The following is a 122,312-nucleotide window of genomic DNA, read 5'->3' as shown; positions in this document are numbered from 1 at the left end:
GGTCTGGATTAACCATGCACTGTGGGAAAGCACTGGAGCCTCACCCTGCTTCCATCCCTTTGGTAATCTCAGGATTAGAAGAGAGCCTGAGGCTGGGAGAAGAAAGGTTAAACAGTTAAACAGTGCAAATCATGGAATCATGGAAGGGTCTGGATTGGAAGGGACATTAAAAATGCCAAAAATTTCACACCCTGCCACTTTCCACTACCCCGGGGTGCTCCAAGCCCCATCCAACCTGACTTTGGATGCTTCCAGGGATCCAGGGGCAGCCACAGCTTCTCTGGGCACCACTGGAACCCTCACCTCCCTCACAGGGAAGAATTATCCCCTAATATCTAAATATGTGTGGATGCTCCCAGGCCTGACCTCTTCTTGTTCCCTTTTCCCCACATTTCATCTGCAAGAGCTGCTTCCAACAATTCTCCTTCCTTGTCACCAGCCCTTTCCATGGCTTTCCCTCGATCAGGATAAAATCAGTTTTCCTGGTGCATTTTCATGCTGAAAACATCAGATCTGCATAATTTATGCCTTACAGGCAGGACTCGTTTCTCAGCAAAGCAACTGATGCTGCAAAGGTCCTGAAATCCTGGAGCTGCTGAGCCCAGCCGAGGTTGTGACCAAGGATTGCATAAGGGGCTTAGCCTGGGGCTGCTCGTGGAGAAGAGCAGCTTTACCTCTCCTCCAATCCATCCCAGAGCCCAGGACCACGCCCAGGAATGACCCAGGCCCCCAAAGGCCACGTCCTTCAGCCAGAGTTAAATCCTCACACCTCACTTAAAAACAAATAAACAAACAAACAACAACAAAACAACCAGGAGCTGAGCTGCTCTGGCACTTGGATTTCACTGAAATCAGTCTCCCAGTCCTATCTGCTACATGAGCTCTTGCCTTCTTTTCCTTGGTTTTGGGACACTGCTGATTTCTGGTTGTTCTGTGACATAAAACTGGGATGAAATCAATGTGCTTCTAAAAATTCCTCCAAGAACTATGTTAATAACAGGGAGAGATTTCCATCCTATACCCAAAACTGCCTGTGTTTACCACAACATTCCAGCCTATGGGAAGGGTGTAATTTTGTATTAAAACTCGTAAAGTAGTTTTCTCTAAGGAATTAATCATCTGTATTTGTGGCTGACTTTGTTTCTTGCTTAGAAAGAGAAGAGGCTTGCAAAGAGCTGCAGAGAAGTAAATAAATAATTTTTTTTTTCTTCCAAGTTCTGTACTGGGGTGCAGTAGCACATCTGAAGAATTATTTTGTATCTTACATCCTTCTTTGTTTTGCAAATTCTAGGATGCACTGATATTCTCCACCAAAAAACAATAAAGAGGTAAAATACAGAAGATGAGATCTGTCTCGGTATTTGTGATTTAAAAATCAACTAAATTCCACCAAATTCCCTCTTGTAGCCTTCTTTAAAGAAGGGATAGGGATGGATACATGGGTTATCCCTTAGTTGTCCACTCTGCAGTTTGATTTCAAGCTTCACCTTTCCCTCTGGAATGGGATATTTCCACTCTACTTTAAACAGTTTAAATGTTTTAAGAGCTTTTTTTTTCCCCCTTGTTTTTCAAGGTACAGTGTGGGCCATATGGTAAAGTGCTTTAAATCACTGGTGGCATCAGTTTGGGATTGACAGGACTTTTATATAAAAGTGATTTAACACTCTCTAAGTGGTTCCAGCTTGTCATTGATTTGTTCCTGGCAGTAACTCTGGGGCCTGGTTCTCCTCACTCATATCAGCAAAATTCAGGAGGACGCAATGAAGTCAGAGGCTCTGGGAGATGAGTAAAACGAGATGTAAAATTCCTTAACCTGTGGTAGGATTTTAAATCATTCTGAGAAGAGCTCAGTGCCCTCATACACTTCTGCAGAGTGCTGTTGAAATTAGAAACAATTCTGTGAATTATATTTTTGGTTCTCTCTGTGCTGGAGGATGGGGAGAAGGCAGGAGGAGCAGGAGGAGGGGTCACCCAGGCAAACCTTCTCTGGGTACCCCTGCACCCCATCCCCAGGAGCCCGTGAGGCCCCTGGCTGCTCGTGGCAGCATAAATAAAGTTCTTTACATCTGATCTGTTGCTGAATTTATCTTCAGCTTCCTGTGCTCACGGAACATGCGTGAAACCCCCGCTGCTGACACGCTTTTCAGAGGGCTCTGCTTGGAAAAGCAAGTGAGAGAATTTATTTTGAGACACAGGGAAGGTGTGAATTGCTTCCGAGTAATTAACTACTCCTAAAGATGGTGCTCAACCCGGTTTTTTTTTTTAAAGCAAATAATCTAAATTTGGGGAATGAGAGCTACTTCATGTCGGTAGTCCAAGGGTACTTGGCAAAAAAGCAGATTAGATTTTGAGCGGCGCTGGTTCCGAGGGTGCCCCAGGCGGGCTGCAGGGGGATTTCCTGGGCAGGGCTGGAGGAGCTGCCAGAGCCGGGGGTGGGAGGTGGAACAGGAGGCAATTCCCGGCTTTCCTGGCCGGGGGGATGGAGTTCACTCCCTTTGTTCCAAGCCGGGGAGTGTGGAGATGCTGCTCAGCCCTGCAGCGGGCGCGTTCATGTTGCTGCTTGCCTTCATTGTCAGCTTTTCGCCATCGTTCTGGTTCTTCGTTGTTCTTACAACAAACCAAACCAACGGTTTTATTTTCATTTTCCCCTCCATATTTCTCTGCTGAAAAATATCCCTGCTGTGCCTTGCTGGGAAGCAGAAACTGGGTTTGTGTAGAACTCTAGAGCAGCTGCAAAGGAGGAAGATGGTGATGGTGACAGCTCCAAACCCCACTTGTGGTTCCCCCTCCCCTGAACTCCCACTCATTCCACCAGCACGTTTTTTACTGTGCTTCAAGCAGATGAATAAAATACATCAAGACAAATCAATACTGCCCAGAAGCTCAAATGCATTTTCTTGAGCTCATCCACTTCCCAGCACAGCCTTTTCCAGAAGGATGAGCTCGGAGCTGGCACAGCTCACAGGTACCCACTTGCTGCCTGGCTGCCTGCCAGCCACACCACTGGAGTTAGACAAAGCTCCTGCTCATGGCCTGACTCCACATCCACGGATATTTATGGATATATATGGATATTTTTTTTCCTGGGACAGATATATATATATCATATATCTATATCCCAGAAAAAGCTGTATGTGCAACAGCTGGGCTTTATAAGGGCAAGTTTAGCACTTACTGGAACTGGAGTGTGCTGGTGGGGAGGCACAAAGCAGAGCAGTGACCTCAATCAGAGTAATAATTAAATATTTTTTGATAAGAAATGCCACATTTGTCACTAAAATGATACAATATTGATCATGTCCCTCTCTGTCCACACAACCCAGAGCTTTGTGTACATGGCTGGGGCATTTCTCAGGTCATGCCCAGCACTGTCCAGGTTCCCTGTCCCATTCAGGGGGACACATGTGACACAGAGCACGTAGCATTTCTGAAATCTTTAAAGCTTGGACAAATTCAAAAGGTCACTCTGCTGCTGCTCTTTTCCTCATGCACTTCTGGAAATTACAATTCCTCACTCTGGGTTATAAAGCAGCATTTGGAGGTGGGGTTTATTATATTCCCCCTCCCTCTGTCATAATGAGATTGGGAATTAAGGCTGTGTTTCCAGGAAAGGTGTTGTTCATAATGGCATAGAGAGTTCAGAAATCCAGGCAGGATGGCAAACAAGCTCCAAATCTGGAGGAAAGTGGAGTTTTTTCCCATTAAGGATGAGCTGAGTGCCCCAGTCCAGCTGTTCTGGGTAAATGGAGTCAGGACCACTTGGCTGCTGTGGGAAGGGAAAAAAGAAAGTGTCAAGGATCTTACAGACAAAGTGATGTTCTGGCTGGTCTCTATCACCCTGGGTCACCTTTAAATGGCACAGTCCACATGAAGAGGAGAATTGTCACAGTGCACTTGAGTATGGGTTTTAAACCTATTGAGAACACCCAGACTGCAACACAAGATCTGGTGGGGATAGCTGATGTCACCATTCCAGTCCATGAAACCTATGGGGGTGAGCAGCAGTGCAGGAATTTTCTCTCATCTCTTTGTTTTCCTTATTTCCTCTTATATTTCAGGGAGTTGTTTTAAAGGCTGTGACACTTCCTTTAACCTAGCTGAGTTCAAGTGGTGAAGAAGTGAGAAGTGCACAGCCTAAGAAGGAACTAAACAGATCCTGTTCATCTAATAATTGTCAGATAAAGCTGCCATGAGTTTTCCTTTAATGGAGCTGCAAACACAACTGCAGAAGCTTGGCACAGCTACATCCAAAATGAATTAGGCTTCATTAGCACTAAACCCCTGGAAGTTGTCATTTCCAGAGTCCCCTGGATACATTTCAAACCAGCATGCAGCAAGGCTTTGGATGCTGGAGATGTGGATGTTCTGCACGGGGAGGAGATTTTGCTCAAGCAACCATGTGACTTTTTTATCACTCTGGGAATGCGAGCACACGTGTTTGAGGAAACTGCTCACACAAGGAACCACCAAATCAGGAACATCCTCGTGGAGTTTCTCACGTTCTCTCTGTGATTTGTGTCCATCTCATCCAGCACAGCCTGTGCTTCCATGGGAGAGGGATTGACTCCTCCTCATCCACTTCCCTCTGGAAGAATCACTTCTGCTCAAACACTGACACCTTTTTGTGTGTTATCTTAAAGTCATGCTGTTTTTATTTAAAGAAAGCACGAGGTGAGGCTCCCACCATGGAGAACAGCTCTCCCTGAACCAATTAAACCACTGATGCTCACTGACCTCCCTGCTCCTCTCCCAGCCCTTTCCCCAGGGCTCTGTGCCACCAGCAGACCAAACCTGTCTGTGCTGGAGTTGCCATTGTGTGTGCAGCCCTCAGCTCATGGCCTTGAACTTTCCACCACCCTGAGCCCCAGGCTGGTCCCAGCAGCAGGGAGGAGAGCCATGGATGGGGTCATGGCCATGGATGGGGCCACAGCTCCCCTCTCCATCCACCAACACCTCGAGCAGAACCATTTGCTCTGTGCCAGACTCGTTTTGAGGCAGGAGGAATCTGAGGCTTGTGCAAATGTTTAAACACACATCTCTCCTGAATTATTCAGTGTACTCTGCCTGCTCCTGGAGTTCATTCAAAGGGAGGGCAGTCGATAGAGCTCTGACATTCACTGTCAGGCAGAGGGAGCACTGACAACCCCCTGCCCTCTCCACCCCTCCTGCCCCACAGGCTCCAGCTCTGGGCTCCCCTGGCACTGCTGTCCAGCACCAAACCTGAGCAAATTCACCTTAATTTAAGGTGGCACAGACCTGGGGACTGCTGTGTCCTGAGCTATGGGTGAGGCTGCAGTGCCTGACTTAAGAAGATCCAAGGAAAAACCTCAGCAGCCTCATCTTTTTCTCCATTTTCTGCTCTGGTTGAGAGGCTTTTTCCAGTGGCAGATGCACATCCCTGTGCAGCACAAAACCCTAAGTGCAGCTCTCAGCCTCTTCAAGTCAAAGGAGAAGTTGAGATTTGAATTCTGATTTCACTTATGAACTGAAGCACAGCTGGGAACCAAAGCACTTTGGAGTATAGGGGGTCTTTCCTCTGGTTCCACCACTCCCAGAAAAATAATATTTGCCCAACATCAAGGAAAGACCTTGCATAAGAGTTTATTAATCCACACATGGGTCTGTGCACCTCTCCTGCTCCTGTGAAATGTTATGAAGAGCAAATGATGAACTAAATTGTGCAATCTTGGCATTCTCATCTGCCCAAATACAGAAATTACAGCAGAAACTTTGATACTGCACCACACTGGAACACTCAGCTCCTGCTGAGTACTTTTGTCCCTGATCAGCCATCAAACAAAGTCACAGTTTCCCTTGGTGAATCAAGCTAATGACAAAATGCAGGGTTTACATATAATCCAACAACTCAGCAAGCAGCTGCTTCCAAACTGTGAGATACAGGCAGAAATATGGAGAAAGGAGAAGGGATCCTGTCACCCTCTGTACACACACTGCTCCTGGGAACTGCTTTTCCCATTTCCAGGAAAACCAGGACAGTGCAGACAGACTTCAGCAGAGTGCATTCCACATTGTCCAACACGCTCAGGCTGAGGAATTAATCAGAGATAAACCCAAGCTGCTTTCTGGTACATCCAATATTTGCTTGGGGACATTGCAAGTAGGCAGTTTGGTTTGCAAAGATGTTTAATCACGAAGATCTGGGTTAAAGTTCAAGTTCAAGTGTCTGCACTAAGCTGGAGCAGATCTGAATGAGCAGCAATTAAAACAGTCTGACTCATATGGGGCACTGCTGGACTTTGAAATGGCTGAGTGCCTGCAGCTTTGTTGGGAAGGATTCTTGTTTTAATCCAACAGCAACAGAAGGTACATTTGGGGAGGAAAAAAGGGCGTTTTGGGGAAAGGCAACATCTGCCCCTGTTGTAAGGTCTGCAGAAAATGGATACCAAGGCTGCAGACAATGGATGCCTTGAACCCTGCTGCTGTCAGAAGGGCCAGGCTGCTCTGAGCAGCAGCTCCCACCCTCACAAGGCTGAGCTGAGCTGGGAGGCAGCAGCAGAGCAGCTGTTCCAGCCTGCAGCCTCACAGCCCCGAGGAGACAGCACAGGAGCAGAACTGCTCCTCTCCTCATGCAGAACGTGGGTGGGGAGGCGGTGGCAGCACAGTCCAGATGGGAAAAGGGACTTTCCTGATGCAAGAGCCTGAGAACTGCTGGGTAAGAACAGACCCATCTGGAACGGCAGCTGAGAAACTGCCTTGCCTTGGGATCAATCCCAGAAATCCCAGACAGCTTTATCACAGAGGAGGGACTTTGTTTCTCAGGCTGTATCACTGCGTGCAGGTTGTTTATGTCTTGCTTTAACACGTTGGTGGGAGGAAGTGCTCCACTGGCAAGAGACTCTGAGAGCTGCATTGTTCATGTGCAGCAATATTTGGACAGCCAACCCACCAGTCTGTCCCATTCCCATATCAGTAGGAGGCTACAGGAAGAGGAGATGGACTCTCTGTCCACTGTGCTGAGAGGAAGATAAATTCCAGTCCATGTGCCTGCAGAGGTGCTGTTCTGAGGCACAGCCAGTGCTCCAGTTCCTGTCCCGTGCCAGAACTCGAGGCTGTGCTTGTTGTGACAGGAAATGAGAGGCACAAGTCCCTGGGCTGGGCTCTGTGCCCTGTTCAGCAGCCCCAAGTGAGAGTCCCACGCACAGCTCCACTGCACATCCCCAAAAACGGCACGGGTGGGTCATTAACCTCAAACCCGAGCCATGGCTGGGCAGGTGAGCAACTGAATTCCTCAGATCCAATCCATTACAAACCCTGGACCTGCCTCTGAGCACTTAGCTTGTTTCCTATGGGCAGGAAAAGAACTTGATGGTTTTTATAAGGAGTCAGCACGCTGACTTTCCATCAGGGAGCACCTGGAGCTGGCCCTGGGGCAGCACCACGAGGACCTGGCTGGATGCACCTGCCTCTGTCCAGGGAAAAGGGATGCACATTCCCTGAGCACCTGCTGGATCCCCAAATAGGCAAAAAGAGAGCCCTGGCACCTTTTAAACGCTCCCATGCCCAGGATCCCACAGCTCCTCCTCTCTCCCGTCCATCCTGGAGTGGGACTGTGGCCCAGGAAGGAGGAGCACAGCAGTGCTGCTGTGGGACAGCCAGGGCAGAGATGACCACTGCTCCTTTTGGGATGAGCACATTCCTGCCTGATCAAGAGGTGCCTGGAATCTTTGGAAAGAGAAAACTGAGGGTTGACTCTGCTCAGATTTTAACTCAGAATTTAAGCTCTTGGTAGCAGGATGTCTTTTTCTTATTGTTTGCAGTTTCTGGTGAGGCACAGCCCTCCTCCAGAAGCAGCCTCGAGCCTCTGACACAGCACCAGTAAGAATTTCCCCCCTTTAAGTGACGCAGGCTGGCAAAATGTTCCATCACAGCTGCACAGCCCCGACCCTGCCGGGCTGGCCCCAAAAACTTCCAGTGAGCAGCAGGGAAATGAAAAACCATCTCGGGGCTAATCCCTGTCCTCTCCCCCGAGCAGCAGGGAAGCACAGGGCAAAGCCCTGCTGGACATGAATTATCCAGCCCAGAAAGAATTTCTAAACACCGCTGGGTCAATGACCACTCAGATGGGGAGTAAATAGTGACCTCTGGAAAGTGCCACAGCACTGAATGCCAGCAGTTCCTTGGGGAAGGGCAGGAATCTGGGAAACAGGCACTGCACAGACATTTCTGTGGGGTTCTGGTTACTTGATGCAAATCCTTGGGATTCGACACTCCCAGCACAAGCCGGCCCGCGGGGCCCCTCTGCTGTCCTGTCCCAGCACTGCAGAGTTAACTCACACAGCACACAGATCAGCACAGTCTCTGAAAACCGCATCATTTCCAGTGATTTCTGTAAAAATGGCCCAGGAAATTCAGTCTTCCACTCATAGAGCAGAGAAACCCCGAGGAAATCCTGCAAGGGACTGTCCCCGACCCACCAGTAACTCACTGCCTGAAAGAATTAATTTCCCACCACTTATTTCCATGTAGAGACCTCTGAGTTACAGTAGCTGCTGTATACTTAACAAAAAAATATTATACAGTATCTTAAAAGGGCTTCATTTTTTTTTTCCCTCTCTGTTGCTACAGAATAATTTGTTCTGTTACCAAGGATCCCCCACTGAGGGGCCTCTCTCTTATTTAATATCCACCAGGCTGCTTTGGGAACCATTTCTGAACACTTCCAAAGCACAGCAGTTCTGGAAGCCCCGCCCAAGACGAACCAGCCAATAATGAGGCAAAGTGTGAACGATTTTATTGAAACAAATGTGACTTTTGTGCCGAGGGTTGCAGGTGAAGCGAGGACACTCCAGCGGCGCGTGGCGGCTCTGGTGGCCCCAGGATGCCATGAAGCTCAGATGGCTGCCATCCTTCAGTTATCACAGTACTGTACCTTTACAAGAGACAGCATCAGCACTGTGATAACTGAGCCAGGGCAGCCTGGCAGTCATGGGCCCCTCCGTGGCACCGCCGAGTCCTCGGTGTCCTCCTCCCTCAGTGTCCCCAAAACCCCACCTCACCCCACAGGTGAAAGCCTCAGCAGCTTTAACACGAGTGGCTTTGCAGCTGAGGTTCACTCCAGCAAATTATCCACATAATTAGTGTTGTCTTAATGACCATGGGTGACTTCTGCAGCACAGCTCTGAGAGGCTTTAAGCAGCACCTTCTGGGCAAATCCACCCACGCTGGATTTCATGGAGAAAGAGTAACCAACCCTCCTCCACGGGGGCAGCCCTTCCTCCCCCTTAAATCCAGCCAGCAGCCCTTGGCTCCTGATGCTGCTGGAGTGTTGGGTGTCAGGGAGCAGTGGGGACAGTGGCAGGCAGCCAGGAGAGCTGCTGGAGCCACTCTGGGACAGCGGGATCACCACGGGCACCGTGCCCTGAGCCTGCCAGCCTCCTGCTGCCTGATTCTCCAGGAGCTGGGATTTTCCAGCCCATCCCACACCTCCACTGGGCTGCTCTGGAGTTTGGCACAGCTGATCCTTGCTGTGCCCCCCGAGGGGAGCAGCTGCCAGTGCCAGCTGTGCTCACAGGGGCTGCAGCTGCAGGAAGCAAAGAGGGGCCTCGAGGTGCCCAAGTTGGCATTTTTAGGTCATCAAATCCACATAAAAACATTTGAAATGCACAATCCCACTAATTAGTTAAATTACAAGCTTCCATCAACATATATTTACTCTCCCCTACGTTTCTTTTCTTCCTTAAAAAGAGGCACTGCTGAAAAGATCATGGAACTATTTCTCCAGCCCCCACTTTGTTGTGCATTTCTACAACTTTACTCCCTCTTGGTTTTTCTTCCCTAAAACCAGGCATTCCTGAAAACATCACCAAATTATTTCTACAACCCCCATGTTGCCTGAGGGAATGGATACATCAAGTTCTGAAATGAGTTTAAAAAAACACAACGGTTTTACACTGCCAAAGTTAATGTGTTACTAAGTTTCCAATAAAAGTCCATTTATGATCTTGATGCACTCCAGCAGCACAAGAAGCTTCCACCAGGAGGAAGCAGAAACTCCAAAACTTGGGGTTTTTTTTAACACTCTAAGTAACTCACCTGGCAAAGAGAAGGTGCTGAGATGTTCCAGAGGCTGTTTTTAAGAGAGAAATACAAAACACTCGGCTGGATCCAGCCATGAAAACGCTGCCTTACAAGTTTGCAACTCCAGAGGGCAATGGAGAGGCAAACGTGGAATATTGGAGGAGCAACACGCAGGGGAAAAAAAAAAAATCCATTTGTACATTTTAAAACAAACTCCAAACATACATTACATAAAAAGGGGACAGTCAACAGATTATGCAATGCTGACGTCAGGCAGCACAGATGACTTCAGCATACATCCCCAAATTTGCAGATTTGCCACAGTTTGGGGATTAATCATTAAGGAATTGGCTGTTGCTAGGAAAGCACAACAAAAACTTGCTAAAAATATTAAAGGATTCTGTCCCTGCTAGGATGGGTTTTGAAAAGGAAAGGAGCTGCATGAGCCCTTGGCTCTCACTCGAGGTGTTTTCACACCACCATTGGTATTCCAGGTGAGGAATTCTACTGATTTCAGTGGAATGGGTTAAGTGTGGGACTGGGAATTCCACATTTCACAGGCTGAGGTGATAAGAGAAGAATCACTGCTTTGCAATTCAAGCATGCTTTGATCACTCTATCAGGATTTTACTCTTGCTCCAGCAGTTATTTATCACTGCATTAAAGGCAGAGAGTGAACAAATCCTCCCCAGCACCCTCTGGAGGATCCAGCTCTTCCCCCAATACAAATACAGTTTGGTGTCCTGCATCTCTCACACACACACACACACACAGATTTTTGTTTTGCTTCAGCCAGACTAAAGATACACAGACCTGATGCAGAAAGCTCAAGTAGGTTCTCCATTAATCTGGAAAAAAACCACCTTTTTCATAGCAAAACTCACATTAGTTTTGAAGTCCAGCACACATTTTTGCTCTTGTTATTGCTAAGGCCCTGCAAATTTCCACACACTTTTTAAAAAAAACCCTCTACTTTCCAGTGTTTGCTGCCAGTTCTCACCTTTAAAACCTGTTTAAGTTGGCTCGATTGTTTTTAAACTCCAGTTCCACCTCCTGCCCATTCGGGGCTGGTGATGTTTTTGCAGTTGTTCCATAGGAACCAAAATTCCTTCGGCATCCCAGCGATGGGATTGGGGCCGTTCCCTGCCCACAGCCCCGGGGCTCATCCCTCCCCAGCCCTACGCACGGGTCGAGGATCCTCCAGCGCTGCGAGCTGCTCCCACCCTGCAGGTGTGAGGGGAACGAACCTCATTTCCATCCTCCCCAGCGCGCATGGAGCACAAACTGCGGCGAGCCTGGAGAGGGCAGAAAACAAACATCTGGTTACAGGGATGGAGCGGGCCGGGCCGGGCCGGGAGGCTGTGAGGGGCGGCGGAGCCCGGCAGGAACCGGGCAGGAACCCGGCAGGAGCCCCGCAGGAACGGGGCAGGAACGGGGCAGGAACCGGGCAGGAACAGGGCAGGAGCCCGGTAGGAACCGGGCAGGAACAGGGCAGGAGCCCGGCAGGAGCCCGGCAGGAACGGGGTAGGAACCCGGCAGGAGCCCAGTAGGAACTGGGCAGGAGCCCGGCAGGAGCTCGGTGGGAACCCGGTAGGAACGGGGCAGGAACCCGGTAGGAACGGGACAGGAACGGGGCAGGAGCCCGGCAGGAACCCGGCAGGAACGGGGCAGGAACCCGGCAGGAGCCCGGTAGGAACCCGGCAGGAACGGGGCAGGAACCCGGCAGGAGCCCGGTAGGAACCGGGCAGGAGCCGGGCAGGAACGGGGCCGCCACCGCCGTCCGCCAACTTCGCGTCCAGGGCGCTGCCCGCGGTTACCTGGAACGGGGGCGGGGGAAAACCGAGCAGCAGCCGCGGGACGGGACGGGCTGTGACGGGACGGGACGGGAACCCCCATCCCCGCGGAGCGCCCCCCGCCCCGCTCGCCCCTCAGCAGCGCCGGGACCCGCCCGGGACAGGGGGGGCGGCGGCCCCGCCCGCGAACCCCCCGAAAATGCGAGTGCGCCACGGAGCAGCGCCGCGCCCGGCGCCGCCGGCCCCGCGCCCCCCGCCGCCGGCCGCCCACCCCGCGGTGCCCGGGGCCGCGGCGGGCCGGACCCACCTGCGGGCGCGGCGGGGCCGGGGCGCGACATGACGCAGCACGGGCGGGCGGGCGGCGTGAGCGCCGCCATCTTGCCGTGTTTATGGCAGCGCCGCGCGCCCACGTGACCCGCGCCCGCTTCCGGGGGCGGTGCGGGGGCGCGCGCGGGTGTGGGGGGGGGAAGGGGGCGGCGCGCGGCCCCGAGCGCGGGCACGGCGGCACCCGCGGGGGCGCGCACCGGGCACGGGCACGGGGCTGCACCCGCCGGGACAGCGCGGGGAGTGACACGCACAGTGACACACTGTGACACACAGAGAGCGACACACAGTGTGATACACATAGTGACACACACAGAGACACACAGTGACACAGTGGCACACACACAGCGACACGCACACAGTGACACAGAGACAGAGAGTGACATACACACAGTAACACAGAGACACACAGAGTGACACACACAGTGGCACACACACAGTGACAGACACACAGTGACACGCAGTGACATACACGGAGTGACACACAGTGACACACACACACACAGAGTGACACAGAGGGAGTGACATATGCACCCAAGAAGGGACACACACACGGAGAGACACAGGCACACACAAGGAATGTCACCCATGGAGCCACACACGCAGAGGGAGTCACACACAGACACAGAGCAAGTGACACGAACACGCAGTGACAGGAACACGCAGTGACAGGAACGCACAGTGACACGAATACACAGTGAGACAAACACAGTGACACAGACACCCCCGGCAGTGTCACCAGCGCTGAGCAGCCCCTGGGCACGATGAGCTGTGCAGTGCCAGGCTGCTCACAGGCTGTGTGTGTGTGTGTGTGTGTGTGTGTGTGTGTGTGTGTGCTGCCTGTGTATTCACAGGTTGTACCCCCCTGGCTGTGCTTTTCCAGCTGTGTATCCACAGGTTGTACCTCCCCGGGCTGTGTTTTTCCAGCTGTATATCCACAGGTTGTACCTTCCCGGGCTGTGCTTTTCCAGCTGTATATTCACAGGTTGTACCTCCCTGGCTGTGCTTTTCCAGCTGTGTATCCACAGGTTGTACCTTCCCGGGTTGTGTTTTTCCAGCTGTGTATCCACAGGTTGTACCTTCCCGGGCTGTGCTTTTCCAGCCGTGCATCCATGCACAGCCTGCGCGCCCACGGCCGCGTTTCCCGGCTGTTGGCAGGCGGGGCAGCCCCGGGCTGCGGTGTCGCGGTGCCGCCCGGGTGGTCGCGGTCCCCGCGGGTCCCCCCCGGCTCCCGGCGGGCACGGCCGTGCGGGGCGTGCGGGACGTGCCCCGGGAGCCGCTCCCATGGGCGGCGCGGCTCGGGCGAGCCGGGATGCGCCAAACCGGGATGTGCCGGAGCGGGACGTGCCGGCGCGGGATGCAGCGAACCGGGATGCACCGAACCGGGATGTGCGGAACCGCGGAAGCCCCGTCGGGCCGGGGGACGCGCGGGCGGCTCCGGGACTACAAATCCCAGGGTGCCGCGGCCCGAGGGGGCGGGCGGGGGGAGCGGCCGCGGGGTCCCCCCGCCCTGCTGATGTGTCCGGGCGCTGCGGGGGGAGCGCGGCCGGGGCTGACGCGTGTCCTGCCCCGCAGCGCTCCGGCGCCGGCAGCCGGCCATGGCCTCCAAGCTGCTGCGAGCCGTGGTGCTCGGTCCGCCCGGCTCGGGTAAGGGCACGGTGTGCGAGAGGATCGCCCGCAGCTTCGGGCTCCAGCACCTCTCCAGCGGGCAGTTCCTGCGGGAGAGCCTCGGCAGCGGCGGCGGTGAGTGCCCGCGGGGCCCCCCGTCGGGACCGGCACCGGCACCGGGACTGGGGGAACGCATCTCCGCTGGGCATGGGACGGGCTGGGCATGAGCACAGGGAAGGGATGCGGATGGAGATGGGGCTTCGATGGAGGCGAGCGTGGATGGGGATCCGTCTCCACAGGTTGTTTTCTTCCCGTGGATTTGGCACAGCTCATTCATCGCCTGCTCCCTCCAGCCGGAGCTCACGGAGCTCGGGAGAAGCGGGATCTGATCCGTGGGGTGCCGTGGATGTGCGCTGGTTTTGTGATCCCTGTGCTGGGTGATCACACAGGACAGGGCGATGTGAAAAGCCCAGCTGGCCGCGCACCGGGGGCACCGGCCGGCGCTGTCCGGGGGCTCGGGGTGTGTGCTGATATTAGCAACTCCATCCTGCCCCTGTGGTCTCCGAGCATGGATGGCAGATGGCTGGAATGCTGCGGCATTCCCAGGCGGCAGGGATGGATTGGGAACGAGCGTTTATCCAGAGGGAAAACCTGCCGGGAATATCGCCGGGAATATCGCTGCGGGTCACCGGCTGCTCCGGCCGGCCCCAGAAGCGGGGAGTGCGGGAGAAGGGTGTCAGCACCCGCCTCGCACAGTCACCCCTGGAGACCCGGGTGGTTTTGTTTCCAAAGCCCTCATACCCCCGGGAGCTGGGACGTGCTGTGCCCGTGTCCCTTGGCCGGTCCGAGGGCTCCTGGTGCTGGCGAGGCTCGGGAGCGCCGTGCTGAGCCCCGGCTCTGCTGCATTGGGCAATCCCGGCGCGTTTCTTTTCCCAACACTTCCTTCTCTCCTCTGCTAATGTGTGAAAGACCGACCCTGGGGGGAAGCTGACTCACCGGGCAGGGGAACGATGAAACGATGTCCGTGCAAAACAAGCCCAGAGGGTTTAGATGTGATTTCTATTCTAGAAGGATGGCAAAAACAGGGAGGAAAATTAGGGAGGGTAATGTTTTGGAGAGGTGCATGGTCCGACTAGGGCGTTGCACACAGCTCTGCGCTGGTCACTCATGTAAAAATATCCAGATTTCCTTTTGTAAATAAAGAGGACAATAATATTTCCTTTAGAGGGAGGCTCAAAATTTGGAAAATCCCGGTGAGGGCTTTGGCTGAAGGACAGAAAGCTGGGCTGAAAAGCAAGCAGAGGTTCAGAGTGTGGAGAGGGGCAGCACGGTGACACTCACGAACTGCCACAGCCGAGATCTGAACTCAGACTGTCCCAAACTTCACATTCCAGTTCATGCTCTTGCCATCGAGCTCCTCTGGGGACACTGGAGAAACAAGAAGAGTCAGCTGAAGGTGCCTTGGGTGCATTCAGAAGGAAACAACAGGGAGAAAGGCAGGGAAAATTACTCAGAAGGAAACCAGCCGTGGTTTGGCTCATCTGGCGTGACATTCAGGTCCCACCTTTGATTCAGCCTCTGTAAGAGCTCTCAGTGAGCTCCAGTTATTTGGGTGTTTGGTTTTGGGTTTTTTTTTTTTCTATTTGCTTTGGACAAGCTGTTACATGACTGTGCTGCCATGTGCCAGCTCTGGGGGAAGCGAGGTGGAAGCAGCTCCTCTTCATCAGCTGCGTCGCCAGCTTTGTGCTTTAGGGGAGCTGGGGCTCTGCAGAACCAACAGACCCATTACAGACTCATCATCCCAAAGGCAACTCTAAACCTGCTGTGTTTTTACAGGGATCTTGGCCTGATGTGTCAGAGCTCCAGGGATTTTCCTGCTGGCCACTGCCAGGCATGAAGTGGCCGTGGCTGAGAGTTTGGGCTCAGGGGCACAGGGGGCTCCTGCTGGAGGAGGAGAGCTGAGTTCCCAGCATGGAGAGTGTTCCAGGCCACTGCTGGGGCTGGCAGGGGCAGTCTCAGGGGACAAAGACTCTCTTTGGAGGCAGGTGAAGCAGCTGAAGGCATGGCTGCTGCTGAAGGGCCTCGAGCTGTGCTCCAGCAGCCCCCGAGTGCATCCACCCCAGCTGTGAGTCTCCTAATTGGTGTCTCTCAGCAAGTGGCTGCTCTGCTGTAGGAAAAGGCCTTTGGAACATCTTGGAAAACTTACAGGCTGTGTTTTGGTGCCAGGCAGGGGTGCTGGAGGGTGGTGAACCATTTCCTTGGCCAGCACTTGCCCCGGAACCCAGGTGGTTGTTTCTGGTGTTGGCAGCACCCCCAGGTCTTAGCAGGACTCCACAGCTCATTTCCCAAACAGCTGAACTGCTTGTCCTGGCTTTGGCTGAGGGTCTGTGGGTCTTGTGTCTGGCCCACTGCTCTCTTTCAGGGGCTCTGTTGGAGCCAGAAGTGGCTCTGTGCCCTCCTCGTGACAGATTTCCTCTGTGAGCATCCACCAAAGTGTGCACAAAACAAAATTCCCCGGGGGATGTGGGCTGTGCACGGCCCCACAGCCCTTCTCCACACCTTTCCCACAGACTGTGGTCTCTGCTGGCCACACTGGCCTGGTTGGTGGCCAAAGCTGAGCCCAGGGATGCAGCCTGCCAGTTCTCTGCTTTTCCACAGGGTTCCTGCTGTATCCCTGGGAGTGGGAGCAGTGTTCTGACCTCAGGGATCTCTCCCAGTCCTGGCTGTTGCCAGACAGACCCCACCATCTATCCAGCCTGAATTTGGGGCCACATCAGGCTCCTGCTCCCTAAAATGACATCCTGATGCTGAGAGCAGGGTGGATGCAGCACCTGTGTCAGGAAAAGGTCCCAAAACTGGGGTGACATCTGTTGTGGCACTGCTGTGGTTGTGCATTGGTGCCCTACTCACTCCCACAGTTTCTCCTCTCTGTTAGCTCCAGATTGTGTTGCTGTAGCCTAAATAATAGGAAAAAAAAATGTTTTGGATAGGGAAAAAAAAATCTGGGGTTGTGCTGCAGGCTCTGAAGGCTGCCCAGAGCTGTGTTTGGGAACAGCTTCTCCTCCAGCCTGTCCTGCCTGGCCCTGGGTGGCTGCTGGGTGGCCTCGGGGCTGGGACAGTCCCTCGGGGCTGGGACAGTCCCTCGGGGCTGGGACACGTCCCCTGGGGCTGGGACACGTCCCCTGGGGCTGGGACACGTCCCTCGGGGCTGGGACACGTCCCCTGGGGCTGGGACACGTCCCTCGGGGCTGGAACAGTCCCTCGGGGCTGGGACAGTCCCTCGGGGCTGGCTCTGTGCTGCTGTGATAAGGAGGGACAGATCAAGGTCGCCTGGGGGGAGCCACGGAGAGCCAGGAGTCCCGTGAGTTTCAGGGCAGATTAAAGCCACGGTCATCAGATTAATGGGATTAAACCAGGAGTTGAAAGGCTGGGTTTGAGCCCAGCACACTACAAAGCCCTTTGCTACTTGGAGTAACTGCAGAGTAAAGCCTGCACCCCCTCTGTGACCCAGCACAGCAATGGGGTTTTGGTGCTATAGGGTGAGTCCCTTGTAGGGGGAACCAGGATTTCCCTCCCTGCTCAGGAAGGACTCCCCAAACTCTGCTCCCCTTTGCAATGAGGCCAGGGAGGGCTGCACCAGGGAGGTTTTACATGTGGCAGACTGGGCTGGGAAGGGGCTAGCAAATGTTAAATTTGGAGTTTAGGCTGCCTGGAAGAAACCCCAAGGGCTGGGAGGTTGGGGTGATGCTCTCCAGCACATCCTGGGGGTTGGGGGTCTGGAGAGCTCTGCAGGTCCTCCCTGCAAATCCAAGGCCACTGCTCCTTGGAGAGAGATGTGGCAGTGCTTTGGAGGAGGGAGAGGCTCCAGGAGCTTCAGACATGGAGGGGACAGAGGAGCAGCAGGAACTGTCCGTGACAGAGCCATGGAGGGCTGGACAGAGCTGTCCATCTGTCCTGGGGCGTGGGAAAGCTGCAGCCTCGGGCCAGCAGGGCTCTGCTGTGTTCCCAGCCTGTCCCCAGCCCCAGCTGTGGCTCGAGGTATTTCTGGCTTGCAGCTCCAGGCCTGGCTCCAGCAGCCCTGCTGAGCCACAGCTGGTCCCTGCTATGGCCATCAGTCCTCAGGTGACAGCCAGACTTTGTGTGGCCTCTCCCAGCTCCTGGGGTGGCCTTCCCTCCTTGGGCTGACAGCTGGACCTGGTGTGGCAGCTCCTGGTCTCTTGAATGTCCATCCCTCCTTGGGGTGACAGCCAGACCTTGTATGACAGTTCCTGGGACCTCCATTCCTCCTTGGGGTGACACCAGACCTTGTGTGGCAGCTCCTGGGATGTCCATCCCTGCTCAGGTCCCCAGGATCTCCATCCCTGCTCAGGTCCCCGGGATCTCCATCCCTGCTCAGGACCCCGGGATGTCCAGTCCTGCTCAGGTCCCCGGGATCTCCATCCCTGCTCAGGTCCCCGGGATCTCCATCCCTCCTCAGGTGACACAGACCTTGCCAGCAGCCCCAGCTCCAGGCTCCAGCTCTTCCCCGGAGCAGCCCAGCCCTGCCAGGGATGCACTCCCTGTGAGCTCTGGCCCTGTGCACACAAGTCAATAAGCACAAAAAGCTACAAAAGCCCTGTTTTTACAATACCCATGCCCTCGGGGCTCCGTGCTGTTTGCACAATCCGCGGGCTGTTTTTTCCATCCCTGCCCCTCTTTCCCAGGCGGGAGGGCTGCCGGCGCTGACGTCTGGGCAGTGACAAAGAAGCTGTCATTGAGAAAAGGTGTTTTCTGCTCGCTGCCGCTGGAATCCTGCCCGGATGGAGGCAGTGGGATGCGATCCCGGTGACTCAGCCCCGTGAGTCAGCGCTGCCCCGCTCCCAGGCAGGTTGGATGGATGCTGGATTCCAACATTCTGCACTTCTGGCCCTGCTCCAAGGAGAGAGAGGCTGGTCCTTTCTTCTGGTGTCATGAGAAGGACTCGTCACACACAGCAGGGAAAAATCTGTGCGTTTTCCAGGCAGATTCTTTGGATTCCGGACTAAACCTGGGAGCCTGGCTGCTCTGGGAGCCCCACCTGCCTCGCTTCCCAGGTAGACCCATCCCCATGCTCCCAGGGGATGTGCTCAGGCTGATTCTTCCCTTAAATTAGAATTCTCTCCAAGAATTGTTCATCTTGCAAAACCCCCTCCTGCAGCTGAGGAATTCCTGCCCAGCCAGGTGCTGGTGCTGCCCACGTTGACATCTCAGCCTGGAGAGCTGGAGCTGCCCCCAAATGCAGGATCCTGGGGATTATTTTTAGAGAGGCATCACATTTTTGGAGAGGGCTGAAATGTGCTGTCCTCACCAGAAAGGGTGCAGAAAATAGATCAGGGAATTGTTCATTTCTGGTGACAAATGCTATTTCAGCTGCTGTGGGAAGAGAGCAGAAGATGTGTCCTGGTCCAAGAGGAAAGGGGCTGGAGCTCTCCTGGGGCAGGAGCAGGACTTGTCACACACAGGGACAAAGAGTATTTGCATTTTCCAAACGTTTTCTTTGTGTTTCTGTGGGGTTGAAAGAAAACCACAGCAAATATCAATGGAATGGTTTGGGTTGGAAAGGACCTTAAATCCCATCCAGTTCTACCCCAATCTCAGGCTGCTCCAGCCTGGCCTTGGGCACTGCCAGGAATTCAGGGGCAGCCACATCTTCTCTGGAATTTCCATCCCAGCTCCTCATCACCCTCCCAGGGAACAAGTCCTTCCCAAAATCCCACCCATCCCTGCCCTCTGGCAGTGGGAGCCATTCCCTGTGTCCTGTCCCTCCATCCCAGTCCCTCTCCAGCTTCCAGAAGCAGCTGAAGCTGAGGGATGTGGGAGGTGCAGGCAGGACCCCAGCAATGTGCACAATTACCACAATTAAGTTCTCAAGGACATGATCTTGGGAATAATTTTCTTATCTGAGCTTATCATAAGTGGAGACTTCAGTGAAACCTTTCAGCCCTGGGGAGGGGAAGCAGGCTCAGGTGTTTGGGACAGTCCTTACCTTGAGCACACCAGAGCCACCTCCTGACCAAAGGAGCACAGCCAGGGCTTCTCCCTCCATCAGCTGAGGGCTTGGCTGAGCCCCAGCACATTCCTGCTCCCAGGTATCTCAGGAATTCCCACTCCTCCAGCCCCAAAGGACTGTGTGGCCTTTCCATCACGAGCAGAGCTGCCAAAAACCTCCCAGACGGAGCAAGCCAGGCAGAATTTGAGGGGGTGTGATATTTTTTAAGTAGAAATGTCGTGATTTTTGAATTTTTTTTTTTTCCCCATTTATCACTTTTGGGTTTTTCCTTCTTGCCTTGAGCAGAAGCTGGAGTCCTGGCACAGCAGTACCTGGAGAGGGGGCTCCTGGTGCCCGACCACGTCATCACACGTGTGATGGTGACGGAGCTGGAGAAGCGGCGGGAGCAGCACTGGCTGCTCGATGGTGAGTGCAGGGGGGAAATCCCAGCCCCACTTTGCAACTGCTTTGTTCCTAATGGTTTGGCAGTCTTAGAAGAGAGAAAAGCCAGGAGGTGCCTTTGCTGGAGAGGCAGGAGCTGACCTGCTGGCCTCAGCATGTGCATGTCCAGCTGAGCCCTTGGCTGGGAAGGGAAGGGCAGGGAGAGGAGCTGGGTGTTCCACAGAGCACAGCAGGGCTGGGGACATGCCAGGAAAAACTTCTTCCCTCCTTCACATGTGTGTGAAGCAGCTCCTCAATCCCAGCCTGAAAGAACCTGAGGTGGAAGGGTGGATATGCTGAGGGCAAACAGCCCTGGGGGCCCTGGCCATGGCTGGAACGAGAATCAAAGAATCCCAGAGTGGTTTGGGTTGGGTGAGACCCTAAAGCTCATCCAGGTCCACTCCTGCCACGGGCAGGGACGCCTTCCACTAGCCCAGGGTGCTTCCAGCTGGCCTTGGACACTTCCAGCGATGTGACAGCCGCAGCTGCTCTGGGCACCCTGTGCCAGGGCCTGCCCACCCTCCCAGGGAACAATTCCATCCCAAAACCCCATCCAGCCCTGCTCTCTGGCAGTGGGAATCCATGCTCTGTGTCCTGTCCCTCCATCCCAAGCAAAAGATTTTTCTTCCTTGTTGGCTCCCTTCAGGTCTTTAAAGTCCCTTCCTCTCCAAAGCATCTGGGATTCTGGAACTCTCTGTTCCAGCTGCTCACTGGCTCTCCAAGGAGGACAGGACTGTTTTACTGCAGTATCCCTGATGCCCTCCACACAAACCAGCACTTTGTCCCAGTCTGTGCCCAGCACTCTGTTCCCTTCACCTTTTCCCTTGTCATTCCAGCATTTATCCCCGTTCTGCCATTGCCTGTGTCCTCCTGCCTGCCCCCAGCCCCCGTGCAGGGACAGCAGTGACAAACCTGAGTCCTGGGTGTCACATTTCTGGAGCTGCTGCTGCAGGAGCTATTTTTTCTGGGAGCCATATGGTGGTGTCTGCCTTTCACACCGCTTGTGCTGCAGCAGGGCTGGGCTGCAGCTCCAGAGCTGCCTGATGGATGAGTCTGGCTCCATCCCTGCTGCTTCCCAGCTCTCATTCCCATTTCTGTGCTGCTGCTGCCCAGGTTTCCCTCGGACACTGGGCCAGGCCAAGGCTCTGGATGGGATCTGTGAGCTGGACCTGGTGATCAGCCTGAACATCCCCTTCGAGACGCTGAAGGATCGCCTGAGCGCCCGCTGGGTGCACCCTGCCAGCGGCAGGGTCTACAACATGGACTTCAACCCTCCCCACACACAGGTAAGAGCTGTCTGGGAACACCCACAGAATGAAAACTTTCCTTCTGTGAGAAGTTTTTTGAAGCCCTTGCCCTGCAGGAGCTGGGATGAAGCGCTGGGGACGCGATGCTGGGTGGAAGCACTGAGCACCGGCAGGAATTGTGCTGGGTGTTCATGAGGAAAGCAGGATTTATGGGGGCAGGGTGGGGTCAGTGATGTCCCTGTGTGGCCTTGTGTCCCCTCAGGGTGTGGATGACCTGACAGGAGAGCCCCTGGTGCAGAGGGAGGACGACAAGCCCGAGGCGGTGGCTGCAAGGCTCAGGAAGTACAAAGATGCTGCCAAGCCCGTGATAGAGCTCTACAAGTGAGTTGGGCACGAGGAGAAACCACAGCAGGGCTGCCAGAGCAGCCCCCTGGCTGCTTGTGCCATCCCCACATCCCAGAGAGCCCTGGCAGGTTTTTGGGGCCAAGCCCTGAGCCTGGACAGGGCCTCTCATGGAGGAAGTAAAATAATCCAAAGAAATTCCCAGCTCCTGCTCATCCTGGGGGCTCATCAGATGGGAGGAGTATTCTGGCCTAGATCCAGGGTGGGACATGCCATGAAAAATCCATCAGGGGCCTGAGGGGTTTGGGGGAAGCACAGGGAGGGTAAGAGGGCAGGAGAAGGGAGAGACCCAGTGCTGGCTCCAATGCACCTGCTGGGGATCCAGGGCTTGTTCCCCTTGTGGGACTGTTGTTCCCTGGAATTGTGGGACTGTTGTTCCCTGGAATCCTGGGACTGTTGTTCCCTGGCCAGTTTGGGAATGATGGATTGCTGCAGGGTGGTAAATCCACTGCTCAGAGGGAGTAGAAACCCAGGAGTGTTTTTAAGGGGCCAAAATTGTTCTTGCAGGGGAAAGGGGAGAATCACAGAATCCCAAAATGGTTTGGGGTGGAAAGGACCTTAAAGCCCATCCCATTCCTTCCCCTGCCATGGGCAGGGACAACTTCACCATCCCAGGGTGCTCCAAGCCCTGTCCCAGCTGCCTTGGGATGGGCTGGTCCTGACTTCTCCCACCTTTTTTCACTTCTCCCACCTTTTTTCACTTCTCCCACCTTATTTTTCCAGGAGCAGGGGCATCCTTTACTCCTTCTCTGGCACAGAGACCAACAAGATCTGGCCCTATGTGTACACCCTGCTGTCCAGCAGGATCCCACCCATCCTCTCAGATGAGGAGCACTAAAGAGCTCGTGCCAAGGACCAGGATTCCATCCCATCGTGGATTTGGTTCCCAGTGCAGTGCCAGGGCTGTGCTGGGGTTGGGTGATCATGAGCTGGGTGATGTTGGTGGATACCAGTCACAGCCAGGATCAGATCTTGGTTTGGAAGGTCAAGCCTGCTGGAATAAGGGGTTTTTTTCCCTCTTTTGGGGCTATGGAGTTTTCCTGCCCATGGTCCATCCCAGATTGGTGATGCTGACCAGGGCATTGGTCACTCCAGGTTTACACAGCTTTGCCATGGTGTCCTTGCCATCCCTTCCCAGCCCCAGCCCCTGGCTGAGCCCACATGTGCCATCCTGTTGCTCCACAGGACTGTTTACTGCTGAGGACTCTCTAGGCTGAGGTTTGGGGGCTTTTTCTTCCTATAAATTATTTTCTATTAAATGTATTTCTCAGAGAAATAAAGCCCTAGAAAGCAACACTTAGCCCAGTGGGAATTTTGGGATCAAGGTGGAAAACATGTGTACTACAAAGCTGAGAGGTGTGAGGCTCACATTTCCAGCATTAACACACAAAAAAGAGGCAAAACATTGGAGGTGAAAAACTCCCTGTGCCCTTTCCATAGGGAGAGCTGAATTCCCTGTTAGAAAAAGCTGCTGTGCAGGTTTTATGGAATCTGTGAGACTGAGCAGGATCTGGGCTGGGGTGAGTTGCACTCCTTTGTGCTTTCCTGGTTTATAGCTTTGAATACTACAAGATAGAGATGTCCTAAGAGTTTCTCCCCAAGATTTATCTCCACATGTGCTTCAGTTCTGGGGAGAATTCAGCTCATTCCATCTTCTGTGCTGCCTTTGTCCCCAAGGTCCCCTGGCCTGGGGGTCCCTTCAGCTGTTCCTGCTGCATTTCCCAGAGAAGTGACTCCCTCCCCATGAAATCCCAGAGATCTTTCCTTCCTTGGGATGCACCCAGGGCCATGCCCAGGTGCTTCCCCATGATTTACAGCATCCTTGGATTGTGTTGGGGCTGGGCTTTTCTCAACTGGAACTACTGTCACCCTCTTTTTGTAGGATGTATTACCCAAGCAATGGGGACAATTCTTGTCTCCTCGAGTTGCCTTATTTTATAAACTATATATTTAAGGAAAAAAAAAATAAAAGCAAGATCTGTATTTGTAAAGGTTTAAAAAAACCCAACCAAACAAACACAAAAAAGTGCTGAATTTTAGCATCACCTTTTAGGAATTGTGCATGGAGCTGCTGGATCCACAAGGAATGCTGCTTCTGCCAGGGGCTCACAGGAACGTGGCACTGCCTGGCACCTCTTGGATTAATCACAGCAGCCTGGGCACTTTTCTGCTGCTGGATGTGCCTGGGTTTATTTTTCCTTGGAGAGTTGCCCACAGCAGGCAAAGGGAATTTTTAGGGATTTTTTCCATGTGTGAAACTTCAGCACCTTCCTGGGTTTATTTATCCCAGCTGAGCATCCTCGTGCTGAGCAAGGATCCACTAAAATTTGTTTCATCCTGGCAGCTCCATCCTGGTGCTGTCCCCAGTGGAACCAGAGCAGGATCACTGCCCACATCCCCCCTGCTCATCCCTGCCTGGGGGAGAGGCCAAAGGGCTCCCACCCTGCTCCAGGGAGGAATTTCCAGGTGGGAACAAAGGGAATGTCAGGTCTCAGTGCTGTCCTTTCCAAGCCCTCATGCTGGGAGGCAGCAAATCTTCCAGCCAGCAATGAAAGCCTATTTCAGAAAGATTTGGGATTTTCCCATGGCCCTGGGATGAAGGTCTGGGCTGGTTTTAGACACAAATCCAGAAATAGCCAAAACCTGTGTGCTGCTTTCTTTGGAACAGCTTTGGGCAGGAGGAGAGCAGATTTTAGGGGGGTTTAGGCTATAAAAGCAGCTGAGTGCCAGGCAGAGGGCTGATCCCTGCTTTGCCTTGTCCTGTCTTTGTGTCCTGTCCTTTCCCCCTGCAAAATTCCTCCTGAAGAGAGAATTCCATGCAGCCCAGCACAGGACAGGTCTGCAGTTGCCTTTTCCAGCCTTTGAGCCCTACAATAGGTGTAGAAATCCCGTGGCTGTGCATGCACCCAGCCCTCGGGATGGATTTTTCCACCAGACCTGTTGCATTTTCCGAGACCAAATTCCAGCAGGGATGGGGCCCTGTCCCTCGCTGTGCCCCTGCCCTGCTCCCCTTTGATATTTTACTGTGAATCCCAAACCTTTTGTAAAGCCACAGCCAATTTTGTACTGACCCGAGATACTGTGTGGAGGGAGGAGCCCTCTCCCCCCTGCAATGTCACGCCGAGTTTTCTTCCCGGAGTTTTCTTCCCGGAGTTTCTTCCCGGTGAATCGCTGCAACTGTGTTACTGCTCTCGAGATGTAAATAAAGATTTTCTCCTGCTGATCCCTTTGCTGGCAGAGTCTGTGGGTTGTGCCTTGCCAAGGCAGCAGGGCAGTGTTCACCTGGAGTTTCTTTGTAGGAGCTGAGGAGGAGGAGGAGGAGAGGGGAAGAAGAGGAGTCAGAGCATTCCTGCCTGAACGTGGAGAACCTCTCAGGGTTTGGGTTGGGACACAGCACAGCTCTTTGAGACCTTTATCTGATATAATCCAAAATATTGGTTAAAAAGACAGTTGGATGCAGCCATTTGCTCCTGCCCTCCCAGAACCCCAGAATCCCAGAATCCCAAAATCCCAGAATCCCAGAACCCCAGAACCCTAGAACCCCAGAACCCCAGAACCCCAGAACCCCAGAATCCCAGACTGGTTTGGGTTTGGTTTGGGAGGCTCCTTAAAGCCCGTCTCAATCTGCCCCTCCTGCACATAAAGTGATTTTAATTTCCTTTTTAACTTCTCCCCGATACAAATCCCGGGGAGCATTAGGACAGGGTGGCTCTGGCGTGCCTGTGCCCCGGGTAATCCATCAGGTGTGCTTGGAATTGGGAATTCAGCCCCCTCAGTGCCTCCTCCCAGTGCCACCAGCTCCCGAAACACAGCTCGGGGTGAGCAGAGCCTCAGAATTATCGGGACAGTGGAAGACAAGGTGATAAACAGGGAAGCTGCTGCCGGGGAGGTGGGAGAGAGCCCCAGCTGGCGGGGGCGATGTCGCGATTTAGGGTCGTGACAATCCGGAGGCGGATCAGGGATGTGCGGGCAGCTCCGGGGGAAGGTGCAGAGAAATCCAAGGAGGAAAAATATCAGCGTAAGCTGGAATATGAACTCAGTCTGAAAACAAAAGTTGGGAGGTCAAAAAGCGGAGGAATATGAGCACGAATCCAGCTGGGATCAAAGCCTTGGCACCCCTCGAGTGCCATCGGGGGAGCTGCGAGGGCACAGGGGACACGTCCCCACCCTCCTGCCTGGCCCCAGCCGGGGCTGGGACGGAGAGCAAAAGGAAACGGCCTCGAATTGCATCAGGCTTGGATATTTGGGAAAATTTCTCCATGGAAAGGGTTCTCCAGCCCTGGAACAGCTGGATGAGTCCCAGTCCCTGGAGGGATTTAAAATCCCTATGGATGTGGCACTTGGGGACACGGGGCAGTGGTGGCCTTGGCAGTGCTGGGAATGGTTGGACTCGATGATCTTTTCCAGCTCAAATGATTCCATGATTCCAAATATTTGTTTGAAGCATCACTTAAGTGCTTGTCTGCCTGGGAAGTGGCCCAGGTGTGCCTGGATCAGCCCCATTCCCGGGGCTGCAAAGCGTGGACGAGTCACATCCCTGCTGAGTTCATCCAGCAGCATTCAGGTCAAAAAAAAAAAAAAAAAAAAAAAAAAAAAAAAAAAAAAAAGGGAGAAGAAAGGAAAAGAAAAAAAAATAAAAAGGAAGAAAAAGGAAAAAAATAAAGGAAAAGGAGAAAAAAAAAAGAAACATAAAAAACTCACCCAGTCAAGGGAAAGAAAAAAAATCAAGGAAACCAAAAAACCCAAAATCCCTGCTGAGGTTTGCGCTGCAGACTCCAGATCCCACTCCAGGCCACATTTTAGACGGTGTGATATGTCTGCCTCCATCCCCATCCTTCCCTGAGTCTCTGTAATCCCAAAAATAACCCGGGAGCGGCTCGCAGGCAGCAGCGCCGGCAGCGGCCCCGCCGCCGATGCCGGGCGGAGAAGCGGCGAGCGGGACACGGGCGCGCTCGCCACCGCTGCCCGCAGCCCCCGGCAGCCGCAGGATGCTCGGGCCCCAGCCAGGTAAGGAAAAGCTTCCCGGAGCTCATGGAAAAGAGGAGAGAGGGAGCGCGAGAAAATTGGGGGGGGGGGTGTTGTTTACGGCCCGTTTGTGCTGAGTAATTGGGGATGAATTGTGCTCGCATCCCGGGATAATGAGGATTCTCTGCTTTCCGTGGTTATGTAATAGGGTTGAGGGAAGGGATGGCACCCAAAAACTCGGCCGGGCAGGGAAGGTGAGGAGCTGGGATTTGGGAATGTGCACCTGGGCATGGAGTGTTGGATAACCCCGAGAGGAGCACGGACACCTCTTCCTGCACCCCAAAATTGGGGGTTTTGCTTTTAGGGCTGCCTGGGTGTATCGAATGAGAAGGGGATTTTCCGGCTTAAAATAATAAGTGTAGCTTGTCCGTGGCCGGAGCTGGACCTGCTGCAGGAGGGGGATTGGCGGAGATGTCAGCACACGAACGCTGCCATCCAATGCTGATCCCAGCCTTTCCCTGCCAATCCAGCGGGAAGCTGACCTTCAACCCCCCCTCTCCGCTATGCCGAGGCAAACACAGAGCTGCATTCCCTTTAAAAATCCTATTCGGGGCCAAAAAAAGAGCTGAAGCCCGTAGGTAAATGCGGACATCGCTGCCTCGGCTCCGGCGCTGCTGAGGCAGCTCCGGGCGGGCGCTCCGGGAGGGGACGGAGCTGCCGGGGCTCCCCACGGCTCCAGGTAGGTGTTTATCCCCCAAAAACAGCCCATAATTCCCGTCTGGCTGCTGTATTTGTGCCTGTCATTATCATAGCCTTGTTTTGGATACTGCCAGGGAGAGGAGGAGAAGGAAGGAGGAGAGGGAGAATGAGGAGGAGGAGGGTGAGGAATGTTTTGGGCAAACCCGCAGGTCTGCGAACTCGCCACTTTATCCTCCCCGCAGCTGGACCAGGGCCTCCATCTTCTGCTTTCCCTCCAGCCGTGGATTTCTCTTAGTCATAGCCTTCCCTGAGGGGAGACAGAGAGAAAAAAAATAAAAATAAATCCCATGAAAGTAGCGTTCGGAGCGATCCCGGCGGCACAGGCGGCGTGACGGCAACACCGGGACCTCTAAATTTAGCCAGCCGTGCCAGAGCCGCCTTGCTCGCCATCCCGGGAACGCTCCCGGCCCAGGGATGCAGATTTTGGGGTGGCTGCAGCTCTTAAGGAGGCACCGGGTTTGTCCTTGAGCCCGGCTCCTGCCGGCTGCCTGAGCGCCAGTGTGGAATTGCTGACCCGACTAATCCCGGCTGCAGCCTAAGGCCGGCACCCCCCGCCCTGCAGCCGCAGTTTTGGGGCAGGATCTGCTCCAATCCCTCCTGCTTTGCTGGAAAAGATGTCTGGGAAAAGGGGATGGGGAAAAGGAGTTGGTGTAGGATGGAGAGGTTGGGAGGCAGAGGTGTCACACGGGTTTTGGGATGGGAATTGGGATTTGGGATGTTTGGGTTGTGTTTTAGCACAGCCAGCTCTGCTCAGGGGATGGAGTTCTCCTCGGGAAGGGAATTAGGATTGGCAGCACAAGGAGATGTGGCAAAGGATGCAAACATCTGGATTTAAAGGGGTGGCTGCTCCTCTCCCAGAATCCCAAAATCATCCAGGTGGGAAAAGCCCCAAGATCATTGAATCCAACCATTAATCCAGCTCTGCTAGAGCTCCAGGGATGTGGGGATGCTCCAGAGATGCTGGAAATCACTGGAGCTGCTCACGGAATGCCAGCTCCCAGAATTTTGGGAACATGGCCCGGAAATTCCAGAATTCTGTGGATGTAGCAAGCAGAGATGCTGTTAATTCCCATAAAAATTGGATTATAGATGCTCCTTCAGGGGTGCATAAAGCAGCTGTGGGAAACTCTCAGATTAAAATGTTATAAATAGGAGTTTATAATTTATATGAAATTATAAATAATTAATGATTCCCACTAATATTTCTATGATGTTAATTTTTTAGAAGAGATTTAATATTTTATTATATTTATTTATATTATATATATATATAATATATTTTATTATATATATTTATTATTTATTATCTTAAATATTATTATACTAAATTAGAAACAGTATTTTGTGAGCTCTTACAGTCCCAAAAGTGGATGAGGCCCTGTCTGACAAACAACATATGGACTTCTTTCTCTTGAATAACTCTTTATCTTCAGCAGCCAGAAATAACAAGGATGGGAATTGGTATCATTTAGATCCCTGAATTCAGGCTGGGAAAGGGAGAGATGGAGAAATTGGGAGTGCAGGGCAAAATCAGCCAGGGAGACAGATCAGGGGCAGGATTTGCTCCAAATCCTCTGAAATGGGACTTTTGCCATGCAGGAAAATTTGATTTATCCCCTTCCCCAGACCATGATTTGAAGCAAAAAAAGAAATCATCCTAAAAACCATTTGAATTCCTTTTCCAAGTAAGAGTTTTCATAGAAAACTTTGCAGGAAGAGCAATTTGCTCTGGGCCAGCAGAGGTTTCTCTGCTGCCTGTGAAGGGTGGGGTGCACCTCCCATTCCCTCTTGGCATTCCCTTCCACCCTGCCAGCTTTGGGAAGGTTTTTAATCCCCACAGAGCTCCAGGCTGGGAGCACAGGGTGAGTTATTGCAGAGCCACGTGGTTCAGAGCTGAGTCAGCTCTCCAGCTCCGTGTCCAAGGAGTTTTCCATGGATTTGTGCCATCCCAGGAGAGCATTCCCAGCTGGATCCCACCCCAGGCAGGGCTGGAGGGGCTTTGTTACCTGTGCTGGTGGAAATGGACACCAGAGAAGGGTGAGGGACAATCCCAGCCTGATGTCCCCAAGGATGTCCCCAAGCTGCTGGCTCCTGCACTGCTGGATTTTCATCTAAAGCCAAGGAATTCTGGAATGGTTGGGGTTGGGAAGGGCTTAAAGCCCATCCAGTGCCACCTTCCAGGGACACCTCTCACCGTCCCAGGCTGCTCCAGGGATCCAGGGGCAGCCACAGCTGCTCTGGACAATCTGCTCCAGTTGAAATTTATTCCCACACCAGACTGGGTGTCTGTCCCTTGTAGAATATCCCAAACCTCAGAGCACCATGTGGGTTAAAACCAGGATCTGGGAGAGAGCACGAGCAGCTCTGTTGGAGGAACCCTTTGGAAATGGTGATTATTTCTAAATCCAAACCCAAACTGCCTCACTCAGGGGTGATGCAGCCCCTGTAAGTCACCACAACCTGAGATAAACACAATTTTAAAATATTTTATATCAGCCAGAGTAACAAAGCTTCAATAATATCATTTTCCTGTTAGTTTTAGGTGAAAGCCTAAATTCTGGAAGAAGTTAGAACCATATTAATAGGATTTTGTTGTTTCTGGACAACTTTCCTGTGCTCCCAGACCCTTCTGTATCTCCCTGCCCTGGGCCTCTCTTAAACAACCCCCCAGGATAATCCATCCCAGTGAGGCTTGGAGTGAGAACACATCATTCCCCCTCAGGAAACCCTCACCCCATCCACCCTGAAGTGCAGGGATGGCAGCCCCCAGCTGGGATTTCCCCTGTTTTCATGGAAAAGCTGATTTCCCTGAGGGGTGCTTGGTCAGAGCTACCTGAGAGCCACGACCTGACCATTCCCATGGAGTTCTCTGCTGCTGGAGCCTGACCCTGAGCTCAGCAGCTGCAGCTGATGCAACCCCACCATGACACTTGGTTGTATAATTTTCCTCCCTGTTTTCCCCACCAGCCATTTTCCAGTACAGACAACATCCAGTGCCCAGATTCTCCTCAGGATTAAACCACTCACCTCACAGTGAATGGGAAGTGATGAATGAACAGCAGATAGGCCACAAAATATCTGATTTTTACCAAAATACCTGATGGTGAATGGCTGTGCAGCCTCTGATTTTCCAACATTTTGCAGGCTGGGGACTTCCTGAGCCAGCATTTCCTATTTAATGGCCTCTTGTAGATCCACTTCCCATCCCTTTCTCCTCTTTGTGAACCTTGGACATTTTTAGCAGCTACAGCAGCCCTTGGCAGGCAGCTCCACAGCTCAGCATTGCTGAGGAGCCAGGCAAATCCTTGAACACTCCAAAACTGAGTTCTGGGCTGGGATGAGTAAATTGTGGATCATCCCTGACAGCTTTTTTAACAAGACTGAAAGGCAAGAAATAAAAGATGTGCTGACACAGCAGTGTAGTTAATGGGTGTGCTCTCACAAGGAGGAAAGGATGGGGAGAACAGATATTGAGAGTTGAATATTTGTCACATCCTGTGTCATCCTAAGTGTCCATCCTCAGAGGGAACACTCCAGCTGCCAGCCAGGCCCTGAGAACTGGGCTGGGCTCAAGGCTTCTCTGCTGCAGGTTAAATCGAGTTTAACATTTAAACCCAGCCCAAACCACCTCAGAACCACCTTTGCTTTGTGTTAGAGGTGAACAAGACAGGCAGGGCCAGTCTGGAAGTTCCTGAATGTGGAGGGGGTTGAGGAGAGGTTGGATCATGTGATGCCCCTCTCTCCACCTGGATCCCCACAAACCATCCCAGTTTTTCCCTGGAACATCCCATCCCACCCTGGGAATGTGCTTTGCTGCCACCACTCAGGGGCAGGCTGGGACAGCTCCTTGTTCCAGGCAGGGGCAGACACATCACTCCCTCCTCCAGAGGAAGGAACCACATGGCCACCCCTGACTCCAGGCCAAATCCCATTTTTTTACCCCAGCACAAGGCTGGGAACTGCTTTGAGCTGGAGTTCCTGGCTCTGAACCCACATCCTGGGGCTGTTCTGCTGCCACACTCCCAGGCAGCACAGGGGGATGGATGGATGGATGGATGCTCCTGTCCCTGCCCAAGGAGTGAATGAGCTCAGCTGGGAGGGCAGGAAAGGTGATCCCTGCCCTGCAGTCACTGCTGGGAGCTGGCCCTGCCCTGGGACATGAACTTTGAGGTCCCTCCCAGCCCAAACTATCCCAAAATCCTGTCATTTTGTGGCTTGGTCACAGCTCTGTGCAAGGCGAGTTCAGCATTCCCAGGGGAGAAATTCAGAACAAATGTTTGGTATGAGGAGTTTTAAAGGTATTGCTGCAGGTTTTACATTAATTTTCAAGCTCTATTTGCAATTCTAGCAACACTCCCCAGTTTAATTATGCTCCTGAAGAATTCAGGGTGTAATATTTCACCTGGGCTGTTCAGCTGATGGGAGGAGAGGTGCAGGAAATGGAATTGCACCTCAGGACAGTTGGGGCTTGATTACAGCTGCAAAAAGAGACTTTACCCAGGAGAGGCTGCAACCCAGACAGAGAAAAACAGCCAGAGGTTGGCAAATCAATTTTTTCCAAGGTCAGGAATGGGGAGAGTTTGTATCTCCTGAGGCTGGAGCAACACAAAATCCTCCTTAGCTTGTCCTCAACACCTCCCCAGCTCTCGTGGTCCCTGCCAGCCCTGCCCTCAGTCAAATCTGTCACCAGCCACTGCCCAATAAATGAATATTTCTGAGGGGCTCATTCCCTACCTCTTCCTTTGCACTTCTGAAAGTCACCTGCAATTCAAAGTTATTTGATTTTGGTTGGGTTTTTTTGTTGTCATGGCATTTTTTATACTGTAGGTCTCCAAATAACAGAGAAACCACATGGCCCTGCTTTAGCCCAACTTACAGGGATAAGGGAGGGAGAAAGGAATATTATTTTATATTATTTTTCAGCTAAATTTCCCACTGGATGAGTGCAGCTTCACCTGAACCCCACAGGATTCCCTAATCCCATCTCCTTGGGTTTGTTTGGACTTTGAGGTTGTTTCCTCCTCTCTCTGCCCCAAGATCCCCTGGAGTGGCTGCTCCATCCCTGTGTGCTTTGCAGAACCCCCTTTTTGCAGGCTGGAGCTTCAGGCTGGGGTGGTGATTCCTCTATGATCTCCCAAAATCTCAGACAAGGAAAGGAATTAATAACAGATTCAACAAGGAGGATTATTTTTTTCCCAAAAAAAAATAAAAAAAAAGCTGAAGCAGACACCTTGGCTGCTCACAGTGAGGGAGTGGCTGCTGGATTGAGGATATGGAATTTTGAGGGGCTTTAGGCTCTGCAGGGTTTGTGTGGTGCCAGGTTTCTCCAGAGCAGGAGGGTTTGAGCACTCCTGGAAATGTCACAGAGCCTCCATGTGCCTCCTCCACCTGTTTGGATGTTTGGGCTTTACCTGAGCAAGCAAAACTAATGAAAATTCATCTCCACCTCCCAAAATTTCCCATCTTTATCCCAGAGCACAGGAATTGTTTTATTCTAGACTGCCTAGGAGATGTGATCCCTAGTAAAGATCATGGAATCCTGGGATGGCTTGGGCTGGAAAGCACCTTCAAAACCATCCTGTTCCAACTTTCTGTCACTGGCAGGGACACCTCCCACCAGTCCAGGTTGTTCAGAATACACAAAATGGCTCAGGAAATGTGTTTATTTTAAATTTTACTAACCTGCTGCTTGTGGGTGCCAAGAGGGAGGGGCCCATCCCTGCTGGCCAGTGTTGCAATCCATGGATTGCTCCACACAGACCAAAGTGTGGAGGGGGTAGAAAACACAACCCCAACCTTGAGTTCAAGCTGTCCCTGCTGCTGACAGGGAGCTGCTCATGTCAGGTCAGCTCATTTTTGGTTTGCTGCTTGTAAATCTGCTGGGGTTTTTCTGGGGAAATTCTGGGTCACAGATGTACCTTGTCTGCTCCATGCCATGGAGTCTCAGGGGTTACATAAACAGCACATGACAAGGTATGGCTGGACCAGATGTCTGCTGCCCCAGAGTGCTCAGCAGGAAATTTCAGACAGGTGCCAGAGATATTGCAAGGCCTGGGTGTTGCCACACAAGTGAGTCAGAGAATCCCAGAATTATTTGGGTTGGGAGGGAACTTAAAGTTCATCCAGTGCCACCCCTTGGCATGGCAGGGACCTTCCCCCATCCCAGGTGGCTCCAAGCCCTGTCCAGCCTGGTCTTGCTTATTGATGCCATTGCTTTAGAAATCTGCTTCTAAACAAATTCTGGGCTATTTTTTGAGCAAAGAACTTTCCTTTCTGCAAGAGATCAAAGGCATGCTAGGGCTTCCTTTAGCCTTTAGATTTCCTTAAATTACAAAGAAATCCACTTAGAAGAGTTTAATAGTGCTCATTTCCTTTGGAGCATCCCTTGGTTCCTCTCTTCTGTGCAAAATGAAATTATGATGTCCAAGCCCTGGCTGAAAACTGCATCTGAGCAAGGCACAGCTCATCACTTGTTCAGGGCCACACTCTGGCTTGGTCCAGACTCTGTTTTCATGTGAACAGCTAAAAATAGATGGGTGACAGCAACAAAAATGGCTTTAGCAGTCGGTGGCACTGCCGGGAGCCAGAGGCAGCAGCGGCACAAGGCAGGGTTTGGGATGCTGGTGCATCATCCCAGCAGGATCCAGCCGCTGGATCCCTCCGGCTCCCCGCCCACACCCAGCTGCCTGTTCACCGACCCAGGGATGCTCTTTAGGACTTTGGGGGCTCGGTGGAGAAGCGCTGTGCCACCCCTCCCCCTGCAGGCTGCAGAGGCGGTGACCTTGGCAGGAACGCACCTTTGCGCGCGGTGACACCGAGATCCCGGTGCCCCGCAGCGCTGCCGCCGCGCAGCCATCCCCGGAGCCGGGATGAGCGGGCCGGCAGGGCCGGCAGCCCGGGGAGGGAAACGCCGCGGCGCCAGCACCTTTCTGCCGGCGCTGGGGCACGGCGCTGCCGCCGGGCGCCGCGTCCTCCCCGCCCGCTTCCGGCGGCTGCGGGGGGGCGGCCACGCCGCCGGCCCGCCCTTCCCCTCCCCTCGGGGCGGCCGGAGCGCTCCCTCCACCCATCCCTCCATCCCTCACCCACCCCTCCATCCCTCACCCATCCGTCCCTCCGTCCGTCCCCGCTCGCCCGCCCGGCTCGCCCATGAGCCTGCTCGGCAGCTACCGGAAAAAGCCGGGCAGTGACGGCTATGAATCCCTGCAGCTCGTGGACAGCGGCGCTGAGCGCGGCGGGGCGGCCGCGGGGCCGGGCCGGAGCCCCGGGCGGCAGCAGCAGCAGCAGCAGCAGCAGCAGCCGCAGCCCCGCGCAGACGGCAGCACCATGGACAGCTCAGGTAGGGCTGGCGACCGCGCGGGAGGGCTCGGTAGCCACGGGCGGGAGAGCGGCCCTTTGTCCGGGAGCGCTGGGCTGGAGGGAGGCAGCGCCGCAGAGTCCTGGCTGCTGGCTCTGCGCTCACGGAGCGCTCTGGGATCTTTGCCCCCCACGGAATGAATTGTCAGAATTGTCCTGAGGTTTTTGTATTTTTGTTGTTGGTGGTGTTTCTCCCCTCCCTCTCCTCTAAAAGGCACTCGTCAAAGTGAGTTGGATTAATTCTGATGGATGATGCGCTGCTTGCACCATTTTTTTTTTTAATCAGGGAGTAAGGGACCAGATGGTCTTTATGGCTGGTAATGGGATAGAGAGCTCTTCACCTCAAAGGTTCAAATTTGCCTGGATAACCAGGGATGGAGCGTGGCCATGCTGTGGTTCCTTACCTTGCCCATCTCCGGGAGCATCCACAGCCTTTGCAGGGAACTCCTGGAGCTCAGGCTGGTGCAGGGAAACACCCTGGCTCTTCAGGAGGGACCAGGTTTATGTCCAGGGCTCCAGCAGGGTGGTCCTGCAGCACACAATCACAGAATCATGGAATGGTTTGGGTTGGAAAGGACCTTAAAGCTCATCCCATTCCAAACCTCTGCCATGGGCAGGGACACCTCCCACTGTCCCAGGCCTTGGACACTTCCAGGGATGCAGGGGCAGCCTCAGCTTCTCTGGGCACCCTGTGCCAGGGTCTCCTCATCCTCACAGAGAACACTTCCTTCTGTAAATCTGACCTAAATTTCCCCTTTTTCAGTTTGAACCCTTTACTCCATCCCTGTAATTCCAATGAAAACACCTGCACTGTTCCATGAAAGACAGGGCTGGGCCAGAGCCCACAAGCATCTTTTTTTAACCTGGTAACCTCTTTTTGAGGGGAAAAAAAACCTTAATGAGCCATGGCTGGGCTTGGGCAGGGAGAGCTTTATCCTTGATTCTTTCCCTCCATTTTCTCTGATGTAACAAGAGCCATAAAATCTCAGAATAGTTTGGGTTGGAGGGACCTTAAAACTCATCCAGTGCCACCCCTGCCATGGGCAGGGACACCTCCCACTGTCCCAGGTTGCTCCAGCCCTGTCCAACCTCCCTGAACACTTTCAGTCATGTTTTCCTCTCCCCTTTTGCCATCTGAATTTGCTTCCAAGCCTTCTTTTAGGCTGGTGTTTGTTTTTCTAGAACTTTGGGGTTTTTTTGTACTCCTGAACTTCAGAAACATCTCTGAATTTGCTGCTCCAACATCTCTGCTGCAATTGCTCATAATCACAGGCTGTGCCAGCAGCTCCTTACTCACAGTGGGCTGCTGTGTTGGATGATTTGGGCTCTCCCAGCTGCTGGGATGGTGAGATGCTGCAGGCAGGTTAATATCTATCATCAAGGCCATTATCTGGAAGAATTTCCTGCAGGGGCAGGGAGCAGAGGCACTGCTGCTGTGGGAGGTGGTGGTGGCACCCAGGTGTGGGCACGTGCTGGGGCTCCTCTCCAGCCTCATCCTGGGCTATGATTTCTATGCAGCTCCATTTGGTTTTGCTGAGCAAAAAAAATTCCAAAAAACTGCTCGTGGACAGCCAGACAATGCCTTTATTTACAGGTTTTCTGCAATATTCAGCCATTTCCACTCTGCAGCTACTCTGATTCCAGCCCAGAGCATTAAATTGTATTAATGGCCTCTATCAGTTTCCAGGAGGTTCTTCCCAAACACATGGGCTGGATCAAGGGCTGGCTCTGGGATGTGGGAGATGATTTTTAAGGAATCTGTCTCAGTCAGAGTTTTCTTCTTTCAGTTCACTGCCTCAATTTTACAGGTGCTGTGAACAACACACCTGGCACTTGAGCAGCAAAAAACCTCAGGTCTTAATGTGGCCCTTGAATTCTATTTATAGGATATATATTTTAAAATAACCTCTTTATTTAATAAGGGCTGTTTTGTGGTTGTTTCAAAACAAAATGTAAAAATTTTCTGTGTTGAGTGTGATGCTTTGTTCCAAACCTGAATTCCACACTTGTATCTTCCTTGTTCATCTGAGCACTACAGGCTGATAAATTCCTAATTTCTCCCAGCTCAGTGCAAAGCCATTTTTCTTTGCCAACTATGAAATTACAACAGCTTAAGAACCAAATCCACCCCTCAGGTGTGCTTGTGATTCCAAATGATTTGGTAATTGAAGTTGCTCCTGAATTGGGGGACATGATTTATCTTTCACACAGGCTGCAGATGGATAACTGGGGACAAGGATTAGGGAGCAGTGTAAGACACAGACAGGAAAACAAGGTGGTTGGGATTTTGGCTTAATAGGAGCAAGGAGAAAGTCACCACCCACCTTCTGTGCATGGTTTGGTTTTTTTGTTTGTTTTTTTTTTTTTTGTTTTTTTTTTTTTTTTAATAGAGAAAATATTCTTATTATAAATAGCTCAAACTCCTTCCAGTGATGCCAAAGAAACTCCCAAAGTGGGCAGTGGTTGGGAATCATTCAGCTGGGAAAAGAGATCTGAACTCCTCAGGAAGGAGAAGGGTGGGGTAAAATCCATCTCAGGGAAAAGGATGTGCTGCTGGGTTTTGGTGGGACAGGGAATCTCTTGTCTGTGAAATTCAGTGTCAGGGCCTGAAGGTGAAATCCTTGAGGTGCCCTGGCCATATCCAAGCTTGTTGGACCTTCCCAGATGTCTGCCAGCCCCTATGTTGTTTTTTTTCTTTTTTCCCTGGTTTTAAATGTTGGTTTCCTGTGGGGCAGAGCAGCTGCTGTTTGCAGCTGAGGAGTGGAACAGTCTGGATGGACAACCCAGTGTCACCAGTGATGGGGACACTGGGCACTGGCTTGTCTGTCTGGCAGGGTGATTGCTGTGGGGAGCTGAACTGAGAATCATGAAATCATTAATGCTGGAAAAATTCTCTCAGGATGCTGAGTCCAGCCATGCCCAGCACTGCCAAGGCCACCACTGGCCCATGTCCCCAAGTGTCACATCCACAGGGATTCAAAATCCCTCCAGGCATGGGCACTCCACCCCTGCCCTGGGCAGTTGTGCCAGGGCTGGAAACCCTTTCTGGGAAGAAATTTTCCCCAAATATCCAACCTGAGCCTCCCTTGCCCAGCCTGAGCTGTTCCCTCTCCTCCTGTCCCTGTTCCCAGATCCCAGATCCCAAATCCCCCCAGTGTCCCCTCCTGGCAGGGAGTTGTGCAGAGCCAGAAATTCCCCCTGAGCCTCCTTTTCTCCAGCCTGAGCCCCTTCCCATCCCCTCAGGGATTCTCCAGCCCCTTCCCATCCCCTCAGGGATTCTCCAGCCCCTTCCCAGCTCCCTCAGCTGCTCCAAACCCTTCCCCATTTCCATTCCTTTCCTGAACCTGCTCCAGCCCCTCCATGTCCTTGTCCTGAGGAGCCCAAAGTTTCCCCCAGCACTGGGACTGGGACAGGCACTGCCCTGCTCCTGCTGCCACATCTCATTTCCAGTGAAGTTCAAAAGCTGAACAATCAAACCTTTCTCTTCTTTCCCCTCATATTGGATTTCCTCTGCACCTGGGCACAGGAAAATGCCCTTTGCTCTGTGGAATGTTTGTGTGAGCAATTCCACATTTGTGGATTTGTGCTGAATGCAAAGCACTGGAAATTCTGGGGCAAATTGCTGCTGGTTTCACTAATGGGGCTGTGATTGCTGTCCCAACTCCCATGAGCTGAGGAACTGGGCTCCTGTTTGGTTTTCCTAATAATTTCCTTAGACAAATGCAAAGTATTAGATCTTCAATCTCTTAATGCAGATTTGCAGCCTCATAAACACTTTCTTGCAAGGCAAAGAATCAGCGCTGCAGCTCTGCTCAAATTCCCAAGTGCTTCTGATTATTGGCTTAATATTTTTTTTTGGACTGGTGTTGCTCAGTGTGAAAAAAGAAGCAAAAGCCAGGACCCAGAAGCACAGGGTTGCTGCTGGAAGGCAGGAGCTCCTCATGGATGGCAGGGAGCTGGCACAGAGGGGCTCCAAGGGGATCTCTGAGGCTGTTCCTGAATAGAATCCTGGAATGGTTTGGGTTGGAAGGACCTTAAAGCTCATCCAGTGCTACCCCTGCCATGGCAGAGACACTTCCACTGCCCCAGGCTGCTCCAAACCCATCCAGCCTGGCCTTGGGCACTGCCAGGGATCCAGGGGCAGCCACAGCAAATCTGGGAATTCTATTCCAGGGCCTGCCCACCCTCCCAGGGAACAATTCCTGACCAATATCCCATCCATCCCATCTGGCAGTGGAATCCATTCCCTGTGTCCTGTCCCCCCATCCCTTGTCCCCAGCCCCTCTCCAGCTCTCCTGCAGCCCCTCCAGGCCCTGCCAGGGGCTCTGAGCTCTCCCTGGATCCTTCTCCTCTCTCCCAGCCTGGCTCCAGCCCTGCAGCAGCCCCAGGGCTCCTCTGCACCATCCCAAGCACAGGGATGGGAGATTTGTGTCCTGGGAGATTCAGTGGGATGATGCAGGATCCCAGTACACATCCAGAGGGGTCTCTGTGCTCCTGTTACCTGATTCCTCCTGCAAATGGGCTGGGCTTGGGATGCAGGTTTGGAAATGGTGCAAAGAGAGACCTGAGCTGAACCTCCCAGGACACAAAACACTCTGAGTTCCACACCCAGATTCCCAGAAGAGCATCCACCCAGAGCTGCTTCTGTCTCCTCCTTTTTAAGCTGCTGCAAGTGCTCACAAGATGAGAAGCAGGCAGTGAAGAAGCTGATTTATTTGGGGTTTTGCTGTGGCATTCAATTCTGCTTTCTTAGCAGCTGGCTGAGCATTGAAAGAAGAGGTTCTAGGAAATAAGATGCAAAAGTAACAGCAAGGATAGTTGTTATGAAATGAAAAAAAAACCCCTTTCTGTGCTATTCTGTGGTGTTTATAATCTAGATAAGAGAGAAAAGAGTTTTTCAACTTTTCAAGAGTTTTTCAGTTGGGGCATTGACTTTGTGCTCTGTGCTTGCTCAGGCAGAGTAACCAGGAAAGAAAAGCACCAGAAAGAAACTGCAAGTGGTGAAATTGAGATTTCTCGAGCTGTTTGACACTTGCAAACATCATGTCTTGTGCTCTGGTGATTCCTTTTCTCTGAGTCAGAAGAGAGACATCTCCATGTCACTGGCACGGGGACAAAGGCCTGGCCTGACAATGTTGTCTTGTGTTCCCCTTTTCAAACAGGGAGGTTGGGTTTAATGACTCCTTTGTTTGCTTGGTGTGTTTTGGACCCTTGAATGGTTTGGTGTTGGCAGGAGTTTTGTCTTTTTTTAGTTGTTTTGACAGGGAGGAGAAGCAGAGAGAATGTCCATCAACTTCAAAGCCACATTTCCCCCTCTGTGCTGGTGGCTCAGCTTGCAGGATGAGTTTTGTGAGAGGAAATTTTTTAACAAATTAAAATAATCTGATGGTGATTCCCCCACTCCCCTCTCAATATTAATATTCTGCAAAAAAACAGAGTAAAAACCTCTCTTTGTGGCAATCCTCCAGGTTTTTGTTGCAAGCTGCATTCCTCAGTTTCCATTTCTCAAGAAATACCTTAATTCTTCAATTTTCCATGAAGTTTACATTTAAGTAGCCTCAGAAGAACCTTTGGATAAAAGGGGCTCTGGAATTTTATCCCAGCAAAGCACAAAAAGAGTTTCTTGAGCTTCCCCACCCCAAAGTTTGCTGCCAGAGGAGGTCAGGGACCCTGTGTTGCCCAACAGAATTATGGAATTGCCCAGGTTGGAAAAGCCCCCTCAGACCATCCAGTCCAACATTCCTCATGTCCCCAAGTGCCACATCCACGTGGCTTTTAAATCCTTCCAGGGATGTCTCCTGTCTGGACAACATTTTTGGGGGAGAAATTTTCCCAATATCTAACTTAAATCTTCCCTTTCTTTTTGAGGAACTTTCCATCTCTTCCAGTCAAAAATCTGGGGAAAAAAATTTCTAGTGAATTGGTGGAAAGCTGCAGTAAAAAAAAACCCAAACAAAAACCTCAGAAGCAAAAACTCCCTGCTCAGCTGAATAAATTATTGAAGATATCTTGATGCTGGGGATGTCTCATGATTGTCTGCTTAGGAGGGAATTATTCTGGCTTTACCCTTTGGATGAGGCCAGGAGAAGGGGGAATATCCTGAATATCCCAGAGAGAATGAATAAATGGGATTTTGGGCAGGAATTATTCCCTGGGAGGGTGGGGAGGCCCTGGAACAGAATTCCCAGGTTTGCTGTGGCTGCCCCTGGATCTCTGGGAGTGTCCCAGGATGGGGCTTGGAGCAGCCTGGGACAGTGGAAGTGTCAGATGAGTGAAACCTGGGCTTGGGGGTCTCAGCACTGATTTTATCAAATGAGCAGAGCCTCCTGCAGGGCTGCTCTGCACATGTTTTGCTGCTTATTTTCATGGAATAACACTTTAAGGTATCTGTGCTCAGCCTCACAGGGAACCTAACTCTACCAGGAATCTGGGACAGGAGGAGGAGGAGGGGATAGATGGGACTGGCAGCAAAAAATGAGTAAAAAATAATCAGTGTTTAGGGTTTGTGTAGTTTGAGGAACTTTCCCAGTAATTTCTGCAGGTTTTCCCTGTGAATGCCCCTTTATCAGTGTTTCACTTGCCTCTGCTGGGGCTGATTTCTCTCCCAAACCATCATTAAAAAGTTGATGTAATTCTGACACTTGGGCTGTGTCTCACCCAAGGCAGGGTGCCAGTGCCTATAACAGCATCAATCCTTCAGTCTTGCCTTAAATGTGGTAAAGCTCAGCTGTCCAGATGAAAAATATGTGCTGGAAGGAAGGTTTGGGTTTCAGGATGTGATTTTGTGCCCTTAAAACATAATTAGAAGCAGAGAATGAGATGATTTGGGTTGGGGGTGGGTTTTAAAGCCTGTTTTACCATCCCAGGCTGCTCCAAGCTCAGCTGGCAGATGAAGATTATTGATTATTAGATTATTGGTTATCACTGAGGGCAGAGATTTGCTTTTAGGAGCTCCTGCCACCCTTGCCCTGGACAGGGAAGGTTAAATGCCTCTGTGCAGCCCTCTGGAAGGTGGGATGTGGGGAGCAGCAGGAGCTGGGAATGCTGAGGTACCCAGGCTGTGCATTCTCTGCTCTGCCTGGGTGGAGCACCCAGCACCTCTCCATCCATGATCAGCCCTTCCAAGGATGCTCCAACCCTGTTGCTGCAGGAATTCCTCCCCTCCAGACCCTTCCATGCCACCAGTGAGCTGCTGGGGCTGGAGCAGCCTGGCTCTGCTGGCTGCAGGCTGTGGGAAAGCACGTCCCACACGAGGCAGCCTCTGCTGGGAGAGCTGGGTGTGGGAGGAACGTGAGCTGAGCTGCTCCTCTGCTGGCTGCTGGGGGGGAGAGGCACAAAAAGCAGCTTTTTTTTTTTTGCTGAGTGTTCTTTAAAAACAATCCAGGCTTTGTTGGTGAAGCCACAACAACAGCAGCACGACTCCTTTCAGTGCAGGCAACTTTAAAAGGGCCATTCCTGCCCAGGCACAGAGCAGCCTCCACCTTTATCCTAGGGGGTAAAACTAGCAAAAATCCCTTATTTCCCAAAAAAATACTTTATGGAGAGGAAAAGACTGCAACAAGCAGATAAAATAATCTAGAAATGGAGAATTTGGGACATAAACACAGGAACAAAGAATTTAGTGCCAGGCTCTTTTGTACCATTGGAAGAGAATTCAGAGGGGATTTAAAACTCCCAAACCTCTTTTGTTTTGGGAAGGTGGGAGATGAAGCTTTGATGCTTTCTACATGGAATGGGGAGCTGGAATGAGATGCTCCTTCAGATCCCAAACCATTCTGTGATTCCATGATGAGGAACAGGGAATAGATTCTTCCTCACTCCACCCCTAACAAAAGCACAGGCAGCAGCTCCCTGACCAAAAAAAACCCTCCACCTTTATATTAGGGGGTAAAACAAGCAAAAATCCCTTATTTTTCCCAAAAATACTTTGTGGGGAGGTAAAGGCTGCAGCAAGAAGATAAAATAATCTAGAAATTGGGAATTAGGGACACAAACACAAGAACAAGCAGATTTGTTCCCATTGTTATACCATTGGAAGAGAATTCAGAGGGGATTTAAAATTCCCAAACCTCTTTTCTTTTTGGAAGGTGGGAGATGAAGCTTTGATGCTTTCTACATGGAATGGGGAGCTGGAATGAGATGGTCTTTCAGATCCCAAACCACTCTGTGATCCCATGATGAGGAACAGGGAATATTTAGATCCTTCTTTACTCCACCCCTAACAAAAGCACAGGCAGCAGCTCCCTGAGCAAAAAAAAACCACCAAAAAACCCCTCATTTGACATTGAAGATGCTGTTACACAAAATCTGGGCAGACTGGGGGAAACCTGCTTCCTTCCCTCTGGTTTCATGTCTGCTTTTTGTCTGCCCTTTCCAGGCAAGAAGGGTCTGTTCACTCCTGCTAAGCAGTCTGGGAAAGGCAGCACTTCTCTGCTGAGCCTCAATTTTCAGGCATCTTCCTTTCACCTCCCCTCTCTCAGGCTCAGAGTTGCTTCATCAGCATAAAAATCCAGACTGACAATCTTAAATGCCTTTTAAATGTCGGCTGCTCTCTCCCTGGGCTCTCTGGAGGGCTGGAATTCAGGCCCTGTGGTTGGGAGGGTTTCTGGCTGCTCTGGGGGGGCTGCTCAGGGACAGATTTTTCTAGATCTGGAATTCCTCCCTGGGAGCACCTCCCTCAGCTGGTGGCAGGTGTGACCCTCTGCTGCTGGTCACTCTGGGAGACCTCTGGTGCCCATCTGGTGCTCATCACTGGAGGTCACACCTGTTCCATTCACCCATTTCTGCCTCCAAACCCTCAGATTTAAAGCAGGACTGGTCTAAATGTCTTTGTTTTTGAGAATAAGCACAAACACTGCTGGGACAGCAGGAGGGGTATTTCCTTTCAGGATTTGTGGCTTCTTTCCCTTTCCCTGTGGAGGAATGAGTTTCCTGGCCTGGCTAATTCAGACATTGATGGTTTTGCCACCCCCCTGTACTGACACATCCCTCTGAGCTGCCCTGGATCACTGTTCTCTCCCAAAGCTCTCTCTGCCTTGGGAGGAGAAGTTCTCCTGCACATCCTTCTCCTGATCCTCTGTCAAAATTAAGTGCTTTAATTAAGATTTCCACACTCTCCAGCTCCCATCCTGCTCAACACCAGACTGATGCTGTCAGCAGGGGCTCCTCCAGCTGAAATCTCAGTGCAGGAATGCTCCTGCCTGGCTCATTTCAGTTTTGGAAGGAGGTGCAGCAGGTTGTGGCTGGATTTGGTATTTCCTTATCTCTACAGCTTCCTGAAGGGTGGTTTTAGTCAGCTGGGGCTTGGTGTCCTCTCCCAGGTAACAATGACAGAACCAGAGGACACAGCCTTGAGCTGCACCAAGGGAAATTGAGGTTGGATATTAGGAAAAAGTTTTTTTTATGGAAAGAGTGATAAAGTACTGGAATTGTCTGCCCAGGGAGGGGGTGGAGTCACCATCCCTGGATGTGTTTAAAAAAGGATTGGGTGTGGCACTGGATGCCATGGATTAAGTGAGGTGTTGGGCTGGGTTGGACTTGATGGTCTTGGAGATCTCTCCCAAACTGGTGATTCTGGGATTGTGTGATTGTGTGGTCCTGTGATTCTGTGATCCTGGGATTCTGTGATCCTGGGATTCTGAGATTCTGTGATCCTGGGATTTTGTAATTCTGTGATTCTATCATTCTGGGATTCTATGATTCTGGGATTCTGTGATCCTGTGATCCTGATTCTGTAATTCTGTGATCCTGTAGTTCTGTGATCAATGACTGCTGAGATTTATTCTGATCACAGAATGGTCCAGCCTGGCCTGGGACACTTCCAGGGATTCAGGGGCAGCCACAGCTCCTCTGGGAATTCTATTCCAGAGCCTCCCCACCCTCCCAGGGAACAATTCCTTCCCAAAATCCCATCCAGCCCTGCCCCTCTGGCAGTGGAAGCTGTTTCTTCCTCAGCCATCCTTTCTGATTCTCTGCTTCAGGGGACACAGGAAACCTGGAATTGATTCCTGCTGCTTCTCTTAAAAACACAGTCAAAGTCTCATTCTGTTTCTCCTCCTCTTTCCATTTTTTAAATCTTCAGATTGATTCTAAAGATTTTAAGTTTTCCATACTCTCAGAGCCCTTCTGTTGCTCTCCTACAGCATTTCCAGCTGTAAGAATTTGCCCAGTGCTGTTGAACTTCTGATCCTCTGTCCCCTTTTCCCTGTTCCAAGCTACCATTTTTCTGCCTTCCTTTCCTTTAAAGGCTGACCTGCAGAACTAAAAGTCCCTTTTGAACATCTCCTCCTTCCACCTCTGGCTCTTCCAGCACAGAATAACATGAAAACAAACTTTTTGAGGGGAGATCAAACACTGATTCCATGCTTGGAAACCAGCAAGCTTCTTTGATTTTTTCCTTTTTTTTTTTTTCCTTTTTTTTTTTTTTTATTTTTTTAACCATACTCACAGGAAGTTTGGCAAAAAAATATTCCTGTGCCTCAAGGAGGTATCTTCTGTTCCGAAGAGGGCAGAGGAGAGGAGGCCTCTAATTTTACCAGTCTAGGACCTGGATCACCTTCCCAAGAGAATCTCCAGTTTCAAGATTTATGGATAGCTCACCATGGCCTCACGAGGCTGCCTGAGAGTGGGGGTGGGAGTTCATTTGCAGTTCAATGATCATTTTATCATGGAATTGTAGAACAGTTTGGGTTGGCCAGCCCTCAGTCAGCTGGGAGGGCTGCCCTGAAGGGGCCCCTGTGAGGGATATCCCAGGGGTAGGGACATCTCTCCTTTTCTCACTCCTGAGGTTGGTTGTGAGAAGAAAATCAGCCAGGTTGGGCTGAATTGGAGGTGAGGGAGCTTAGAACCATGGAATGGCTTTGGTTGGACCTTAAAGATCACAGAATCCCAGAATTAATTAGGTTGGAAAAGCCCTTCCAGACCATTGAGTCCAAGCTGTGCCAAATCCCCACCTTGTCACTCAGGAATTCCTGGGACACCCCCAGGGATGGGAACTCCAACCCTCCCTGGGCAGTTCCAGTGCCTGAGCTCCCTTTCCATGGGGAAATTCCTGCTGCTGTCACCCTGAGCCTCCCCTGCCCAGCCTGAGCTGTTCCCTCTCCTCCTGTCCCTGTCCCTGTTCCCAGATCCCAAATCCCCCCAGTGTCCCCTCCTGGCAGGGATTGTGCAGAGCCAGAAATTCCCCCTGAGCCTCCTTTTCTCCAGCCTGAGCCCCTTCCCATCCCCTCAGGGATTCTCCAGCCCCTTCCCAGCTCCTCAGGGATTCTCCAGCCCCTTCCCATCCCCTCAGGGATTCTCCAGCCCCTTCCCATCCCCTCAGGGATTCTCCAGCCCCTTCCCAGCTCCCTCAGCCCCTCCTGGCTCTCCAGACCCTCTCCCAGCCCTTTTCCCTTCCCTGGACATGCTCCAGCCCCTCCATGTCATTCCTGAATTTAACCACCCAGTTCCAACCCCCAGTTAAATCTTTTACCATGTTCTCCTCCCTGTGCTGAGACTGAACATTGACCCTCCACAGAGCCCATCCCTCATCATTGGAAAATCCCAGCCTTGAGGATGAAAACCACTTTCCTCATGCCTGAACCCTCCCAGGGATGTGTTTGGTTGTTGGGGATGTTCACAGCAGTGATTTTTGTCGTGGTGCAGGTGCCTCCTCTCCAGACATGGAGTCCAGCTATGGGGGAGGCCTGCTGGACATGGTGAAGGGAGGAGCAGGGAGGCTCTTCAGCAACCTGAAGGACAACCTGAAGGACACCCTCAAGGACACCTCCTCCAAGGTCATGCAGTCTGTTGCCAGGTACAGTGCACCTGAGGCAGGGAAAACCAGGAGCTGCATGGAAGAGCCCAAAGGAGGGATGGGGGGGCTCCAGGTGGCTCTTTAAATGATGTTTATTGTATCTAAATGACACAGCAATTTATTTATTATTATATTATAGATTTATATATTATTATATTATTATTTTTATATTAATCTAATTTAAATATTATTATAGTATTATTTATTATTTAGCAATTTATATATTATTATATTATTTATTTACTATTTATTTATTATTATTTAAAATGCTGTTTATTCTGTCCAGAGGATACAGCAATTCATGGGTTGTGGGTGACAAAGCCCAGTGTGGGTTTGTCTGAAGCCACTCTAGTTCTGGTTAAAATGCATTATTTACTTTTAACACATAACAACCAATCAATACTTTCACTGTTACCTACAGCCTATCATAACTACTAACATTTCCATATCCATGTCACTATTCTCCAATCACAAAAATTTAGTATGCCACAGTTTAAGCTAGAAGTTATATTTTATTTATTTATTTATTTTATTTATTTATATATTTATTTTATTGTGCCTCTCTTTGCTGTGCTTGCTGCTCCCATCCCTAAATGCACCTTGGAATGGAAGAAAGGCTGAGGTGACTTTGTTTTGGGGACTCTCCTGGTGTCATCCCAGCTCCAAGGGATAGGGGGCTACAAGAAATTAAGGAAATTAAATGTAAGACCCCAGAGAGTCTGAGGGATTTGCAAAGTGCAAACTTCTGGAGATTTCTCCTGGAAACTGGCACTAAAAATTAATGACAGAAGGGAAAAGGGACCTTTCTTGCAGGTTTTGCATCCAGTTAATTGCATGTGGAGAGGGGGAGGCTGGGTCACTGTCTGCATCCTAAGGATTCATTTTAAGACAATTTTTCCTTGAGTGATAAATAGATTTTTTCTGGGAAAACACCCCTAATGTGCTGCTAAATTCTGTCTCCTGCTTTGTCTCTTAGTTACACCAAGGGAGAGCTGGATATTTCCTACATTACCTCAAGGATCATAGGTAAGCCCTGCTCCATGCAGAAATCCAACCTGCAATACCCAAACCCCACAGTTCCATCCATCCCCGCTCACCCTGGCCTCTCCTTGCTTTCCCAGTGATGTCTTTTCCTGCTGAGGGAGTGGAGCTGGGCTTCAGGAACCACATTGAGGATGTCAGGACATTCCTGGATTCCAGGCACCCCGACCACTACACCGTGTTCAACTTGTCACCCAAATATTATCGCAGTGCCAAGTTCCACAACAGGGTGAGTGCAAACTCCTCAGGGACAGGGGCAGCAGCTCCTCTTGCAGCCAGAACTTGAGGTGATTTAGGAGTTTAAGCTGCTGGGGTGGGTTTGGGAATTTTAGCTGGGAGCACAGGGATGACAGAGCTGGAAATTCGGGGATAATGTTCATGTGAGGAGCCTGGGAGACTGAAAGGCATTGCACAGAGTGGAGAGAAATAAAGAATAAAGCAGAGTTTTACAGCTGCTCCTACAGAGTGTTGGAAAGAATAAAATGAAAAGCTTTGGAAGAAATTACCAATAGAAGAAGGGAGATGATTTTCCTGCAGTTGGGCTTTAATCAAGCAGCAAAGCAGGGGGAGGAAAAGGGATCTGAGGGGCATTTTGGCTCTTGTGGCTTTAAAAAGCCACCTGCACTGCCTGGCCCAGTTTCCCCCTCTAAAACCAGAGCAGCATCAGGGAGCACTGAGAGGCTCTGCTTCATTAATGGCTTTTAGAGGAAATCTCTTTGAAATGCTGAAATGCAAGATTAGATTTAATCTTTCTGAAAAATTCCTGTTCTTTCCCTCTCTCACAAGTGGTTTTTTTATTTTAATTTTGAACTTTTGATGCCTTCAACCCAAAAGGCAGCTGCAGTTGCCAGGGTTAACCCCCAGTCAGGGTAAATGAATCTAATCTAAGCCTAATTTAGTTTTAATTTGAGGTGTAGCTGAATTTATCTTCAGTAATTCTGGTCACCAGAAACCACTCACTGACACTTGAAGCAAATTTCTCTGTGGCCATCAGTAACCAGACTTCAAATGGGAGTAAATGAACAGGGAAGACTAATTAAGAGATATTAAGAGCTTTGAATCTTCAGTCTTGATTGATTTTGGTGCATCACTGATGCTGTTTGTGGGTGTGAGAAAAATTTATCTACTTCTGAAAGTCCAACATTAAAGACCTATTACTGTGTGAGCTGGCCATAATTCCTGAATCCCTGGAATTATCTCCCACCCTACCCAACACCTCAACAAGTGACTTTTAATGTCACTCTCAAAGGACAGCTCAGTGCTTTGGAACCATTGCTTTGACTCACACAGGAAGAAAATAACATTTTCTTTAAATAAAATATTATGTTTTCAGTTTATGGGCTGGGAAGTCCTGATTCCAAGTAATTTTTATGGGAAAGAAATGTGAACAACACAATACATGAAATAATTACCAGGCTGAGCTTTATATATCTTGCAAAAAATACTAAAGGGCTCTCAAGGAGTGAATCCCAGTGAATTTTCTGCTGGGAAGAGGATGTCAGCTGTGAGATACACTCTTGTTCTTTGACAGGAAAGGCTTTTGAATTCCTGCTTTCTTTAAAAAACTTTCAGCTCTAAGACCAAAGTAGGTCAGTGTGCTGTGTGGTGGCACAGGAGGGAGGTGAAGCTATGTCCTGCTGAGTGGCCCCAGTGCCCAGGAGGAGAGGGGACTGGGAGGGTGGAGAGGCACTGGGAAAGGTTTTGGCTGCCCCAGAGCGTCCTGGAAGTGTCCAAGGGCAGAGCTGGGAGCAGCCTGGGCTCGTGGAAGGTGGCAAGGTGATTTTAATGTCCCTTCCACCCCACCCAGTGTGTGACTCTGAGCAGAGACCTGGCTGTGCTCTGCTGTCCCCCTGTGTCCCCAGAGGAGAGCTCCCATCAGCCTCAGAGCAGTTCCAAACACAGAACTCCAACCTAACACTAAACAAACCCAAACTTCAGAGCCCCTCATGGGTCACATTCCTGGCACTTGCTGCCCTGCTGCTAAAATCAAACAAGTGCTGAGTGCTTATTCCCAGAGCTGGAGAATTGCACTTGCTTTTCCCCAAGGTTGTCTGTGCTGAGTGCTGGTGAAGTTCTGTTTGGTAGAAACACCAAGCACACATTTAATTTCCTAATTGCAAACCATCAGGCAGATGTGTAATTAGAGGCAATGTAAATATGTAATTATGGATTGGTGGGAAATGTGTATTATTTACTAGAGAATTGATAATGGCTTTTCCAGATGCTTGTCAGGGAGGTGTGCTCAGAAAATTGTCAGTGGAAAGGTCACTGCAGGAATTCTAAGAAGGAAAATCAAGGATGTACAACAGAAGGAATGAAACAAACTCTGGAGACAGGAGAAGGTGGAGAGGGTAACAGGGAATGCTCACTCCCTGCTCTCCAAACTTTGAGCACTCTTTCATTTCTTCAGTGGCTTCTACAACACAAAGCCACATCTGCTCACAGCAGGATATTCTGGAGACCAAAACTTTCACAGATCTAAAAAGTAATCAGACAAATATCTAATTTGCAGTGAGACAAAAATTGAGTTTTCCAGCTTGGCCTGCCCTGCATCCCATGGGAGCCTTTGGGATCCCTGTGGGACACGACACAGCCTGGCAGGGCTCTGGCTGGAATCTGCCTCTGCTCCAAGATGTTGTGCAGGTGTCAGACAGAGCCTTAAGTGCAAGTTTTAGAAAACCTGGAGCATTTCCTTCCTCTGAGAGATGAAACAGTTCTGGGGAACATGTGGCTGTTTAAGAACATCTGGGCAAATCATCTCCTTCCTTCCCCATTCCCATTAAGCAGCAGCCAAATGTCAGCTGAGAGAGAGAGAGAGAACCAATTCCTCAGCTGAGGACAAGCCTCAGGACATTTCTCCTTCAAATTTCTTCTGGCCAGAAATGCCTTTTTAAAAAAAGATATTTCAATTAAAACCAGATGAAAGGGAGATGTCTGTTGAGGGCTATTTGATGTGCTGCTTAGGACTGCAAGGACTGACTCAGAACCAGCACACTGAGGAACAGGACCCAGACATCCTTTAGGATTTGTGGGGTTTCAGCTCTAAGCAGCCATTCATTTTTCTGGCTCATACATTAACATACTTACTCAGAAAGGATTTTTATTCTTTTTTTTTTTCAACAGAATTTTCCCTTTCATCAGTTTAATATTTGTCACATAGGGCTTGGAAATCTGTGCCTCAGAAGGAGTCAGAACAACAGATGCTCAGTGCCCTGTGCAAATCAGAGCAGTTTTTGGGGACACGTTGTACAAAGGCTTTAGAAATCAATGTGAGCCTTCTAAAAGAGCCCATCCAGATAATCTGATGTGAAATGTAAATTTTGAAAAATGTGCAGCCAGGAGCAACACATCAGCCTGATGTTACTTCATTGAGAAAGCTTTTCTGTCTGCCTCCTCATAACTCACGGGAGGCACGGCGCAGATTCACACACGAGGAGGGGAGGAGGAGGTTTCCAGCACATAACTCTGGGTGTAAAGGACAAGCAGGTTTGTGGGCAGGGAGAATTTGCAGAGCAGGGTTTGTTTAATGCTCCCACAAACGTGTTTTTGTGGCTGGTGGCACCCTGCAGGTGTCTGAGTGCAGCTGGCCCGTCCGGCAGGCGCCCAGCCTGCACAACCTCTACGCTGTCTGCAAGAACATGCACAACTGGCTGCAGCAGAACCCCAAAAACGTCTGTGTCATCCACTGCATGGTGAGTGCACCCCACTGCAGCCTGCCAGGGCTCAGCACTGCCAGGGCACACTGCTCATGGAGTGTCTGGAGTCTGTGTGCCTGTCTGAAAGAGGGGTGGGATGGGATGGGATGGGATGGGATGGGATGGGATGGGATGGGATGGGATGGGATGGGATGGGATGGGATGGGATGGGATGGGATGGGATGGGATGACATTGACTCAGAGGAAGGCACATCATCACCCAAAGCTCAGCTGGAAGAGATTCACTGAATGAGAAGTAGGAATGCAAAGAAAGAGAGGTCAAAATCATTCTCTAGGAGAAAAGTCTGAATTTCTCCTAAGAGTTGTCAGCTTGCTGTGACTTGCTCAGGGTGTCCAGAGCAGCTGTGGCTGCCCCTGGATCCCTGGAAGTGCCCCAGGCCAGGCTGGATGGGGCTTGGAGCAGCCTGGGACAGTGGAAGGTCCCAGATGGGGTTTAAGGTTCCTCCCAACACAGACCATTCTGTGATTCTGTGATTTGCATTTCAGTCTAAGTAGTCACAGGAGAAAATGCAGCCTTTGGACTGAAAGGGGCTGGAAATTGGGTAGAAAACACAGAGCAGGGGATTCTGTGGAAGTGTGAAATGGAGATTTTGGAGTCTCTTGCCATCAGTGGTCAGGCCTGGCTGAAGGAGCCCAGCTGCCTCTGCTCTAGGAAATCCCACAGGGATTACCCAGCACTGGGCAATGCTGGGCTGTGTGAGCGTGGTGTGATCCTGGATCACTCCTCATTCTCTCCATCCAACCTCTCACATTGACAGCAGTGCCCAAAAGCAGAGCTCTGCTTTGCTCCTGGAGCCCAAATGAATCCAGGAGGCTGTCAGGCCTGATCAGCAGGACCTGGGAGGAATGGAGGAAATGACTGATCCCAAATTGCACAGAGCTCCCATGTGAGCCTGGCATTTCTGCCTTGCACAGCACAGCCAGCAGCTCCAGGACATAAATTCCCTTCAAACAGAGAGAAGGATGCACTTGATGCCTCCAGTCCTGGAAATCCAACTCAAAAATCCAATTCCTCTCCTGTCCTTTGAGCAATGGATATCAGGATAATGTGATAAAGGGCAGGGAGTCCTTTCCAACAGGCTGCAGAAACCCACTTAGTTTATATGAACCTGAGAGATCTTGTCAGAAACAACTGGCAGGGGCTAAACTTGAAAAAAAGTAAACAGCCTGTTCATGTCAGCAGCTTCTTGGGTCAGAAAATTCTGCAGAAAACGGCTGGAATGTCTAAAAGGTGCCTGAAAAAACCAATGGCAAGGAGCAAAAGTGGTGAGGCCTTGAGGAGCTGTGGATTCCCCATCCCTGGAAGAGTTCAAAGGGCTTTGGAGCACCTTGGGATTGTGGGAGGTGTATAATAGGAACCCAGGGCACTGGGAGTACGTTGATTTTTCTCCTGCTCTTCCTATATTTTTGATCTATTAATGTGACTCAGCAAACTCTCCCCCATAATCACCTTTTAAAAAACCCCATCAGGAGCAATCTGTAAGCTCAGACCTGTGGAGGTGTTTGGGTGAGGGAGCCTGGATTTTTTGTTAGTTTATCCTTTTCCAGGAAGAATTTCTGTTAGAGGACTGCCTGCAGCTGTAGGATGGCTGCCTTCTGACCCCTGTGGTCCCTTCCAGGCCTGTGTTTGAAAGAATTATAAAATGACAGCTGGGAAGCAGCCATGAAACACCAACATTTGCAGCCAAAATGTTCTTGTGGGATTTCCAAACAAGTGTAAACCACCCTCAGCTTTGGCTGGTCTCTGGATTTTATCTTTGCTTTGATTGTTTACTGAAGTCCTGAGTGTTGAACTCAAAATTTGTCATCATCTTGTGGTCTCAGCCCTAGTCTTTCTGGATAAATTATATTTTGTGATTCCAGGAGGAGTGGAGAGGTGAAATGTAAAGGACCTTTCTGACACTCACAGTTCTTCCTCTCTGCCCCTCTTGTTGCCAGGATGGCCGTGCAGCCTCAGCAGTTCTGGTCAGTGCCATGTTCTGTTTCTGTCACCTCTTCTCTCATCCTGGCCCTGCTGTGCAGCTGCTGAACACAAAGAGACCTGGAATTGTACTGTGGCCATCTCACAGGAGGTACAGTATCCTGGCTCAGCACTGGGAGCTCCACTCTCATGCTCAAAGCTGCCCAAAGACCTGTCAGGTGTGCTTTGCCTCAGTCCAGATCCCAGAGCTCCTCAGAAATGAGGAGGGATCAGGTGCTGGAAGAGCTTGCCCAGAGCAGCTGTGGGATTTCTTTCCTTGGAGATCCTCAGTGGGGTATCATATCCAGAACAAAATCAATTCTGACACAGAGCTGTGAAGCTGCTCCTGCTCTGAGCAGATCTTCCAACCTGAATTATACCTTTATTTGAGATGTCTCTGCTCACTGCAGAGGCTGGGATTAGATAAATGCTAAAGGTCCTTCCAACCCAAATTATTCTATTATTTGAGATGTCTCTGCTCACTGCAGAGACTGGGATTAGATGATAAATGTCCTTCCAACCCAAATTATTCTATTATTTGAGATGTCTCTGCTCACTGCAGAGACTGGGATTAGATAAATGCTAAAGGTCCTTCCAACCCAACCATGCCATGCTGAGCCTGTGGTTAACAGGTGAATCCCTCTCCTGTGCCAGCTGCATCCTCCCAGAACCAGAGCTGCAAGGTCAGTTCTGTGCCAGCTGCAGGGATGTTGGAGCACGTGGAAACTCCAATCCTCTCAAAGAATGGCACCGCCGCTGGATTTCCAGGTGGATTTTGAGTATGAAATGAGAGAAATGGAGATTCCAGGCCTGTTTTCTCTGCCTGCAGGTACATAGGATACATCTGTGACCTAATAGCAGACAAGCCTGTCATCCCCCACTGCAAACCACTGACCATCAAGTCGGTGACCCTCAGCCCCGTGCCCTGCTTCAACAAGCAGCGCAACGGCTGCCGGCCCTTCTGCGACATCCTCAGCGGGGAGACCAGGATCCTCAGCACCTCCCAGGAGTACGAGAGGATGAAGTGAGTTCTGGGATAACTGCACAGACACCAGGGTCTGAGGTTTTCAGGAATGGGATAACTGCACAGACATCAGGATCTGAGGAGTGTGATAACTGCACAGACACCAGGATCTGAGGTTTTTAGGAGTCTGATAACTGTATAGACATCAGGGTCTGAGACTGGCAGGAATGGGATAACTGCACAGACATCAGGATCTGAGGTTTTCAGGAGTGGGATAACTGCACAGACACCAGGGTCTGAGGTTTTCAGGAATGGGATAACTGCACAGACATCAGGATCTGAGGTTTTTAGGAGTGGGATAACTGCACAGACACCAGGATCTGAGGAGTGGGATAACTGCACAGACACCAGGATCTGAGGAGTGGGATAAGTGCACAGACATCAGGATCTCAGGAGTGGGATAACTGCACAGACACCAGGATCTGAGGAGTGGGATAAGTGCACAGACATCAGGATCTGAGGAGTGGGATAACTGCACAGACACCAGGATCTGAGGAGTGGGATAAGTGCACAGACATCAGGATCTCAGGAGTGGGATAACTGCACAGACACCAGGATCTGAGGAGTGGGATAAGTGCACAGACATCAGGATCTCAGGAGTGGGATAACTGCACAGACACCAGGATCTGAGGAGTGGGATAAGTGCACAGACATCAGGATCTGAGGAGTGGGATAACTGCACAGACATCAGGATCTGAGGTTTTTAGGAGTGGGATAACTGCACAGACATCAGGATCTGAGGAGTGGGATAACTGCACAGACACCAGGATCTGAGGTTTTCAGGAATGGGATAACTGCACAGACACCAGGATCTGAGGTTTTCAGGAATGGGATAACTGCATAGACACCAGGATCTGAGGTTTTCAGGAATGGGATACCTGCACAGACACCAGGATCTGAGGAGTGTGATAACTGCACAGACACCAGGATCTGAGGTTTTTAGGAGTCTGATAACTGTATAGACATCAGGGTCTGAGACTGGCAGGAATGGGATAACTGCACAGACATCAGGATCTGAGGTTTTCAGGAGTGGGATACCTGCACAGACACCAGGATCTGAGGAGTGGGATAACTGCACAGACACCAGGATCTGAGGTTTTCAGGAATGGGTAACTGCACAGACACCAGGATCTGGGTCTGGCAGGAAGCAGGATACCTTCCAAGACATCACCCAGTTGGTTCCCCCTGTGGAATATTTTTATTTTAACCAAGCAGAACACTGCCTGCTCCTCCTTGCTTGGCCTGAAGGAGGTGAGAGCTTTGATGTGGCAGGAGGGAGCTTAACCCTGGCTTTCCTCCTCTTCCTCTCAAGAGAATACCGTGTGCAGGAAGGGAAGGTGCTGATCCCCCTGGGAGCCACTGTCCATGGAGATGTTGTTGTCTCTGTCTATCACATGAGATCCACCATCGGGGGACGACTCCAAGCCAAAGTAGGAGCTGGTTTCACTTCTCTTTGGAGGCATGAGGGGAAACAAGAGTTGCCTAAACAGGGAATCTCCAGCATTTCACTGAGGATATATTTGAAACTGGAATACTCACCTTGCAGAGTGAACATTTTCCTCTCCATTCATTATTGGTGCCCTTTGCTGTGCAGATGACATTTCCCTGTGGCCTCTACTCCAAGTGAAATGGTTTTATATTTTTTGGGCCACAAACCTCTTGTTCCAATGTGTTCAGTAGTAATAGCTTAATTTCATTGCAAAACTGATAAGTAGATTCCAGAAATAAAGAGAAGCAGGGAGAGAAGGCCTATTCCAAAATTCACCCAAAATTCACCTCAAAATTCACCCAAATTCACCAATTCACCTCAAAATTATCCTCAAATTATCCCCAAAACAGCCAAAATTCACCCAAAACTCACCTGAAAATTATTCCTGAAGGTTTTCTGCTGTACAGAGGCTGCAGAAGTAGGGTTGAAGGCAGATGGAAATATTGGGAATATTGAGAAGGAATTATTACCTGCAGAACAAGCAGAATAAATTCAGTTATGTAGCAGCTAAGATTAAGGTAGACTTAACTAACTCCTGTATTTAATCCCTTGTTCAATCTGGTTCTCTCTGCTTTTTTTTTTTCTTTTCAGATGACCAACACACAAATATTCCAAATTCAATTTCATACTGGATTCATAGCCCTGGGAACAACCACTCTCAAATTCACCAAGTGAGTGTTTGAAGCTGAACATTAATCAAACCTGTTGCATAAAAGCCTGATGAAGGCTGAGGGAGAACAGTCACAGATGAAATATGAAAAGCCTGAATATACTTTTTATAGCTTTCCAGAAATATTCTTCCCTTTTAACCTGGATCACTCTTGTCCCCTTTAGGCCTGAGCTGGATGCCTGTGACTCTCCAGACAAATATCCTCAGCTCTTTCATGTTATACTGGACATAGAAATCCAGTCTGCAGACAGACAAACTGAATTAACTCCCCCATGGGAGAACTTCACGACAAAAGACATCAATCCCTCCATTCTCTTCTCCTCCCACCAGGAGCACCAGGACACTCTTGCTTTGGCAGGTAAGGGCTGCATGGATTTATTCCCTTTCCATGATTTCTTCATGCTGGGTTTTGTTTCATTCCACCTCTCTGGTGCTCTGTGCTGCAGGTAGAGGTGCCACAGATTCCCCCCAGGATAACATCAGGAACGTTGGGCAGAGTGCATTCTTCTCCTCTCTCAGCTGGCAAGGTAGGCAAGGGTTGGTCTTCAGAGCCAGATCTGCTCCAAAGAACACAAAGAATTCCTGTTTCCCTGCCTGGAGAAGAGTGGGGCTGAGGGATCCCACTGTAGCACGGCTTTGCCATTAGAGCTGATCACACCCTGATGTTGCAATGGAGTGGGAATTCCTTTCCACAACATCCTCCTCAAACTGTGCTCTGTGGGACCATCATTGACACAGTTCTAGGGGGAACCTTCACTCCAGGCCTCCTTTGTGTTAAAACTTGAAATAAATAAACTTTGATGAGAAAATTTAGGTTTTTGGCAAAGGAATCATGGGATCACTCAGGTTGGAAAAGATCTTTAAGGTTATCATGTCCAACCATTCCCAATGCCACCACTGACCATGTCCCCCCTCCATGGATGGGGACCCCAGCTGTGCCAGGGCTGCAAAACCCTTCTGGGGAAGAAATTTGCCAGGTCTTATTTGCAAAAGCAAAATTACTTTAGCCAAATGCTGCTGTGCTATTCTCAGCTTTCTGTTCTGCTTGTAAGCTGATTTTTACAGACCTTTGTGATGACCAAACTAACAGCTGCCTAATTTTATTTTCAATCATCATTTAGATCAGAAATCTGACAAAAGTAGCTCTCACCCCACCTCAGAGGATCGAGCAGCGTTGGTGCATGAGGAAAGCGAACAGTCAGATGACGAACTCTTGTCCCTTTCCAGTCAGCACAGTAATGCCAGCGGTGACAAGCCCCACGGGACACCCAAACACAGCAAAAAGCAGCAAGAGCCTCCAGCAGCACCTCCCCCTGAGGACGTGGACCTGCTGGGCCTGGATGGCAGCCCCATGAGCAAGAGCTTTCCCTCGCAGCCCAGCGCTGCCCCCTCTAACTCTGACCTGCTGAATGATTTGTTTGGGGTGTCCCAGAGCCCTGCTGCAGCTGCTGCTGAGGAGGTTTTCCCCGTGGGGGGACCCGGCTCTGTGCACTCGACCCCGCGGCGCTCGGCAGCTTCGGCGTCGCCGTCGCCGTCGCCGAGGGTGGCAGAAGGTAACGGAGGCTTGTCCAGAGGGGGGCCTGGGCTGGGAGGAGCCCTCTGGGGGATCTGCTCCTGGCTGCCCCCCTTTGGTGGGGGGATCCCAAGAGGACAACCAGCTCTACCCTACCCTACCCTACCCTACCCTACCCTACCCTACCCTACTCCACTCTACTCTACTCTACTCTATTCTACTCTACTCTACTCCACTCTACTCTACTCTACTCTACTCTATTCTACTCTACTCTACTCTACTCTATTCTACTCCACTCTACTCCACTCTACTCTACTCTACTCTACTCTACTCTACTCTACTCTACTCTACTCTTCTCTACTCTACTCTACTCTACTCTACTCCACTCTACTCTACTCTACTCTACTCTACTCTATTCTACTCCACTCTACTCTACTCTACTCTACTCTACTCTATTCTACTCTACTCTACTCTACTCTACTCTACTCTACTCTATTCTACTCTACTCCACTCTACTCTACTCTACTCTACTCTACTCTACTCTACTCTACTCTACTCCACTCTACTCTACTCTACTCTACTCTGCTCTAAGCTGGTGCATCCTCACCAAATCAGTCCCTACTGGAGGCTCCTCACACCAACAACCACTGGAGATCCTCAGTTTTGCTCTCATTATGTGTCCAATAGTGCACATGAGTTTTTAAAAAAATCCTCTGAGGGCTGGGGTAGACTTACAGCACTATGAGTTGGATTTCTCTTTTAACTTAGGGGGTTTGGAGCTGTGAGAGTGATGCTGGACTAGGAAATAGAGAATTTCTGTTTCTTCCAAGACCAGCCTCCAGGAGTGGTTGGATAAATATTTAAGAGAGGGATCTTTTGAAGGATAAAGCAGAGTAAGTGCAAAGAGAGAGGAGAAGAATCCAAGTTTTAGTGGAAGAAATGGGTGACTTGTACCTGGAGAAGGTTTCTCTTGCTGTGGCTGTTGTAGGCTCAGTCTGAGCTCTCATCCAGGGGAGGTTTCGCAGACACATCACACAAGAGGTGCAGTAATGGATCAGGAAAAGATTTAGGGATGTATGAGCTCTGCAGAGCCAGAATCATACAGCTCAATTGTCCCAAGCCAGGAAAACAAGGATAAGAGCTTGGGGAATAAGTGAGGAGTAGTGACTGAGTAACATAAGTAGTGAGTAGCATCATCTCCACAGGGCAGAGCTTCTAGGGATTGCACCTTTCAGGATGCTTTTAACCTTAATTTTGTTGACAAAGATCTGAGTGACTTCACAGGAGTTTCTTTTGGTTGAGTTTGTTGGGGTTTTACATGAAAGAGAGAAAACTGAACAAACTGATCAAAAATGGAGTTTGAGAAGAACTGGATTTTTGTAAAAAGTGATGTAGGAAAGATATCCATTATTTTCTAAAGATGCTTCTAAAAGTCCTTTTATCCCCAACATGGATAACCTTTGCCAGCCTGAAATCATCTTGAGAGGAAGCAGGAATGGCAGGAATGGCACCAGGGCAGTAACTCCAAGCTCCAGACTGTCTTCCACCCTGTACTGGCAGTCAAAACTCCATCTGAAGTGCCTGAATACTTTAATACTCACTCTGCCTGGCTCTAAATTCAGCCTCTCTCAGGAAATGAGAGATGGGGTCAGTTTGTTGCCATGACCAAGCCATGGGGCTCTTTAGGTGCCCAGAATTTGGGATATTGATGCTCTCCAGTTGCTCCCCCACAGTCTGAGGCTGTCTCCCATTTGCTACCTGCAGGTACCAACTTTCCTCTCCCCACAGCATTCCCTTACCCTGAAGCACATTCCTGGTACAAATATTTTCTCAAATATATTTTCACAGCCACTGCCTTTGATCCATTTGGAAGCAGCCCCAAGCAAACTGGTCCAGACCTCCTGGGTTCCTTCCTTGGCTCATCAGCTGGCCCTGGGGATCCTTTCCTTCAAGCCACAAGAAGCCCTTCCCCAACTGTGCACAGCGATCCCTTTCACATGGGTAAGAAAGGGGAGGCTCTGCCAGGGTGTTTAAATAAATGCAAAATGTTGCTTTGAAATAGAAATGGAACCATTAAGTACAAACTGATGCTTCCCATAAAATGACTCTAAACCACAGAAACCCCAGGAAACAGGAAAGAGCTTTTTCTCTCTGGACATGAAGAATATTCAGCATCTGAAGTGTGGTAGGATGAGCTGAGTTTTGCTCAGGTCTTAGACTTAATTAATAGGCCATTTATATAAATAAAAAAGAGGCCATGGAGAATGTCTGCCCATATATTCCTGTGGTTATGAGGTCTCCATTAATTGCACTAAACACAGCCATATTTACAGAAATCATCCTTTGGTGATTTTAGTTGAAGGCACCAACTTTCTTTACTCCTGTGCTAACCCCAACCAAATTCACAGCTGAATTTAACTGAAGAGAAGGAATTCTCTTCTATTTATTTAAAAGTTCCCTCATTTCCTCCTTCTCAGCCCAAAATTTAATGTGCAAACTTGTCTGAAGCACATTCAGTCATGGATTTGTTTGTACATGATCATCTAACATTGCTCCTGGGGAGGATCTCCCTGGAAAGTTGGAAGGGATCTTAAAGATCCAGTTCCAGCCCCCTGCCATGGGCAGGGCCACCTCTCACCTGAGGTTTTTAGACCTTGTAGAGTCCCAGTGGCTCCTGGTGGGCACTAGGCTGAACTGGTTTTGCTGGGCTTTGAGATACTGATACCAATCATTTCTCTTCAGCTTCAAGCACTCCAACTGTTTCCATCCAACCAGATGTTTCCAGTGGTTGGGACTGGCCCAATAAAACAGGTATGTGTCATAAAATTCAGGGTGGTTAGCAAAAAAACCTCCAAACTTTAAGGAGCTCTGAGAGGGGAGAGGTAGAAGAAAAGTGCTGCCAGTGACTGCAAAGAACAGGTTCCCTCTGATTTCCATACTAAAAAAAATTAAAAATAAAAATATTTCCATATTTTAAAAAAATCTGGGTGTGTTTCCTCAAGAGCCCAGAGCAGGGCAGGTGAGGTGAGGCTTCCAGAGGTTGTTTCATTCCATGAAGAGTCCTGGGAAAAACCTGGGAAGTGCTGTGCATTCCCAGGATGCCACTGAATGATTGCATGACTCTTTCTAATCTTGGGAGAGTGTGTCTGGCTTCCCAAAGTTGTTTCCTGAAGGCTTCTAGTTCTTAAAATATATCCATGTGTCACAATTCCTCTGGCAGAGCAGACAGGCTGGGAACACTCCTGCTGCTGCTCCTAATTGGGAGTGGGAGTATCACAAGTCTGAGGCTGCTCAGGAACCTGACAATGGTACACTCAGTTTTAATAGCAGCCTTCTAATATGTGGCTGAGCACTGGGGAAGAGCTGCATATCAAACAGGAGAGAAAATGTTGTTTTTTCTTTTATATATATGTATATATATATATTTTTATTTTTTTTTCTTTTTAAGGTGGTCTAGGAATGGGAAGTAAGTCTGCTGCCACCAGTCCTACAGGATCCCTCCACAGCACTCCCACTCATCAGCCTAAACCCCAAACACTGGATCCATTTGCTGATCTGGGAAGTCTTGGAGCGAGTTTAGCAGGTTTGTAACCCTTATTTAAAAAAAGAGAAAATAATAAATTACCAGGATTCTTTTAGAGAAATAGGCTGAGCAGCCTGGTGTGTGTGTGGGGCCTCTCAACCCACCTGCATGCCAGTGCTGCTGCCAGGCTTTTCCTACTGCCTGATTCTCTGTAAACTCTCTCAAATCCATGCTTTGCCTGATCCCCAGTCAAAAAATGTGCTGGCAACGTGCAGGGAGCTCAGCAGGCACCATGGATTGCAAAGCACAACCTCTGATCAGTCCAAACACGCCCTGCCTGAGGATGCTCTGTGTTCAAGTGCTGCTGCAGGCCTGGGAGGAGAATTTGGCTCTGCAAAGCTGATGGGCTTCTTGAGGAACTGCTTCCTTCCAGACTTGACTCATTTTTCTGCTTTGTGAGAAAAGCTGTGGAATTGATCTGCCTCTAATTTACAGTATTATCTAAAGGTGGGGTATTTACAAGGCTTTACTTTACAAAGCTTGACTGCTTTAGAAAAGCCTTTCCCTCTTGTTCTATGTCATAAAACAATCAGCAAACCCTCAATTCCAATGCTTAAAAGGCAGTTCTGAGAAATTACTGAAGTTTTCCCTAAAGCCCAGCATTGTCTGAGTGTGATAAATAGGTTTGTCCTGCCTTTGTTGCTGCCCTCAGCTCTCTGGTGGTGTTTGTTTTCCCCTCTGCGTCAGCCCCAGCATGGCTCTGGAATCAGGTTTCCCACTTCCCTCTGCTGGATTTCAGGCTGCTCTGCAGGAGCAAAATAAAAAGGCTGCCAAGGCCCACGTCAGAGCCACCCAGGTCCTTCTAAAACATGCATTCTGTAGGAGAGTGGTGGGGTTTCAAAACAAATGGCTTGGCATGCCCAGGATATTTAAGCACTTTTTTGTTGGTCGTGACTAAATCGAAAGCACTTCATCCAGTTTCCATGACACATTTGCAAGCTGGGAGCTGAGTGTGGATGTCAGTGTGAAATAACAAAATATTGACACTGGGTGCCTCCCACAAACACAACCACAGCCAGAGGAGCATCCCCTAAAGCAGTAAGGTGCTGGGACCCATCTCTGAGGATGGTTTTATTCAGCACAGAGTGAGGAGACACAATTTCAACACCACCACTGGGTGCTGGCACTGGCACAGTTTGCCCAGAGAGCTTCCTCATCCCTGGAAGGGCTCAAGGCCAGGCTGGATGGGGCTCTGAGCAACTTGGGCTGGTGGGAATTGGAATGGGACTGGATGAGCTTTAAGGTCCCTCCTAAATTTAATCATTTTGTCATTGTGTGTTGCCACCATCCACACAGAGCTGTAGCTTTCCAAGGAATTTCTAATTCCTCAAACCCTCAAACCCAGGCACTGCCCTATAAACAACCCACAGAGCAACCTCGGGTCAAAAAAATTGGTGCCAGAGCTGAAAAAGGAAGCCTGGGGTGTGGAAAATGGATTTGTAGAGAGTTTTCAGGGCTTGACAGAATACATTATGTATTTGTATGTAAACCTGGAGATAAGGAACATTGATTTAGAAATGCCATGGAATAGGACAGATATTGTTGAGAGAGAAATGGAGCTAGAAAAAAAAGGTTTTAAAGGATGGCTTTGAAAATAAGACTAGATACTTTGGAGAAATAGAACTATGAAACATGTATTGTAATAGAACTAACGAGGGGTGGTTGTGATGGTGTGAATTAAAATATCTGTATTGTCTCACCATTCATACGAGACTGGAATGAAAATGAATTAAAAGCTTTTTAAAACGTCTCTCTGGGTGAGAAAAGGGTAAAACCCAAGCCGGGGGGGCCTTTGGTGGGCCGGATTCCCTGTCTGAATCCCCTCCCGTGGCTCTCCGCAGGTGGCCCCTCGTTCGCCAGCAAGCCCACCACGCCGACGGGCATGGGCGGGGGGTTCCCCCCGTCCCCGCAGAAGCCGCCGCCGCAGCCCATGGGGGGCAGCGGGTGGCAGCAGGGCGCGGGCTACGGCTGGCAGGGGACACAGCCCAAAGCCCAGCCCAGCGTGCCCCACGCCTCCCCGCAGAACAAGCCCAACTACAACGTCAGCTTCTCGCAGGGGGCGCAGGCCGAGCGGGGGAAAGGAGCCGCTAATGTCGGTAAGAGCCTTGGCATTGGGCGGCCACAGGGCGGGGTCCCTCGGATGTCCCCTTGGTTTGCAGGTTAGGGCTAAGCAAGTCACTCATGTTGATTTTTTGGTGTTTTATCCTGTGCTAGATGCTAAACTGTGCTGTTTAGGAAGTCCTGTATTCCAAATGAGCTTTCAAAATAATCCTGGAAGTGTACAAGGGCAGGTTGGAAGGGGCTTGGAGCATCCTGGGATAGTGGAAGGTGTTGGAACTGGATAACCTTTCCAACACAAACCATTCTGGGACTCAATAACAATAACAACAACAACTTAAAAGTATTTTTAAGTTTTAAGTATTTTTAAGTTTTAAGTATGTTTAAGTTTAACAACATTAAGTAACATCTTTCATGAGAACCTGCACGTTTATTGCACTGGGAGATTGTTAATGTGATTAACCAAAGGATGTATCTTATGTAGAAAGCCAGTGTTGAATGCACCCCTGCTATGGTAATAATTTCAAATCTTCTTGTTTTTCAAGATTCCAAGCCAAAAGTGTCTGCAGATTTTGAAGATTTATTATCTGGTCAAGGGTTTAATGCTCACAAGGACAAGAAGGGCCCCAAAACAATAGCTGAGATGAGAAAAGAAGAAATGGCAAAGGAGATGGACCCTGAAAAACTAAAAGTAAGCAAAATTCTTGGTGATGTTCTCCCAGTCATTCAATGTCCTCAACAGATTTAAAACTCCAAGGTTACATTTCTGTCCCCAACCAGGCCACATCAGCAATGGCTCAGTGTCACTGTCTGGGCTGCTGCTCGTCCCCAGCACTCCAGCCCTGATTAGCAGGCACTGCTAATTGAACTAATCCTCTGCCTCATTAATCCTGCCTGCTTTGGAATTCTCTCATCACTCCTCAATAAATTGCCAAAGTGCAGATCTCTTATGAAAGGGAAGGGAATTCAGCCTGTCCTGCTCTGTATGACCACAAACTGGAATGGCAGGAGAGAGAACTCAGAGGAAAAGCTGCAGCAAAAGCCAAGTTCTATAAAACAGAATGATACTCCCAAATTTCCTGGTTTTAGCTTTGTGGAAAGGTTTTAACCTTTGGGAAGTGACAGCAGCCACACTGAGCACCACCATCAGCCACAACAGCTAGACAGGGGTCAGGCCATGGAGTGGGCAGGAGTTTTCCCAGCTCCCATTTTTATCCCCACAAAAGCTGTCGAGTCACTGAAGCTCCCAGTTGATTTGGCCTTCCCAATATAATCTCTTTGCTCTGATGCATTTTTATTTCATTGGGACAGCTCAGCCTGGAACTGTAAAATCTACTTATGCTTTGGTTTTCACATTTACATTTTAGCTTAGCTGAGCTTAATTTAGGTGTGCAATTAACCTTGCTAAAGAGCCAGGCAGTTAACACTTAATTTGTCTTTTGACTATTCCATCAAGCATTACTAAGTGTTTTTAGCAGGGATGTTGCTCAGAGTCTGTCTTAACTTTCAAGCAGTGATACAAAAATTAATGACAATTAGACAAAGGTTTTCTGAAGGTTTTCTAAAGAAATGGAAATGGAAAGAAATTTAAGATGCTCCTCAGGGTCACAGCTATTCAAATGAAGAAACTCTGTCCATCAGGAATAATGTGAGACATAACTAGAGACTTACCCTCCTTTCTGCAGGTGCTGGAGTGGATTGAAGGGAAGGAGAGGAATATCAGGGCACTGCTGTCCACCATGCACACGGTGCTGTGGGCAGGGGAGACCAAGTGGAAGCCTGTGAGTATGGCAGACCTGGTGACCCCAGAGCAGGTGAAGAAGGTGTACAGGCGGGCTGTGCTCGTCGTTCACCCCGACAAGGTAAGGCTGGGCTGCTCCACCTCGGGGGGCTGGATGTTGGATGGCTGCTGGATTCATTGCTGCAAACAGCTCTGTGCAAAGTGAGAGATCAAGATTTTTGCTGGTTTCTGAAAGTTGAGAACTCTAAACTCACCCCTGGAACTGTTTAAGGCTAGGTTGGAACAACCTGAGATAGTGGAAGGTGTCCCTGCCCATGGGACCATTTAGTCTTTAAGGTCCCTTCCAACCCAAACCAGTCAGGGGTTCTGTGACACCACTGTTCTGTGAAACCATTATTCTGTGAAACCACTGTTCTGTGAAACCACTCCCAGCCCCAAGACTGTGCCTGGAACCTGCTGCTTCAAGCAGCAGAAATTCAGAGCTTTTGTCACCCTCACTTTGACTCTCAGCTGTTCTGCTGCTGGACAACAATTCCTGCTAAGATCAAATCAAACTCCTACAACAGAACCATCAGCTTGTTTGATTGCCCAGCTCGTGGCTCGTGCTCTGGCTGCTGACCAGGGGGCAAGGACTCCATCTGGGACACCCCATGGGGAGGAGGAAGCTTCCACTTGGCAGGGAATGGAGGCCTTGGGAGGATGTGGGCTGCCTGAGGTTTGCAGGGATTCTAATTTCATCCAGGAGCTGTGTCAGGTGGCAGCTCTTCCCCTTCCATGCAGGTGCAATTCCTCTCCCAATGCCAAGGTTATATTTATTATTTAGAAGGTTACATTTATTATGCCCATGGGACAGTGCTTTATCCCACTCTGGTGGTTGTCAGCTCTGAGGAGCAGCAATGCCAAGAGATTCTTAAGGAATTCCAGAGTAGCTTATTTTTTGTCAAGGAAAAAATGAAAATTCATGGAACTGCTTGGGAATCTGCACATGTGCCAGCTGTTGTGGTTGGGTTTGGGAGCTCTGATATCCCTCTTTTCTCTCTGTTTTTATTCCAGGCTACTGGGCAGCCATATGAACAATATGCAAAGATGATATTTATGGAGCTAAACGATGCCTGGTCAGAATTTGAAAACCAAGGACAAAAACCCTTGTATTAGGTACTTTCTCAGCCTCCACTCCAGACCCATGCTAGTGCTTATATAGTCTCTTGTCACAAATGTCACAGATCAACCAAACTCTGGCTGGAAATTCAGAAGTTTCAGAAAACTAAGAGCCTAATACTTATCATGAAGAGCACGAGAAAGGTTTCCTAACACTTGTCTCCAGAATTCTGAGCTCCGAGGAACTCTGGTCACCTGGCTCACCTTACCAGGGCCATAGGGTTACAGCTTCTGGTAACTTTTCTGTTTTATTTTGGATTCCAGTGGGACAAGAGAGAACACATACTGGAAAAAGGTGGAATTGGTGTGTCTCCCACAAAGTGTAGCTGGTGAATTTCCTTTTTTATTTTATTTTATTTTATTTTTTTTGTGAGGTGTGATATGGCAACGCTTCAGTCGACTTCAGCAGCTGCTGGTGAGGCCCAAACTTTGATGTACTATTTTTACCTCTGGGTTTGGATGGCATTATCCAATTGAAGTGCTCAGCTGTGGTTTAGGCACACTCCTAACAGTCACCAATTGCTGCTTAATCGCTCATCTAGTGTAGTCTGGCTGAATAGAGCCAAAGCTGAATCCTGGGTTGGGTGGGTGTGGCAGCTGCTGCTGCTTTTGCATTAATGCTGTGCTTGACTGCAGGGAAATGTGCAGGCAGAATTCCTCAACCAGTCCTTGATCCAACAGCCCCTTGTTGGTTTGTCAAGCAGCAGTTTTGGGGGGAAGGGTGAATTCACCTTGTCCAAGTGAGCAATGAGCACGTGCTGCACTTCCCGTGGTTCTCATCAGCAGCCTGAAACCAACAAAGAGATACCAACAACTTCAAATTCTGCTGGAGAGGTTTAGAAACTTCCCAGTTTCTAGGCAACACTTCCCCTCCTGAGGATTCAGAACTTTTTCCAGCCCACTTGTATCACCTTTATGCCTTTATCAGCTCCAGGGCACTTGGCCAAGGCTCTTGGCAGGCTGACACCTGTTGCAACTTCATTTTTCAGATCATGGTGAACAAGCTGTCACACAGACATCCACAGACCAGGTCTGATTTCTGAGGTCACTCCAGTGCTAATTGATTATCTTCAAAGTTTATATTGGACCAAAGCAATAACATCACAAGGAAATCTCTCTGTTGCTGAAGCTGAAAGCAGCTTTCCTAGTTCAAAATCGAGTTGAAGTTCAAACTCCACCCCAAATTCTGGTGTTCTTTTGCAGAGTAACTAAAGTTAGCAGTTTATTTACCAACACCTATCTGGATTTGAGGGATACTCAGAAGATAGGCAGGAAATAATCTGTATTTACTGCCTCAGGAGCAGGTTGCCATCAGATGTGAGTCTTTAAGGCTGGTGGTTTTTCAAGACAATCCACTACTTGTTGCACTTACATTTTCAAGTGGCAAAGCTTTTACTGCAAAGACAGTGTGTCAAAGTCCATGGCTTTCTGTATGAAACATCCTTTTGTTGTACTGGTCCATTATTTACTGCCATTAACTGAAAATGTGAAACCAACACATAGGTCTCCTTTTATATAAAAGACCTTAAGATAATAGTAACAAACTGGATGTTATTTATTAATGTTTTGATCCAGTATGTGCTTGTCTTATTTAAAGAGATAACTGGAATGTGAATCATGTTCCTGTGATTTGTTGGTTTATTGTTTCTCATTCACATTTGTAGATATTGTGACCTATGCCTATATAATAAAAAGGATCTCATTACTATAATGTACTTTTTTTAATGATGAAAACCTCATTAGCTTTGTATCGAGTTTGTCACGGCACATAACTCTGGATACACATCCATTCACAAAATACAAATCCATCATTAAACTTTACCAAAAAAAACCCCCACCAAACCCCTCTACCCCACTTAAGCTTTGATTACTTCCATCCCTAATGTTTTTATGGATGCATGAAAGTATTAGGATGTATGTATATCCAAATAGTTAACTAAAAAAAACCAAACCCATTCTTGTCATATCTGGTAGTGACAGAGGTTATCAATGTTCAGGTTTACTGTTTGACTAAATTATTGTAATTTTTGTAAATAAGGTATATACTCGATGAAATTGTGACTGGTCTAAAACATTTGTATATACATTAAAAAGCTCAAATTAACATATTCAGCTATCTTTTGTGCTTGTGACCATGAGGTTCAAATCCTCCATCCTGTGTGAGGGGTGGTGAGCCCTGGCTGGGTCAGGTTTGTCATTATCCACAGGTTGGCATTGCAGGTGCTTTTCCCAAATTATTTGGGAATTATTTGGAAATTATTTGAGAATTCTTAAAACTTAACATTGCTGTTCTTAGGCTACTGGCTTCAGAGACCCACAGCCAAACAAGTCAGCAAGCCCAAATTTTTCAATTTTTTGGGGGAAGCATTTAGTGGATTAAGCCTGTTTTAATAAGTCTTGTGGCTCAAAATAATTTTAGATAATGAAAAATGGGAAAAATATGGATTGGGGAGTGTATAAACAGAAGATCTGAGGAGGGAGGTATCTGAAGAAAATCTCCCTGGGCAGGATTATTGAAAAGGTTGTGCAAAATCTCCCTTTAAAAGGCTTTTCTTTGGACAAACATGCTGGTATTGGGTCAAAAACGTTGGTTTTGGGGCAAAAATGCTGTTCTTGGGACAAAAAGGCCATGGCTGACTGAATAAGGCTGTTCTTGGGTAAAAAGGGCATTGCTGGGGCAAAAAGGCTTCTGTGGGAGCACCAAAGCGTCACCTCAAAAATCCAAGGCTTGAAAAACACAGCTTAAAAAAAACCCCACTGTACCTTTCTAAGTGTGGATTAGCAGGAGCGTGGATGATGCAGGTCCTGAGGTGGCCCCGCTCGAGGCAAAAGGGCGCCGGGCTCCATTTTTTGGGGCGAAATCAGAGGTTTTCAGGAGCACCCACAAAACGGCAGCGCCTGAGGGGCGGGGGTTCTTTAAATCTGTTTATGGATCCGAATCGCGGCTGCGCCCAAATAAACGTTTGTTACACCCAGATATTAATTTAATGTACCCACAGGTACATTCTGTACGCTCATACAGGGGTTATATACATGAAAATAAACCCGTTTGTTTGTGAGGGTTATGCGCGCTAAGCCCCGCCCTGGGCCGTCCCCTCAGGGCCGCGGGCGGGGCGGGAAAAGCCGCTCCCTCACACCGCCCTTCCTTTTAAAGGCTCGGTCACGTGACGCGGCGAAAAGGGGCGGGGCCAGAGGGCGGAAGTCGCGCGGCGCTAACGGAGCCCGGACATGGCGGGCGTGAAAGGTACCGGGGGCTGCCCGTGAGGGAGCGCGGCCCGGGCAGCGCCGCAGCGCGGGGTGGGGCGGCCGGGAGCGCCGGGGAGGCTGCCCGGCATCGGGGGAGGCTGTAGCCGGCCCTCGCTGAGGGGTGCCCGGTGCGGCAGCCCCGCCTCACCGCCCGCCCTGTGCCTTTGCAGCTCTCGTGGCGCTGTCGTTCAGCGGAGCCATCGGGCTGACGTTCCTCATGCTGGGCTGCGCCCTGGAGTACTACGGGTGAGCGGGCCGGCGCCCTTCGCTAAGCTTGTCTTGTTTAAAATCCATTAATTCAGGCGTTTCTCTCATTGAACGCTCCTCCCGCAGCCCCCCCGCTCCCAGGCGACTGGCACGTGGCATTTTGTTGTGATTAAACATCACTTCCTTTGCATTTCCATTAAAATTAAAAGAGCGCAAACAGCGCTGCGCTGCCTCAGGAAAGGCGGTACCACCTTGCTAAAGTGGCATTTTTAATCTCACGCAAGCATTTTCCTTAATTTCCTGGTTTTTTTAATCAGTCCTCCTCCAGGTTTCCTTGTGGGATGTCCCCACCCATGGCCGGGCTGGAGCTGGATGAGCTTTGGGTGCCCTTCCAGCCCAGGCTGTTCTGGAATTCCGTGATTCCGTGTCGGTAACACTTTAAAAACTGCGAGGAGGTTCCTGAGAGCTCTGACACGGAGCTGAGAGCAAGGGTGTGCCTGCTTGATCCCTGGAATTTGGGAAAGCTGCTCCAGTGCATTTCCTGCTCCCTCCGTGGCCAGGGCTGAATCAGCAAAACGAGTCAAAAATAAATTAACGCTGCTGGTGTGAGAGGGTGGATGCTCTACCAGTGCAGGGAAAACGAGCTGGAATTGCCCCATTTTGGGTGGGATCTTCTGCATCGAGCCAAAAGTAGGATGAGGGGTATTGCACCTGCTGGAAATATTTATTTGAACTGATGATGCATTTCTTTTTCCCCTCTCCCAGTGTGTACTGGCCCCTGTTTGTGTTGATATTTTACTTCATCTGCCCCATTCCCCACTTCATTGCCAAGAGGGTGGGTGATGACAGCGATGCAGCCAGCAGTGCCTGCAGGGAGCTGGCTTATTTCTTCACCACGGGAATTGTTGTCTCTGCCTTTGGATTCCCCATCATCCTTGCACGGGTGGAAGCAGTAAGTCCTTGCTCATTTTAATTCTCAGGCATCACTTCCTGGAGATCATCTCCCATCCTGCTTTCATTTCATTATGGTGCTGTCTGCAGGTGAAAATAATCCACTGAAATTTGCTTCTTCATTTCATTATGGTGCTGTCTGCAGGTGAAAATAATCCACTGAAATTTGCCTTTTTGATCTGAAAAAAACCAAAAAAACAAAACTCCACACATGACTGAAAAGTTTTTAGCTGTTTTCTTTTTCCCCTCCAGCTTTGTTTTGGTCCAACACAAGATAATATCTCCTTTTCCACCTCATGCCTCTGTGTCTTGTGACTCTTTGCATCGTTTCTTGCTCCAGCTTCCTTATTTTTCTCTTGGCATGTCTGAATTCTCCACTTAGGATGCTGCAGATTTGGGGGAGTGTTAGGAGTTAAAAGGCCAAATGTCCAGAGCTGCCCTTGTGGCTCTCAAAGCATTTCCTAAGCTTTGATCCCTCAAAGCCTGAGGAAACTCTGAATTCTTTCCTCTTTTCTTTCTGAACTGATCTCCAGTGGTGAAATTTTGGTCACATTTGTGTCCCAACCACCCAGCAATGTTTTACTGAGTCCTGTTGGTTTTCCCCTTCACTTTGGTGTACTTGCTCTGAATTTATTTGTAATAAATCCCCCTGATATTTTTATTTTGGAGTTGTGGCCTGGCAGCAGCAGAATGACCACGAGAGGGAACCCTCAGTCATGTATTTTAAGAGTAAATGTTGCTTATTTAAATTATTTGTGCAGCTCATGAATAAAAAACCTGTTTACTCTTAAATCCACATTTTCTATGCCTGTTGCTTATTTAAAAGGAGATTTTTGATTTTGTTGCATGGCAATGAAAGGAGAGCACTAATTTCACCAGATTTCTCTCTGATTTAGATGTGTTTTAATGATTTATAAGGCAAGTCATCATTTTCTTCTAAATTCTATTAGTAGTTTGGCTGAAGTGTTTATTAGTGATACAAGTGGCTGCTAATTGAATAATTAGTCACACAAATTGAATTATTTATTGTTTACCTGTTCTGCTTTTAACATCTTCCTGTAGTATTTTGTTGTTGTTTTTTTTTTTTAGTATTTTAGCTGATCTAATGCCTAGAAATAACTGCCCTGAGCATCTTTTCCAAGAACTGCTTTGATTGTTCCATTTCTTGCATTTCAGATCAAATGGGGAGCCTGTGGCCTGGTGCTGGCTGGCAATGCAGTCATTTTCCTTACTATTTTAGGCTTTTTCCTTGTGTTTGGCAGAGGAGATGACTTTAGCTGGGAGCAGTGGTAGGAGCTCACTGTGGTGCTGGTAATTCTGAATATTTTACAGCTTTTTCCTCCCTGTTCTGTGTGTATGTATAGATATTATAATGTGTGTGGTCTGTTATCCACGTGGCTTTACATTATCACTGCATCATTTGCTCTTTTAAATGCTCTTCAGCCAAAGGGACAGTGCTGACAGTTGGCTTGAAGTAGTCACTAAAATCTGGAATTATTGTGAATTTATCCTTGGAAAAGTTTACAAAACAGGAGCAGTTTTATCCATTTTTCACTGTATTTGCATTAATTTTTGGTTTAATTGCATTGAGCCATTGGTCACTATTCCTGTTGGGTTTTTAACCATATAATATAAAAATTATCCTAATGGGGATTGTTCAACTTGATCAATCTTTCTGCTTTAATTAGGATGAGTTTGTATTTCATTAATTGTAATTTGAGAAAAATTGTAATTTTTCTTACTGGCATAAAGCCAAATATAAGTGATGTCAACTCTTACTGCCTAATGAAAGCAAAAGAAAATAACCCTGGTTAAAAACCCTTCAATTTATTTTTATTTAAAGATCATTTTCTTCCCACAGAGTTATTTTCTGTCCCTATTCAATTTAAAAATGGTGGCTATATTTGAGGAATAATATATTTTAATGCATCTTAAGGCTGACATGACTTCTGTGAAGGTTCACAAAAGGAGAAACTACCCTCAGGACAGTTAAAATCACAATTTAGTGTTCAGCTCTGTATTTTTATGGGTGTGAACTGCAAGGAATTGAGTGTTCTGCTGGGTAGAATTTCTTATTTTCTCCTTGCTTTTAAAACAAACTTCAACTCCTACTTTTTGGTCTGGAAGAAGGTTGTTATTACATTAAAACACTATATTTTTAACCAGCATTATCCGAGTAAACATTCACATAATCACACTTAAGGAAATAGAATTTTATTACTTTAATAATGGGAATGGTCAGTAATTAATTAACTGAACACTCTGAAATGGGGACAGAAATAATTTTGTGGTCCCCAGTTGTGGGCTATGGAATGGAAAGTGGGGATTCAGGAAGGTTAATTCCAATGGAAATTTCAGAAGGAACAGTTGAGCAGCTGTATTTTATATTTGAGGGGTTCCAGGTTGTCTCCTGCTAAAAGAGGAATTAACATTAATTTTACTGACAGATTTTTTTCTGGGTGTTAATGCTCCATCCAAGACATAGCAGGATAAACTTACAAAATCCTGGGAATAACAAATTATCTGAGTGTCTTCCTGCTTTTGATGAGATCTGTTGGAGCTGGAAATTACTTATTTTAATGATAAACCAAAATTTTCAGATGAAACATCATTTCCATGTTTAAATCCTGCTTTGATTTTAAAGAAAATGCCTTTTTTCTCTGTACAGTGGCATTTTTCACTCAATAATGAAGTAAAAGAGTGAAATAAAACCCAGCCAGTGCCTGGTGATAAATCCTTAATGCCATTCTAACAATTCCATTTAACTTCTCTTGGATTTGGGTTGGATTTTACTCCATTTATGTACCAAAGGCTGCAATAGAAATCTACAAAACTACTCAATTACTGATGGAGTTTTGGGGAGGAAAACCAGCTGAGATTGAATTTTTCCTTAAAATAAATCATTCTTTGTGGGCTCTGCTGCAGTGTGGGACAGGAGCAGTGAACAAGGACAATCTGAAGTGACCAGGAGGACCAAAAAAATGCTGTTTTAGGTTGCTTTTTGCCAAATTTTTCCCTTGTACTGTATCCCCTTTGGGCTGTGGTTGGTGGGTACCTCATGGGTGTTGAGTGGAGAAGGTCAATGCTTTTTTATTATTATTTTTATTATTATTATTATTTGGAAGTAGCTATGTGCACTAATCCCTAATGTGAATTTCATGCAGTTTTCCCATGGACTTTACATTTAATGTTTAAAATTGTGTTGAAATCATGGAGATCTCCCTTAACCTCTGTAAAGTAAATTTCTTTGTTATCAAATATGGTAAAAAATAATATTTCAGTGAGGTTTTTTTCTCCAGAGCTTCACTCCCACTAAGCTCTGATGGTCTGTACTGGGAATTCTGTCCCATCCCTCCAGTGGGAATTTCCTGTGCTTTCTCTGGAATGGTTTTCCCATGTGGAAGGGAATACTGTGTATCCAAAGTGCCTTAATTTCCACACAATGCTGATTTTTGGGAATGGCAACATCAGTGCTCCAGAATCAGCTGGAAATCTGCATTTTCCAAAGCTTCCTTGTCAACTAATCCTGTTTCCTGCCATTGGGAATGCAGTGCAGCTTTTGTACCTTTTTGTAAAAAACCAGTTTTTATCTCCTGTGATTGCCATTTCCTTGAGATCATGAAGTATTAAAACATGGACATTCAAATATATTCTACTTTTCTTTCCAAGTTGCCTACTAAAACTGACTTTTGGAAATGTCTAATAAACATATCTGATGCTTAAAGATTTGTCTGTCTTAAATTTCAAGAGGTGACAACAGACAGGTGTGAGAGGGAAGGTAAAACATGTCCAGTGCTGCTTTTCTGATGGTGGAATGGAAAATTCCAGGAGCCATGGAAGTGGAATTAATGTAGAATGTGTTGGAAAGGTAAAGGATCATCAATTCTTTCTTGTGTACATGGTGAATCTGAAGGTTTTTAACAGCATTCCATAAAAAAGATGGGATGTGAGGCAGTGCTTGAGCTTTTCCACATCCTGTTCTTCCAAGGAGTAAAATCTGTCAGCAGGGATGCAGGGAGCATCAGAGCTCTCCTCTTCCAGGTCACTTCTGGTATTATGGTGGTGAAAATATTAAATGGGGAATTCTGATCTCCCCAGAGCTTGGGAAAATGGAGTTATTGACTCCCCCACCATCAGGAGCAGTTTGTGGTGTCTCTGGAAAAGCTGGAGCTTCATTTTCACAGCAGAGCTTTGAGTTCAAGGCTTTGGGGAAGGTGAGTGTGGGTCAGAGAGCTGCTGGCTGTGCACAGGGAATTTTGGGAATGCTGTTCAGCTTTGGCAGGGTCACTTCAGCTCTGGCTTTGATCCTGAGCTCTCTGTTCTAACCTGCTGCTGGATTTGGGGGTGCTGTCTGTGTGGGGTAACTTTGGTTTCCTGTCCCTCCCACCCTTGTTTCAGATTATTTTCTTTGGTTATTCCCTGTCACATCCACTGAGCTGGATTAAAAAACCAGCACAGGGGGGTGCTGGTGACAGTCTGGCACTGGTTTTGTGGGTTCTTCAATCCTCCCAGAAGCTGGTAACCTTCCTGAGCAGTTGTGACCTTGGGTAACTTCCTAAAACCTTTCATCCCATAAATGAGTGTAAGTTTGTTAACACTGGGGTGATACCCAACAAGATGTCCTGGTAAGAAACATTTCAAATTGTGGTGTTAAAGTGCAAATGATGGGAAGCTCTAAAAGGAGCTTTGTAACCCTGCTCTCCATTCCTAAGCCAGCAGGACTTTCCAGATCCTGGTTGCTCTGCAGGGATGTTCCTGGCCTCTGATAAAGGATGGACAGACTCTCATTAAGCTGGACACTCACCAGGTACTAATGAGCCATTGATTTGTTTAAGTGGCCCCTGCAAACACAGGACCACTTCCTACTGCAGGGCTTTCCAGGGAAAATCTGATAAAATGGGTAAGGAAGCATTGCCTGCTGGATTGGGATCAAATTTTAAAGATCAGCTCGAGACATTTTCTCCAAAGGCCTGTTCTGTATTTATCTTGTTTTATTAGTTTGCTTTTGCCCTTTATTTTGAGGTTTGGTTCAGCTGTTTCTGGGTTTTATTAAATATGGGTTACAGGTGTTTATTCCCCATGAGCAGTGCTTATTTTTTTTTAATGGAATTATTACTTCCTATAGACTAGTTGTAGATTGTAGCAAATATTCTGGATATTTATCTTTCTAATGGACTGGTCCCTGCTCCTCTCCCACCCCTTGTCTGCCTGTGAATTCCATACCTGGAGTTCCTTCTGCTCACCTCTGGGAGATCCTGCTAGGGATTATAAAAACATCCCTCTTTTCCCTCAGAAAATTCTTAGGGAACAGGTAGAAGATTGTTTTCAAAGTGGGACTCAACCCATGGCTTTCTCTAATACAGTAATTTAGATGCAGTGAACATAACTGTGCAAAATGACACATAATATTAGTAATAATACACATAATGTTAATAATAAATATGCATTATCCATGCTAATAAGCCTTGTTTTTGCAGTTTTGCATTCAGGGAAGACTTCTGTGAAATGATTTTAAGAGGAATTTCAAATCAGCCCAGGTGTTGGGATGTGAACCCCTAATATTTTTTAGCTCTTTGCCTGCCCACAGCCAAACTGGTGGAAATTCCCTGGTGGAAAATGCCTGTGTTACATTGTTATATATTTTTAATTGCATTTAATTCTTGGGGAATGCTGAGAAATGAATTGTTCACTGTTGTGGAGTAGAAATAATATTCAGGCTGGAGTTTTATATTGTTTGAAACCCTTAAAAGGAGAATAATTCTGAGGTACAAACAGCAATGCTGGTGTCTCTGGTAGGTCCAGGGGATCATTTCAGGTTATCAATACTTTTGAATTTTGATTTATCACTGCTTGGAGTTCCATTCTCCAATACCCTGACTGTGCTGCTTTCCTTTCCTTGGCCCATGTGAATGAATGGCAGATGCTGCTTGGGTGTTTTTGGTTCTTTGAGGATTTGGGGACAAGTTAAAGGTGTTTAAAGTGCCTTTGGAAGCAAAACTTGGAATAAGAGGATTGAGGGTGACAGTTGTATGTTTGATCTGGGGTTGGGATTTTGCTGCTCTGGAATTTCCCAGTATAACCCTGTGTGTGGCCAGGTTTTTATCACCAAATAAATGATTGCAGGGAGACATTCAGATGTTTTCAACAGCTCCAGGATGATAAAACCATTTCCCATGTAAAAAATCCCAAAAGAAAACTCTGCTCTGTTTGATTTGAACAGATCAAGAAATGCAGAATATTTCTCCTGCATACAGAAATAAATTTTATCTTTTAAATCAGATTATAGAAACTAATATAATTTAGCCAATCCTGAGTATGCTGGGATTTCTTCCCATTCCTTTAAAGATTGCATTCCTAGCAAATATTTTGCTGTTTAATTAAAATCTCCAGCAGAAAATAAATCAGTTTTCATGGATCTCCTAATAGCCAGCCAGTCATGAGAAACAATTTCCAAATGCCCAACCATTGTCTGGGAGTCTCAGAAGTGAGGAATGTGGAAAGTTAATTAGGATTCAGGCAATATCCTCAATTAGGATTGGGATTATTTGCCTCCCTTTGGACACCTGAAGATGATCACAGGTCTTTCTGTTTCTCTGCTCTTTTACAGGGGTTGATTTGTCACATTTGGAAGGTTTTTAATGCCAGAACTATTTTTATGAAATACAAAACCCTCATCACTGTTACTAATTTTTGAAAAGAAATGTTTGTTTGATGTTTTGAGATGGTTTCTCAAGCTTTGTGGGCTGTGAGGTATTTTTAAAGTGTGGCCTTTGATTTGGTGTGAAAAATGGCCCAATTAACTTTATTTTAGTCTCATCTTCTTGCTGATGCAGTGATGCTTCTGACAAGTGATGAAGTCACAGTGAATGACAGCACTGCTCCCTTTTCCTTTAGTGATGGGAAGAATTAAAACTGAAATAAAGTCAATTTGGGGGATCATTTCCACAAAACCCCAAAGTTTTGGATTCTTTGCAGAATTTTAAGTAAATCAAAGGGCAAAACCAATTTTCTGCCACCTGTTTGTCTGACACTGAAGTGTTTTTATTGCCCACAACTCTTCAGTTTTGTGTGAAGTGCTCCAAGTTCCTGCAGTAATTGTATTTTCTGCTCTGTAATGGGCAGGTAATGAGGTAAACTCATTTTGAGGGTCAGTCAACAGCTGATTTCCTGTAGCATTTTAGTAATCTCATTAAATGAATAGTGGCTAACTTTTAAATGGCAGTAATAGATCATTCCTTAGGGCTGTGTTTTTATTTGGAGACTGAGTGTGGCAGCAGGAACCTCAAAACTCCTGGCCCAAAATGAAACCTTTTGAAATTAGCATTATTAATCAAGTTTAAGTCAGTTTTGTCTCTGATGAACCCATGTACAAAGAAGTTGGAGTGGTGATGTGGAGGGAAAGAGCTGATGTTGAGCTGGGATGATTCAGGGGTGCTCAGATATCCTGCAGCCAGCTCCAGGATGGAATTGAATAAATAAATTAAAGAAATGTGGCCTTTCTGAAGGGAAAGCCTGTCTGCACTGAATAATAAAATCAGATTTGGGAATGGCTGTCCCAGGCAATGCTGCTCCCATTTTTCTCTCAAAAGATCTGGGAATGCTGTCCCAGGTAGTACTGCTCCCATTTTCCTGTCAAAATCTGGGAGTGGCTCTCCCAAGTTGTACTACTCCCTTTTTTTTTTTTTTTTTTTTTTTTTTTAAATAAAAAGGGAACAACTTCAGAACCCAGCATCCAAGTGTTCCCACCATCCCATAAATCCCTGCCAGTCCCTCTCAGAGATTTGACCCCTTTTTGGTGGGACTCTGTGTCCTTGACCCTTTTCTGCTGTCACAATTCCAGGATCATCCCTTCACTCCCACCTCCTCTGTGCCAGCACTATCTGGACACTTCATTCCCACCCCAGAAGGATCCATCTGCTCCTTGTTCCTGCCTCTTCCCATATCTTCCCTTGCTAGACCAGTTTTTCCTGTTTTCCCACCACACACTCAATATTTGTTACCCCTTATGCAATTCCTTCTCATTATTATCTAGAAAATAAGCAGAAAGTCAATGTGTCAGCAGATGGATCCAGCCATTTCACACTCCAACTAAACTGGGATGAAATTCTGCCAGGGTTTGGACACTGAAACCTAAATCTTCCAAAGATTTACCCAAAAACTTACCCAAAACCCTGTGCTTAGTAGAAGCTAAAAACTGGACACTATTCCAGCACTTCTCTTGATGTTCAGGTGAAATAATTTGATTTTTGAGAATAATGCATCTGAAAAGAGCCATGAAGGATGTGAGATGGTCTCTTATTTAGGAATATTTTTTTCTCCCTTTTGGGATAAAAGATCTGTGATGTCCCTTATTTAGAAATGTTTTTTTCTCTTTTGGGATGGTGAGGAAGGATCCTTGTAGCTATTTTCAAACTTCCCCAGCTCTAATGAAAAAATGATGGTATTTTTAAAAAAAACAACTTTAAGGCCCCTTCCAAGCTTTCCATGATTTTCAGTTCCTGTGGGCATGAGTAGATGGGGTTTCTATTCCATGTGGGATGAAATTCATCACTGAGATACAAACATTTAAGTAAAATCCTCTCTCCATAACCAAAAATACAAAAGTGGCCTCAATTTGGATTAAACCAGCCATCTGATATTTTTTTCTGAGTCTGTGACTATCACAAACTGAATTTTGGACAGATTTAGAAACATTTTTAACTTGATAAAAAGCCTAGAATTTTAATTTTTTTTTTTTTTTTTAATGAAGGCATTTATTCAAAATACCTTCTCATTTTCTGCAGCATTTCTCTCTCAGCTCAGTGCTATGAATTCTTGGCCTCTGTGTGAGATCCCACTTGAGAACCCAGATTGGTGCCAGCTTTTCTCAAGTGCTGCTGGAAATAGATTCCCACCACCACCCCCTGAGGGAAAAAGTCGTGGTGTTTACTGAGCTGGAGCTGAGTGTGTCATCCTGGCAGGGACTGTGGGGATAACAGACCAAACAGTGCTTTGGAATCTGAAGTAAATCCTGGTTTTTATAGTTGTGACATCAGCAAAGCTGGCTTTACATGGCCAGCAGTGTTTGGGTTGTTCCACATCCCATCCATGCATGTTTGCACTAAAATCTGATTTGAAATGAGGCACATCAGGAAGAAAAATAGCAGGAAAATCAAGTTAAGTTATTGGAGAGGTGATGGGTCAGAAGTTCCTTCACTCTTCCCATTATCCTCTTTATCTCTTTTTTAGCTTTATCTGTTCTCTCTTTATTATTATACTCTTTTTTTTCCAGCTGCTAATTCCTGGTAAGGACATGAACAACTAAAAGACTTTTTAGGGGGATTGAGAGCTCTGGGTGCTTTCCTTTCCTCATCCAAAGAGGGTTTTTTTACACATTTTGCTGTGTAAATATTCTGGTGCTGTTGAGTGAAAGCAGTTGGACCAGAAAAACCTCATGGAGTAGAAAAGCAAAATTTGTCTCATTAGATGGAATTGTAGAATGGAATGGTTTGGCTTGGAAAGGACCTTAAAGCCCTGATTCCCATGGTAGGGACATTGCAATTATCCCAGGTTGCTCCAAGAGTCCAAAGTGGCCTTGGACAATTCCAGCATGGATTTCCCCACACTGCAATTCCCTTTTTGTGCAATCCTTGTTCTCCCTGGCACCAGGAGTGCTGTTCCCACACTCAGGGCTTAGTCACTGCAAAGCCAACCAGCTCAAATATATCCTCATTTCCAAGCTGAGAGGGAAAATACTCCGAAAAAAAGGAAATTATTTATTAGCAAGCAGGTCTGCCATGTAAAATATCAGTGTGAAGCACAAAGGTGAGCAGAGCAGATTGGTTTTCTGTACCTCAGAGGCAGCATGAGCACAACCTCTGATGCAAATGTTACTATAGTAACAGTGGTTTTATTTAAAAGCCCATTAAATAGACATATCAAACACATCCAGCCTGTCACAATGAAAGTTAAACTGCACAGCCTGCTGCTTCAAGGACCTCTGGTTTTGTTTTTGTTTTTGTTTTTTGCCAAACTTGTATATTTTGCTGCAATTTCCCCCTTGAATGCACTCAAGATCCTCTTCTTGCCAAATGGCACCATGGCACTTGGGAAATAAGCTGCACTAATGGTGACAGCACTAATTACCTGACACCTCTCATGCCATGTGAAGGCTTAAAAAGGGATGGAAATTCCTGCTAGATCATTCCCTCTGCCTCCCTCAAAAGCTTATGCTTAACAGAGCTTAACTATTAAAAAAATAAAGAATATTAATATAATATAATAAGATAATATGAAATATTATCTATTCCACTGGTTCAGCTGAACTTGCCTTGGCAAGCCAAGGCTGTTTGGTGCCTCTTGGTTTTCCTCCTTTTTTTCCCCTCTCCCCTCTCCTTGAGCAGCTGCTGTGGCTCTGCCTCTCCTGGCCCAGTGTCAGTTCTGCCTCTCAAACCCTGCTTTGATGATGAAATAATTATAGATTTGCATAAATTAAGAGTTATATCTTGTGAGTGTCAAGGAGTTTATGGTTTTTATGCTCATATTTTTTAATTTTGGAAACTTCCTTGTGCTTGCTGTGCTGTAAACTCCTGGTGTTCTTTGCCTAAAAGATGAATAGTTGGGACAAGGGATGGAGGGACAGGAAAAGAGGGAATGGCTTCACATTGAAAGAAAGTTGGTTTGGATTGGATATTGGGAAGGAATTCCTGGCTGTGAGGATGGGGAGCCCTGGAATAGAATTCCCAGAGCAGCTGTGGCTGCCCCTGAATCCCTGGGAGTGCCCAAGGCCAGCCTGGGACAGTGGGAGTGTCCCTGCCATGGCACTGGGTGGGATTTAAGATCCTTCCAAACCAAACCCAGCCTGGCATCTCTGATCCTCCTCAGATAATCTATATGGATGTAAAACCAGGCATCAGATTATGGACTCAGGAAAGCTGAGCAGGGGATTAGGAATTTTTATTTCTCAGAGATCAGGGAATTATTATGATCTGCCACACAGAGGCTCTGTGACTTTATCCAGCATAACTGGTGGAAGGAATTGCTTTAATGTCACATTTTTAAAATAAATAAACCCTCAAGGCTGAATTTCTGTTCTGTTGGAAAACAGTTCTGTGTTTCTTGCTCACACTTAGATTCAAAACATGCACATAGGTCACTGAAATCTTCTCATGTGCTTTGTAAAACCACTTGGGGCTTGGTATTTTATGATATTTTGTTGTTTTTCAACATGAAACTCGTTGAAAGGCTTCTGGCCCTCTGTTATTTTTATAATGCTGTGAGGGAGAAAACCGGAGGTGAAACGTAGATGCTGAGAGATAAAAAAACATTTCCTTGTTTGTATTTATAATAAAAGCCTCTCCAAAAGTTGTTCTAATTCCACAAAAGGGGGAGGCCCTGAGCAGAGGGGATGCTGTGCTGAGGCTGGAGAACATCCTGGATGCTGGATTTTCCATATCCTAGTGAATAAAGCACAGAGAAACTGAAAATCCTGGAGTCAAAATGGCACTGGCAAGACAGAGGTGAGGTAAAGTGAGGTAATTCTGACAAAAAGAGAAACAACAGAACAGGGATGAAAATATTTGAGCAACAAGCTGTCAATAAAGTAATTGAAACCCAGAATCATTGAAGTTGGAATGGTCCAAGGTCAGTGAGTCCTGATCCCCACCTTGTCCTCAGCACTCAGTGGCACCTCCAAAATTCCTGGGACACCTCCAGGGATGGGCACTCCAACCCTCCCTGGGCAACTCCAAGCCCTGACCACCTTTCCATGGAGAAATTCCTGCTGATGTCCAACCTGACATTGTCCTGTCCCTGCTCCCTGACTCTCACCTGGTTCCCCAATCCTGTCAGGGAGCTGTGGAGAGCCAGATCAGCCTCAGGAGGCTCCAGGAGAGCTGATCTATAAAGAAAGGCAGAATAAACTGGAAGTGAAGTTTACACAAAGGATGATCAGTATCAAGCAACACAACACACGTCAAAGAACTCTGAGAGGAGGAATCACCTGTCTTTTGCCTTCCACAAGAGGATTAAGCTCAAGGAAGTTTCAGTTTAGTTATTATGGGAGGGGAAAAAAAAACTTTCAAAAATAATTAAATATGCACTAGTAGAAGCTTTGTAGGGGATTTTTTTTTTCCTGGTTGGCTGAACAGCAATGGCACATGGGGAGGTGAAAGAAAACTCTGTCAAATGTTTGTCTCAAGATATTATAAATAAAAGGATTTTCTAGTGGCAGCTTTTGACAGCTTTTGCTTATGCTGTGAAAGTCTGGGATATGAAAGCTTCAGTGGCTTCCTAACCTCAGACATGAGTTGTGTTTAGTCAGATTTCCCACACTGCCATACTAGAATCAGGAAATATTTTAAAAATAGAATTTATCAATTAAGAGAGGGTTATTTTAATAAGGAGTTAAAGTGGCTGATGCTGCTTTGAGGAAATGGGTTGTGAATTACAGAAAGTCAATAAATAAATTAAAGCCAATCAGTGGGTTTGCTCATGGGAGAAGTGTTTACACCACCCAAAAGATAGTACCAGTCTGGTTACTTGAGAAGAGCTTGCAATAGGGAAACAAAAATATTTGTCTTCATACTCATGAAGCAGAGATAGTAGGTTTGCATTTCTTTTAAAACAATATTGCTGAAGAGAAACACCATTGTATAAAATCCTCAGCTGGGCCTGGCTGGGACTTTCCAGTCTCTGGTTCACTGGATCCAAATTTTTGCTGCCTTGTACAAAAGGATGAGCACAAGCAAAATTAAAGGTGCATCTTTCCTAGCAGGGCTCAGTCCTTGCTTGAAATTCCTTGAAATAATTTTTGAGTATTGTTTTTTTTTAATTGCAAGCTCCTGTTAAATACATGGTATTGCTTTACCTCTGTCAGCTTCTCAAACACTGAAGTGCAAAAGGGTCAAAAATGTGATTTAGTCCATTTCTTGTGGAGTAAAAGGCAATTTATATCAACTGCCAGCAGGTAATGGATATGTGCATTATAGCACAACCAGGTCTTGAGATATTTGAATTAATTAACATCATTCAGAGGTGCCAGGCCAGACTGGATGAACCTTGGACAACCTCGTGGAAAGTGGCAAAGGTGGAATGAGATTGACTTGAACTTTTCCAAGGTTCTCCCTCCTGCTGTGTCTGTAAGAATTTTAGTTTCCTGCTCCCTTGCTATCCTTTCTGCTCCTGGTCAGCATTGGTGGTTTTGTGCCAAGGAGGAGATTCTGATGGAACAGAGCAGATCCCAAATCCCCCCCAGTGTCCCCTCCTGGCAGGGAGTTGTGCAGAGCCAGAAATTCCCCCTGAGCCTCCTTTTCTCCAGCCTGAGCCCCTTCCCATCTCCTCAGGGATTCTCCAGCCCCTTCCCATCCCCTCAGGGATTCTCCAGCCCCTTCCCATCCCCTCAGGGATTCTCCAGCCCCTTTCCCATCCCCTCAGGGATTCTCCAGCCCCTTCCCAGCTCACTCAGGGATTCTCCAGCCCCTTCCCAGCTCCTTTCTCTCTATCCCGTGTGAGGATCCCGGTGCTCCAAACCCTTCCCCGCTATTCCGTGTGGGGACCCGCTGTTCCAAACCCTTCCCAGCTCCTTCCCCGCTATCCCGTGTGAGGGTCCCGGTAATCCAAACCCTTCCCCGCTATCCAGTGAGAATCCTGGCGTTTCAAACCTTTTCCAGCTCCTTCCCCGCTATCCCGTGTGAGAATCCTGGCGTTTCAAACCTTTTCCAGCTCCTTTCCCGCTATCCCGTGTGAGGGGCCGGGGCGGGCGGGGCGCTGGGCCGGGGCGGGGCGGTGGAAGGGCCGGAGCTGAGGGGAACTGAGGGGAACCGAGGGGAACCGGGAGAAACTGAGGAGAACCGGGCTGGGGACGGAGGGATCAGGGCTGAGGGGAGCCGAGGGGAGCTGAGGGAGGCTGAGAGGAGTGGGGCTGAGGGCTCAGGCTGAGGGAAGCCGGGCTGAGGGAAGCCGGGCTGAGGGCTCAGGGCTGAGGGCTCAGGGCTGGGGGCTCAGGGCTGAGGGGAGCCGGGCTGAGGGAAGCCGGGCTCAGGGCTCAGGGCTGAGGGGAGCCGGGCTGAGGGCTCAGGTCTGAGGGAAGCCGGGCTCAGGGCTCAGGGCTGAGGGAAGCCGGGCTGAGGGCTCAGGGCTGAGGGCTCAGGGCTGAGGGAAGCCGGGCTGAGGGCTCAGGGCTGAGGGGAGCCGGGGTGAGGGGAGCGCCCGGCCGGGATTCTCCATCCCAGCAACACCGCGGCAGCGCCGCTTCAGCCGCCGGTCGGAACCCCGAGAACAAGGAGAAGCAGGTTGGTGAATTTACTTTTTATCCCCTTTTTTATCCGCTTTTTCCACCCCTTTAATTTCCTGAGCCATCCCCCTGAGCACAGCCCGCGGCCAATCCCACATCCCGCTCACGGATCTAGCCGAATCAGCCCTTTCCCTCCTTATTTCCCTGAGATCTAAAAGAAAAATAAATCTCGGTGAATGTGCCCTGCGAGTCCCCGATGCTGCGGGAGCTGTGATAGAAGAGAACTTGGGATAGTGAATGAGCGGACAGCATTTATAAACGGAGCTTGTAATGAACATAGGAGAGCCCCTAACTTCCAATAAAGTGCCCGCAAAGTAAATATAACATTGAAGTGCCAAGGAATCGCAGGAGCTCTGTAAGGAAGGACAGACCCACAGCATGAACAAGGCGCAGTTTCACTACAAACAAGAGGAATTCCACGATCTGCAGAAACTCTGAAGAGTTCAGGACGTTTTGCTGTCGAGTCTTGGGGGAGAGTTGGATTTGTAGCTGTGCTTCTGCCCAACTTGCCTTTATTAAAGCTTTAATATTAGCAAAATTATTCAGTGTGGGTCATACTCATTTCTATTTTGTGTGTGCCACTTACTCAGAACTCTTTATTAAGGATGATTTTTAATATGCTCAGTGGAAAGCCCTTGGAACCCTTAAAGAGCAGGTCAGAAGATGCTGTGCACAGACATTATTACTAAAATATTTTTATGCTTTCTAGAGATTTTTGAGATTTAAAAGCAGCTGTAGTTCAAAGTCAGGGATGGTTTATATGGTTTTCCATGCCCTGTGCAGGTATTTGTGGGTCCTGCTCATTTCAGGTTGTGCTGAACCTGTTTCCTATGCTGATAAGCCAGAGAATTCTATGATTTCTCACCTGTAAATAAAAATGATCTTATTTCATTGCTCTCCTCCTGTAAATAAAAATGATCTTATTTATTGCTCTCCTCCTTGCTTGTCATATCTGTGGTGTTTTGGTTTTAATCCCAACTTTTCTTGCTGAGCTATTCTGTAATTTTGTGATTGATGTGGAGAGGAATATAGTATTTATATAAGAAATCAGAAAATTTCTTGTACACAGCAGCAGTCAGTGGTTCCAGAATAAGTTAAGATATATTTGTTCAAAAGGACTCCAATTCCTTCATTTTGTACAGACACTTCCCCAGCCACAAATAAACCAATTTATCCTGGCTGTCTTAATTGATTCTCTCCAGGTCAGAGCTTAAAAGTTTTAATGTAAGTCTTTATTTAATTTCCTGTTCCCTGTAAATGTTCCTGTGAAACTTGTGTTCTTTCTTACAATGGAGTAAAGAATTCTGGCAAGTTCACTCTTCTCACTGGAAAAGATTTTGGGGAATCCTATCTGCTCCAGCAGTGCATTTATCCTTCCCTGGGATTTATCTGTAGCTCTGTCTTTTTACCCAATTCTGCCAGGTTTACACAAGGCAGGCTGAACTTTGGACAGAAAAGGGGCTGATTCTGTGGCCATGCAGCTTGCAGGGCTTTGTGGTCATGCACAGCACAGGGTTTGCTCAGGAACGTTTTGGATTCAGGACTGGAAAAACACCTCAGTGAAACCAGCCTAGGTGGATGTGACAGGAGATTCCAAGCTGGGCTGAAAATATTAAATATTAAAATATTAAATCAGTGCTGACATCAGTCTCTGACTGCTCTATCTGGCCATTTTTATGTCAGAATCCCAAATTATTAAGGTTGGAAAAGACCAAGTCCAACCTTGTGCCCGGCCCAGAGCCCTGAGTGTCACCTCCAGGAGTTCCTTGGACACCTCCAGGGATGGACACTCCAAACTTCCCTGGGCATTCCCTGCCAATCCTGGCCACCTTTCCAGGGACAAATTCTCCATTTTTTTTTTCTTCCATCAGGAAATTTAAAAGCCTTTACCTTCACTAAAATACATATAAATTATAATTTTCCTTCCCTATGGGGTTCTGGGGCTCTGAGGTTGTTTTCTTCTCAGTGTAAATGGGTATTTCATGGGGGAATCTCTAACACTCAGGACCTATGGATAACTTTATAAATTTTAGAAATGGATGTCCATTTTTCTTGGAAGTGATCTCTGCAGTTTCCTGCTGGGAAGTGGCTGAAAGAGAATTTTTTTTTACCTGTAAAAAAGCAACATGTGCTGTTTCTCACCAAACCATTTAATTGTGTGAATAATGTACATTTATGTCAAATAAACTCTTTTAAAAGGTACTTTTTACTTCTGAAATTAGGGAAAATCTAAGTAATTTCACTTATTTGGTTATAATTCCTGCCTATATCTTTGTGAAACATCCTGGCAGCTCCATAATGCCTCTGGCCCTCAGGGCTCTCTGACAGGAATAAACTAATGGAAAAGGAAAAGGTGAGGTGGTCACCTACCAACTGTGCTGAGAGCCAAATTGTCCCCTGAAATAGGGGCTGAGAAAAATCCAAGGTTCCCTCTTTAATTGCTGAAAATGGAGCTGAAAAAGCACCTGGAGGATGGGGAGAAAAGTGGCTGGGATTGACTGATCCTGCAGAGCACAGTGCTGCAGAAATTCAGTTTTTGTGGGAGAGCAGGCAGGGAGACAAGGCTCTGGGAATTGTGACATTCCTGGGCAGCTGGCTGCTGCTTCAGGTGCACATGGAATATGGAAATAAATGTATTTTCCAGGACATGCAGCCCCTAAATCAAGGTCAGTGCATTACATAACCTTGGCACTGCCTCTCTTGGCTCCAGGGATGTTCTCAAGGAAACTCTTCTCAGAAATATTTCAGGAATGGAAACCTTTGGAGGGATTCCCTAACTCGAATTTCTCACCCTGGCATTTGCTGTCTGACTTGAGCTGTGGATTTTACTCAGCACTCAGTTCTTGACTACAACAGCAGCCAAACTCTCCTCTGTGGAGCTTTGGGTATGAAAATATATTTATATTTTAGCAAAATTTATGTAACTAGTGGATGAAAATAAAAAAGAAGGAAATATCTGAAATGAAGGAACAATAATGAAATATTGCTGTAAAATTTAGTGAAGTCTTCACTGTTGAAATGGAATTCACTGTGTATGCTGCACTTGGAAAATTCTGATTTTTTCTCCCTTTCTGGCCCATTCTTCCTTTCCTGATGTAGGGAGAAGTGTCTCTCCCCATTCAAGAGTGTTGAAATTAGATGATTTTTAAGTTCCTTCTCAAACCATTCTGGTTTTCCATTATTCTGCTTACAGAGGTGTGAGCATCAAATGAGCAGAAATACACCAAAATGAAATAACAGACTGATAATTAGAAGCCCTGCATTAATTTTCTGTGTTTTTCAGGTCAAACAAAACAAGATGCTTTGGCAAATCATCCCAACCACATTTGTGCTGATGGGTAAGTCACTTAGGAAACATCCCAAAAACCAGTTTGGGATAACTTTTCAGATCAGGAAACATCCGTAAAAAATATGTGTTGAGTCAGCACACACCCAATGAGATAAAATTTGTGGGGAGCTGGTTTTGTTGCCCTGAAGTGCAAGGAAAAGCCCTGTGCTCCTGGGGGATGCTGCCTCTCCTGCTCCCATGGACACAGGGCTGCCAAAGGGTGCTCAGCTCTCTCCAAATGCTGCAGTAATTAACTGGGAAATGCCTCTGACAGTATTGGCACCTGCTCTGCAAGGACAGCTGGTATTTGCCTTTTTTTATTTTATTTTTTAAATTAACAGAAGGACTATTTCAAGGGTTTTGGTGGTGGTGCTTAGGGCTCATTTGAACTTCATTTTCTGAAGAAAGGGGCTGAGCTTGTTCTTGACTTTAAAAGATTTAATTAATCCCTGGAGATGAGCTGTGATACACGAGGGGGGAAGTTCCTTAGGAAAAGAGATGAGCTGGGGACTGTGTTGGTTCTCTGTCCTGCTCTGGGTCACATTTTTTGTCCCTTTTTTAATCATGGATTCTGTCCTGAGAGTTTGTTTGCTCCACTCCTCCTGCTGGAGGCCTAATGGAGCTGGGATTTGCAGAGGCACAAACTCTGTTTAGTGGGAGAGGAGGGAGGAGCAGAACCCTGCAGGAGTCTGGCAGCACCAAATCTGTGTGGGGAGAAAGCAAAACCTTCTGCAGAGTAACACTCGGCATCCTCTGGTTTTAACAGCTTTTTCTAGAGCTCTCACTTCATATTTTGATATTATTAACTCATGTTAAATAATAACTCATGTTATTATTTTACTCTGTGCTAGAGAATTAGGAATTTCTATTAGTCAAACAGTGCCAGAGATATTCTGGTATTTCTTATTTTGGCTGTTGCAAGGCAGAGAGCATCAATTAATTTCTATTTAATGAACTGCTTAAAATTTCTGCCCTTCCTGAACAAAATGCAAAGTGCACCAATGTCCCTGTGCCTTGCTGCAAGTAGAGCTTTAATCTTTAAATTCACAGAGTTTTACAGGAAGTTGTTTCCTGCTCATCCTCCTCTAAGCCATTGTGAGCACTATTCAAGCCATGACATCAACAAATGTGCTCAGAGTGGTTTTATTTTAAGTCTGATGGAAAGTAAAAAAAGATCATTTTCCAGCCTCTCACTTCCCAGATAATGCCCTGGGGTGGTGCAGTTGCACCCACAGTAATATTGTCCTTTTTTTCTTTAAGAGTTACAGTGGGACTATGTTTTAGATTTACAACAGGATTATGTTTTTATTGAAATGGAGCTGTTTTAAAAGAGCTGGGGGGGATCTGTTCCAGCACTGCATGGGAAGATGAGACTCATTCCCAGTTTAGGATTCACTTCACTTTAGGATTCACTGTAGTCTTGGTTAATAAAAGCAAATTTCTCCCAAAGAGATGCTTTGCCTACAATCTTGGCCTTGACTTTTTTTCCAGAGATTGAGAAAACAGAAGTTTGGGTGCAGTGAGGTTGGGGTGAAAGGCTGGGATTGTCACCTGTGACACCATTCACAGAGGATGTTTGTAGTAATTTTGTCTTTACCTGGAGGGAATGCTTTTATTAATTTTGTCTTTACCTCAGGGAACAACCCCTGGGAACAACCTGATTTTTACCTAATGCATGGATTTCTGTATCACAACAACCACTCCCTTTTAATTGTTTATAAAGATGAAATTTCCCTTTTATTTCCAATACTTTTCCCTTTGTATTTGCAGACTTCCTTCAGGTGGCAGCTGCCCATTGCATGGTCCATCCAGTTCCTCCCAGGAATTTCACACTGCCCTGTGTGCTGCTGAATGAGACCTTTTTGAGCCCTTTTTCTGCTGGCAGCTGGAGGAGAGAACTTGGAGCATCCAAAATCAAGCCTTTAATGAATGAAGAAAATTTTCTGTGTTGCCTTTGGAGTGCCAGCAACATTGATTGTTCTTTGTACACAGCAAGCATGCAGGCAAGGAAGTTTATTCCTTCAGAAATAAATCTCTCTGCTCCTCAGCAAATAGGTGGGTTTAGCACTATAAGGCACAAGGAATTAATTCTTCCAAAAATATTTAGGTTTTTTTTGTTGTTTGGGAGGAGAGGGGTGGGTTGGATTAATGGGGATTCACTTTTATCCTGGGCAGGCAACACAGTGTGGCAAAATCCTTCCTCAGAGAGGTAAAAATCCTTTTTTAATGTGGTAAAATCCTTCCTCTGTAGTAAAATCTTTCCTCAGTGTGGTAAAATCTTCCCTCAGCATGGCACAATCCTTTCTCAATGTGGTAAAATCCTTCCTCAGTGTAGTAAAATCCTTCCTCAGTGTGCTTAAATCCTTTCTTATGTGGCAAAATCCTTTGTCAATATGGTAAAATCCTTCCTCTGGGTGGTAAAATCCTTCCTGAGAATGTGGTGGAAGATGGACAATTGTACAGCACAGTTTCAAAAGGGGAAAAAAAAAAAAAAGTTGGCAGTTAGTCCAGGGGAATTGTGAATAAAATATGGAGTACTGCATAAGAGGACATAAACCCAGATCTTCAAAGGAGTTTAGACACTGTGAGGAATATTTTAAATATTTTTGGTGGATGAGGGCTTTAAACTCCATCAGCAGGCAGGGGAGATGGAGAGCAAATGGCATCATTTCTACATGAATGATGAGGCTTTAAATAATAAATATGCAGTAAATATCTGTACATGGAATAGGATTTTTTTCCCCCAAGGTTTTTTTTCCTCCTCCTGTCTCTGAGGAACACAGAGCTGGCATTCTGCTGCCAGGAATCTCATTGACCGCAGTAAGGTAGAATTTCATTTCACAAATCTGCTGAGGCTGTGCCACTTCCCAGGACACAGCAACCACCATCAGCTGCATTTTTCTTCACCCTGCAGCCTCATTTACCTAAATCCAGGTAAAAATATTCCTTCTTTAATCGTGACACTGCAGGACCACATGGATTATGAGCCTTGGAAGGGTTTAAGGTGCCCAAATCAGGTTATTGATAAATATTTCCCCGTTTGTGGTGCGACCTCACTCTCAGGAATATCTGTTCCTTGTCCTCTCTTTGTGAGTTCTATCCAGGTATTTTATTTTGTTTTAATGCAGTTCAGAAATGTGTGATCCCTTTCTTTTGTCCAGATTGGAGCTGGAACATGGAATGTTGGATTAGAGGCAAGCTGGACCTGTTGGTTTGTAACCTGCAGCTTTTGAAACTTGACCTGAGAGCTGACCTGAAGGTGAATCTTTTCTACTCTGGGTAAGTACAGGCCCTGCTAAATTTGTCTGGAAAACTGAAAGCATTTCCTAAAACATCAACATTCCAGTTCCCAGCATGGTGGGAGCTTTAGCTTTGCAGATTTTACTTTGTCCTGTCTAAAAGGAGTCCTGGAGAATATGGAAAGTTTGTAGTTTTTTTGAATGAGAAATGTTTGGAATGGAGAGTCCCCCTTCTCTGTTCTTCCCACATTTCTTAAAATATTTTAATGAAATCAGCATTAACTTCTTACAATATCTTTGTTGTTAGAATTCCTTAATTTTAAAGTCTTTATTTGTTTTTGACCATGATATTGTCTGTCTTGAAGTACTTAACATCTCATTGTCACTGTGGTGAATATTCCCTGGAATGGGAGAGATGGAATCATCCTGGCTGTGAGATGGGCAGGTCTTGTTACATTGGTTATAAAAAGATCTGTTTGATTCCATTAAACCACCCTGCTTTTTTTTCTGGATTATTGATAGGTTTGAAGGATTGCTGTAAACACCCAGATTTCGTTTCCTTATGGAACAGGATAAACTGAAGTAGTTGAGTCAGCTGAACTTATAGGGGAGGACTTCCTGAGCAGCCAGATATCATTTGGCACAAATCATCCCTGTAGTCAGAGCACAAACCAAGAGTTATTTAGAAATAAATATGGATATTTAGCAGACACAATATTTTAATCCCATTTTGGTGAGGTGGGTTCCCATTTCCAGTGCTCCTCATGACTCTGATTCCTGAAATACCATTCCATGGGTGTTTGTGGGGGAAGCAGCTCTGCCTTTGCTCTGCTCCATCCAGGCTCAGCTGCACAGGGAAAGCTTTACCAGGGATCCCAGAGCAGAAATCTCTATATTGTGATTTTTTGGGATGCCAGCAGATTGGAGCCCCAGCTGGGCTGAGGAGGTTCCTGTGTTAGGAAGGGAATTCACTGAGTGCCATCCAATTTAGGAGAGCAGGCCCTGTGGCCTCATCAGAGTCTCTGTTTGATTCCTCTTTGCTGCAAAGATGACAAACAAAGTAAAACCTTGGAGAACTCATTTCCCTCCCCACATTCCATATGAATCTTTTCCTTTTAGAGTCCCTGTGTTCTGGGGAACAGCAAGCACAAGCATTTCAGCCTTTGGGAAGGTGACAGCTTTCCCTGTTGGCTCTCTGATACCTTAACATTTTATTCCTGAGCCAAAATACCTTGAAAACATTCCCAGTTTTAAAAATATGCATTCCTGGCATGTGTTTCTCCCTGGGAGTCTGGAGATCCAGCCAGGATTCTCACATGCAAGGCAATGCACAAAAATAATGATACAGGAGAATCTACAACAGAAGAGCTTGGGTCTCACAGCTTTGGTTTTTTTTTCCTTTTTTCTTTTTTTTTTTTTTCAATATTAGAGAAGTCTCCTCTTATTTGCCACATCCACATTTTTCCTGCTTGGAAATCTCAGGAATGGGAATGTTCTGTTCTGCCCATGGCAGTGCTGTGTGAGAGGCTCAAGTGAGGTAGAGGATGAGGCTTTGGAAAAGTTATTCTAAAAGAATAGAATAGAAAAGAAAAGATGAAAAAAGGTTATTCCAAAGCTCCATTAGACAAATTGGGTTGATTGTCCACCAAACATCTTTGCAGCTGCCTGATCCCAGGCATGCTGTAAAATCCATGGTTAATTCCATGAGCTGGAATCTTTCCCTTGGGGAATCTTGGTGAATGCTCCCAGTTTCATTTTGAGCTCTGATTATCATTTGCCCTCTGAGCTCATGAGGCTGCACTCATATTTTGACTTACTTGAAGTTCCTGGGAGGCTCTCCTCCTGTTCTGGGACTAAATTCCCATTTTTAAAAGGATAAATCCTGCAATTTGCCTCAAGTGCCTCAGTTGTGCATTGAGCCTCTCCAGCCAGAGAAAATCAACCTCTCATTAGAGATTGATGAGCTCAGCAGATCTACTGAATTTAATGGGGCAGCTTCTTCAAATAAGGATTTTTCTAGAGCTACCATTGATCAAAAACACTGGGAAATATTTATGGAAAAATCCTGGAAGCCCTGACAGTTTTTGTCCATCCATTCCCAATAAAGGCAGTGCTTGGGAAGGATTAGGAATAATGTGACAGCAGAGTTACAATGGTGACCCTATTTCACAGCCACCTGGTTGGGATGGACCTTTCCTGAAAATTCAGGTAATTCTTTCTAAAAGAAGTTTTACTTTTTTTCTTTTCAATTGCAAGAACAGGATTGAAATTCAGCCAGGACATTTTGCAGCATCTAATTGAAAGTCTCCAAATTCTCTACAGGGCCACAGATGAATTTAGCAGGAGAAACATCACCTTCTGAAGGGGGTTGAATATAAATATAAAACATTTAGGACTTCCTAAATGTTGCTTTTCTGAGGTTTTCCAAGGTGTTGTCTAAAAGAACTGTCTGTGACAGGATTTGGATGGAGGAGCCACTGACCTCTCCTCAGCTTGTGAGGGTTAATAAGTCAGGAGAGGAGGTCTTTAGCATTTTTCTCCCTTTACACTGCTTTTTTTTTTAGTGCACAAGTTCATTTGGATGGTTTAAATTGAAATAATTATTAAGAATGATGAGGGGCTTGTGTGGTGGTAACCACTTTCCAGATAGATCAGATCAAAGACATGGTTTGAAGAAAAAACTACATTTTTATGGATTGATTGTGGCTTTTGGAGAGCAATAAAATCTGTGAGCAACAGGAGAAGGCAGGGAAGCTTCAAAGAAAATTCTGCAAAGTCTTTGAAAGGAAATTCAGGAGAAAACAGTGGAGCCACATCTAGAAAAACAAAATTATTCCAAGTAATTTCAGAGCTCTGTGTCTGCCAGATACCATCAGCATAATTCCTGTGTCCTAAAGGCTGTGAGTCCTGGTGAGAATTGTTTTAGGAATGTCAGGATTGACTGTCTGGAGCATTAATAAATATAAACCACACCTTGGTGTGGATCTGGCTGGGGCTGTTCCTGCAGAGCCCAGGGGCTGGGAGGGCAGTGCTGCTGGAATTCTGGGGTTTTGCAGCCTCAGAGTATCCCAACCCCGGGGTGGATGCAGAAGGATCAGTGAGGGGTGAGGGGAGTGGGGCTGGGATGATGCAGGAGTGGGGCTGGGATGATGCAGGAGTGGGGATGGGATGATGCAGGAGTGGCTCCCTGCAGTCCCAGCCTGAGCTCTAGAATTCTTTGACTTTTTCCTCTCTAAGCAGGGCAGGAGATGGAAATGGAACTGGGGAATCATGCCCAGTTCCCTGTGCTCTGCTCTCAGATAAATGGAGCAGATAACAAATGGACTAAACCCAAAAAATAAAGCAGCAAATCTCCTCCTTCCCTCTCCTCCAATGCACAGATCTCTGCCCTCTCTGAATCTGGGAGCTCAGTGACTCCTGCCAGCTATAAAACCATTGGAAAAATGTACAGAAAGGCTCTTATTCCATGAATTTACATTTCTTTCTCTGAATTAGTAAAACAAAACCTTTACTGGATGGAGAGAATTCCAAAATCACTTCAGAACAATTCCAAACAGAAGCTTTTTTTTTTTTTTTTTTTTTTTTTTTTTTTTTTTTTTTTTTTTTTTGGGTAGGGATGAAACATGAAAAGCAGTGAAGAATCTGGGGTGATTGAACTGTCAGGGTTTGTCTTGGCTTTACTGCTGGGAGAAATTTGGCCACAAATTATTAAATTCCCAACCTTGGCCAGGCCTTAGTCACTGGATACCTGCAGAATTCCATAAATGTGGGTTTCTGGAAGAGCCTGAAGAGTAGAGATGAGAAGAATCCTTTGGGAACTGCTGGTTCCAAAGATTTAGATGGGATTTGGGGAAGGAATTGTTCCCTGGGAAGGTGGGATACCCTGGAATGGAATTCCCAGAGAAGCTGTGGCTGCTCCTGCATCCCTGGGAGTGTCCAAGGATGGAGTTGGAGCAGCCTGGGACAGTGGAAAATGTCCCTGTCCATGGCAGGGATGGAATGGGGTGGGATTGAGGCTCCCTCCCAGCCCAGCCCATTCCATAATTGTAACATTCCCTGTAATGCTCAATTGGAGAAGGAGCTGGAGGCAACATTAAATTGCTTTGTATTATTTCAGTGTCTCAGATGGGATTTGGGAATTCCTCTCTTTTGGGATGGCAGGGACCTGCCATGGGAAGGTGAAACAACATTGTGTGCCTAAGAAAATCTGGGAATTCTTTAATGGAATTGTGTCATTACTTGAAAACCACTTAAAAAGGGAGAAGCAGCAAAGTTGAACCGATTGGTTACAATTATTATTTTCTTTAATTAATTAATTTAATATTTTGATCAATAAACCGTATCCAGATAGCAAAACCTCTTGAGATACAGCAAAAAACCCCAGAATTGTTTTGTTTGCTGGTTTGTTTTGTCCCCCTGCAGATCAGAGGTGTCCCTGGGAGCTGCCTCCACACGTTCTGTGCAGGGCACGGTGAGGGAGGCTCCGTGTGACTGTGGGCACCAGGCCAGCTGTGAGTGCCTGCTGGCCTCCCCCAGCCTCAACCACACCTACCTGCTGTGGCTGCAGCTGCTGGCAGGGCCCGCAGCCCTGGGCTCCCCCCTGCTGGCCCTGCAGCCCATGGACATAGGTGAGCATGGCTGAACCCCTGGCCGTGGCATGCCTTGGCTTTTGGCTTTGGATTCTTCACCATCTCTGCTGCTTGGTGTGCAACTCTGAAACTTCAGACTGGGTCTTAGTGACTTCTCTTCACAGGGTAGTGACAAAGCAATTCCTTCCCAGCTGGGGAATCAAGGACAACTGGTACCCAAAAATCATAAACAGCAGTGAAGGGAAGGGGCAAACCAGGGGCTGAGACTTCATAGCCTGGGGCTGTGGTTGGATAATTGACCCCAATATGAGCCAAAACTTATAAAAGTGTAAAACTCATTACCAGGATCCATCCTGGATGTGATTTGGGTGCAGCTCTGGCTGGGCTCTTGCACTGCCCAAGGTGGACCCTTTCAATAAATTCCTGTTTTATTCCTTTTGCTCTGCCCAGTCTCTGTCCCAGCTCAGCCTTTCCAGGCAGCAGCTCTGGCCACCCAGGTGGGACCCAGGGCTGGAAAACATCCCAGGATGGCTCTGCTGGGAAAGGGGGCACAGACAGGGCAGGAAAAGTTCCCTAATCCCTGTCTGGGCTCCAGTGCAAACCACACTGAGCAGAGCCCAGCCACTCAATAAATTGGTTATTTCTCAGTTTTTCCTTTCTAATCAGGATCCCTCTCTCTGGTGGAACTTGTTGCTGAGAACTTAAATTAAATTTAAAAAGCTGTTCAAAGTTGCTTAGCAGAGAATCCCACCCATTTTCCCAAACAGCTCTCTGCTCCTGATGTTTTCTTCCTCACCCATGCAACCCCAAGCTGAAAACATTCCTGTGAGTTTGATCAAGCTCCAGCTCTCCTGACATGATGAATTTGATATGTGTTGCTATCCAACGTGCCCAGTTATTGCAGATTTGGGCAGATTTCATAAAGACAGGAGCTGTCAGCTGCAGGGAGAAAAAATTAAAGTTTTATGAACATCTTATTAACTTAAAGGCTTAGGAATTTTATAAACTTCCTCCTAACTGTGTGCTCTGCAGATAGAACCAGTTCAAATCTCTGGGTGGGCTTGTTTGGAAGATGAGAGGTGACATTCTTCATCCTGCTGGTTTGAAATGATGCTGCAGGAAGAAATTAAAAATTCAGGCTGGAGTCTGCCAGTATTTAAAAATGACACAACGACTTAGCTCTGCTTAGTGAAGCATGTTTTAAAAATGCACAATATTAATATATGTTCTGCCAAGATTTAGCTCAATTAAAACTATTTTGAATGTAAAACTCTGAGTGCTTGTGCCATGTGGATTTTATTTGCTGATAGTGGAGCAGGTGGCATCACAAGCATCATTATCTGTGGGATCTGATTCAGGGAAATGTGATGGAAAAGCCACTGACTTTTGTTTGCCTCTTCCCCAATCACTCCCTGCTGGCCTTCATGCAGTTAATTGGTTTGAGATTATCTAGAAGCAGAAATTAAATAAAATCTGACTCAGTGTGGTGGATTTATATTGAAAATAATAAGAAATTTTTGATATAAATAATTAAATAAAATCTGACTTGGTGTGGTGGATTTATACTGAAAATAATTAGAGATATTTGATATAACTGAGTGACATTCCAGTAAGGCACTTAAATGGGACACAGTGCAGATGGAATTTCAAGGGAACATTTGCCCACTGCCCAGGATTTTTGGGAATGTTTTCCCTTCAGCTTCACAGTGGTTTGGAGCAGGGAAAAACTCAGCTGTGAATGAGGACAAGGCAGCTAAAATCTCAATACCAGGTAAAAGCAGGGCCTTGATTCCTTATCATTGCCCAAGGAATGGAATCCTGAGGATTTCCCATCCATTCCCCACTCCAGAGCTCTCTTCACCCTCAGGGGAATATCCAAACTCCCCATTTTTACTTTTCCCTCACATAACTCTCCTGAAGACCTTTCACAGCCATAACCCTGTGGAATTATGGGAATATTTAGAAAATCCTTGTGTACACCATAAGGAGCAAATTGATTTTCTCAGCATTCCCATCCCTCTTCTCCTCATTCCCTCTTTCCAGCAAGGCAGTGGGAAAAGCTGTGGCCTGAGGGAAGAAATTCCTGCAGATTTCAGGGAAGTGGGAGCTCAAACAGCATCTCTTGATAACTGTACCAGCACCAGGGTGACTTTTCCAGGGATATTACACAACATCACTGCCATGCAGTAGAGCAGTGCTTAAAAACTGAGTTTAAGGGAGCTGAGTTTAAGAGAGCTGAGTTTAAGGGCTGAATTGTGGCTCAGTAAAATGCAGCAGGCTGGGGCAGTGAGGTTTGGGTTAATTGGTGATTAATTTGTGATTAATTTGTGTGCAGTGAAGCCTGAAGCCCCCGTGGAGCTGCACCTGGAGCTGGCTGAGAGGGGCCAGGTGAAGCTCTGCTGGTCCAGCCCTGCCCTGCTGCCCTTCCCTCTGCAGCACCAAGTGAGGATCTCTGCTCCTCCAGGGCATGGGGACAGCCAGGTGAGGATTCCCAAATCCCAGCTGAGCATTCCCAAATCCCTGCATTGCCAGCCCTCTCCTTGGCCTTGGATTGAGAATGTGGCTGCTCTGGTGGAGCTGGGCTCAGCTTGCTGCTTTTTCCTGGAAAAGCTGAGTTTAGCACACTGCTTTTTCCTGGAAAAGCTGGGTTTAGCTTGCTGCTTTTTCCTGGAAAAGCTGGGTTTAACTTGCTGCTTTTTCCTGGATTTTACATCTGTCCACCCTGAGAGAAGCCCCATCTCCTCCTGGCTCTCACAAACAAACTCCCATTTTTCTCCTTGGGTGAAATCCTGGTTTCTGTGAAGTCCAAACCCATTTTCTTTCAGCATTCTAGATGTTTTATAATTCATTTTTGTTTAATATTTATAAGTTCATTATAAATAGGGGTTTGTTTTTTTCTGTTCCTACCATGCAAGTGGCTCTGGAATAACAAGCAGCTGTTAATTAGCAACCCATAATGAAACAACTCATTTTCCACAGAGTTATACTTCTGCCACTCTCAAACTGACAGTAAATTTAAAGAAGAAAGATTTTTTAATCCAACTTGCTACCTAAAAACATAGAAAATCCTTGTGTGGAATATGAGGATGTTATCTCCTGTCTCTTAAGGATCAAATTGATTTAGTCAGCACTCCCAAAAACTGAGTGTAAACAGAAGGGAATTTAAGGAATTCTGACTCCATACCATTTATTGATGTTCCCTCTGTCTCTTTCCCTGTTTCATTTTACAACCATAATGGGTTTGGATAATCCAACAGCTGCTTCAGGTGGCTGTGGAAAGCTCAGTGGCCATAGACAATGCCCTGCTGGACTCTCCATCCTCAGTGCAAGTGAGGAGCAGGAATCTCCATGGTCCAGGCTTCTGGAGTGACTGGAGCTCACCCTACAACCTCACTTTGGGAGGTAGGACCTGCAGGAATTTGGAATAAAGCTGGTTTCCTATTACTTTTTATCTTCTTTTTTTTTCTCTTCTGCCAGAGATGGGATTAATACACAAGAGATGGAATTTCATGCTCAGACTCAGTTGTTTATTAATTCTTACCTGTTTCAGTGAGTGCCACAGCACTTCTAGCTGACAAGCTAAAAATGAAATGGTGATGGATCTCACTTGTTACAAAGTCTTTTAAAGCCAAACTGTCCAACTAATAACTAACACCTGAATTATTTTTACTCTTGATCAATAACCAAACACCTGTGACCTGCAGTGCAGTATTTTCCATCCAATTACAAAAAAATCTACCTAGACCCATTCAGAAGAAGGTGAAGAAGAAAGAAACCTCTAAACTTCTATCCTAAAACTAGCCCTAAAACTTCTATCTTGTTTTGTACCTATTACTATATTCTAAAACCCCAAATTCCAAGTTTTCCACCCTGTGATATTACACATTTCTATTCAAACTACACACTTGTGATGCTAACTCAATTTTGGAAGCTTTCTCCAAGGCTTCAGGTCAAATATAGTGTTCTCCTGGGGATCAAAAGCACAGAAAGTTCCAAACTCCCACTTTCCAGGGTTCCAACAATTTTCCAGTTGGTTTTCTGGATTTGGTGTTGGAGAACTTGAGTTGGGTGAAAAATCCCCTGGAAGCTTTTCCTGCCTGCCTTTGCCTGAGGCTCAGCTCCTTCCCTGTGCCAGGCTGGCATTAGGAATGTGGAGAGCACCTCTGTGGCTGTCACTCCCTCAGCAGCACCTGTTCAGACCCACAAAAAACTCTTTTCTTCAGAGCTTTCCCACTTTTCCTCAGAGCTTTTCCATTTCCAATTCCAGCTGGCAGCACTGAGCCTCTCCTCAATTTTCTCCTGATGTTTTTTCTCACTTCTGGTTTTGGTTTTGTAGCTGATCTAAAGGCCCAGAGCAAAATCCAATGTACTTTTTATTCAGTCCAGCCTGGTTTGTAATGCTGAGCCCTGTGCAAAGCTGATTTTCTGATTATTTTGTTGTGTTTTTCCATGCTCTGCTCAGAATTCCCTGGGAATATTTTGCTTTGTGCTGCCACAGGAATTCTCTGAACTCTTGTGCTTTTCCTGGGCCTTTGTATAGGCACCTGCACCAAAGACAGAGCTAAACCTTGGGAAAAAAGAGCTTTTTTTCCTAACAAAACCTTAAACAACAGATCCTAAATCTGCTTTACTGCCTGAGAAAGGGAAATTTGGGGGAAATCCTAAAAATCTCTGCCTGCTTCCTCAGTGGGGGAAGCAAACCTGACCCTTAAAGGATTTAATGCTGGTTTTGGGGTGCTCTTTGCAAACAGCTCCTTTCCAGCTCCACCTGCATCTCCCCTGAATCCCTGAGTGATGGGGGCTGAGTTTAACCTCCTTGAAATCCTTGGAAAATTCAGTGTCTGAGCCTGGATTGGACCACTGCTCCAATTTGGTGGTAATTGCTGTATAAAACCAGTATTTTTGGGACTTGAATCTCTGCTGACTTCAGGAGGAGGAGGAACAGCAACTCCTGGAAAGATGGATTAATTTTATTTTGTTCCCCTTGTGCTGCTGTGTGTTGCTTGCTCTGCACCCTCCAGGGATTTTCTGCTCAGTTCATTCAGGTTTGCCTGGGGAATATTAAAGATTATTTGAATCAGAGTTTAAAACTTGAGGTGTGGAGGGAGACAATCCAAGACTCATTTCTGTTCTTGTTCATAGTGATTAAAAAGTAGAAAAATTAGAAATACAAATGGATAAAGATTAATAATAATAATTAATTTTATATTGACAAATGCTTTTATATTTTTCTGGTCCTATTTCTAGTCTGAGTGGATTATTTTCCCCTTTTTTCCTTTTGTGTAGCCTGGGGATATTCAAGATTATTTGAATCAGAATTTAGGAATTTCAGGTATGGAGTGAGACAATCCAAGGCTCATTTCTGCTCCTGTTTGTAGTGATTAAGTAGGAAAGTTAGAATTACAAATGGATGATGATGAAAATAATAACCATAATAATATTAATAAACATATTATTTATTTATTTATTTATTTATTTTCCATTGACAATTTTTTGAATGTTTTTTATTTCAATTTTCAATTTCAATGGATTTTGCCCCCTTTTTTCCTTTTGTGTAGCCTGGGAATATTAAAGATTATTTAAATCAGAATTGAGAAACTTTACATATGGAGGGAGACAGTCCAAGGCTCATTTCTGAATCTGTAGTAATAATAACAATAATAACAATAATAACAACCATAATAACAATAATAACAATAATAAAACTTATAATAATAACTTTATAATAACTTAATTTTTTTAAAGTTTTAATAATGATATCTTAAAAGTTTTTATTGTTAAAATTATTTTATTACTTATTATTATTTTATTATTTTTATTTTTATTATTATTTTATTGGCAAATTATTCTATTTTTTTTTTTGGTTCAATTTCAAATCTCAGTGGATTTTTTCCCCCTTTTTTCCCCTCTTTTTGTGCAGCTCAAGTCCTGTACTTCCCTGCCAAGGCCCTGACCAGTGCTGGCTCCAACATTTCATTTCTGTGCATCTATAAAAACAGAACTGAGCCTGTAGAGGCCAAGGAGGTGGTTTGGTGGCTGAATTTAGCAGAGGAAATCCCAGCCAGCCAATATTCCCTTGTGAACAACCATGTAAGCAAAGTTACTCTTTTCAACCTGGCAGCAACCCAACCCAGAGGAAGTTTCTTCTCTCATGCTCTGTACTGTTGTCACCAAAGCAGGGAGTGTCACCACAGATATGCTGAATTCTATGTAGTAGGTAAGATCCAGAGGGTTTCCATTCTCCTTTTGTAGGGATGGAATATTTCCATTGAAAATCCATTTATTCCTTTTTTTTTTTCTTTTTTAGCTTTTTTTCCCCCCATTTTTTTCCACTTTTAATTTTTTTTTTTAATTTTTTAAAGATTTTTTGTTCTGTTTGTTTTATTTTATTTTTGCTTTTGTTGTTTTTGTTGTTGTTGTTGTTGTAGCAGCCCTTGTGTCTTATTAATTAAGCTTTTCCTGTCTTTGAATTAGACATGGATTTTAATATCTCCTGTGAAACTGATGGATACTTGACTAAAATGACTTGCAGGTGGTCTGCAAACCCAACCACCTTGCTGCTGGGGAGTTTGCAGTTAAGATATTACAGGTATGGATGGATTTTAATTCTCTCCTTATTCCAATATTATTGGAATATATTATAATCATATACAATATACATATAATTATTTATATAATATTATAATGTGAAAATGCAGCAGGAGAGCAGAACTCAGAGCACTGCTCAGCTCATGACTTAAATGGATGTACTAAGACTTTATATTATAATTATATATTTTATATATTAGAATATGCTATAATTATAGATATAATTTATGTATTATAATGTATTAAAATATAGCAAATATATATTTATAATAATAATTATATAATAGATAAATATATTATCAAAGATTCTGGAGAAATGTAATTATAGAATTAACAGATTCTTTATTCTGTGTGCAGGAAGGGAACCAGATATACCTGAGTATGTAACAGATATTATTATTATTATTATTATTATTATTATTATTATTATTATTATTATTATTATTATTGTTATTGTTATTGTTATTGTTATTATTACCAGTGGGAATTCCTGTTCTTGGAGCCTCTCAGATCCTGGCAGCTCCATCTGATCTGAGTTTTACTGCTCTGAGTTCAGAGGTCTCCATTCAGTCTTTGATTTTTCTATAATTTTTCTGTGTACACACAGGTGAAAAGAGAGGATGAAACAAATTCATTTCAAAGTGGAAAATAGTTTTGCTTAGAGATCCAAAGCTTAGCTGGTGAAGGGAATATTGCCCAGAATCCCAAAATCCCAGACTGGTTTGGGATGGGAGGGACCTCAAGGCTCATCCCATCCCATCCCTGATATATTGAGCTTGAGGGTTTCCTAGAACCACTCAGACAGACAGACAGACAGACAACTCTTCCTGAGGCAAAAAATGCAGAATTTCACTGCTCTGCTGGGCTGGAGGTGCAGAAATTTTGGCAAACAGCTTCCATCAGCTCTGAGGCCTGATCCTTTGGAAAGCCAGCCTGGCTTCTCTGGTGGAATTCTGAATGATCCTGGTGCCCAGGTGAATATTTCCAGGGTTGTGTGGGCTAAAGGAGTAACTGGAATGCTGGAAAGTTCAAGTGGAGGCTTTTTGGGGCAGGGTTAATGCCTGGCTGAGGGCTGAGGCAGCTTTTCTTTAATTTGCCTTCACAAATATGAATATAATGAGTGCACTGCTGGGCAGGGAGCTGGGAATAAACCCCATGCTGCTCATCATGGCTTTTATTCCCACTTTCTCACTGCTCAGATTTAGCTAAAAATGTGATTTTCTAGTAGGAGGTGATAATGTGGAGATTTGTTCATGTTCCTGCTAGATCAGACAGTGACATTACCACTGCCTGCAAATCCTTCCCAGATGCTGCTGATCCTTGTTTTTGTTCTGATTTTTGTGGTTGTGTGTTCAGAGCAAGGCCTGAAAGAGGAGAATGCAATGAAATTCCCTTTTGGAGCTGGAGTGCAGCACTGCTGTGCTGTGGGTGATGCTCTGCCTGGGGGGTTTTGTTTAGCTTGGGTTGTTTCTACATCTTCCTCTGCAGGCAGGGCTGCCAGGAGAAGCAGCTCCAGGGATCATCCTGTGGGAGCAGGGAATGCTCCAACCCCAGGCACTGCTTTCATCCTGGCCACAGGAGCAGGAAATTCCAACCCAGTCCAGCTCTGCTGCTTCAGCTGAGGAGCTCACACCCCCTCTGGCCCTCTCCTCACAAGTCTGAGGAGAAAGCTGAAAAATTCCCACTCCAGGAGTTTATCCAGTTCCATTTCATCCAGAATCCAGGGCTCCTCTCTTCTGTGGTAACTGGACATGGGATTTTAAATCCAGAGTTGATGTTTTTATGGGATTTCCATCTCCTGGAGATTTCACTGGGTCTCTGTGGCAGCTTCCCCCTGGTTGCCAGCTGGGATTTTTGGAAGTCATTCCTGACTGGAGTCAATTCTTGGCAGACTTGCCTTGCTGTGTTTATTGCCAGTCCCTAAAATCCCACAACTGATGAGGATTTGGAGCTGCCTTCTCTTGCTGTACCTGTTGCTTTTGGTTGTTTGTCCTGCTTTTCCCAGAGCCAGAGTTTGAGGACTGAAATGTTTGGATCCATTCAGTGCAGATTCAGGTTCAAGATACAAATAAATCCTTAAAATCCCAGCACTGAAATGTTTTTATCCATTCAGTGCAGATTCAGGTTCAAGATCCAAATAAATCCCAGGACTGAAATGTTTGGATACATTCAGTGCAGATTCAGGTTCAAGATCCAAATAAATCCTTAAAATCCCAGCACTGAAATGTTTTAATCCATTCAGTGCAGATTCAGGTTCAGGATCCAAATAATCCTCAAAATCCCAGGATATTTCCACTGCCATTCCTTTATTCTCTCCAGATTTACACTTGCAATGTATCAACTGAATGTGGTTTGGGTTTTTTTTCCCTCTTTCAAGGAGCCAAATTTATTGCTCTGATTTTCCAAGCCTGTCTCCAAACTCAGAGGTGAAAGAATGCCATTTGCAGAGGAATCATTCCTATGAGTGCACATTCCAGCCCATTTTCCTTTTATCTGGATATACCCTGTGGATAGAGTTTAAACATTTCCTGGGAACTCTGGAATCCTCCCCAACCTGTGTCATTCCAGCAGATGTGGGTAGGTCAAAATCCATGAATCTCTCTTCCCTTGTGCCCCTGGATTTTCAATGGTGTAGGGCAAGAATTTTGCTACAGATTTGAAAAAAAAAAAAAAAAGATGAGAGTTTTGATACTAGTTTTTTAAAAAATGGATTAAATGTTATTTCCATACAGGAGCAGATTTTCAATGAAACATCCACTTCTGCCTGTTATTCCCTCTACAGAAAATGCAAGTGTTATATTGCAAAATGAAGCTCATTTCTAAGGTTTTGATTATTTCATTGTTCAACTGATTTGTCTTCAATTAATTAAGTTTATACTTCAGTACAGTGTATTTTTTACACACTTATAAATCCATTTAAAATCATGGGGACTCTCCTTGCTCTTCCATGCTGGTGCAAAGTTTTGTGACACACAGAGCACTAGAATTTGGATAAAAACAAGAGGCAGGAGCAGTGTTTGAGTGTTTTAAAAACTCCAAAATGTGCAAATTGCCTCATCTGCTCTGTGACAGAGTTCACTGGGTATTTTTTGGACATAAATGTGAATGTGGGTGAGAGCAAACAAGGCAGCTGGACCCCAGAGGTGCTACATGAAATAAATCTGAGACATATAATTATGAAATAAATTACAGTTATATAACCATAAAATTCCATTTTTTATGTGGTGAAAATGGATGGAATTATTTATCTTGGATACAGGGTGCTCTGTATTGTAGTAAAGCAAAACAAACCCTTTCCAGCAGCATCCAAAATGAAGAAATTATTGATTTTTTTGTTGTTGTTTTCTCCTCATTCACATCTGATTATCCCAAATAAGTTTATTTCAATTAGCCTTGATTAACAAACAAGAGTTTTGGGAGATTCCTGCTCTGGAGAAGCTGAATTTGGGAGGAATTTCCATTTGATAAAATAAAACCATTTCCATGAATCACTGCACAGCCTTTACAGGAGCTGCTGCTTTCTGACCCCATGGAAATAATGGAATCATGGAATTTCTGAGGTTGGAAAAGCCCTGGAGACCATGGAGTCCAGCCAAGGCCAGCACTGACCATGTCCCCAGGTGCCACATCCACAGGGATTTTAAATCCCTGCAGGAATGAGGAGCCAGCACTGGGCAGCTGTTCCAATGCCTGACCACCCTTTCCACGGAGAAATTTTCCCAAATTCCAACTTAACCCTCAAAATTTATTGCCTGGCTCTGTCTTTTGCTCTTTATCCCAGGGCATGTAGCAAGTGCCAGCATCAGAATAATCTGTTGTGCTTTAAATGGAAATGAAATCCGTGGAAACTTTCCCATGGGTTCTGTTTTGCAGCCCTGTCTGCCTTGGAGCAGCAGAGCTCTGTGTTACCCTCCCCCCCAGGACAAGGAAAAGCCACAATTTGATTGCATGGGAAATGTCAGTGCAGACATTGCACTCATCTTTGAATTTTCCCATTTTCCAGTGAAGCCTCTCCCTCCTTCTGAGGTGGGAGCAGAGCTCAGCAGGAATTCCTGGGGGCTGCTGAACGTCAGCTGGACCAAGCCTGTCTTTGCCAGCAGGGATCTGACATTCCAGATCCGCTGGAGCCCGGGGAGCAGGGAGGATGTTCCATGGCAGGTACTTGTGGGAGCCCTGGGAGTTTGGAACTTCCTGTGCTTTCTGACACTGACCCCCAGGAGAACACTGCTTGTGACTTGGGGCCTTGGAGAGAGCTTCCAAATTTGGGTGATGGAGTTAAAATCACAGGTGTGTAGTTGGAATAGAGTGTGTAACACATGGTGAAGGGTTTGGAGTTTGGGGTTTTAGAATATAGTAATGGGTATGGGACAAGATGGAGGTTCTGGGGCATTGTCTCCTTCTTCCTTTTCTTGTTCCTTCTCCTTCCTAGTTTCAGGTAGTAACTTCTGGATGGACAGTCAGTGCTGCACTGCAGGTCACAGGGGTTTGGTTATTGGGTCAGAAGTATCAATAATAGAGGTGCCAGCTCCTTATTGGACTGTTGAGCTTTAAAAGACTTGTACCCAGCTCGATTCAGCTCCATTTTGCTCACTTTTAGCTGGTGGCTGGAAGTGCTGCAGAACTCCCTGTACTTTAGATAAGATTTAACAAACAACCAAGCATGAATGAGAAATTCAGCTCTTTCATGTTTTTAATCCTGACTCTGAGTGAAGGCAGAAGAAAATGAAGACAAGGCACTAATTAAGTAGTGCAGGTGACCCCTTAGAGGTACTGTCTGCTCCATCTGGGCTGGAGCAGGGATCATTACACTGCTGCCCTGTGGTGGTGAGCTGGTTTTTATGGCATTGATCCACAGAGGAAATCACAGCCAAAAGGAATATTCCTCACAATCCCACTTCCTCACTGGATTCATTCTCAGGAATTTTGACTCTCAGAGCTGCCTGAACTACCCTTGTTCTCACTCTGAGCTTTTTGCCTTCTCTCCCAGCTATATGAAGTCCCAGACCCTGCAGGCAGCTGGGCTGTGATAAAGGTGGAGCAGCTCTGTGTGGAGTACGTGGTGCAGGTGCGCTGCAGGGAGTTGGATGGATCTGGATACTGGAGTGACTGGAGCAGAGCAGCCCAAACCCTGGTTCAGGACATCAGAGGTCTGTGCTTCCAGGGACACCCTGAGGGTGGGAATTGCCACACTCAGGTGTCACTGTCCTTCCCAAATTGTTGTTTTGCAGCTCCCTTGCAAGGCCCAGAATTTTGGAGGATCATTTCTGAGGATCCAGCGAGGAAGCAGAGGAATGTGACACTCCTGTGGAAGGTGGGAGCAGCTTTGATCCTAAAACCAGGGGGAATTGCCAAAGGGGAGTGTGACAGGCACATGAGGCCTGTGGGAATTGGGATTTGCCTTTTTCTGTGTTCCTGACAATTGCTTGGCTTATCCTATAGAGGCAAGAGGTGAATCCTGGTGGGAATCCTGGGATAAAATGGGAGATGGTTTTGCCTTGTTTGCCTTGAAATGTTGATGCAGGACAAGAAAATGTTCCTCAGTGCCTGCTCCTGTTTGCTCATGTGCTGCTCTGGGGTTTGAATCCAGAAAAATGTGTAAAACAGGGAATTGCTGTGGGAATCTGAAAGTTTGGCTTTCCTTGTTCTTCACTTCCCTTTGCTGGGAAGAGAAGGAATAACAGGCATGTTTCAGAGAGGGAAATGAAGCCTTTGAAAGGACTACAGCCCTTGGCTAAAAAAACAGGAGCCAGAATATCCTTACTGGGTCCTGTTTCCTTAAAACTGGAGCTGCCCAAACAACCTTTGCTCTGGGAATCAGGGGGTGGGGAAGGAGTTCAGGAATTAACAGCCATTAATTAATGAATTGCTGCAGCCCCTGCTGGAGAACCACTCGTTGTGCAGTGTGAGCAGGTACATCATAAAGCACCAGACCCCAGGGAACACCTCCTGGGAGGAATTTGTGGATCATGGCACCAGCTGGACTTTTCCATGGGTTGAGCCAACCCACACTGTCACCATTTTAGCCATGAATTCAGTTGGAATTTCTGCAATTAATTCTAATTTAACTCTATCCCAGCAAATGAGCACAGGTAAGAGCAGCAATGAGTGGGATGTGGGGAGTCCTGGTGATGTTCATGGGGAAAGTTTTCTTTGGGATAAAATTCCCTCTGTTAGAATAAGGAATGTTTTATGGGGATACATTCAGCACCAAGAGAGCTGTTGGAAAACTGAGATTTCCATCATTAAAATCCTGTGATTTTTAGGTTGGGAAAGAAGTTGTCATTGGGCTGTCTTCACTAATAAAATATAAAATAATTAATCAAAGAAAAAAATCCTGCTGGAGAACTGATCTTTCATCCCCTTCAATGTGGGAACACCCAGCATTCCTGCTGGGAATGTTTTGTTTGAAGCTTTAGCAGTTGGTGGGATGTGGATCCCAGGTTTTCCCTGTTTCCCCAGTGGATGCTGTGCAATCCCTGAGTGCTTACCTGGTGAACAGCACCTGTGTGGTTGTGGTTTGGACTCTCTGCCCCCAAATCCCTGGGATAAAATCCTTTGTGATTGAGTGGAAGAACCTGAACAAAGGGGAGCAGATGAAGTGGCTGCAAATTCCTCCAAATCTCAGGAAATATTTTATTTATGGTGAGTGTGTGCTTGAAAATAGAATTCATGCTGTTAATTGGTGTGGAACAGAAAATGTGGGATTTCTGAGCTCTGAGCCTCTTTTCCTTTTCCCTGTTTCTAATCACTTTTATTGACCAATAAACCAAATTTTGATGCCCATTAGAGGATTGCCTGTTGCATAAATAATCAGTTTAAGCTCTGGAGTGAGTTCATTTTGTGGCAATAAAATAAAATTAGTTCTGGAATATTGAACACACCAGCTAATTATTCAAATTAATATCTGCATTTCCTTTGCATTTTGACTTTACTCCTAGAAATCATCACAGTAGCTCCATAAGGAGCTCATTCCATGACAGAATAGTGCTGGATTAATAGTTGGAATCTTGGGATTTTGAAGTAGGGATCTATAAAAGAGGGATCCATTATTGCCCTCTCTGGGCTGCTCTGAGCTCTGATCTGTGCCCCTGTGGAGGGAATTATTTAAAAATGGAAAACAGTGGATTCCAAAGGCTGATTTCCCCCTTCCAGATCACTTTATCCTGATTGAGAAGTACCAGTTCAGCCTCTACCCTGTGTTTGCTGGAGGAGTTGGCAAAGCCAGAGCCACGGATCAGTTTGTCAAAGGTGACTGACAGGATCTTTCCCCCTGTTTTTTTATTAAGTCAAACCTTTAAGTGCAAAATCTCTGTCTTATCTGGGGAAAAAAAAAAAAAAAAAAAAAAAGTAGTAATAAAGTCACTGTAATGTACCTACAAACAGTGAACAGGCTTCAGCTTTAATTTGAAAACTCTCTGTGGGCTGAGCTGAGTGAGGGATTAAACTCCTATTTTAAATAATTCCTTTTTGGCTGTTTATTCCCAAGGGAAAGGCTTGTCCATGTGCAATAAAACTGTTGCTCAAGGTCATTTCCCCATCTGAACTGTTGTTTCTACTATTTGCTATTTCCCTCTTGCCAACTATTTGCTCCCAGACAATCATTTTGCTGCATTAATGCTGAACTCCTTTATTTCCAGGAGGATTTGAAACTGGGAATAGTGGCAGCCTCCACCTGGTTCTGCCAATTGTTTTCTCCACCTCAGTTCTGCTGCTGGGAGCAGTGCTGGTTTCACACCAAAGGTATCTCCCTTGTTCCCCAAAAGTCCAGGTGCTGCAGCTGCACTGGGGCCACTCTGCTGAACTGGTCACACAGCCCCAAACTGGTTTGGGCTGGGAGGGACCTTCAGCCCCATCCAGGGCCACTCCAGGGACACCTTCCCTGTCCCAGGCTGCTCCAGTTCCCAGTGTCCAGCCTGGCCTTGGGCACTGCCAGGGATCCAGGGGCAGCCACTGCTGCTCTGGGAATTCTCTTCCAGGGCCTCCCCACTATATCAGGGAAAAATTCCTTCCCAATACCCCATCTAATTCCCCACTTTTCCAGCTTGTGTCCTGTCCCTCCATCCCTTGTCCCAAATCCCTCCCCAGCTCTCCTGGAGCTCCTGTGGGTTGTGGTCATTCAGCACAGACTGTACCCTTTATATTTTCCTGCCACCTGGAGTGTCCCTTCTTTCTGTTTTGGATTAAATTTGGGCCATTTATCATCTCTCCCATGATTATTTCATGGCCATAGTGCTGTGGATAAATGAAGTGGCAGAGATCCCTTCCCTGCACAGTGCAGCACTAGCTCCAGCATTTCCCTGACATTTCAGGATGAAGAAGCTGCTCTGGGAGGATGTTCCCAACCCCAAGAACTGCTCGTGGGCACAGGGAGTGAATTTCCAGCAGGTTTGTGTTTCCCTGGGGCTGCTGCTTCCTCCACCCAGGGCTGTTGCTCCAGCTCTGTCTCCAGTGGACATCCAGCCCTGTTCACCCCTCTGGCTCCTTCCAGAGGTTCCCATTTCCCAGGCCTCTGGAATATGCATTGGATGTGATAAATATCTGCCAGTTTTTAATAGGTGACAGATGGTGACCTTTGCCAAAAACATCCCTGGCCTTGGCTGGGAGGGGTTTGATCTGTGTTTGCTGAGCTGTGCATGGAGAGGGAAGGGATGCAAACATCTCCATTAGGGGGAAACCACATGCATGAGGAGAAAAAATGTTATTTTCACTGTTTCAAAGATCCCTGTTCATTTTGATGTGGGAATGTGATGGATTTGTGTGTGGAAAATCCCAAATTCAGGACCCAGGGGTCAGCAACAGTGAGTCTGGATTGAGTAGAGCCCAAGAGTTTTATCCTTTGCTCTAATTTCCCACTACTCTGAGTATTTTGACATTTTCCTCATTATTTTGGCAGCTTCCCTGCTACAAAAGATGGTTTGTTAATCCACAGAAAACCTGAGTTTATCTGTTTTGTCATGAATTCATTAGGAAATACAAGGGAATTTTGCTCTGGAGCTCTCATGCTGCTGTCAGCTCATCCTGGTGGATAATTTACCTGTGCATTTATTGGGGAGCAGTAAATCCTGCTTTTCTCCCAAACAGAGGTGTTTCACTCAGTTCAAGCATGCAGCTGCTACTCAGGTGGGAATGCTCCAAAAATCCTCTGGAAAGGCTGAATTTGACCTGGCTGATCCAATCCTAGCAGGGAAAGTTCCTTCAGCTGATGTGACAATGATTAAATCTGTTGAGGAAATTTTGTCCTAGAGGATTTTTAACTAGAAATTCTTAAAAAACGATGTGTGAACTCGATGTGGCAGAATTCCAGGCTCCTGGGAATGACCTTTGGTGTTGGATGCTGTGATCCATAAAACCTGGAAAGTGAAATAAAGCTGTTCCCTAATAAATGAGCATTAAAATCCTTTTTTTCTTCCAGCCTGAAACTCTGGAGCATCTCTTTGCCAAGCACCCCGAGCCAGTGTCCTGTGAGCCACTCCTCCTGGAGGCAGAGGTGGTGCTGCAAGACCTCAGCATCACCAAGTGCTCAGAAAAAGAAGAGCCAGGGGATTTTTTAGGGATTGATCCCACATTTCCAAGCCCCCAGGACTCAGAGTGTGACTCAGCATGCTCCAGCAGCCACTTCCAGAGCAGCAGCTTCCCCAGGAGCTGCCAGGATGGAGGGAGCAGAGCTCAGTGTGACCTCAGATACGCCACGGTCATCAGCAATTCCCAATCCGGCCTCTGCCGGAGGAAAACCAACCCCAGGAGCTCTTTGGATGGCTGCTTCCCAGGGGAGCATTCTGTGGGGCTAGGGCCCTTCTCCAGTGCTGCTTGGCAGGTTGGGAGTGCATTCCTGGTGTTCCCTGCCCAGCCCAGCAGGGCTCAGTCCCTGGTTTCCTCAGAGGGATTCTCAGAGCCTCTGGATGGAGCTTTGCCAGGCAGTGCTGAGAGGAGCCTGTATTACCTGGGGATAACATCCCTGGAAAAGGGACAGAGGGACCTCTTCCTGGAGAAAAACTCCACAGATCTGCTCACAGAGGGGGTGCTTCTGCAGCACATCCCAGCAAATGTCAAGGAGCTCATCCAGAGCAGCCTCAAGCCCAAAGCCACCGTTCCCTACGTTCCACAGTTCCGGGTGGCTACAGCCAAAGGGCAGGAGGCCACGGAGAAAAAGTGACAGAATCACCCCCAAATTCCACATTCCTCAAGTTTTTCCAGGTCTTAATGCATTCCTCTGTCTCCCCTCTCTTGATTTATCCAGCTTGTTCTGGTTTTAGGCTTCACCTGGAGCACCCAAGGGTGAGAGAGCTGATCCAAGGCCCGGAATATTTCTGTGCCATTTCCTTGGGAATGATTTCTGACATGGAGTCAGCCTGGATGTGGTTGGAAGGAATGGATCAAGGAGTGAAAGGCAGGAAGAGGATCCAAATTCCTGTGTCTCCATTAATTGGATAAATGGTGTATTTGAAGTAAAGTATGCACATTTCATTGTTGAACACAAGATTGCAAATGGTGCAGTTTTACACTGACACCTCTTCCCAAGCTCTTTCCTAGGATTCCCTGGGAGAAAAGACAGGAATTGGATCCTGCATTTTTGGTTTTGGGGGTCAGAACTGTCTGTATGGCCTTGGAGAAGTCACTTTGTCTCTACAACCCTGCCAGGAAGCCTCAGGTGGGAGGAAATCAGGTCTGAATTTTCTGGGAGAAGCAGGAAAACAAGCCCACTTACATTTGCAAGCCAAAGCTATTTTTTATTTGTTTTTATTTCATAGTTCACAAGTATTTTTCTACACCTGCCTTTTCAGAGGACTATTTTGAGGAGTGAAGGAGGATGAATTCATTGTGTATTCCAAAGAATAAATTTCTGTCAAACTTCAGAGAGACAAAACCAAAAGGGCAAAACTGATGTTAAAAACCAAAGCAAGGGTGAATTTAAACCCAGCTTAATACAAAACCCCACTGCTGGTTTTTGTTAAGCTGCTGACCTGCCTCTTATGGGGCTCTTTGATTCTGGATGTGACACAGGTCTGATGTTCTGGTTTACAAAATATTGTGTAGGGTGAGGAATTAAAACCTGTTTTGTGTTAGGAACCAAAATTTGTCACTGAGATTGGAGAAAAACCTGCAGGATCCTGTGGCATTCCAGGCTGATGCTGGGTTCAGGATTCACTTCCTGCTGTTGGGAAGGGACAGGAGAGCCCAGTTCTCTGGAGAATGGAATGGTCCTTTCATGGAAGTGTCCAGAAAAACGATTTGGTTGTGTTTGAAAAGCATCTTTCTCCAGAAATAAAAAGCTGATGTTGATTTTAGCCTGTCCCAGTAATTCCATACAAAGAAGGGGAGCTTAGCCATGGGAATGATCAGCTGAGAGACCAGAGAGGGATTTCCTGGGAACATGGGAAAATTCAGAATTAGGAGATGTGCAGGAGGTCTCTCCTCAATGGACACTGGCAGATTCCCAGGTTTCACTCCCTTTGGGAGCCCAGCCTGTCCTCCCAGTGCCATCCCATGGTTTTCCCAATGGCCAGAGCAGGTGGTGCTCCTCAGGAAAACCACTGGATCCCCTCTGCAAAAGTCCTGCAGAAATAGAGAAAATCGGAGCTGCTTCAGCAAAAAGAGAAGATTTGGGCTGTGATCAGTGCAGAACCAAGGGTTGGATCTGTTCCTGCCCACATCTGCAATCCCGGTGTTCCTGAGGATGCTGCAAATCCAGCTCCTGACCCACAGCACGGGCCAGGCCACAGCAACACAAATAATTCCTGAAGCTGGCATTTCCATCCTGATGGGAGGGACATCCGATCCTGCTCCTCACCTCTCCGTGCTCCCACGGAAAGCCAAAATCTGCATATCCTGAATGCTCCATCTGCTGCCTCTGGCTCGGGTTACGGCTCCGGCCGCTCCCTCGGGCAGCGGCTGCCTCGGGGAGGGAGAATGGGAGCCGGGGAAACTGGGAGCCGGGGCCAGTTATTTTCCATCCTTATTTTTCCCCTCAGCTCCCAGGACGTGAGGGATGGCTGTGTTTGCAGCCACAGGAGCAAAATCTCCTTGGTTATTCCTGGCTGACATGGAATGGGCAGTGCCTGGGGGTTTTGGAAGGTAAGGAAGTTTGTCAGAGCCACAGGAAGAACTGTCCCTGTAAGGGACACAGGTGTCACCCTGGGAGGGCTGCAAGGGGCTTTGTTCCAGGAAAAGCCCTGGAATTTTTGTCCTTGAGAATGTCTGGAGCAGGGAATTTTTACTTGCTGCCTCTCCCAGGCTCCAGTCCCTTGGCAGGAGAGCTGGGAAAGGAGCCAGGAACAGGGAGAAAGTAGGGAACAGGGTCATGGCATGGGGGAAAAACGGGTTTCAAGTGGTGATCATCACCCCCAGCTCTGCTCTGAGGGGTCTCTCCACTCCTGGCACATCCAAAGGGATTCACTTCTCTGGGGAGGAAAACCCTTTGGGATTGCATTTGGGAGCATCCCAAGAGCAGCCCCAGCAGTGACCCAGCAGTTTCTGTTTCCTTCACAGGGAAAATGTTGCTGCTTCTCAGAAATGTTCCTGTGCCACAAACAATCTTGTGCCAATTCCAGGGAATCTGGGCATTTTGCAGAGAAATGGGATTTTTTGGCTGTGGCCTCACGTTTACCAGGATAGGTCTTCTCAGTTTGAAAAAAGCAATTTTAGGAACTGTGTGCAGCTTCTGAAGTAAAATTAAGGTCCTGCAGATTCATTCTGAAGGGCATTCAGGAGTGCAGTGTTTTATGTAAGAGACTTAATCAAATGTATCATTTTCCCTTTTCCATGTTATTTGCAGCTACTGTTAAATTCCCCCCTCCTTTTTTTTTTTGTTTTTAAATTTTTAATCTGGAATTGATGTTTGAAGCAGCAAAATATTCCCTTGCCAGGGATTTGGAACTTGATCATCTTTAAGGTCCCTTCCAGCCCAGGCCATTCCATGATTCCCTGGTTTAAATGCACAACAGGGATCAGTACATCCTTCAAATCCTTACCCAGGCCATGATTTTGTCATGGATATTCCAGATTTGTGTTCCCTGTTGGAGAAAAGGGAATTAAAATGCAGGTTTCTTGTGGGAATATCTTCAAGAGGAAGGATCCCATTCTTCCAATCTTCCCTCTGCTGGGAAAGCAACTTGTCTCAAGTTTTGAATTAAATCTGTTTGGGGTGTGCATCCAGGTTTTTCCCAGTAAAACACTGGGATTTCAGCACCAGCCCCAGTGCCCAGATCCTGCTGTTGACAGGACACTGCAGCACTGGCACACAGCAACATCAAAAGGACCCAAAAAACTGAAATTCCTTTCAGGAAGAGCCAAACTGGGAAGCCCCAGCACCCCTGTGGCTGGAAAAGCAGGAGGGTTTGGCAGGTGCCATTGTGCTCACTAATGATCCCAAACAGAAAACGGGAATTGTCTGTGGGGGCCTCTTGTTAATTAATGACTGTGCTTGTTCCAGAGCTGTCAGCAGCAGAGCAGGGCTGGGCACTCAGAGCTCTCCCCAGGAAGCTGCACAACAGCCCTGATGGCTCCTGGAATCATGACAGTGGTTAGCTTTTATTTTTTTTTAGCTTTTACTCAGAGTCAGGACTGAATGCTTGAGAGATGGATTTTTTGTTTGACTTGGTTGTTTATTAAATCTTATCTAAAGTACAGAGAATTCTGCAACATTTCTAGTTAACAAGTTAAAAGCAAGAAAATTGAGATAGATTTAGCTAGTTACAAGGTCTTTAAAAGGCTAACTATTTAATTAAAAACTACCATTTCTATTATTTATATTTTTGACCCAATAACTGAACACTTGTGACCCACACTGTGGGATTTTCTATCTCACTAAAAACTACTATTTGAAATCATGAAGAAGAAGGAGGGAAGTGACAATGCCCAAGAACCTCCATCTTGTCCCATACCCATTAATATATTCTAAAACTCCCATATTCCAAACCCTTCACACACTTCTATTCCAGCTACACAGTTAGGGATGGGTGACAAACACAAACCTACACAAAGCTACTTCCCCAGAGCTTTCCCAGCAAAGAAAGCAATTTCCACATGGATCCAGCACCTGGCAAAGGGGAAGGAGCAGCCTGGGCTGGGGGAAGGTGTCCTGAGCTTTGGGTGGATGAGATGGGCTTTAATCTCCATCCAAATCCAAACTGTGGTGGGATTTTAGAATTCTGTGAATTCTGTGAATGGGGTTTTATAATTCTGTGAATGGATGTGATGGGAAAGCCAAGGAACAGCTCTGTTAGCTCTCCCAAATCCATCCAGGACACACAGGTGGGCAGGAGACCCAGCTCAGGCTGCAAAGGAGCACTCAGAGCCTCATCTTGAGCTTCCAACGATGATTAAAGATCTGGCAGGGAAAGAATTGTTTGGTCTTGTGCCTGCTGAATGTCAGGAGCTCGTCAGAGACCTGCTGTTTGCAGGAACAGCTTGGAATCCCTCTGCTCCAGCTGGGTGGCCAGGAGAACTGCAGCTGGATCCTCAGAACTGCAGCTGGATTATCAGAACTGCAGCTGGATCATCAGAAAACTCCAGCTGGATCCTCAGAACTGCAGCTGGATCATCAGAACTGCAGCTGGATTATCAGAACTCCAGCTGGATCATCAGAAAACTCCAGCTGGATCCTCAGAACTGCAGCTGGATCATCAGAACTGCAGCTGGATTATCAGAACTCCAGCTGGATCATCAGAAAACTCCAGCTGGATCCTCAGAACTGCAGCTGGATCATCAGAACTGCAGCTGGATTATCAGAAAACTTCAGCTGGATCCTCAGAACTGCAGCTGGATTATCAGAACTGCAGCTGGATTATCAGAAAACTTCAGCTGGATCCTCAGAACTGCTGCTGGATGATCAGAACTCCAGCTGGATGGTGAGGAGAACTGCAGCTGGGAGAGCACCACCTCCCTCCTCAGCACAGGGACCAGCAGGGACAGGGATGGACCCAGCCCTGCTCCCCATTTCATCCCCCACACCCTGGGAACAGCTCCTGCCTGGAGCAGAGATGGCTCCAGAGATTCCTTCCAACGGCTCTGGCTGAAGTGGAGGATGTTTCTTTTTGTTTTCAGTCAACAGCATTTTGAATGTGCTCTGAAAGTAAAAAAATTGTTTTAGGTTGCTGCTTGTCTTGGGAAGGGTCTGGAGCTCCAGGAGAGGCTGAGTGAGCTGGGAAGGGGCTGGAGAATCCCTGAGGGGATGGGAAGGGGCTGGAGAATCCCTGAGGAGATGGGAAGGGGCTGGAGAATCCCTGAGGGGATGGGAAGGGGCTGGAGAATCCCTGAGGAGATGGGAAGGGGCTCAGGCTGGAGAAAAGGAGGCTCAGGGGGAATTTCTGGCTCTGCACAACTCCCTGCCAGGAGGGGACACTGGGGAGATTTGGGATCTGGGAACAGGGACAGGAGCAGAAAAGGGCTTTGAGCTACTCCAGGGAAGGTTCAGTTTGGATATCATGGAAAATTTCTTCATGGAAAGGTTGTCCAGCCCTGGCAGAGCTGCCCTGGGCGGGGGTGGAGTCTCCATGCCTGGAGGGATTTAAAAAAGTGGATGTGGCACCTGGGGATATGGGGCAGTGGTGACCTTGGCAGTGCTGGGAAATAATTGATGGTCTCAGAGGGCTTTTCCAAGATTAATGATTCCAGGATTCTGTGATTTTATAACTGTGGGAGCCTTCTTCTCTTTTTCCCCTCAGCTGGATGTGGAGATAGATGTTGGAGTAGGAGCCCTGCCCTCATCCCTGTGAGGACTGCAGTCCAATTCCCTGTCTGGAGCTGGGAGAGATTGCTCTGAGCCCCTCCAGCTCTGTGGCCTCTCTGGCTGAAATAGGAAAGTTAAAACTGCACAGATGGAAATTCAGGAGATCTGAAGATTATTTCCCTGCAAGCCCTGCTTTGTGTCACCTGCCCAGACTGTTTCAGTGGTGACAGCACCCAGAAATACAAGCCAGGGTTGCCAGGCTAAAACACAGAAAGGTTTCTTGTTGGTTTAAAAATCTGCTCTGTTTGTTTTGGGTTTTTTGGTTGTTCTTTTTGTTTGTTTGTTTGTTTGTTTGTTTGTGTTTTTTTGGTTTTTGTTGTTTTTTTAGGCAAAAAGATAGTGGAAACTTGCCTGCCAATTTGAGATCCTTTTCCCCACTCAAAAAAACCCAGTCCTTGGATTAGGTGCTAAAATCTCTATGGCCACTGCTTTGGTGTGGTTTTAGGGAGCTGATGTTAATTAACTGAGCTCTTCACAGAGAGGAAAATCCCTTCCCTGGGCACTTCCCAGACTCTCCCTGTGAGGGTGGGCAGGCTCTGGCACAGATTTCCTATCCCTGGAAATGTCCAGGGCCAGGCTGCAGCAACCTGGGATAGTGGAAGGTGTCCCTGCCCATGGAGGGGGACCTGGATAATCCCTGAGGTCCCTCCCAACCCAAACCATCCCAGCATCCTATTCCATAAGGAATCCAAGCTTTAATGTCAGGACTTCTTATATCTGTTCATGTGTTACTTGTATTTATTTAGACACAATTTTAGCTGCTTCCTTCATCAAATCCAAGGACCTTCCAGCCTTGGCTGCTTTGCAGGATGAATAATCTTGTCAGTGGCTATTTTTTCCCCAGAATTCATCAACTTCCAGACACAAATCCTCCTCCAGTTGGATAAACTGGGCTGGGGACAAGCTGTGGGTTCAGGGCTGGCAGCAGAGAGGAGAATATTCCCCAGCAGCTCTCAGGCCTGACCCACAGCTCCTCCTGCACCCTCCCAGGGATTGGGATGCTCCCAAAGAACTCGGTGGGATGAGTCAGCTCCGTGTCTGCCAGGCTGGTGTGAGGGGGAGGAAGAGGAGTGAGGAGCTTGTGCTGATCCAGGGAAGCTGCAGCACAGGGGAAAAGTGACAGAAGCTTCTTCCTTTCTCAGTTCCTTGCCTGGAAAATCCAACTTTTCCTGTCCTTCCTGCTAAACCAACACCTGATCCCTTGGTGGCACCTTTGGGGCTGCCAGGAAAGCTGAGGCAGTGGGAACATCCAGCTTTTCCAAAGCAGGCACAACATAATCCTAATCCACCTTCCTGCTGGTATTTTGTCTGCTCTGCTCCATGTGTTTTTCCAGAGCATCCAGCACTTCCCACCTCTGTCAGGGATGATGCCCATGGCTAAGGATTGGAGCCCATCCTCCCTCCTAAAGCCCAGGCTGCAGAGAAAACTGGGAATCTGAGATCTCAGCCTCACATCCCAGGAAGTGCTGCAACGTTCCTTGCTGTTGCCTTTAACCAAAATATTTGGGTTTCCTGGTTTGTTCCAGGAGAAATCATCCATGGAATTACCCTCATTGTTTTGGGACTATGACAAATCCTTCCTGCTTCCCATCTCCTGCACCTGCCTGCTGCTTTATGGATGAGAAATTCCAGTGGTTCCATTCCAGCCCTGGCATTGCTCCAGGGAAATGTCTGCCTTTAAAAGCTGCCCAGCATTTTCAAAGTGATAAAAAGCTTCAGTGGCTGCAGAAGCTCCTGCCCTTTTCCTAGGAAAGCTGGTTAGCCTTTTTTTAGGAAAGCCACCCTGTTGGAGGGGAGCTGGTTTTCCCATTTCCATGCAGGATTTGGGAATCCACAGCAGCCTCCTCAGCCACTCCTGAGAGGGAAAAACCTCATCAATGCCTCCCAAAGGGATTTTTGGAGGGGGAGGAAGCACATCCTTCACTGCACAGCTGCTGCTGCACACACTTCTCCCAAATAAATCCCTAATAAAGCTCCAGGAAGCAAAGGAGGGATGGAATGGCTGCCCTGCACTTCTTCCCTCCTTGCTCAGCTTCTCTCTTCCTCTCCATGTCAAAACCAGCAATTCTACTCCTGGTATGAAATGGGCAGGAGAAATTCCATTGCCTGATACCAGCATCTGTTATATCCCATTTAATTCCCATTTACTTCATTCCCATGAGCTCCTTCAGCTCCTTCAGCTGGAATGACAGAGAAGGGAGCACAAACATCCATTAATTCTGCCCAATTAATTAATTAATTCACAGATCTCCTACAGTATCCAGAGGATTTGTTTCCTTTCCCTGTTTCCACCCTGTCGTGGTAATCTCCCAACAATCCTCCCTCAGTTCTCACCTGAATCCCTTCTCCTGGCACCAAGATCTTCATGGAAGAGGAGAGAAGATGACAAAGACATTTGGGTTTGATGAACTGAGGGCACAGAGGGGAAAAAATCCTGTGGGGAGTCCCTGGCTGGCTTTGCTTGGTGTGGGCAGCAAAAAGAATCTCCTGATCCTCCCTGAAAAGGGAGATTTTGGAGGGGGGAGGGAACCAACTCCAGAGTAAACCCAGAAAACTGTGGAAAATACCCCAAAATGGTCTCAGTGGAGGTTCTGAGGCTGCCTTGGGGGTGGGGGAGGGCACAGGAATCAGGACCCCCTTTCTTTATATCAGCCATTCTCATTACAAACACATTTCCTGCTGCTCCCTTCCTGTTCTAATGGGAAATGGATCCTTTGACAGGACCTCACCAAATCCATTTATCCTCTCCTGTTCCAGCTCTCCTGTCACATTTATCACTCAAGGATCTGAGTGCATTCAGCACAACCACAGACATCTGCCAGCTTATTTTTTTTTTCCTCTCAGTCTCCTCAGGAGAAAAAATGAAATGAGTGCAACAGTTTTCCTATTTTAGGAAGTTGGACTTTTCCCCCAGCCTCTCTCCCACAAACATTGCTTTAGTTTTTTTTCTAGTAGAGAAAACAAATCCCCACAGGATCCACATGCTCAGGTTTGATCCTTTTTTACTTTCCAGAAAGGAAAGTCAGGAATATATCAGTCAGGAATATCAGGAATACTCTTCCTCTCTCCAGGCAGCTTTTTGGCTGGAGGACTGGGAATTGGGAATCTTGCACCACAGTGGGACAGAAATGATCACAAGTCACAGGGAAATGAGGAAAAGCATCACCTGGGCTGGTGAGAGTCAACAATGAATCCCAAAAATCTTCCTGAGCTTGAACTGATCCCTGTGCATCATCTCTGTGGGGTTGGTACTTTAAAAAATCATGGAATGGTTTGGTTTAACTCCAAACTCTGCCATGGCAGGGACACCTCCCACTGTCCCAGGCTGCTCCAAACCCATCCAGCCTGGCCTGGGACCCTGCCAGGGATCCAGGGGCAGCCTCAGCTGCTGTCCCTGCCCTCTGCGGGATCCCAAGGTAAAAGTTGGGAAGGAGAGGAGGCGCCTCCCTGCCGCCTGCTGAGGGAGCTGTCCGATCCTGAT

General features: G+C 47.2%; 4 protein-coding genes and 1 long non-coding RNA gene across 7 annotated transcripts; 4 read left to right on the top strand and 1 right to left on the bottom strand.

Moving 5' to 3' along the window:
• Nucleotides 1-8,735: 8,735 nt before the first annotated feature.
• Nucleotides 8,736-12,235, bottom strand: LOC130256301 (uncharacterized). The gene is made up of 2 exons (XR_008841091.1): nucleotides 12,139-12,235; nucleotides 8,736-11,333 (listed from the first exon to the last, which is right to left on the bottom strand). It is a non-coding gene; the product is annotated as an uncharacterized LOC130256301 (long non-coding RNA).
• A 1,359-nt stretch (nucleotides 12,236-13,594) lies between these two features.
• Nucleotides 13,595-25,083, top strand: AK4 (adenylate kinase 4). Its single transcript, XM_056497801.1, has 5 exons — nucleotides 13,595-13,898; nucleotides 20,077-20,196; nucleotides 21,325-21,497; nucleotides 21,721-21,839; nucleotides 22,584-25,083. The coding sequence occupies exons 1-5, from the start codon at nucleotides 13,754-13,756 to the stop codon at nucleotides 22,696-22,698; spliced, it is 672 nt and encodes a 223-aa protein (XP_056353776.1). The 5' UTR covers nucleotides 13,595-13,753; the 3' UTR covers nucleotides 22,699-25,083.
• Nucleotides 25,084-26,678: 1,595 nt separating this feature from the next.
• On the top strand, nucleotides 26,679-68,788 carry DNAJC6 (DnaJ heat shock protein family (Hsp40) member C6). Of its 3 annotated transcripts, XM_056497796.1 has the most exons (20): nucleotides 26,762-27,564; nucleotides 34,791-34,920; nucleotides 46,581-46,731; nucleotides 47,708-47,757; nucleotides 47,853-48,001; nucleotides 51,342-51,464; nucleotides 53,427-53,560; nucleotides 54,278-54,472; nucleotides 55,785-55,902; nucleotides 56,553-56,632; nucleotides 56,796-56,989; nucleotides 57,078-57,158; nucleotides 57,753-58,184; nucleotides 59,993-60,145; nucleotides 60,887-60,955; nucleotides 61,593-61,727; nucleotides 63,569-63,823; nucleotides 64,331-64,476; nucleotides 65,471-65,647; nucleotides 66,580-68,788. In XM_056497796.1, exons 2-20 carry the CDS (start codon nucleotides 34,908-34,910, stop codon nucleotides 66,679-66,681), a joined length of 2,757 nt encoding a protein of 918 aa, XP_056353771.1. In that variant the 5' UTR covers nucleotides 26,762-27,564; nucleotides 34,791-34,907; the 3' UTR covers nucleotides 66,682-68,788. The 3 variants fall into 3 exon arrangements, with proteins under 3 accessions (XP_056353770.1, XP_056353771.1, XP_056353769.1); XM_056497795.1 differs by lacking the exon at nucleotides 34,791-34,920 and having other exon boundaries at nucleotides 26,679-26,867; XM_056497794.1 differs by lacking the exon at nucleotides 26,762-27,564 and having other exon boundaries at nucleotides 34,731-34,920.
• Nucleotides 68,789-69,846: 1,058 nt separating this feature from the next.
• LEPROT (leptin receptor overlapping transcript) lies at nucleotides 69,847-74,812 on the top strand. Its single transcript, XM_056497800.1, has 4 exons — nucleotides 69,847-69,928; nucleotides 70,101-70,176; nucleotides 70,903-71,089; nucleotides 72,265-74,812. The coding sequence occupies exons 1-4, from the start codon at nucleotides 69,913-69,915 to the stop codon at nucleotides 72,379-72,381; spliced, it is 396 nt and encodes a 131-aa protein (XP_056353775.1). The 5' UTR covers nucleotides 69,847-69,912; the 3' UTR covers nucleotides 72,382-74,812.
• A 13,790-nt stretch (nucleotides 74,813-88,602) lies between these two features.
• LEPR (leptin receptor) lies at nucleotides 88,603-114,374 on the top strand. The gene is made up of 18 exons (XM_056497793.1): nucleotides 88,603-88,698; nucleotides 90,459-90,743; nucleotides 91,850-91,967; nucleotides 96,350-96,555; nucleotides 98,852-98,997; nucleotides 99,774-99,918; nucleotides 102,437-102,733; nucleotides 102,991-103,105; nucleotides 105,482-105,681; nucleotides 107,108-107,262; nucleotides 108,092-108,251; nucleotides 108,333-108,415; nucleotides 108,977-109,193; nucleotides 109,564-109,746; nucleotides 110,257-110,352; nucleotides 110,742-110,844; nucleotides 111,414-111,489; nucleotides 112,517-114,374. Exons 1-18 carry the CDS (start codon nucleotides 88,659-88,661, stop codon nucleotides 113,255-113,257), a joined length of 3,366 nt encoding a protein of 1,121 aa, XP_056353768.1. The 5' UTR covers nucleotides 88,603-88,658; the 3' UTR covers nucleotides 113,258-114,374.
• Nucleotides 114,375-122,312: the final 7,938 nt, after the last annotated feature.

Source organism: Oenanthe melanoleuca, chromosome 8, assembly GCF_029582105.1.
Source record: "Oenanthe melanoleuca isolate GR-GAL-2019-014 chromosome 8, OMel1.0, whole genome shotgun sequence".
NCBI lineage: Eukaryota > Metazoa > Chordata > Aves > Passeriformes > Muscicapidae > Oenanthe > Oenanthe melanoleuca.
The sequence above is the reverse complement of the archived record's forward strand: the minus strand, read 5'-3'. Positions and strand labels throughout refer to the sequence as shown.

Coding starts and splice junctions, on each gene's coding strand:
- DNAJC6 (XM_056497794.1), top strand. CDS start 34,731: ATGAGCCTGCTCGGCAGCTACCGGAAAAAGCCGGGCAGTGACGGCTAT. Junction 54,473..55,784: donor CAGGAGTACGAGAGGATGAA/GTGAGTTCTGGG, acceptor CTTCCTCTCAAG/AGAATACCGTGTGCAGGAAG. Junction 61,728..63,568: donor TCTTGGAGCGAGTTTAGCAG/GTTTGTAACCCT, acceptor GGCTCTCCGCAG/GTGGCCCCTCGTTCGCCAGC.
- LEPR (XM_056497793.1), top strand. CDS start 88,659: ATGCTTTGGCAAATCATCCCAACCACATTTGTGCTGATGG. Junction 109,747..110,256: donor CAGGAAATATTTTATTTATG/GTGAGTGTGTGC, acceptor TCCCCCTTCCAG/ATCACTTTATCCTGATTGAG. Junction 111,490..112,516: donor AGGGAGTGAATTTCCAGCAG/GTTTGTGTTTCC, acceptor TTTTTCTTCCAG/CCTGAAACTCTGGAGCATCT.
- LEPROT (XM_056497800.1), top strand. Junction 70,177..70,902: donor TGCGCCCTGGAGTACTACGG/GTGAGCGGGCCG, acceptor CCCCTCTCCCAG/TGTGTACTGGCCCCTGTTTG. Junction 71,090..72,264: donor TCCTTGCACGGGTGGAAGCA/GTAAGTCCTTGC, acceptor CTTGCATTTCAG/ATCAAATGGGGAGCCTGTGG.
- AK4 (XM_056497801.1), top strand. CDS start 13,754: ATGGCCTCCAAGCTGCTGCGAGCCGTGGTGCTCGGTCCGCCCGGCTCG. Junction 13,899..20,076: donor GAGCCTCGGCAGCGGCGGCG/GTGAGTGCCCGC, acceptor TGCCTTGAGCAG/AAGCTGGAGTCCTGGCACAG. Junction 20,197..21,324: donor GCAGCACTGGCTGCTCGATG/GTGAGTGCAGGG, acceptor GCTGCTGCCCAG/GTTTCCCTCGGACACTGGGC.